This window comes from Budorcas taxicolor, chromosome 18, assembly GCF_023091745.1.
Source record: "Budorcas taxicolor isolate Tak-1 chromosome 18, Takin1.1, whole genome shotgun sequence".
Taxonomy (NCBI): Eukaryota; Metazoa; Chordata; class Mammalia; order Artiodactyla; family Bovidae; genus Budorcas; species Budorcas taxicolor.
Window position 1 is genome coordinate 67,881,020 of NC_068927.1, and position 135,242 is coordinate 68,016,261.

At 55.6% G+C, this 135,242-nt stretch overlaps 10 protein-coding genes, 1 long non-coding RNA gene and 1 pseudogene across 20 annotated transcripts; 7 read left to right on the top strand and 5 right to left on the bottom strand.

Moving 5' to 3' along the window:
- Nucleotides 1-22,930: 22,930 nt before the first annotated feature.
- Nucleotides 22,931-28,408, top strand: ZNF324 (zinc finger protein 324). Of its 2 annotated transcripts, XM_052655626.1 has the most exons (4): nt 22,931-23,163; nt 24,685-24,811; nt 25,107-25,223; nt 25,824-28,408. In XM_052655626.1, exons 1-4 carry the CDS (start codon nt 23,131-23,133, stop codon nt 27,197-27,199), a joined length of 1,653 nt encoding a protein of 550 aa, XP_052511586.1. In that variant the 5' UTR covers nt 22,931-23,130; the 3' UTR covers nt 27,200-28,408. The 2 variants fall into 2 exon arrangements, with proteins under 2 accessions (XP_052511586.1, XP_052511587.1); XM_052655627.1 differs by lacking the exon at nt 25,107-25,223.
- Nucleotides 28,409-33,011: 4,603 nt separating this feature from the next.
- On the top strand, nt 33,012-37,009 carry ZNF446 (zinc finger protein 446). Its single transcript, XM_052655634.1, has 8 exons — nt 33,012-33,213; nt 33,608-33,975; nt 34,051-34,252; nt 34,525-34,655; nt 35,731-35,812; nt 35,935-36,030; nt 36,185-36,632; nt 36,861-37,009. Exons 1-7 carry the CDS (start codon nt 33,012-33,014, stop codon nt 36,553-36,555), a joined length of 1,452 nt encoding a protein of 483 aa, XP_052511594.1. The 3' UTR covers nt 36,556-36,632; nt 36,861-37,009.
- Nucleotides 37,010-42,143: 5,134 nt separating this feature from the next.
- Nucleotides 42,144-51,144, bottom strand: SLC27A5 (solute carrier family 27 member 5). The gene is made up of 10 exons (XM_052655621.1): nt 49,578-51,144; nt 49,029-49,238; nt 48,546-48,704; nt 45,475-45,599; nt 44,271-44,465; nt 44,100-44,190; nt 43,327-43,525; nt 42,788-42,885; nt 42,554-42,684; nt 42,144-42,473 (listed from the first exon to the last, which is right to left on the bottom strand). The coding sequence occupies exons 1-10, from the start codon at nt 50,263-50,265 to the stop codon at nt 42,297-42,299; spliced, it is 2,073 nt and encodes a 690-aa protein (XP_052511581.1). The 5' UTR covers nt 50,266-51,144; the 3' UTR covers nt 42,144-42,296.
- A 256-nt stretch (nt 51,145-51,400) lies between these two features.
- On the bottom strand, nt 51,401-56,178 carry ZBTB45 (zinc finger and BTB domain containing 45). Its single transcript, XM_052655625.1, is given in 4 exon segments — nt 51,401-52,274; nt 52,886-54,155; nt 55,977-56,081; nt 56,083-56,178. Coding segments are annotated over 4 exon segments (1,728 nt in total). The 3' UTR covers nt 51,401-52,017.
- Nucleotides 56,179-56,500: 322 nt separating this feature from the next.
- LOC128063077 (uncharacterized) lies at nt 56,501-73,109 on the top strand. Its single transcript, XR_008200872.1, has 3 exons — nt 56,501-56,616; nt 57,940-58,117; nt 72,884-73,109. It is a non-coding gene; the product is annotated as an uncharacterized LOC128063077 (long non-coding RNA).
- Nucleotides 73,110-76,531: 3,422 nt separating this feature from the next.
- Nucleotides 76,532-82,535, top strand: TRIM28 (tripartite motif containing 28). The gene is made up of 17 exons (XM_052655618.1): nt 76,532-76,880; nt 77,212-77,324; nt 77,535-77,667; nt 79,305-79,440; nt 79,518-79,634; nt 79,719-79,833; nt 79,996-80,142; nt 80,246-80,360; nt 80,437-80,543; nt 80,632-80,668; nt 80,750-80,795; nt 80,878-81,130; nt 81,217-81,536; nt 81,614-81,737; nt 81,815-81,901; nt 81,980-82,117; nt 82,203-82,535. Exons 1-17 carry the CDS (start codon nt 76,532-76,534, stop codon nt 82,377-82,379), a joined length of 2,514 nt encoding a protein of 837 aa, XP_052511578.1. The 3' UTR covers nt 82,380-82,535.
- Nucleotides 82,536-83,035: 500 nt separating this feature from the next.
- On the bottom strand, nt 83,036-85,755 carry CHMP2A (charged multivesicular body protein 2A). Its single transcript, XM_052655637.1, has 6 exons — nt 85,609-85,755; nt 84,698-84,911; nt 83,712-83,891; nt 83,500-83,630; nt 83,357-83,418; nt 83,036-83,243 (listed from the first exon to the last, which is right to left on the bottom strand). Exons 2-6 carry the CDS (start codon nt 84,863-84,865, stop codon nt 83,116-83,118), a joined length of 669 nt encoding a protein of 222 aa, XP_052511597.1. The 5' UTR covers nt 84,866-84,911; nt 85,609-85,755; the 3' UTR covers nt 83,036-83,115.
- Nucleotides 85,756-86,327: 572 nt separating this feature from the next.
- UBE2M (ubiquitin conjugating enzyme E2 M) lies at nt 86,328-89,078 on the bottom strand. The gene is made up of 6 exons (XM_052655639.1): nt 88,913-89,078; nt 87,690-87,784; nt 87,534-87,572; nt 87,318-87,421; nt 86,948-87,011; nt 86,328-86,847 (listed from the first exon to the last, which is right to left on the bottom strand). The coding sequence occupies exons 1-6, from the start codon at nt 89,019-89,021 to the stop codon at nt 86,707-86,709; spliced, it is 552 nt and encodes a 183-aa protein (XP_052511599.1). The 5' UTR covers nt 89,022-89,078; the 3' UTR covers nt 86,328-86,706.
- A 4,060-nt stretch (nt 89,079-93,138) lies between these two features.
- MZF1 (myeloid zinc finger 1) lies at nt 93,139-102,713 on the bottom strand. Its single transcript, XM_052655620.1, has 5 exons — nt 101,418-102,713; nt 100,873-101,056; nt 100,326-100,396; nt 100,096-100,216; nt 93,139-95,296 (listed from the first exon to the last, which is right to left on the bottom strand). Exons 1-5 carry the CDS (start codon nt 101,808-101,810, stop codon nt 93,861-93,863), a joined length of 2,205 nt encoding a protein of 734 aa, XP_052511580.1. The 5' UTR covers nt 101,811-102,713; the 3' UTR covers nt 93,139-93,860.
- A 2,007-nt stretch (nt 102,714-104,720) lies between these two features.
- Nucleotides 104,721-106,051, top strand: LOC128064121 (WW domain-binding protein 4-like; annotated as a pseudogene).
- A 1,529-nt stretch (nt 106,052-107,580) lies between these two features.
- On the top strand, nt 107,581-111,915 carry LOC128063062 (tigger transposable element-derived protein 1-like). Its single transcript, XM_052655622.1, has 2 exons — nt 107,581-107,713; nt 109,987-111,915. The coding sequence occupies exons 1-2, from the start codon at nt 107,639-107,641 to the stop codon at nt 111,820-111,822; spliced, it is 1,911 nt and encodes a 636-aa protein (XP_052511582.1). The 5' UTR covers nt 107,581-107,638; the 3' UTR covers nt 111,823-111,915.
- A 2,900-nt stretch (nt 111,916-114,815) lies between these two features.
- LOC128063189 (tigger transposable element-derived protein 1-like) lies at nt 114,816-120,518 on the top strand. 9 transcript variants are annotated; one of them, XM_052655811.1, is made up of 5 exons: nt 114,816-115,051; nt 115,207-115,443; nt 115,922-116,378; nt 118,169-118,248; nt 118,635-120,518. In XM_052655811.1, exons 3-5 carry the CDS (start codon nt 115,979-115,981, stop codon nt 120,444-120,446), a joined length of 2,292 nt encoding a protein of 763 aa, XP_052511771.1. In that variant the 5' UTR covers nt 114,816-115,051; nt 115,207-115,443; nt 115,922-115,978; the 3' UTR covers nt 120,447-120,518. The 9 variants fall into 9 exon arrangements, with proteins under 9 accessions (XP_052511771.1, XP_052511770.1, XP_052511772.1 ...); XM_052655810.1 differs by having other exon boundaries at nt 115,207-115,420; XM_052655812.1 differs by having other exon boundaries at nt 115,207-115,420; nt 115,926-116,378.
- The last annotated feature ends 14,724 nt before the right edge of the window (nt 120,519-135,242 follow it).

Genomic DNA, 135,242 nt, shown 5'->3' on the forward strand with positions numbered 1-135,242 from the left:
GAGTGATCACACCATCGTGATTATCCGGGTTGTGAAGATGTTTTTTGTACAGTTCTTCTGTGTATTCTTGCCACCTCTTCTTAATTTCTTCTGCTTCTGTTAGGTCCAGACCATTTCTGTCCTTTATCGAGCCCATCTTTGCATGAAATGTTCCCTTGGTATCTCTAATTTTTTTGAAGAGATCTCTAGTCTTTCCTATTCTGTTCTTTTCCTCTATTTCTTTGCACTGATTGCTGAAGGCTTTATCTCTTCTTGCTTTTCTTTGGAATTCTGCATTCAGATGCTTATATCTTTCTTTTTCTCCTTTGCTTTTCACCTCTCTTCTTTTCACAGATATTTGTAAGGCCTCCCCAGACAGCCATTTGCTTTTTTGCATTTCTTTTCCATGGGGATGGTCTTGATCCGTTTCCTGTACGTCACGAACCTCATTCCATAGTTCATCAGGCACTCTATCAGATCTAGGCCCTTAAATCTATCGCTCATTTCCACTGTGTAATCATAAGGGATTTGATTTAGGTCATACCTGAATGGTCTAGCTGTTTCCCCTACTTTCTTCAATTTGAGTCTGAATTGGTAATAAGGAGTTCATGATCTGAGCCACAGTCAGCTCCCGATCTTGTTTTTGCTGACTGTATAGAGCCTCTCCATCTTTGGCTGCAAAGAATATAATCAGTCTGATTTCGGTGTTGACCATCTGGTGATGTCCATGTGTAGAGTCTTTTCTTGTCTTGTTGGAAGAGGGTGTTTGCTATGACCAGTGCATTTTCTTGGCAAAACTCTATTAGTCTTTGCCCTGCTTCATTCCGCATTCCAAGGCCAAATTTGCCTGTTACTCCAGGTGTTTCTTGACTTCTTACTTTTGCCTTCCAGTCCCCTATAATGGAAAGAACATCTTTTTTAGGTGTTAGTTCTAAAAGGTCTTGTAGGTCTTCATAGAACCGTTCAACTTCAGCTTCTTCAGCATTACTGGTTGGGGCATAGACTTGGATTACTGTGATATTGAATGGTTTGCCTTGGAGATGAACAGAGATCATTCTGTTGTTTTTGAGATTGCATCCAAGTACTGCATTTTGGACTCTTTTGTTGATCATGATGGCTACTCCATTTCTTCTGAGGGATTCCTGCCCACAGTAGTAGATATAATGGTCATCTGAGTTAAATTCCCCCATTCCAGTGCATTTTAGTTCGCTGATTCCTAGAATGTCAACGTTCACCCTTGCCATCTCTTGTTTGACTACTTCCAATTTGCCTTGATTCATGGACCTGACATTCCAGGTTCCTATGCAATATTGCCCTTTACAGCATCGGACCCTGCTTCTATCACCAGTCACATCCACAGCTGGGTATTGTTTTTGCTTTGGCTCCATCCCTTCATTCTTTCTGGAGTTATTTCTCCACTGATCTCCAGTAGCATGTTGGGCACCTACTGACCTGGGGAGTTCCTCTTTCAGTATCCTATCATTTTGCCTCTTCATACTGTTCATGGGGTTCTCAAGCAAGGATACTGAAGTGGTTTGCCAGTCCCTTCTCCAGTGGACCACACTGGGAATGGCAAACCACTTCAGTATTATGGGGGTAGGTCTGGTCTTTACAAGGATTATATAACAATAATATATCCTGCCTGAAGGCAGTCTCTGGATTAAACCTTCTGGCTAATTCTGTTATCTTAAAATGTAAATTATGGGAGTAGGTCTGGTGAGACCTTTACAACCTCCAGACATTCTTTGGATTCATTGGAGAGTATATAACTCCACTGCTAACACTAGCAAGGGGGTACTCTTTCTAGCCCCTTCTGATGTCTATGTCAGAAGCTTTCTCTATCTCCTTTATACTTTAATAAAACTTTATTACACAAAAGCTCTGAGCGATCAAGCCTCGTCACAGGCCCCAGATTGAATTATTCTCCTCCAGAGGCCAAGGATCCCGGTGTCTTTGTGTGATTCAGCAACAAACTCTCACCTTCAGCATGGAGGTCTGTATGGAGCAGAGTCAAAGTCTGGCAGGGCCAAACAGGGCCCAGATGTCCAGGGCAGGTGGGGGTTAGGGCAGACTGACCAGACTCCTCACCCCACCGACAGGGCGGCATGACCTGTCTCCTGACCTCTCGGCCTGCTTCTCCCCCGTGGTCCCTCCATGGGTCACCTCTGCTGGGTGCCTCTGCACTGCCACTCCTTCTGGCCGAAAAGGTTCCTGGAGTCGCCGCCTCCGATTTTCCTGCCCCCTAAAAGCGAGCAGTAGCAGTGGTCACTGTCACTCTTGCCTGTGCTTCATTTCTCTTGGAGCTGCGGTTGCTCGGCAGTAGCCCTGCCCTTCGGTCCCTCTGCAGTTAAATCTCTGTATTGCACATCAGATGGAGATGAAGTACATCTACCACGGAGCTCAGGCAAAAGCCTGGCACCCAGTAGGACGCCAGGGGATCTCTGGTGGCCCCGAGGGATGGTACTTGGCGCAGATCACAGCCCTCTCGGAGCTGACCCTGGGGAGCGAGAAGGTAGGAGACCTCAGGGAAAGACTGGTGCTTACCCCGTCCTGCACTCACCTGAGTGCAGGCACACCTGTCCCAGGCTGTGAGCAGCTGCTGAGCCCTACAGACTTCACTCCCCTGGCAGGAAGAAATCCACAGGCCCCTCTTGCGTGAAACTGACATTGTAGTAGGGTGGTATACCGAATGCTGTGTCCCCCCACAGTACCTAGGTTCAAACCTAACCCACTCAGTGTTCTGTATTTGGAGGTGGGGCCTTTGGGAGGTTGACAAGGTCATGAAGGAGGAACCCTTGTGACTGGGATTAGTGGTCTCATAAGAGGCCCCCAAGGACCCCCTCTCCTTCCCTGTGAGGACACAGAGGATGGCTGTCAACCAGGATCCTCACCTGACACCAAACATCCTGGCACTGTGATCTTGGATTTTCTGGTCTCCAGGACTGTGAGACATTTCTGTTATTTCTAAGCCTCCCAGTTTACGGTATTTGTTACATCAGGTGGAATGGACTAAGACATGGGAGGCAGACATCCCTCGAGAGAGCACACAACTGGCGGCTGTGAGCAGGGCCGTGAAGGGCCCTTCAGTGTGTGAGTGAGGCCCCTCCTGGTGCACCGTACCTCAGGACCCCCGAGTCTGTCCTTATGTCTGTCTTCTGGGGGCTCACATGACCCTGCAGTTGGCTTTTACCTTGCAGTGAAGAAAAACTTCATGGCCTTGAGTCATGTCTGCTTCTTTTGTCGGAACTTTAAAAAACTTGGCATTTAATGATTCTTCTACAATCCATAAGGCTTATTAATATTTCACCAGTATACACGGACACACACACATATATATACACACACATATGTCTCCCTTGGTAGTTTTAGGGACATCCCGCATATTTTGATATGCTGTTTTCATTTTCATTCCAAATAGTTTCAAATGCTTCTTTTGATTTCATCTTTGACCATGGATTATTTATAAGTGTGATATTCAGTTTCTGACTGAGGGTTTTCCACACATCATTCTGTTCTTGATTTCTTATTGAATTCTGTTACAGCCAAGGTCCAAACCGTGTATTATTTCTTTTCCCTTTATCAGGCCTTCTTTTATGGCCCAGAATATGCTCCATTTTGGTAAATGTTCTATGTGAATGTGAAAAAAAAGTCTATTCTGTCCTCTTGGACAGGAAGTTCTAGAAATATTGATTAGGTTAAGCTGGTTGTAAGTGTTGTCTTCCACGCCTTTACTGATTATCTGGGAGGGTGTGAACATCCCAAAGTATAATTGTGAATTTGTCTATTGCTCCTTGCAGTTCTATCAGTTTTTGCTTCATGTACCCTGAAGCACTGTTAGGTACATTAATGTGTAGGATGTCATGTGTCTTTATTAATGAATCTCTCAACCAGCATGGGGTCAGTTCATTCCCTGACCCTCTCAGAGGCAACAGGCAGCTAGAAAGAGGTTTACGCTCCAGAGGGGAGACAGTGCTATGTAGGTTCCTAGGCCGCTCAGAAAGGGCAGGGTAGCTTCTGAAGGCATTTCCACATCAGTGACACATTAGGGAATTTCTCTGTAGTCTGCTGCCTGAAGCTTGATGTGACTGAAGATCTCCCAAAGACCATCTCCATAAGGCTCCACTCAGCTGTGGATCCTTCTATGCTGTGCAAGGTTGCAGAGGCGGCTGAAGATTTTCCCACAGTGGCCACACTCGTAAGTCCTTTCTCTGGTGTGAACTATCTGGTGTCGAACAAGTGTGGACCTTTCACTAAAGGCTTTTCCACACTGGCTGCATTCGTAGGGCCTTTCCTGTGTGTGCACTCTCTGGTGACGAATGAGGTGAGAGTTACTGCTGAAGGCTCTTCCGCATGCACTGCACTCGTAAGGCCTTTCCCCAGTGTGAACTCTCCAGTGATAGATAAGGCTGGATTTACGGCTAAAGAACTTGCCACATTTAGTGCACTCATAAGGCCTTTCCCCAGTGTGAACTTTCTGATGCTTCGTAAGAATAGACTTTTGGCTAAAGAACTTCCCACATTCATTACACTCATAAGGCCTTTCTCTGGTGTGAACTCTCCAGTGCTCAATGAGACTGGAACTGTGAGCAAAGGCTTTCCCACATTCACTGCACTCGTAAGGCTTTTCCCCAGTGTGAGTTCTCCAGTGCTGAACCAGGCTGGAGTTGCGACTGAAGGCTTTTCTGCACTCACTGCACCTGTAAGGCCTTTGTCCAGTATGTACTTTCTGGTGTTGAATGAGGGTGGAGCTATTGCTGAAGGTTTTCCCACATTCACCACATGCAAAAGGCCGTTCTCCGGTGTGGACTTTCTGATGGCGAAGGAGGTGAGAACTTTGGCTGAAGTCTCTTCCACATTCGTTGCATCCGAAAGGCCGTTCTCCGGTGTGAACCTTCTGGTGCTGAGCAAGGTTGGAGTTGTTGTTAAAAGCTCTCCCACACTCACTGCACTCAAATGGCCGTTCTCCAGTGTGAACTCTCCAGTGCTGCATGAGCGCAGAGCTGCGACTGAAGGCTTTGCCACACTGACTGCACTCATAAGGTTTTATGTGGGTGTGGACTTTCTGGTGCCGAAGGAAATTGGAGCTTTGGCTGAAGGCTCTTCCACATTTGCTGCACTTGAAAGGCCTTTCTCCTGTGTGAACCTTCTCATGCCGAGCGAGGTGTGACCTGTTATTGAAGGCTTTCCCACATTCACTGCATTCGTAAGGCCTTTCTCCTGTGTGGATTCTCTGGTGATGAATAAGGGTGAGTTTGTGGCTAAAAGTTTTCCCACAGTCGCTGCATGCATAATCTTTTACTCCTGTGTGGAATTTCTGATGCTTCCTCAGTTTATATGGGTGACTGAAAGCCTTGCCACACTCTTTACATACATGAGATGTTTCTCCAGTGTGAAACCATTGGTCACTAGTAAGGGCTGATTTCTCCTCTAAGGAATTTTCAACACTTGGGCATCTAAATGGTGTCTCTTCAGAGTGAGCACTCAGGTGGCTGAGGAGGACAGAAGTCTTCTGGAAAGCTTTCCCACTGTCACTGCAGTTGAAGGGCTTCTGTGAGGACTGGACCTCTGGGAGCTGCCCAGAATTGAAAGGGTGCAGTGAGGCCTCCCTGCCCTTTGTGCTGCTATGTGGCTCCCCACTGCCATCCAAGCTTGGGGACTGGAGGTCATGGCCGTCTGAGACATCCTGGCCACCTAACCCACATGTAATGGGTTTCTCTGACAGAGAGTCTGTTGAGCTCTTCACAAACAAGTCCCTGTCTCTGTTCCATTGGAAGGGCTTTTCTCCATTGTACTCTGGATGCTGGTGAAGATTTCCACCAAACCAAAACTCTCTTCCATATGCTAAACATGTGCAGGGAGTCTCTCCAGTATGTCTTTGATGGTTGTCCAGCTGCAAAATGTCTTTCAAGAGTGGCTCACACGTGTCACAGCTGTCAGCCTTCTGCATGGAAGGAGGTACACTGGGAGTTCTGACCTGTGACACCACTTCTCCAGAAGCATTTCTCTCAGAAGGCACCTCCTCATCTTCCACCACAGGGCAACAGCCTGAAAGCCAAGAAATTTCTGGTTAACATGAGTGTTCCACTCGGTGAAAAGGGTGACTTCCTTAGAAATGTGTCACTGACACATACAGGAATGGGCCAAGGGTTTGCCAATAGGCCAGGTGGGGCAGAGTTAGAGTGAAAGGCTCACTGGTGGGACAGGGCCCTCACCAGAGGCAAGAACTCAGAGGCAAAGGACCTGAAAAGACATTTTTCAAAAAAAGATATATATACACAAATGGACAAAAAGTAAGTGAAAAGAAGCTCAACATCATTAGTCATTGTGTGTACAGTGTGTGCTCAGTCGTGTCCAACTCTGTGAATAATTTTTTATTATTCAGCCATAAAAATGAAAGAAGTATTACTGATATGTTCCATAACATGGATGAACCTCAACAACATTATGCCAAGTAAAAGCCAGTCACAGAACACACATATGGTATAATTCCATTTGTATAAAATATCTATTAGTAGAACAAGCAAATCTGTACAGTCAGAAAGTAGATTAGTGGTTGCCTAGGACTCAGGACAGGATGAGGGAGGATGAAGAGTGACCGCTAAAGGGTACAGAGCTTCTTTTCAGGTAATGAAAATGTTCTAAAATTAGAGTATGCTGATATTAGTTTATTGAAAAAGTGAAAGTGAAGTTGCTCAGTTGTGTCGGACTCTTTGCGACCCCATGGACTGTAGCCCACCAGGCTCCTCCATCCATGGGATTTTCCAGGCAAGAATACTGGAGTGGGTTGCCATTTCCTTCTCCAGGAGATCTTCCTGACCCAGGGAATGAACCCAGGTCTCCCACGTTGTAGGCAGACACTACACCATCTGAGCCACCAGGAAAGTCCATTTGTTTATGATTATCCTTAATTTTAAAAAATTTTATTGTTAAGTTCTACCGTAAAGCAAACTGCCTCAGTTATACATACGTTCTTTTTCATAGTCTTTCCCATTATAGTTCGCTGTGCTATGCAGTAGGACCTAATGTTTATCCATTCTATATATAATAGGTTGTATTTCCTAATTCCAGTCCGTCCCTCTCCCAATCCCCACTGCTGGCAACCACAAATCTGTGCTCTGTATCTGTGAGACTTTCTCTGCTTTACAGATCTGTTCCTTTGTGTTGTATTTTAGACTCCACATATAAGAGATATCACATGGTACTTGTCTTTTCTCCTTATGACTTACGTCACTTAGTCTGATAATCTCTAGGCTCACCCACGTTACTGCAAGTGGCATTGTTTCTTTTTGATGGCTGAGTAGCATTCCGTTGTATACATACACCACCTCTTCTTTTCCATTCATCTGTCAATAGAATTTATGTGGCTTCCATGTCCTGGCTGTTGTAAATAGTGCTTCAGTGAACACTGCAGTAGACTTATCCTTTCGAATTGCTGTCTTCTCTCCAGATATATGCCCAGGAGTGAGACTGCTGGATCATATGGCAACTCTGGTTTTCATTTTGTCAGGAACCTCCATACCGTTATCCATAGTGGCTACACCAATTTACATTCCCATCAACAGTGTAGGAGGGTTCCTTTTTCCACGTGCTGTCTAGCATTTGTTATTTGTAGACTTTTTAATGATGGCTATTCTGACTGGTGTGAGATGACACCTCATTTTAGTTTTCATTTGAATTTCTCTAATAATAAGCAGTGTTGAGCATCTTTTTACATGCTTTTTGGCCATCTGTATGTCTTCTTTGGACAAATGTCTATTTAGGTCTTCTGCCCATTTTTCAATGGGGTTATTTTCTTGTTATTGAGTTGTATGAGCTGTTTGTATATTTTGGAAATTAAAACCCTTGTCAATCATATCATTTACAAATATTTTCTCCCAGTTTCTAAGTTGTATTTTCATTTTGCTTATGAAAATGAAAGTTTTTGCTATGCAAAAACTTGTAAGTTTTATTAGGTTCCATTTGTTTGTTTTTATTTCTGTTGCTTTGGGAGACTGACTTAAGAAAACACTGGTATGATTTATGTAAAAGAATATTTTGCCTATGTTCTCTTCAAGGAGTTCTATGGAGTATGGTGAGATTTATACACTGAAAACATGAAAACCCACTAAACAGTACACTTTAGAAGGGTAAATGTTAAAACTGACTTTTGTAAAAGAAAAATAAATAAAAGGGTGAATGTTATGATATATATCAGTAAAGCCATTAAAAAAAATGTCTTTGGGGAAGGGGCAGAACCTTGGCATGGCCCCACACTAGATCAGCCAGTCAGGTACTGGTCAAGTTGAGCAGGACCCTACAGGCCAGAATGCCCGACCCCCAACCTCTGCTCCCACAAGGCCCCTGTGGGACCTAATAGCTGTTAGGGCTCCTCATGAGGCTGCCCAGGGAGAAATGGGGGTGCACACAACCCAGGCCCAGCACTCACAGCAGCTACAGCAGGAAACCTGGGTAGGAAGCAGTGTCCCTGGTCCAGCTTGGGGATGGGGAGAAGACAAAAGGCAGATGCTGGCCCCCAGGCCAGGGCAGGGCATGAGGGCCTTACCAAGTGAGGTCACGAGCTCCAAGGTCTCCAGCATCACAGTGTGGTACAGCTGCCTCTGGGCCTCATCGAGGAGCTCCCACTCCTCCCTGGAGAAGTGCATGGCCACCTCCTCAAAGGCCACCAGGCTCCCCCATGAGGAGACAGTGAGGCCAGGTGGCCAATAGGTGGGCTGGAAAACAAACAAAACGGTCCAGCGGGCACATTCAGGCCCTTGATGCGTGACTCAGAGTTCTGCCCCGTGTCCCACCGGCATCTCCTCTCCTCATGACCCCTGTCCATCCTCCCTCCACCCGCCTGCAGCTCACCCCTTCACCAGGCCCTCACCTCCGAGAAGACCACAGGTGCTGGCCCCACTGGTGTCCTGCTCTCCTCACAGTCCCACTGGCCACTGTTTCCAGACCAATCCTAATGAGAGAGACAAAAGGAAGGTGGGTAGATGGATGCTGTTTGAGCTCTAAGTTGTCACACGACACCCCTCTCCCTACTAACCAACTTCCCTTGTGTCCTTCAGGTCACACCTTCCAAATCTAAGAAAATCTGGGCTCTCTTTTCTTCCTTAAGCCTCTGTATCAGGCCTCATTCCCTTACCATGTACACATCAATCCTCATACCTCTTACTTCCCACATCCCACAATACCATTGTCCCTCTCCCTGGCCACACCACAGGCACGTTCTGCTGTATTCGTTTACCAGTATGCACTTAGCTTGCAGAGGCAAGCAGGATCCGATGCTAACTTTGGACTGTCCTTGACTGCAAAAACTTCCCACTAACAGAGAGAGCCATCACCTCTCTAGATAAAGCCTCCCTTCTTGGCTCTGTTGCTCCAACCTTGCACCCCAGAACCAGGAGTAATAATCTCAAACACCCTTTTTCTCTTCCAGCTCTAACCTTATGCATGCTGTCCCTTCACCAGTCATAGCTGTCCTTGCCTTTCCTAATACAAAAATCCCTGACCTGCTGTCCACACTCGTGGCGTGGCAACTCTTAGCTTGGGCCGAGCCTTTTTGTCCCTGATACTACAGCAGCTTAATAACCCCCCTGGACGTGAGGAGGATGGCCACAAATCCCTGTGAGCTGTAGAAAGGCAAAGCAATCTAAACTCAGGCCCCACTGTCATCCTACCTTACTTCTGTGCTTTTTCTTTTTTTTCATTTGGCTGTGCTGTGTCTTAGTTGCATTGTGCGGGATCTTAGTTGTGGCAGGTGGAATCTAGTTCCCTGACCAGGGACTGAACCCAGGTCCCCTGCATTGAGAGCATGGAGTCTTGGCCACTGGACCACCAAGGAAGACCCCGTGCTTCATTTTTTCATCCCAGGTCTACACTCTACTCAGAGGCTTGTTCATCATCCTGAACCCAGCTCACAGCTGCAGACAGTGTACAGGCACAAGCCTCTAGCTGGCGGACATCTCTAGTCTCGACCTGGCATGAAATACACTTGACATCTCAATTTGGCAGTCTCAATGACATTCCAAATACGATATGGCCAAAACAGTTATTTTCCCTCTGAAATCTACTCCTCGAACCATCTTCCACATCCGAAAAAATATTCAGGGTCGACCATATTTCCCTGCCACACATCAGGAAATCCCAGTTCAGTTCAGTTGCTCAGTCGTGTCCGACTCTTTGCAACCCCATGAACCACAGCACGGCAGGCCTCCTGGTCCATCACCAACTCCTGGAGTTCACCCAAATCCATGTCCATCAAGTCAGTAATGCCATCTAACCATCTCATCCTCTGTTGTCCCTTTCTCCCCCTGCCCCCAATCCCTCCCAGCATCAGGGTCTTTTCAAATGAGTCAGCTCTTTGCGTCAGGTGGCCAAAGTATTGGAGTTTCAGCTTCAACATCAGTCCTTCCAATGAACACCCAGGACTGATCTCCTTTAGGATGGACTGGTTGGATCTCCTTGCAGTCCAAGGGACTCTCAAGAGTCTTCTCCAACACCACAGTTCAAAAGCATCAATTCTTCAGTGCTCAGCTTTCTTTATAGTCCAACTCTCACATCCATACAGGACTACCGGAAAAATCATAGTCTTGACTAGACAGACCTTTGTTGGCAAAATAATGTCTCTGCTTTTGAATATGCTATCTAGGTTGGTCATAACTTTCCTTTCAAGGAGTAAGCGTTTTTTAATTTCATGGCTGCAGTCACCATCTGCAGCAATTTTGGAGCCCAGAAAAATAAAGTCAGCGACTATTTGCACTGTTTCCCCACCTATTTGTCATGAAGTGATGAGGAAATCTAGTCCACCCTAAAAATTACATCCAGGAGCCAACCACCTCTCCTACCTCACAGGCACCTCCCTGCTCTGGCCACCAAAACCACACACAGGGACTACTGTAGTCACCTCCTCCATGATCTTCGGGCCTCCAACCTCACCCCATCTTCCAGTCTCTTCACCCAGCATCCACAGGCTTGTTAAGATCTGATTCAGATCACCTCCTCCTCTGCTGTAAACTTCCCGTGACTTGCACCACACTGAGAATAGAGGCCCAGCACCCCAGCCTCCCTTTCCTGGCCTGTCTCCAGTCCCCCTGCTCTCTATTTGCACCAGAAGAAATGGAGATCTGTCGTTTCCCTCAACACTGTCACCTTATGCCCACCTCCAAGCAACTGGCACATGCTGGTCTCTGTCACGGGCACCTTTCCAGATCTTATCCCATGTGATCCGCCCACATAACTTCTGGCCTAGGTTCAGGATGCCTGGGTAAAGTGACTCTCAGGGGCCCAGATTCATGTGCAGGCCGAGTTGGGGACGCCACCATTCCCTAACAGACCCCAGGGTCACAAGGGCGGGGATCTCAGCAGGTGAGGACCTGTGTCCTCTCACCTGGCACTCACCTGCCCCGGGTCCATCAGCGACTCTGCAGGACCGGTCACAGCCTGTGGGCTGGGCGGGGCCGTGTCAGGCGGCGGCCGTGACGAGCCTGCGGGCTCACCCGAACCCCCCCACTAACACTGGGAGGGGTGACGCAGCTTGATGGTCGCACTCAGTGCTTCGACCGTCCCCAGTATGAAACGGAAGCTGCCCCCCCGGAACTTGGGACGAAGGCGGGGCGCGGAGAAACCGAGGCTTGGGAAGGAGGGGCGGTGAGCCGAGGGTAAAAGGGAGTGCCAACGTGCGAAAAGGGTCCCAGAAAGTCCCCCAGGGGGCCTTCGCCTCACGTCCCAGGGTGTGTCTCCTGCAGCCCCGCCAGGCACAAAACTAAGACTGCAATGGCGACGCCGGAAGTCCCGCCCCACCCTCTGAGGCCAGGCGAAAACGCCCAAATCCTGACCCTCACTGGCTCCAGGCTCATGGACGTCCATGACGCTTTTTCCTGAGCCTATCGCGGTGCCGCTGAGTCGTTGCCTAGGTGATTAGGCAGGACGCACCGCCGAAGAATTGATGCGTTTGAACTGTGGTGTTGGAGAAGACTCTTAGTCCCTTGGACTGCAAGGAGATCCAACCAGTCCATTCTAAAGGAGATCAGCCCTGGGATTTCTTTGGAAGGAATGATGCTAAAGCTGAAGCTCCAGTACTTTGGCCACCTCATGCGAAGAGTTGACGCATTGGAAAAGACTCTGATGCTGGGAGGGATTGGGGGCAGGAGGAGAAGGGGACGACCGAGGATGAGATAGCGGGATGGCATCACGGACACGATGGACGTGAGTCTGAGTGAACTCCGGGAGTTGGTGATGTACAAGGAGGCCTGGCGTGCTGCGATTCATGGGGTCGCAAAGAGTCGGACACGACTGAGCGACTGAACTGCACTGAACGGAACCGCATCACCGCTCACGCGACATGAACTACACTACCCAGAAGTACCCTCTCCGCGCGTTTACACCAGTATTGACCATTGATAGCCTAGGAGATAGGCGTTTCCGGGACGGCCACGCCTTGGAGGGCGGGACTTCCGGGTTCAGAGGGTTGCTTCTCTGTCCCGCTTCTTCGTCGGCCGCGGGCGGATGGACCTAGTTGTTGGACTGTGGCTGGTGTCTAGGGGGCTCCTCCGGCCCGCGGAAACGGGAGTGGGTAGGTTCGACATCCTAGGTGGTCCCACCTGTGCCCTGTATGTCCCGTGACCTCAGCAAACGTCCCCTCTCCCCGGGCTCTTGTGTCCTCGGCAGTCGGGGGACCGCCCGGCGCGGGGTTGTCCTGCGAGTCGTCCGTCAAGGCGCGTCTGTGCCCTTGGCCGACCCGGAGCCGTCGCCCTGTGCGTCATGTCCGCTTGACGGAGAAGGGCCCCAGGCTTCAAAGCCACCCGTTCCGAGGTCATGACCCAGCATGTAGCTGGACTGCGGGCATGATAAGCGAGCCGGGTGAAGTAGGGTCTCCTGGCCTCCACCTGGGTCGACTCCGAACCCCAGTGCCGCAAGTCCCCGACTGAACCCCAGGCCTCGGTGCTCAGGACACTGGGGCGTTCATAGGTGGACGTCTGCATTTCAGAGTCCAGTGCAATAAAATGTGCAGGGTGCAGGCGGAGGGATGTGCATGTGCGAAGACTCGGAGGTGAGACTGGCTGGGAGCATTCGGGAAAGTTCTGCAGTCTCCACTGCGGGGAACCTACAGCGTGAGCGTGGGAGTCCTACCTCTGTTGACGGGCTTTGGATTCTGGGAGCCACAGATTTTCATTAGAATATGGATGGCCATGATCTGAGTTAGGATTTTGAAGCTGCGTGAACACAGCGTTGTGGTGGGGGCTGAAAGCAGGCAGCTTCAGGAGGATGCTGCTGCAAATGTTTCTCCGGTGACCTCTCGAGAATAGAAGTATGAGAGGTAGGAGAAATAATCAGCTTCCCGATACGTTTTTCAGAGTGGAGTCGATGGGATTTCCATTTACGAGTGCACAGTGAATGTAGTGGAGGATAAAGGACTATCCCAAGTGTTACAGATAAAGAACGAGATGGAGAGCGGAGGTTGGCAGGAGTATGTTTGGCAGAAGAATAGCAGTTGGATTATGTGGGAGTAGAGTCTGAGTTGAATGGAGAGCTCTAGGTGGAGCTGACCCGCGTGCCCGTGAACAAACAGGAAATTTTCATTTGGCTTCCTGATGTCTAGACTGTCCTGCCCTGGTGGCCTGGACCAGGGACTGTCCTGAGATGGGATTTTGGAAGGGAAATCTCAGCTTGTGGTTCCAGATGGGCCCTGAGATGAGTGTTGGATGTCCAGATGAAGGACCAGTAGCTGAGTGGAGGAGGTGGGAAAGAGAAACTGTCCAAACTCCAGTGGATGTGGGGACAGTGCACACCCAGGAGGAGGGCCCACACCCTCAGAGATGAAAGGGTGAGCAGGGGTGTCAGGGGATGGGGTTTTGGAGACGTAAGGGGAGATGTGGGCAGGACAGAGACTGGGAGCACAGGTCCAGTGCCCAGTGCTTAGATCACATTCTTGTGCCCCTTGCCTGGTGTTGCAGGACTTTTGAGGACAAGACCATGTGCCTTTTTTGGGGGGAAGAAGTAGGTCTCCTTAGTGAGGCCAGTGAGGCCTCTGCTGGGATGTGGTGCTGTCTTCACCGTCAGGCTGTCGTCTTCCCCAGGAGAGGCGCTGGGGCCCTCATGCTGGCTGTGTCCGGCTGCTCCTCCTCCCAGACCACCGTGTGAACAACCGCAGCGCTGTTTGCCTTGGGACCTTGGCAGCCCTGGTCCAAGATCAAAAGCATCACAGCCTGAGTAGCAGCAGATCATTCGCCTTGGTGGTTTCCTGATCGGGTGGCCCAGCCCGGACCTGTGACGTTTCCCTCGCTCTGTCTCCTGTCCTGGCAGCACATGGGGGCCCCGCTTCATTGTAACGTTCAGGCTTCTCGTCGCGGTGGCTTCTGTGGTTGTGGACCACGGGCTGTAGAGAGCGGGGCCTTCAGTAGTTGTGGTGCACGGGTTTAGTTGCCCCGAGAAATAGAAGATCCTCCTGGACCAGGGATCGAACCCATGCCTCCTGCGTTGGCAGGCAGGCTCTCAACCACTGGACCAGCAGGGAGGCCTGGCAAGTTTATGTTTAACTCCTTGGAAGCTCCCAAACCATTTTCCAAAGAGTCTGTGCGTTTTTATATTCCCAGCAGCACTGTAGGGCTGTTCCAGTTTTTCCACCTTGCCGACACCAAGACAACTTGGTGCTGTCATCCTAGTGGGTATGAAATGGTATCTCAATGGCTTTTTAAAAAATCATGGCAAAATATACACAAAACTTACCATTTTAACCATTTTAAGTGTATGGTTCAGTGGCGTTAAGTAAATTCAGTTGTGCCACTTTAACCCGTATACTTCTTCAGAACATTTTTATTATCTTGAACTGAAACTCTTTACCCTTGAAGCGGTCATCTCATTGGGCTTTTGATCTACATTTTTCTCATGAACAATGGTATTTTCATGTGCGTGTTAACAGTCTGTTTTCTTTGATGAGACATCTATTCAGATCTTTTCCTTATTTCTAATTGGTTTGTCTTTTTATCTTTGAGCCATAAAGTTCTTCATAGATTCTGTGTTTAGAATCCATATGTAAGTATTTTCTAAGTATTTTTTCTCAGTCTGTGGCTCATTTTTTTTAACTTTTATTTGTGTTTTTATTTAAAAAAAAAAAAAACTCTTTATTTTGTATTGGGGTGTAGCCAGTTAACAAACATTGTTGTGATAGTTTCAGGTGAACTGTGAAGGGACTCAGCCATGCATATACATATCTCCCTTATCACCCCCGCCAAACTCCCCTCCAATCCAGGCTGTGTGTTCATCTTTTAATTTTCTGAATGGTGTCTTTTTAGAAAAAGATTTGTTTATCTGGCTGTGACAGGTGTTCACTGTGGCATGTGGGATCTAGTTCCCCGACCAGAGGTCAAACGCAGGCCCCCTGCATGGGGAGCGCAGAGTCTTAGCCACTGGGCCAGCAGGAAAGTCTCTTAATGATGTGTTTTGAAGAGCAAAGTTTTACATTTTGATGTTAAATTTTACACTCATTGTCTAATATATTAGTTTTTCTATTTATATGTTGGTTTTGTGTCATACCTAAAAAATTATTTGCCTAGCCAAAAGTCAGAAGGTTCTCCTTTGTTTTCTTCTATAAATTTTATAGGCTTAGCTCTTACATTTATGGTCTTTTTCATGGTAACTTTTATGTATAGTTGAGATAAGGGTTTGAATTTATTTTTTTGCATGTGAATGTCTAGTTTTCCCAGAACCATTTGCTGAAAAGGCCATCTTTCCACATTATACTTCTGTTGGAACTCAGTTAAGGGTATTTTGGTCTCTTAAATCTATTGATCTGTATGTCTGTCCTTACGACAGGACCACACTGTGTTGATTACCTTGGCTTTATAGAAATTTTGAAGTTGAGTAAGGAAGGTGCAGCTTTGTTTCCTGGCACAGCTGTTTTCCCTGTTGTGTTCTGCATGTCTGTGAATTTAGGGTCAGCCTGTTAGTTTCTGCTCAGAATGTCGGCTGCGGTGTTGATAGGGATTGCACTCTCAGACCCAGTGGACCTGGATTTGTTCTGGCACCACCAGTGAAACATGGGTGTTCCATGAAGTGCACAGAGCCTGGGTGGGGAGGGTGACAGGCAGGGGAAAGGCTTCTCCCAGGCGTGGGAGGCAGTGCCATGAGGCCTCGCTGACCACAGCTGACCGCTCTGGTACAGGGAGCTGAGCCCACCCTTTGCTCAGAAGCCTGAGGCCCCAAGGCACACCTGACTGCCGCTCTGATCGCAAGCCCCCCTGTCAGCGGAAGGGAAGGTCTGAGTTCAGGGGACGCACTGACGCCTCGGAACGCTGGGGAGAGCTCAGGCAGACAGGCCCCGAGCTTGGCTCACCACAGGCCTGCAGGAGTGTCAGCTTCAGGTCGATGATGGGGAGGGAGCGGAGAGGCGGCCTGAGAGCGGCTGCAGCATGCTCTCCAGCGAGCCCCGGCCCCGTGCCTTCCTCTCTGGGGCCCCCTGGGCCCCTGGTTTGCCCTTTGTCCTGAGTCACAAATGATAGCCCAGAAACCAACTTTATATATAGCTCTCTCTATATAGAAAGAGTGGAGCTCTTACACAAACCTTGAAGTTTGGGGGGGAATAGTCTTGAATCTTTATAAAATCAAAAAGCTCCATGTAAAACATGGATCTCTCACTCCTCTTGGAAAAGCAGTGAATGGGACCACCACATGTGGACCCCACCATCCCTGCCCCTGTTCTGGGCCCTGCCTCAGTGGAAACCAGCAGATGACGAGGGCAGGTGCCCCCAGGCTCACCTGCAGTGCGCCTGGGCCCCTGAGATCCTGGCTGCAGACCTCTCAGCCCCAGAGCTCCTGCCTTGTGATGGCCTTGCTGGAAGCAAGCCCAGGGAGGCCGAGGAGGCCGCCTGCCTACAGACTGTCGTCTGGCCGTGAGCAGCATGCCGCGGCTCACACCTGTTCTCAGGTGGCCTCTGCACCCATTCTCAGGACAAGGTGAGCCTGCGGGGCACCTCCCTGCCAAGCTGAGCCCCCCTCTCGCCCAGGGCTCTGACAGCAAGAGTGGCAAGCGTGACACACCACAGCCCTCCTGAGCTCAAGCCTAGTGTGTCCACACTCATGTGGGGTCTTAGTTGGCACACCAGGGCTGGAACCTGTGTCCCCTGCATGGAAGCACGGAGTATTAACTGCTGGTGTGTGCGTGTGTGCGTGCACGTGTCACGCTCTGTCATATCCAGTTCTTTGTGACCTCAAGGACTGTAGCCTGAGGCTTCTCTGTGGGTTGCCATTTCCTTCTCCAGGGGATCTTCCTGGGCTAGGGATCGAGCCCGCGTCTCCTGCATTGGAGGCGGATTCTTTACCATCTGAGCCACCGGGGAAGCGTTAGCTGCTGGACCACCAGAGTAAGTGTGTGTGTATGCATGTACACACCGATCGAACCCACATCTCTTACCTCTCTTGCATTGGCAGGTGGATTCTTTACCACTGGTGCCGCCTGGGAAGCATTAACTGCTGGAACACCAGGGAAATCCCTAAACTTTATTTTTTTTAACATGGACATTCTTTATTTCTGGCCAGTGCACCCTGTTCTTTCCTCTACTTTCTTCCATTTAACTCTGAATTGGCAATAAGGAGTTTAAATCTGAATTTTGCAATAAGGAGTTCATGATCTGAACCACAGTCAGTTCTCAGTCATGTTTTTGCTGACTGAATAGAACTTCTCCATCTTCAGCTGCAAAGAATATAATCAATTAGATTTGAGTGTTGACCATCTGGTGATGACCATGTGTAGAGGCCTCTCTCTTGTGTTGTTGTGTAATGACCAATGTGTTCTCTTGGCAAAACTCTGTTAGCCTTTGCCCTGCTTTATTCTATTCTCCAAGGCCAGACTTGCCTGCTACTCTGGGTATTTCTTGACTTCCTATTTTGACTTCCGTCTGTGCTATCTTTTTTAGTTAGCATAGAAATCAAGTTAAATCATATATAAGCAAGAATGACTCCCCTAGCCCCAATATGTGAACGTTTCTTCCTTTAACATCTACCAGAATAAAAAATGCACGCATTCTTGATGTAACAAGTAGCCAAGTAGGCAATGCTTAACTTTTGTGTAAGTACACTTAGGGTAAGCGGGGCTTCCCAGGTGGCTCAGCAGGTCAAGAATCGGTGTGCAATGCAGGAGACGCTGGTTTGATCCCTGGGTCAGGACGATCCCCTGGAGGAGGATATGGCAATCCACTCCAGTATTCTTGCCTGGAGAATCCCGTGGACGGAGGAGCCTGGCGGGCCACAGTCCATAGGGTCGCAAAGAGTCTGACAGGACTGAAGCGACTGAGCATGCGTGGTAAGCAGACTGAAGCGCCATTCCCGGCGAAGATGTGGAGGACTTAGCACCCAGAACATGTTGTTACAGGCAAGTGGAAGTGAAGCCGCTCAGTCGTGTCCGACTCTTTGCGACCCCATGGACTGTAGCCTCCCAGGCTCCTCAGTCCATGGAATTTTCCAGGCAAGAGTACTGGAGGAGGTTGCCATTTCCTTCTCCAGGGGATCTTCCCAACCCAGGGATCGAACCCGGGTCTCCCGCGTTCCAGGCGACGCTTTACCCTCTGAGCCCCCAGAGAAGCCCTACGTTTAGATGGGAGGTGGGAATAAGGTTGATGATCAGCTGACTTTGGGACATGGAGATCATTCTGGATTGTTTGCGGTTGGCAGGGTGGGAGGAAACCTCATAATAACAAGGGTCCTTATAGGGGAGGAGGAAGGCATAGAGATGGAGGGAGACCAAGTCAGAGTGATGTCATGTGAGAAAAACTCAAGTTGCCGTTTGCTGGCTTTGAAGACAGAAAAAGCCAGGAACCAAGGAATGCTGGCGGACCCTGGAGTCTGGAACGGGCAAGGAAACCCCTTTTCCCCCCAGAAGCCATGCAGCCCTGCTGAGGCCTTGGTTTTAGAGCAGCTGACATGAGTGTCAGACCTAGGACATTCTTAGATTTAAAATATCTGTGTTGTGTTTTTCTGCTTTCAAGGGCTCATGTGGTTATACTACACAAATATTCCCATCTATGGGCCACGTCAGGTAGCATGCTAACAGGTCCAGGCGGTAGGGTGTGGGCATTCCTGGAGAGCCACAGTTCTGCCGACCACGCTGAACTCACTGGCTATTGCGTGTGCTGAGTCCCCCAGTCGTGTCTGGCTCTTGCGACCCCATGGACTGCAGCCCTCCAGTCTCCTCTGTCCAGGGACTCTCCAGGTAAGAATACTGGGGTGGGCTGCCACCTCCTCCTCCCAGCTGTCTTCCTGACCCAGGGGTTGAGCCCACCTGCACCTGCAGGCGGATTCTTTACTACTGCGCGGTTGGGGAAGCTTTCTAGATTCTCATGGTATTAGATGTAAAATAAGCGCTGCGCCTTCCCTGGTAGTCCAGTGGTTAAAACTCTGCACTTTCCACTGCAGCGGTCTGGGTTCCATCCCTGGTTAGGGAGATAAGATTCCCTCCTGCCGTGCAAGGCAGCCAAACAATAAAACAGATGCAAAAATTACAAATGCAGAAGTTTCCACAAAGAAATCTGAAGGTCTAGCTCCTCCAGGAAGTACACACCCAACAGAAGACCCTGAAGCTGTGTTCACCTTTCCCGCTTTCCTTTCTTAGCTGTGCCTCTGCGCCCTGAGGCTGGACAGCCGTGAAGGCCGTGAATGCTGAGGCCACCAGGAACCCAGCCTGGGCAACAGGAGCCTCCCTGCTTTTGCTGGTGGGGTGACAGCTCTCAGGAATATGGCTCAGAAGACTGCAGGCTTCAGGACAGCTTAGCTGCTCAGTGACCTTGAGCGTGGTGTTAATAGATAAAGAGTTTGGCCCCTGTAGGTCTCACAGCCTGTGCCCTTGCGTACTGGGCTCTGGCATCCCCTGTTGCCTGTTCCTTGTGCCCCACCATTCCTCATCTACGTAGAGGGGAGCTGCCCTGTCTGCCTGGAGTGGTGATTACAGGGATCTGGTTTTTCTGGCCTGGCAGAGAAAGATGGCTCATCTCCAGCTGGTGGCCACGCTAAGATGCGCCTGGTTTGAGGGACCTGCTTCCTTATTCTCAGGACCGCTGTACCCCTCAAATCCAGTGATTACACCTCAGGTAAGCTCTGGGCACACAGGTGACTGAGATCCTGGCCACAGTGCTTTCCCTGGAGGGCTTGAAGTCACAAGACCCTTTGGACCACAAGAGGACAGAGTGCCTCCCCTGCCCTCCCACTCTGTCCCCAGAGGCACGTGGACATTGCTGTCACCACTGAGAATCTGACCCCTCAGCACCCTGGCCATGACCCATTTCTTTTCTGCTCCTGGGCCACAGCCCTGGCTCCAAGGTGATGTAACCCTTTCGGCTTTATTGTCACAGAGTCTGGAGGAGTTGGAAGGGAGTTGCCCCCGGGACATTCCAGTTGCCCCCAGCAGAGTGAGTCTGTTCAGGAAGCAGGGACGCTCCCCCGGCGCTGCCAGGAGACCCTCCGTGGGGCCCTCGGCCAGAGAGGGTCAGTTCCCAGCTCCTGTGCACTTAGGGCCTAACAAGTTCTGACTCTTTGCCACCCCACGTCCATGGAATTTTTCAGACAATACTAGAGTGGGTTGCCATTCCCTTCTGCAGGGGATCTTCGTAACCAGGGATCGAAACAGTGCCTCCTGCGTTGGCAGGCAGATTCTTTACCGCTGAGTCACCTGGGAAGCCCCATGTCGTGTCCCATAGCTATGTCTTTCTTTTAAAGGTTCTGTTTAAAAGAACCCCTCTGTCCAGTTTCAGAGGGATCAGCATGTGCAAAGGCTTGGAGGAGGGTATGCAGGACACCTGAAGTCCTTTACCATAAAGTCCCAAGGGAGAAAGATTGATGTTCGGCCTTTATCCTAGGGGGGATGGGGGTGGGGCACGGGTTGGGGAGACATGATTGGAGGAGTGACTCGATCTGACAAGAATCCCTTTGAGGACTTCCCCAGTGGTCCAGTGGTTAAGCGCCCACCTTGTAGTGTAGGGGATGCAAGTTTGATCCCTGGATAGGAAAATAGGATCCCTCATGCCGAGATGCAAATAAGCCCGAGTGCCACAACTGCTGAGCCCACCTGCTCTGGAGCCCGCCAGCCACAGGGAAGATCCCATATGCCTCAAATAAGACCTGGCACAGCCACATAAATACATTTTAAAAAAGAACATCCGTTTGACATCCACGTGGAGAAGGGAGGGGGACTGAGTGAAGGTGGGGGGATGGGCCCTCGAGCCCCCACATGTGACACATTTGGGCCAGGCCCTTCGGTTCAGCTGCCCCTTCCTGGTCAGCAGAATCATGTCCCCCACCAACGATGTCTGCAGACTCCTAACCTGCCCAAGGGCCACCACGAGGCCTGGAGTGGAGGAGGGTTGCCATCTGTACCAGTGGGGTCAGTCTCACAGTCCAGGACCACCACACGGACCCAGAAAGCTGGAGAGCCCACCCCAGTGACACCTGTGTACACATCTTCAAAGACATCTGGTTGTAGGTGGAAGCCATGTACCTGGGGACGTGGCGGGGAAGCTCCCGGTTCAGCCCTAGCCTCTACCAACACCAAAGGCAGCTGAAGTGGGGGTACATGTAGAGCCCCTCCCCAGTGCAGAGAAGCCCCAGGGAAGCCTCATGACACGTCCACCAGCACCTTGACAGTGCTGAGGCCGATGGTAAAAGGTCAAAGAGTGGGCAGTGGCCCAGTTCCTGAGAATCTTCACCTCTTTATGCAAACAGTTGGAAAAGCCCTTCCACTCATTAAGTCTATGAAGTTACCCAGCCCATAAAAAAATCACCCCATGTTTTGGGGCCTCTCACTTTCTGAGATGGCCCACGCTGTGGAGTGTTTCTCCCATGGTCATTCTGGCCTTTTGAGGCTGACTGCATTCTATTTAGGGAATGTGTTTCTAAATAAATCTTACCCATCATTTTTGTATCTCACTCAATTCTTTCTGCGATGAGACATAAAGAACCTGAACTTCATTGACTCTGGAGACCCGGTGTGTGATCTCAATTGAATGACCATGGGTTGGGACTTACTTGGCAGTCCAGTGGTTAAGACTCCGTGCTTTCATTGCAGGGGGTGCAGGTTTGATCCCTGGTTGAAGGGATCCCTCGTGCTATGCCATGAAGCCAGGAAAATAGAAAAAGACCTTGTGTTCGAGTCCCAATATATGGGTTTAGGCTGGGTTTGTAGTCCAGACGTGGGTTCAAGGTGCACCCCAAATGGGACTTAAATATTTTTTGTGTACAAGAATGGCAGGAAACAAGTCCTACCCAGGTATACATTAGATTTTCTTCAGTATCAAGGTGAGCAAAATTTAAGCCCAGATACTAATTGTATTAAGGAAATCAGTCCTGAATATTCATTGGAAGGACTGATTCTGAAGCTGAAGCTCCAATACTTTGGCCATATGATGCGAAGAACTGACTCATTGGAAAAGACCCTGATGCTGGGAAAGACTGAAGGCAGGAGAAGGGGACGACAGAGGATGAGATGGTTGGATGGCATCACTAACTCGATGGACATGAGTTGGAGCAAGTTCCGGGAGATGGTGATAGACAGGGAAGCCTGGTGTGCTGCAGTCCATGGAGTCTTAAAGAGTCGGACACAAACTGAGCGACTGAACTGAACGCCAAAATGGATGCCATCTCTTACAATACAAGGATTTACAAACAGCATCAATAATACAGACAGCTGGACGGCCGGCTACTCCACTTCCCAGCGTCCCTCGCGGTGACGCTTTGCCGTTGCCGTGGAGACAGGAGGGCCCCGCCCGGCGTGCCTGCAGGCAGGCGGAAGCCACGCCTCCCCGACGTCTCTGCGCGTGCGTCCGCAGCGCGCCACGGGCCAATGAGAGCTCACGAGATTGGACTTCGGGCGCCTGGGACTGTCACTTGGCTACCGGTGTGGGGCCACGCCGGTGACGGCCGGAGAGCGCAGGGTCGCGGCCGGCTTGGCTGGAGGGTCCTGTGACCCGAGGCGCGGGCAGCGAGGACGCGCGGGAGGAGACCCGAGGCGCGGGCGGCGGAGCCAGGAGGCCCACGACTCGTAGCCAGTCTCAGTTTCCCCGGGTTCCGCGTGGGCTGCCGCCGAGCCGCGCGCTCTCTGGCTTCCACGCAGCCCCGACACGGCGCCCTTGACGGACGGGGAGAGTGAGGCCCGCGTCTGGGCGCCCGCCCTTTCTGCAGGTTCCAATGGCGGCGACGGCGCAGCCCGACCAGGAGCAGGTGAGTAGCGAGAGCCCGGGAGCCCCACCCCACTTTGCCTCTTCCAGGGACCAGAGCCCCGAGCCGGGGAGGCACTTCACGTGATGTCTTCCCCTCGCGCTTCGCCCTAGGCCCTGGTGTTCTGGCTGGTTGGGCGGGCACTCGTGGGATCCCCACCTCTTGCAGCTAAGGGGGTGAGGTGTGAGTAGAACTTCCGAGGGGACGTTGCCCCGTGTACAAAAGCTAGGAGGGAAGCCTGAGTGTAGGCGCTTCCGAAACCGAAACTGCGGGACCGGGAGAGGATATGTCCGAAAGGTCAGGCCGAGGAGTTAAGACTGTCCCAGGGCACTGGGAGACTGGACATGCTTTAAGTCATGAGTTTTTCGGTTTCCCATCGTTTTCTGGATGGACGGCAGCAGAGAGAGTGGCGCTGTGCAAGGAGCAGGCTGCGGCAGAGTCCGGGCAGTGGAGAGGAGAATTCTGTGTAGATAGGCTGGTGTAGCAAATGGGATGTGCGTGAGTGCCCAATGGAAGGGCCATTCTAAGGTTTTCCGCGGAGCACCCCACAGGATGCAGGTGTGGGGCCAGGATTTGGGAGCTTGGCCTGAAATTGAAAACCCTTGATTACGTCCTTGCCTTGGGACTGTGTCAGTGACAACTGTCACTCAGTGGGACAGAGTGGGGGAGGGGGGAAGGAGGGGCTGTAGACAAAATTAGGCATTTGAAGGGAAAGTAGGTTTAAGGGGAAATGGGGAAGAGTCTATGGTATCTTAGAGTGGAGGTGTCACATGGACTTGGAATTGTAGCTGTTCAACGGCAGTGTCCAGGTGTCCTGAGCGAGGCCGAGCCTGGGAATCAAACGTAGGAGAAGGGGATCTCATGGAGTCAGCCAGGGACAGGCATGGATACTTAGGGCTCTAGGGAGATGGAAATGGCTGGCAGTCCTGGGGCTCTTGGGGGAAGTCTGGCAGGTGGCTGAGGGAAAGGAAGCGGCAGCCGAGTGAGGAGGAAATAGAGGAGCTCTGACTGTGAGGGGAGGAGGGAAGTGGCTTCTGTGTGCCTGCCAGGTCCTTGGGATCTTGCCTATGGCCACTGCAGGGGATCAGCCAGCCCTCCGGTTCAAAGAGCAGCCTCGGAATGTTTCAGCAGGAGAGGGCATCCCTGCAGGGATGGGCAGGTCCTGGGGGCTCTGCTGCCGTCACTTGCAGTTACTTGTACAGGAGCAGCGGGGGCACCTTTGGGGTGGGTCAGCATTTGCAAAGGCTGGAGAATGGGTGGGCACCAGGGGCTTCCCTTGGGGCTTCCTCTGGCTTCCTCATGTAGATGACCAGGCGGGGTTAAAGAGGCATCTATGGCCTGGATAAGAAAGGCGGAGGGGCTCAGCCAGGTGAGGGGCGTTCCACCTGCAGAGCCTTGTTGCGGGGGGGGGGGGGGGGGGGCGTAGCAGCTGAGAGACGTGCGCAGAGGTAGCCTTCGGGCCAGAGAGCTGGGTCTTGGGTCACACAGCCGTGCTTCATTGTGTCCACCTTCGGACTCTGGCAGGGCCTGATGGCCTTTGAGGATGTGGCCGTGCACTTCTCCCAGGAGGAATGGGGGCTCCTGGATACAGCGCAGAGGGCTCTGTACCGCCGGGTGATGCTGGAGAACTTCGCCCTCCTGGCCTCGCTGGGTAAGCTCTGGGTCCCCACACGAAGCCAGGCTGGGCTGCCAGCACTAACCTCTCTTCGCCTGGCAGCCTGGGAGCAGCCGCGTGCCTGCTGGCCGAGGATCCCTGTTAGCTGTGGTGTCTCAGCACTCAGTCCCCTGCTATTGCTGCCAGCACGGTTTTCCTTGCTCGTGGGAGGAGGTGTGACCCTGCCCTGGGGTGTGCCCTCGGCCTCCTCATCCTCACAGAGGGTGCCGTCTGTGTCCGGCGAAGCCCCGGCCCCTCCGTCTGCCCCTCACTCGCCTGTCTTCTCCCGCAGGCCTGTCTGTGTCCCGGCCCCGCGTGGTCACGCAGCTGGAGCACGGCGACGAGCCCTGGGTTCTCAGTGGGGTGGACGTGACCCTGGCCTGGGATGCCCGGAGGAGGCCCCGCCGCAGTGAGTGGGGCTCGGGGTGTGGGCTGGAGGCTAGCCTTTGAGTTGGCTCCTTCCGCCTCCCTTCCCTGACGCGGTCCTCTCTGGCTTCCCACCCTCCTGACTGTTCACCTTCAGCCTCTTCTAGAGGCTCCGACTTTGGCCACCCTTGAGGGTGGCTCTGGGGCTGCCCCCAGGCTGTGGGGAGACCTGCCCAGAGTCCCACCCTCAGCCAGTGTGTGTAGCCTCAGACCCTTCCAGTCTTCCCTCGCCACCTCATCCGTGAGGCCATTTATTTACGGGTGCATGGTTTCTTGAGCACTTGGGGTGGCCAGCTCCATTCCAGGCAATGGGGACACAGTCTTGCCCAGATCACTTGCGGTCTGGCCTTTGTGGGGTCCTGCATGGGAGAGGCAGTCAGTAGGTACTAGGGCTCAGGCAGTCAGTACCAGAGTTGGTGAGTGAGGAACAGAGTGGCCCGGGAGAACCCCAGGGCCAGCTCTGCCCCTGAAGGGAGTCAGGCCCCTGTCCCTCCCCCTCATCCACTCTGAGTCTGGGGTCCCCTCGCCCACCCCTGCAGCCTGCCCAGGATGACCCAGTCGTCCACCATTTCTGTGCCTGCAGGCTCCCCTCCTCTGGTGGAGGACGATGATGTTTCTGGAGAAGCCCCATTCCCAGGGGCCTTCGGGGATGGTTCCCCTCTGGCGCCTGCCAGGGTCCTCCACACCGCGGGGGCCTATGAGAACGGGAAGATCCCCGAGGGTCGGCGCGGCATCTCCCCTTCCCGGGAGAGGAGACCCACTGGAGTGTCCGTGATCTACTGGGAGAGGCTCCGGCTGGGGCCGGGCAGCGGCGACGCCAGCGTGAGCCTCCGGTTGACCTCTTCTCTGCGGCCGCCGCCCGGGGACAAGGCCCTCACAGAGCACCCCGCGCCCAGCCAGCCGCCCCGGGTGTCGGAGCGGCGGAAGCCCTGGGCACGCGAGGCCCCCGGGGGAGCCTTCTCAAGAGCGCCGGGGCCTCCAGGAGCGCGAGGAATGGGCCCGGCCTGGCGTGGGCCACCTGGCTGGGCCGAGCTGGGTGAGGCGCTGCAGCCCGGGCCCGGCCTCCTCTCCGGGGAGAAGCCCTTCGAGTGCAGGGCGTGCAGCAAGGTGTTCGTGAAGAGCTCCGACCTGCTCAAGCACCTGCGCACACACACCGGGGAGCGGCCGTACGAGTGCACGCAGTGTGGCAAGGCCTTCAGCCAGACGTCGCACCTGACGCAGCACCAGCGCATCCACAGCGGGGAGACGCCCTACAGCTGCCCGGCCTGCGGGCAGGCTTTCCGGCACAGCTCGTCGCTGGTGCGGCACCAGCGCATCCACACGGCCGAGAAGGCCTTCCGCTGTGCCGAGTGCGGCAAAGCCTTCAGCCACCGCTCCAACCTCAGCCAGCACCGCAAGATCCACGCGGGCGGCCGGCCCTATGCGTGCGCGCGCTGCGGCCGCAGCTTCTGCCGCAACTCACACCTCATCCAGCATGAGCGCACGCACACGGGCGAGAAGCCCTTCGCCTGCGCGCTCTGTGGGGCCGCCTTCAGCCAGGGCTCGTCGCTCTTCAAGCACCGGCGCGTGCACACGGGCGAGAAGCCCTTCGCCTGCCCGCAGTGCGGCCGCGCCTTCAGCCACAGCTCCAACCTGCGGCAGCACCGGCTGCTGCACACGGGCGAGCGGCCCTTCCGCTGCGCGGACTGCGGCAAGGCCTTCGCCAAGGGCGCTGTGCTGCTCAGCCACCGGCGCATCCACACGGGCGAGAAGCCCTTCGTGTGCGCGCACTGCGGCCGCGCCTTTCGCGAGCGCCCGGCCCTCTTCCACCACCAGAGGCTCCACACCGGCGAGAAGTCGGCGCGGCGGCCCCGGGCCGGCCCCCGCCCCCCGGCCAGGCCGCCTTCGGGGGCATCGCCCGAGGGTGCGCTGGGGCGGGAAGCCGGAGCCCCGCCACCTCGGGCCCAGCTACCATCCTGAGAACCACTGAGGCCTGAGGGCGCGGCCCGACCTTCCTCGGCCGGTGGTTGGGCCCTTCCGCGCACACAGGCCCGGTCCTCCGCAGAGGCCTCCACTCTGGAGGAGCTCGGCGTGGGCACTGGGGTTCCTCCTGCACCTGGTGACGAGATCTGCCGCTTGTCGGCCGCAGCTCACCCCTCCAGCCTCGAGCGGTCTGGCTGCAGAAAGGACGGGGTAGGCCTGCAGGGTCCTGCCGGTTCACGCGTGTCTTCACTGTGGTACCAGAACGGGAGGTGCTGGGCGGCGTGGAGGTGGTCTGGAGACATTTCCGAGGTTTCCACCCAAACTAGAGGCTTTGTAGAGAACCGTTGCACCCCCGCCGCCGGGAGATCCCCCACCCCAGGCCTCAGTTCAGCCCGGGCTTCCTGGGAGCGGGCCCGTGGACAGGAGGCCTTGTGGGAGGTGGCTGTTGGCTTTAGAACCAGTGGCTGGGCTCTGAGCCTCCACTCCCACCTCCGGGGAAGAGAAAACATTGAGGCTGCTGACGACAGTCTGCAATCCCCGCAGGCTCCCGCCAGCTCCGCCTCTGCCTGCGGCGGTTTCTCCTGACAGCGCTGAGGGGCTGCTGTGGCTGGGGTCCCCACTCCCCAGAGGAGGCTGAGACGCAGAGAGCTCGCCCCTTCACCCCACCCTTAGCCTGCCAGCTTGGAGGGTGAAGCCTGCCTGGCTCCCTGCACGAGGCCGACCCTCAGGAGGAGGCGAGTCCCCAGGGAGCTGGGGGGCAAGGTTCAGAGTGCCGGTTTCCTGGCTATGCTTGTTCCCTCAGATTGTGGTCCCGGCTTAGCTTCTACGTCCTGCCCTCCCTAAAGTCAGCACCATCCAAGCCTCTCCAGCCCCACTCCGCTGACGGGAGGTGACCACAGCAACAGGTTCAGAGGAGGCAGGTGGGCCACTTGCTTCTGTGGGATCCAGTGGCTGTGTGCCAGCCTGCGCCCCCCTCATGGGGCTGAAGACTTGCCACCACCTGAAGCTGTGTGTGGCGCCCTTCTGAGACCCCCTCCCCAGGGTGCCACAGCCCACCTGGTAGGACACTGAGGCAGACAAATGGGCTGGGGGCCCGGTTGGCTTCTTGTGGCCTTCCACCTGGGGCATCTCCACCCGGGGTCTCACCTCCAGGGAAGTTAACAGTGCATTTATTGGAGGAGGAAAAGACTAGAAATTACGGCTTGGAGGTACATTTTAAACTCTGCACGGCACTGTGCAGGTCCGCAGGCTCAGCCTCAGCCTCCAGGTCGTGGTTCAGAAGGTTCTGATAAGACAGAGTCCAGAGAGACTCCCTAATAAAGGTTTCTTTTTAGAAATATGAACAAAGTTGGCCTGGAGTGGGTTTCATCTCAGCGTGATGCACACATGTTGTCGCAGGGCTGCAGGGCCCTGGCTTCAGGCCTGGTCCCTGTGAGGGGCTGCAGGGTAGAGGTGCAGCCTGTCTGTTCCCTGAGCAGTCGGGGACCCAGATGGGGCGGGGCTGCCCCACGCTTCAGCTCTGCTGGGAGATGAGCCCTTGTGGGTCCAGACCCTGGAATCTGAGGCTGTGGCCGTATGTGGTGATCCAGAAGGTTGGCCCCAGCCCAGTGAGTGCTCCAGCTCCATCACCTCAAGACCTCACAGGTGTGGGGTCAGAGACATGATACCCTCAAGTATCCCCCTGCCAAGCAGGCTGCCACCCCTGAAACCTCACAAGTCTTTGAAGGAAAGAGACTTGTAGGTAGGGAGAGGAGTCACACAGGGCCAGGCTCCCCAAGACTCCTCAGCGGCAGGTCCTCTGAGCCAGTGTCCAGCCGTCTTGGGCCCAACCTCTCTGCCCTGATCCTTGCCTTGGCTGGCTCTGTCTTGTCTCCCGCTAGGCGGGCCTCCATGAGGGAGCATTGAGCAGGTCACATCGGCGGCTGTTGGTGTGGCTGTGCGATGCAGGCAAACCCCACAGCTCACAGAGTGCTGTGGAAGGAGCCCGTGGGACTAAGAGCAAAGGTGCCTTTTGGGTATCAAACAGGTTCCCAGAGAGCCAGTCACATGCAACCTTTGTTGCATCTCAGAAGCTCCTGGAACCTGGTTTCCACCCTGAGCCCTGCTGAGCCCTGCTGACCCCTCAAGCCAGGCCTGGTGCCCTGTCCAGCCTGCTTCCTGCTTCACTGAGCTTTTCTTGCCGTGTGGTTGGCCCCTACTAGCCCAGCTCCTCCACCCTCCTCGAGTCTACCCTCCCAGTACTGAGGGGTGATCAGAGGCCCCAGCACTGTTCCTATAGGAACAGCGACCATAAGTGCCCCCCTGCCCCTATGTCTGGGCCCCAGAGTTGTCCTCCAAACCTTTGTGGTCATGCTGGGCTGTGTCCTGCCAGGCTGACCCCTCTGCTTAACCCTGAATGTGTTATAAGTTTTTGTGGGCTTTCTAGGTCAAGATGATGGATTGAACACATGCATCTTACTTGGTCCAGAAACCCACTGAAACCACAGGGAGTGTTTGAAACACTAACCTTTGGGAATTCCCTGGCAGTACAGTGGTCAGGTGCCACTTGCCAGGGTCCAGCCCCGGTGGATCAAGGGTAATTCGAAGGGGAGACGGAATCGGTGTGCTCGGAAAAAACTTATTTAATTACAGATATAAAGAGAGATTAGAAATGGATAGTGTAGTAGGAAATATTAGTGGAGAAAAAGAGGCTGAATAACTTGGTTTACGTGGGATGCCAATAAAACTCCAAGACAAGGAATTTGCACCATCTACGTTGGGCCACAGGCGCCACTTGAATATCAGAAGGTGCCCCTCCTTGGGCTCCTTCTCGCGTGGAACTTAAAAGCCGGGGCAAGTAAGTAGACATGGTGAGCACCCACGCTCCAGATGGGAATTCAGCCAGAAAAACGGGGAGCAAGAAAGAACGACACGGGGGAACCAGTCTTTCCAGAAACTGATCCGATTTCTTTATTTTTTAGGTTTGCTTATATACCTTTTGTTACACATAGAGACAAATGGAAATTTTAAAGTCACGCGGGAGTCAGCAGTCCTGACCTTTATCAAAATCAGGTGCTTCACATAAATGTATAAAAAAAAGTCAGGGGTTTTACATCATCTTCTGGCCATGAGGCCTGCTGACATTTTACGACCCTTTCTTTCTGATAACGGTCAGTTAACCAGAAAATTTATTTTTTCCAAGGGTGTTTTGTCCTAAACCAGGCGCCACCCTCTGAAGGTACCAGATAAAGTTGCATTCCTATAGGGTGAGGGTGTAGCGGGTTACAGCTAAGAAAGGAATTTATTTAACCCAAGGTTAACATGATTAATCTTAAAGGTTAATACTTATTTCTCCTATATGCTAGTTATATTCATTAAAAGGGCAGGGAATATGGAGATTTAGCAGCAAACATCAGCCCAACAAAGGAAAACCCTTCACCAATGTTCCCCTTAAGATCTATTTAGTCTTAAGATAGTGATAAAGTTACATTTTTGCATAGCAAGGACACAGTGATTTATAACAAAGTACAGTGATCTGTAACAAAAGAGAAAATTCATTAACTCAAAAAGTCTAGTATTGCTAACATCAAAAACTATATTTCCTTTTCTATATTCCAAATACATTAATATATTCCCAGGTGCCTAAGGATATGGAGGCCTGGCGGCAATCATTGACTCAATAATGAGAAAAGCCCTATGCTAACTAAGACTTTCAAAATACTCCAGACTCTCTGTGCTGTTTATGGTTGAGAGGTTGTCACACAAGCTAGTCTGTCAGCAGAGAGGTTTGACCTGAGACACCCTTGTCACACCCAGGGCAGGGAATTAGCAATTATTGGCACAACAAATGAAAAACCCTTCACCAATATAATTCCTAACCAACCCACTATACCAATAATTTCTAACTTCCCAAAAGAATCTGCCTTTAGTAAGTCTAAAACGTCTCGTGCCTCTCACGATTGGGAGGCTGTAAACAATCACATGTGGCCGGACGAAACTGTACGGGCAGGCTAGATAACCTTCAGAGGAGTTCGTAAGTTGAAGCACTCTTGTCACACCCAGGAATTTTTATTGACTTGGAGCTGTAAGTTAACTCCTTCTCTGAGAGAGGTAATGGGGGGTCAGCCCCCCGTAAAGTCAGAGGTGTATAGGTGAGAGTGTGAAACAGTAAAGTAGGCAGACTCTGGTTTTGGGGGTACATGCTCGGGAATAGGGGGTTTCCTGAGGCTCGATCCCGCCTTTGCGTATGCCGAAGCCTCCTTCCTCATGACCTTTGCCATGGGCGGAGTTCCTCACGCTGGCTCCTGGCATCAAGCTTCCATTGCTGGGGGCCCAGGGTTCGATCCCTAGTTGGGGAACTAGGATCCCACGTTCTGTGTGGTGTGGCCAATAAGTAAATAAAATACAAACCCGCAAGTAGGATCGTGAAAGAGGAGGCAATGGCATGCGGAAGCTAGGAGTGGGTGGAAATCGAGGAGCTAGTACCGATTTGGAGAAAAGCCAAATACTGAGTTGGCGCTGGCGGACGTGCAGGGTGATCCCACCAGGCTCACGCTGTAGAAATCCAGAAGGCTTGAAAACCAGCAGCCCTCTGGAAGGGTAGACCCAAAACAAACATGACTGAGGGAAAGCTCCCGAATAGGCTGTTAGAGCTCCAGCTCTCCCCACATGGTAGATGGTGGAAGAGACCTTTCTTTGCAGGACTGATCCAGCTGAAGGCACGTCTGAGAGTCTGAGGATATAGATTACGGGACAGTTTCCTCATCAGCAGATGAGTGCCTGCTGTGCCCGCACACCCGCAGGACGCTCAGTGGTAGTCGAATGACGGACCCCAGTGCCACCCTCGCTAGAGAAATTCCTGGGGAAGGCGGAGAACGCCCATGGGTTAGGCTAGCCTTCCCGGCAGGCCCCTGCTTCCTCCTGGGACCCCGAGAGGCGAGTCTCTGGGAAACTTCCGGCCGCCCGGGAGGGCAGGGCCACGCTCCGGCGGTCGCCTTGGAAATAGCGGGAGGCGGGCCGCTGTGCTCCCGCGGTAACCAGGGCGACCGCCGGCGCCCAGAAGGAAGTTGCAGGGAGAGCCCCCGGGCGGAGCGCCAGCCTGATTGGCCGAGAGGTCACGCCCCGCCCCGCCTCACCTCTCGGCCAATAGGTGCCGGCCTGCTGTGCTCATGCGCAACGTCCGGAGGTCCCGTCCATCTCTGCAGTTGGTGAGTCTTCGGGAGCGGGTGCAAAGGGAGAGCGGCTGCTGGGACAGGGCGGGAGCCCCCTGAAGCCCGCGGCGCCGCAGATGCCACTCGGAGGAACGGGGCGCCCCTCAGTCGTGCGAGGCCTCCGAGAAACAGCACCTGCTCCGAGGCCGCTCCTCTGCTCGCGTGCTGAGGCTCATGGGAAACGTAGTCCGACGGGAGGGGGGCGGGGCCTCGGAGCAGACGTGTGATTGGCCAGGGCGGCGTCGCCGAGGCAACGCGCGAAGGGCAGGCTGATGGGGCAGCGGGAGGGGCGGGGCCTCAGGGCAGACTCGTGATTGGCCAGGGCCGCGTCGCCGGGGCAACGCTCGAGGGGCGGGCCCATGTGGGGGGGGGGTCCCGCGGAAGGGGGCGGGGCCGCTCACCTCAGGGGCTCGGGATGGCGGGGTGAGCGCCGGCGGGCTAGGCGCACGAGCCCTTCCCGCCGCCGCCCGACGCGCGCGGGGCGCCCTGCCCCCGAGCCTTCATCTGGGCCCCTCCTCCGTCTGTGGCGCCGTCCCTTCCTTGCGGCGGACCCCCGTCTCCCCTCCGTCTGTGGAAGTCTAGCTTTGGGGGTAGGGCCCGGTCCAGCCTGTCGGAGAGGCATGTGGACGCGTCTCCCTGCGGACCCTCAGGGCCGGGACGCGGTTGCCCGCGGAGCGCCCCATACAGCCCTAGGCTCTGGTTTGCTTGGCTTCCGCCTTTCACAAGTACGGTCCACACGGTGTGAGTCACGCACAGCTGTCCGGTGTCAGCGAGCACGGTGTCTCGGGGTCCACGTCGGCCCCTGCTTCGGCCGTGGCGCAGGTCAGCTTCTCGGGGTGCCTCTGTTGAATCAACGTGACCCGGAGATGGAGGAGACGGGTAGCCTGTTCTCACCCTGGCTCCCCCACTCTCGGCTTCTCGGCCTGACCCTGGAAGCCTGGGGTAGTTCCCCTGGCCTTGCGTTCAGCATCATCTAGCTGTTCCCTGGAAGCTCCATCCGACTCCAAGTGGTTCACAAGGCTTCCTTCTGCTCTTAGTTCCAGCTCTTGTGACCTTGCCTTCCACGAAACTTTCCTCAGTTTAGCGTCGAGCATCCCCACACTAGGGTCCTCTCTGTCCAGACATCAGTACCACCACCACCACCCCTGGGCTGTGTGCAGCTGCCTCACCTTGGCTGTGGCCTTGTGGCTGGCACTCTGACCCCTCTTTCCTGCAGGTGGCTCCAAGAAGATTCCCCTCACAATGCCATCCCCACTGGGTCCCCCGAGTCTGCCTTCTCTGGACCCCGAGGCCACCCCGGAGGATCCTGAGATGGCACGCCAGCGCTTCCGGGGCTTCTGCTACCGGGAGGTGGCCGGTCCCCGGGTGGCCCTGGCCCGGCTGCAGTTTCTGTGCCGCCAGTGGCTCCAGCCCGAGGTGCACTCCAAGGAGGAGATACTGGACCTGCTGGTGCTGGAGCAGTTCCTGGGGGCGCTGCCCCCTGAGATTCAGGCCTGGGTGCGGGGCCAGCAGCCAGGCAGCCCTGAGGAGGCCGTTGTCCTGGTCGAAGACCTACAGCGTGACCCTGGGCAGCTGCTGGGCTGGGTGAGTGTGGTGGTGGTGGCTTCTCTGAGGGACAGAGTGAACCTAGCACCCCAATGACCCTCCCTCCCCCCGCAGATAACAGCACACGTCCTGCAGCAAGCTGTGCTCCCAGCCACACAGAAGACAGAGGAGTCGCTGGGGGGTGTCCACCCCTCAGGGACAGTGGAGCCCCTCAGGGAAGCCTCTGGGGAGGCGCCAAAGGGTGCCCAGATGGAGGGCAGTGCCCACCTCAGCTGCAGCGTGAAGGAGGAGCCTGATGGCTACGTGCAGGAGACAGGTGAGGTGCGGGTGCACGAGGTCTGGGGCCCCTTGAGAGTGTGAGGGGGGAGTCCAGGAGAGGTTGTGCGGAGACTGGGGGCTCCTGGAGTGGGTCTGGCATCCCCAGCTGGGAGGCAGGCCCCACAAGGACTGGGTCCCCCGGAGGCTGGAGGGAAGGGCTGGCTGGCTGCCTGCCATGTGCCTGGCACACAAAGAGCATGCCTTCCTGCTGCCAGAGGAGGGCCCAGGCTACAGCACCAACGCCAGCTCCTTGCCTGCCCTGGCTCGCAGGGACAGCCCCTGACCCCTGCCTGCCTGGCTTCCTAGCATCCTCCAGCCCCCCACCTCCAGCCCAGTCCCACAAGGAGCACGTCGAACAACAGGAACCGACCTCCGCACCCTTCCAGCCACCCCGGCTTCAGGTGAGCAGCCCCCGGTTGGCGAGTGCAGCCCCGCTGCGGGAAGAGGGTGTCCTCAGGGGCTGCTCTCTGTCCTGCCGGCTGTCCAGGCTCCTTGGCGAGTGCTTCTTGTCCTCTCTGCTGCCGCGAAGTGGAGTTGGTATCAGGGTACCCCTGGCAGGGCGTGGGGGACAGAACAGTGCTTGGAAAGAATTCTGGTCTCAGGGAACTGGGAACCTGGTTTAGAGTCATGGGAACTGGCAGAGGTGGGCTTCGCACTTACAGATGTGAGACGGAGGTTGGCAGGAGTCCTGTGCCGGCACCCGGGGTGAACCCTCATGGGCATGTGCAGAGCGGACAGGGTCCCCAGTGTGGCAGGAAAGCCTGAGTGACACCCAGCAGTCTGGCCTCCCTGCACACCCGAGGTCAGAATAGAGACACTCTTACCAGGAAATGGCCCGGGAACTTCATCCAAGGCCAGTCAGCCCTCAGCTGCAGCCAGCTGGGCGTGGAAGCCCCTGTCGCCTGGAGGGCTTGGGTCCTGAGTGCAGGCAGCAGGGTCTTGTCCTTTCCCAGTGACACTGTTCCTAACCCTTTCCGCACTGAGAAGCTCGCGAGGACCCAGCCGCAGCCTGAAGGCCCAGTTGCATCAACTACAGTCGGCCCGGCTGTGTCTGGAGGTGCGAGGCCATGCCTGCCCTCTGGCTCTGCAGCCTCCCTGCAAGTTTGCTGAGGCCCTGGGCACTTTCCCTGAGGATCTCTGTTACCCTTGAAACCAGAGGCAGGGGAGAGGTGGTTGGGGTCCCCACCATTCCCTGGCCTTTTGCTCCATGCAGCACACGCAGTCCCAGGGCCATCCAGGGGTCCTCAGCTTCCTTCTGTGCGGCCAGAACCTGGGGTGGGGCAGCTGAGGGTGACTGGTGAGCCAAGAGGCAGCTCCCTTCCTGGGCCTGCATCTGCAGCACTCAGTGGTTCCCATCTCAGCAGGTGAGGCTTAGGTAACCTGCCACCCCTCAAGGGACCAGCAAGGCTCTGGCCAGGATCGGCCTGGTGGGTGCGGGGTCGACAGTTCTGTGGGTGATGGGTTGTGTCCCTGCAGGAGTGGGGGCTCATGGAGCCGTCCCAGAAGGAGCTGAACTGGGATGTGATGCTGGAGAAGTACGGCACGGTGGTGTCCCTGGGTGAGGCCCCCTCTCCTTCTCTGGGCCCTTGGGCGCACCTTGCCTCCCAGCGCTTCCCAAGGGCCCCCCTCCCCTTAAATTCGTGCGAACCCCTCACCTGATGGGCCCCCTACCTCAAGCAGGGTTGACGCACCCCCTGCCTGAGTCGCGCACCGAGTCGCAGCCAGAGGCGCTGAGCTCCGTATCCGGATCCGAGGGTCGGAGAAGCCTCCGCCCAGGTGAGTGACCTCTCGAGGTCCCTTGGTGGGGGTAGGGGTGCAGGTGCGGGTGGGGCAGGGGCGGGGGTGGAGGATGGGGGCGGGCGGGGCGCCCAGGCGGCCCCGGCTGGACAATGCTGGGTCCCCAGGTGACCTGGCCTCCTCTGCTCCCCAGGAGATGAGAGCGAGGGCCGGCCCGGCGGCCCCGAGGCCCCGCCGCCGCCAAGGAGCAAGCGCTACATGTGCACTCAGTGTGGCGGGGCCTTCGACTGGAAGTCGGTGTTCGTCATCCACCGCCGCGCGCATGCCGGCGGCCCGTGCACAGAGAAGCCGCCGGCCGGCCCGCCCCCGCGCGCACTCCCGGGCCCACGCGGCTATGCCTGTGAGGAGTGCGGCCACAGCTTCAGCTGGAAGTCGCAGCTGGTTATCCATCGCAAGGGCCACGCCAGCCAGCGGCGCCACCTCTGCGCCGACTGCGGCCACAGCTTCGACTGGAAGTCCCAGCTGGTCATCCACCGCAAGAGCCACCGGCCCGAGGCCCCTTGAGTGCAGGAAGGGCGGCCTCCCCATCCCTGCGCCAGTGCGACCTGGAGATCTGGAGGCCGCCCAGGACCCTGGAGCAGGTCAGAGTCCCAGGGGATCCCCCGGCCCCCCTCAGTCTCCCCCCGGAGCCAATGCTCCCCGTCTCCTGCCTCCCCCACCCCAGCTTTCTGAGAGGCCTGGGCTCCAGGCCTCCGCCAGCCCAGTGCCGCCAGGGGACTTGCAAGCTCCCACCGGTGACCTAGTGCAGGCTCCCCCGACCTCTGGGACCACTTGGCTTGGTGACCAGGCCTCTCCCACTCCTCCTGCAGAAGCTGGGCCCGAGGTCTGAGTGTGGACGGGCCAGGAAGCCCAGGAGAGCATGGCCCGCTTCTGTCTGCAGCCAGCTGCAAAGCTGAAGTTTAGCCACTGTGCGTTTTAGAGTTTTAACAGATTCCAGTTTTAAACTGGAGACATTTCTGCTGAAGAATCCTGGTGTCTAGTCCCTGCTGGTTGGATCAGAGCACCTGCCCTCCCGCCCAGCCCCTAGAGCTGCCGAGCACCTGGCCCCCGAGCCGGGCCAGCGTCCAGCCCACCTGCTCCTTGGCCGCACACCCCACTGCTGGCTTTGTTGTCCCTGCCTGAGTGGACGTGAAGGGAACGTCTCTCCAAGGATTTCTGGACAAGGATGGGCTCTGAGAACAGATGTCACTTAGGCCTGTAGGCCGGCGGCTCAGGGCTGTGTCCCCACAGCCTGCACAGTGGGTCACCCCCGGTGGCCTGTTTGGCTCGTGGGCAGTCGTTCAGGTCTCGGCCAGCATCCTGTGGTACTTTGCTACTGCTGCGACGGCTTGAGACAACACGTGTATCCTCTTGGGACTCTGGATTGCGTCTCCCTGGGCCCAGTCACGGTGTCAGCAGGACTGGTTCCTCCTGAAGTCTCTAAGGGGGAATGCAGTGCAAGAGTTTTTCTAGCTTGTAGAGGCCACTGCGCCCCTGGGTTTGTGACCCTTCACTCCATCGGCAACGCTCGCCGTGGATGGTGCGGTCCCACACTGCCTCCTCCTTGTCAGGCCCTCAGGGCTGCGTCCAGAGTCCCCAGTAACCGTGGTGATCCTCGTCGACCACACAGCTTCCCCGTCCACCCACCCTCCTGCTCTCATCTGCACAAGCCCTTTGCGTGTGAGGTGACATTCACGGCTCCAGGTGTTAGGACGTGCACGTCTTGGGGGCTGTTAACTCGGTGCACTTCGGGGCTCCATTCTGCTCTAAAACAAGCATTTTGTGGGAGGTGATTTCAGGGAAACATGCGCCCAAGGATTGAGCCCCCTGCAGACTCGGGCACATGCAGGGGTTGCAGGAGGGTGTTGAGTGCTGCAGTAACCATCGTTACTGGGCAAGTGGAGGACACCTGGATGGGGGTGGGGGGCTTACTGCAGCCTGAAACCGGGAGGGAGAAGCCTTCACCCCAGGGACCCACCTCCTCCATGCCCCGCCTTCTGGGACCTTTGAGCTGTTGACCATACTCAGGCCTGGGGAAGCACGGCCAGGCTGAAGGTGGAACTGAGCGCCGGTGATCTCGTTACCGCATCCAGGCTTGTATCGTTCACTGCATGACAGGCCGATGAACTGAGCCTGAGCGGTTAGGGCGAGGAGTCGCGCCGGAATTCAAAAAGCCAGCAAACCGAGACGATAGGAGACTTGTGCCCCAAAGAACCGTCTCGTCTGTGTTAAAATCCAGGCTGCTCTTACACTGAAAGGGGATAGAGCCAGGTGAAACATTTCCTGGTTCAGAGGGGATGTGTTCATTTCCTCCTCCCTGTAGACATTCACAGGTAGGTGTGGTCAGGAGGTCTCCTGTGAGCTAAAGGAAGGAATTCTAGCTTAAATGCTCACTACCTGTGAGTCAGGGCTCCCAGAGTTGGGCTATTATGTATAATTTAAGCTTAGACGCAGCATTCCTCTAGTGACTGACTCAGGTGACAGAATTCAAAGGTTCTTCCTCATGATAACACAGTCTGGCTGGCAGCCAGAGGTGAGGTCTGTGCTGGGGTCACAGAGGAAGGTGCCAGGGCAGGGCCCAGTCACACACAGATGGTGAGGGGCGGGTGGGGGTGGATGGGCAGCATTCTTGGGAGATTTTCCTTATTTGAAAGTAGTTTCTGTTCACTTAGAAAAGTCTGAAATATACCAGAGGACAAAGAAGGTCACGAAAACGGTCGCTGATGCCGCTGTTTTTCTCGTGTTCACACGGGGTGGGGTTTTACAGCGGGAGAGGCCCCTGCGCGATGTTCTGAGCCGCGCCCTTCCCGCCCACCTCCCTGCGCTGCTAAAAATGGGACGTGTCATGATGCCTAGGTGGAGAGTCCACTTCCTGGGTTCCCGCCAGGCCCTGACGGTTCCTTGTCCGCCTCCCTCGAGGCTCCCGGTGCCATGAGGACACACCTGAGCAGACCCTCTGGGAGCAACCTGCGTGTTTCCTCAAAACAGACTCCCACAGAGTGGGAGTGGCGAGTTTTCTCCAGCGTCGGATTTCTGTTCTTATTTTCTTTTTCTTCTTGTTTTAAGAAACAAAACAGATTACAGTTCTGAGGTCAGGAGGCAGGCATAGGTCCCGCAGGCCTGCTTTCCTTCTCTGGTCTCTGGGAGAACCATCGCTACACTTTTCCACCCTAGAGGCGGCCTGTGTGTCGCGCTCACCGCCCTTCCCCAAACCTTCTAGGCTGGCAGTGGCCACTCAGTGCTCGAGGGGGCTCGCCCGACTCTCTCCTCTGCTCTCCTTTTCCACCTCTAAGGAACCTCGCTATCCTTAGAGGGTGGGCCCACCTGCATCATCTCGAACAGTCCCCCTGTCTCAGGGTCAGTTGGTGGGGTAAGGGGTTTTTAAATTCTCCACGGACTCATCAGCGTCTTCCGGACACATGGGCCCCACCCGCCTTCCCTCCGGAAGGAAAGGCTCCCAGCGGCAGAGGCCCCAGAACGTCGTGGACTCGCTTTTCCAACCCTCCTTTTCCATCTGCGGGCAGAGCCCACGAACTCTGTGTCTCTGCGGACCGCAGGCAGGCTCCGCCCCACCCACGTGCTTGGGTGTGCGCGTCGCCCTGTTGGCGCGGCCTCGCGCATCACGGGGTCACATCCGTCACTGTCTTCCATCGGCTTTAGACCGCTTGCCCCAGCCAGCTCCGCAGCACGGTCACCCTGCCTCTTGCCGTTGTAACTGAGCCGATCCTCCTCAGCCAGCCTCCCGGGCACCCCGCACCCCAGCATCGCCTGGGCTGCCGCTGGGCCGAGACCGTGGGCGGCGGCGGCGGCGTTTTCCCGCCCGCTCCCAGCTGCTCGCTTCCCACCCCGTCTCATCTGGTCCTCGAGGCCGCCGAGAGCCTCCATCCTCAGCTGGGCCTCCCTCCAGCCCCGTCTCCTTCCTCTGACGTTGCTCCCGGGTTAAGCCTGCTGGAGGCGACCCAGTGGTTGGCCGAGCCGCAATCGGACGCGGGTCATCTGACATCTGCACCAGCGGGTGTAGGAGGGAGACTAAAAGTAAGGCCTGATTCTGGTGCCTCTGTAACACCAGAAACCAGGAGAGCCTCAAAGGGCAGTTAGCAAATCCCCTTCCCCTGCTCCCCATGCTGTTCCTGGTAAGAGCCCCGAGTCAAACAGCTCCCCTTGATTGACATTCCCCCCCAAAGCCGGCAGTCACCCCAATAAGCCAGTCACACCCTCAGCAGGAGTCAGAGGCCCCCCAGCCTCTCCTGACTACAAAGCCTGCCTCCCCCTGGTCCCGCGGGCACGTGACCCTGCGTGGTGGGAGGTGCTCACCTCCACGTGTTGTGTGTTCAGCCATCTTGATAGCTCTAGGGCTGGTTGAGCAGGAGGTGGTTACAACGCTGGGCCCAGGAGCAGGCTGCCCGCCACGGGCACCATGGCACTCGATGAAGATGCACCAGAGGCAGGTAGGGTACCGCACCCCTAAGCTACTGAGCAAGGCTGGGGGAGCGGGATGCTGGCCTGGGTCACGACTTTGAAGAGACGCCCCAAACTCAGCCAGCAAGGTAGGTAAAGGCTTAATATTCTAAAAAGTAATGCACACGTTGTAAAATGTTAAATTGCAGTGTAGAGATTTCTCAGCTTTATGGAGACAGCCCTATGCCATGCAATTCACTCCTTGCAGGTATACAATGCAGTGGTTTTTAGTGTATTCACAGGGCTGTGCCTCAATCATCACAGGTTTAGAACTTTTCCTCATTACCCAAAGCATGCACCGCTGTTGGCAGTCCCCCAGGTCCTCCTCCCCCCGCCCCTGGCAGTCACCAGTCTCTTTTCTGTCTCTGTGGATCCATCAGAGCTGCTTTTTTTTTTTGCTGCTGCTAAATAAAACGCCATTTACGCATTTAGCACATCTGGTTTGTCCATTCCTAAGTTGTCTGGGCACTGGATTGTTTGCAGGTTTGGGGACTGGGAATAACGCCGCTATGAGCATTGATGTGCACGAGTTGGTGTGGGCATATGTCTTTTTCTCAGGTATAAGATGACTGTGATGACTGACCTTACGCTAACTCCGCATGTAACCTTGAGATGACTTTTCCCTGTTTTGCGCTGGGTCTTTGTTACGGTGTGTGAGTGTCTCTCCAGTCGCGGCGCCTGGGCCCAACAGTCATGGCATGTGCGTTGCCCCCGAGGCACACGGTGTGGGGTCTTAGGTCGCCAGCCAGGGACTGAACCGTGCATCGGCAGGTGCATGCCTTACCACTGAGCCACCAGGGGAGCCCTTTTTAATATCCACAAACATCTGTTGAGGTAGACACGCTCCTCAGACCCATTTTACAATGAAGGAAACCAGTGCTTGAGAGGCAAGTGGTTCTAGGCATTGCCCAGGCCACCCAGCCTGGAAGTGGACAGCTGTCAATCCATGCTGCAGGCTCGGGGACCCACAGACCCAGGCTCCTGTCCAGCACACCCACCCCCGCCACGTGGCTCTCCAGGCTCCCAGCACACGCTTTTCTGTTGACGGAGTGGGTGCTAGCCTCTTCTGTCAAGAGGAAATGGAGTGAGAGCCTCATCGGCCAGGGCCCCTTGAACCGGGCCTCACTGGGGGGTGGCCACAGCTTAACCCCACTTGCAGCACGGCATGTGCCCGAGAAGTGGACGTATCAGCTGGCAGGGGCTGTTTGGCACAGGAGCCCAGGGACGCCTGGAGAGTAGAGTCCAACACAAGACATGGCAGGAGCAGCTGACCACAGCAGGGCCGTTACTAGCACAGCTGCTCTTGCTGACGTCAGCCAGCCTGCGGCTCCCGCAGTGCCCCCGAGGGCACTTCCAGCCCCAAGACACCATGGCCTCCATTCTCCAGAAGCCTTGCCTCTGGCCCTTGTCAGACCGCCCCTCACAACGCTTCTCCCCACTCTCTCCAGACCACGTCCTCTTCTGCAGCCCGGTCCAGCCCCGACAGAGGCCACAGGCAGACTCGGCGTGTTGTCTCTCCCTGGAGTGGCTGCAGCGGGCCGCTGACTCCGGCCATTCCCCTGGCCTTGTCCAGGTAGGGGTGCCCCTCGGCGGGGACCCCGCACCTCTGGCTCATTCCCCATCCACACAGACATCAGTGTACACATCCGGGTTTATTCTCGCTCTGGTGCGGGCCAGGGTCACCCCAGCCTGTGAAGCTGGGGATAAGGCCAGGCTCATTGGGTCTGGGGAGTGGGTGAGGGGACAAGCGGAGGCGGGGGCCAGCGTTGGGTGGAGTGCCTTCGGATGTCCTGTGAGCTGCTGGGAGGTCAGAGTCTCCAGGCTCCCTCACACACTGCCCGGTATATATCTGGAGTCAAGGGCCGGAAGGCTCGGGCCTGGCTGTCCAGCACGAACAGAGGATCAGCGACGACACTCACGTTGAAGCCCTCGCGCACCAACCGGGACTTCACCAGTTTGAACGTGCCTGTGATCTCCAAGGCGTCCTGCGGGGGGAGAGACTGTAACCTCGACTGCAACCGCCTTGCCGGGCCTCCCACCCACCCCTCCGGCCACCCGAGCTCACCTGGATACGAATGAAATGGGGAGCGGCGTAGGCCGGGAGCGAAGTGCGCACGTGCTGGTACAGCCTCTGCCCGTCGAAGGCCTGGCCGGGCACCAGCTGCACGGCGGCCATGCCCACCTTGCCCTCACACCCTGGGGAACACGTGCAACCTCAGCACCACAGCTGCCCTCTCCTGGGTCCTCGCGGCTGGAACAAGCCCCTGTCCCTCCCCTAGGGCTGTGCACTCCTCCGCACCTGGGACAGGCACACCGTACACGTTCACCTCCTGCAGGAAGTCCACGGCTGACAGCACGCCCTCCACCTCCCGCGTGGACACATTCTCACCCTTCCACCTGTGGGGTTGGAGCGGGTGCCTGGGATCAGGGCGCGGGAAAGGAGGTTCCACCCCTGACCAAGCGCCACCTCCTGGCCCCTAGGCCCCGGCCTGTCGCGTCCTGAATATGAACGAGCGGCCCACCCCTGGAAAGGATAGGCCCCGCCTCCTGGCTATAAGTCCCGCCCCCAGAAAGAGTAGGCCCCGCCTCTTCCCCAAGCCCTCGCCCCCTCTGGAATTTGTAAGCCCCGCCTCCTGGTCATTAGGCCTGCCCCGCTGTAGGAGAGGCCCCGCCTCCTTCAACAAGCCCCGCCCCTGGGTAGGAGGGCCCCTCCTCCTGACCACCGAACCCCGCCTCCTGGCCTTTAGGGCCGCCCCCCCCCCCGAGGCCCTGCCCCCTGCCCCAAGCCCCCGCCCCTCCCCGAATCCGCACGTCCAGGCCTGAGGAGCCCCGCGGTACCGGAAGGTGTCCCCAAGGCGGTCGTGGAAGTAGAGGAAGCCTTCGCGGTCCATGGCCAGCACGTCCCCGGTGTTGTAGTAAAGGTCGTTCGGGCGCCGCACGTTCTTCACCAGCTTCTTTTCTGACAGCTCCCGGGGCCCGTGGTAGCCCAGGAAAGGTTGGTGACGCAACACCTGGGTCAGCAGGAGTCCTGCCTCCCCTGGGGTAGGAGCGGGAGTCGGGCACTAGCCGTGGCCGAGCGCGTCAGGAGCGCCCCCCAGGCCGCGGCCCGGACTCTACCAGAGAAGAGAAAGAGCCAGAAACGGATCCAGAGACAGAGACAGGAAATGAGGGTGGTATCAGAGAGTCCCCTCAGAAGAGGAAAAGGCCAGTGAGGATGGGCAAGGGAGAGACACAGATGGTGATGGGAAGAGAGATTCCGCTGTGACCTTGCCAGGCCCCAGGAGAGAAGACCCTCGAGAAGGTTCAGGGCCGGAGCTTCATCCCTGGGAGGATGGGACTTCCACAGAAAGCGCAAGCAAACACCTCAGATGGACACCCAGAGACGCAGCAGAGCCAGAGGTTGAAGCAGAGGAGCTGGGCAGAGCCGACCAGTTGAGAGGGAGGCCCCAGACCGTGGGCAGACAGACCAGGGACACAGGGCCGGACTGAGGACTACAGGTGCCACCACTGGGCATCAGCCACCTTGAGGCTTCGGGTGGCATGTTCCAGCCACAGAGAAGCCCGCGGCTCTCCCCTCTTTGCACACCCGGGGAGGTTCCCCAGCCCCGTACCTGGCCTCGCAGGGATGCAGAGGCCCTGACTGTCCCTCAGAGGCTCCTCTGTCTCCAGGCTGTACTGCACCAGCTCAAAGGGGGATAGCATCTGGGTAGACGGTGGGAGGCATCAGCAGAGGTCCGGTGGGCTCGGCCCCACTCAGGGCCCCGTCATGCCCAGCAACTCACTCGGAGGAAGCAGCTGGTCTTGCCCTGGGCCCCACAGCGCCCTGGGTAGTTGATGAAGCCGACGTTGCCCTCGGTGGAGCCGTACATTTCCCAGATCCGAATGGGGCCGAAGCGCCGCTGGAAGGTCTCCCACACTTCTGCCCGGAGTCCATTGCCAATCGCCAGGCGGACTTTGTGTGTCCGGTCCTCTGGCCGCTGCAGGGACACCCCGAGAAGGGTGAGGAGGGGCTGCCCTTGGGTGTGCCCAGTAGCCCTTACCCAGGAGAGCTATCCTGGGAGGTGATGGGCGCCTATATCGAGAGGATCTGAGTTCTTAACTTTAGAGTAGTTACCTGGAGTCTATACCTGGAGAGAGTTACTAGCAGGGCTTACCTGCGGAGGATACCTGGGAACCTTACCTGGAGGAATATGTAGGGGTGGCCAGAGGCCTTCTATAGGGTCTGACCTAAGGGAGACCTCTGGGGTCTTACACAGGGGTGGTTATCTGAAGCTTCTACCTGGGGAGGTTTACTGGAGGCCTTAGCAGGAGGAGTTACTTGGGGGGCCTTTACCTGAAGGTAACCTGGGGGACTGACTTGAAGCTTCATCTTGAGGAGTTCCCCGGGGGCCTTACTTGGGTTAGTTACCAGGAACCTCTTCCTGAGTGGTTACCTGGAGATTTCATTTGGGGGGACGCTAGGTCTCCCCCTGGTGGCTCAGATGGTAAAGGGTCGCCTGCAATGCAGGAGACCACGGTTTGACCTCTGGGTTGGGAGAAGGAAATGGCCACCCACTCCACTATTCTTGCCTGGGAATTCCATGGATAGAGGAGCCTGGTGGGCTACAGTCCACAGGGTCGCCAAGAGTTGGAACACACACTCCTTGAGAGAATCACCTGGGGTCCGTGTGTCCTTGATCCATAGGATGAGGCCTGCTCAGGACTAGTGACTTTACCCCGAGCCGCAGCCTTCTCTGGGTACTTTACGTGTTTGATTCTCACTGCACCCCTGTGAGGTGTTATTCTGTTTCCCCAAAGAGGACACTGAGGCTGAGAGAGGTGAAGTCACCCCCCCACCACCACAAGATAGCACAGCTGATCCTCAAAGCAGCTGTGATGGGAAACCTTGCGTGGGACCCCCTGTCCCGAGGGCCACTGTGTGAGTCCTGGCCCGAATCTCCCTGAGACCTTCACTGGGATGACTCGGGGGCACTCTGCGCATCTCACCTGGGGTGTGTTGCACAGGTACCGCAGGATCTCGCCCACATACTGGATCACAGTCACACCGTGCTGCCGACAGTCGTCCCAGAAGCCGGAGGCAGAGAACTTGGGGGCCAGGACACAGGTCACCCCTGGAAGGGAGGAGAGGAAGGGGTTTCAGGTTAGGCCTCTGAGCTGCTGTGAGAAGCTGCTCTGACCACCTGGCTGTGGTCCATGAAGCCCAGGATGGCATCACGCTCATCTCTGTGTCACTGGCCCAGCCAGGACTGTCTCCAGGAGAAGAGCACAGCCCGACCTGAGTCCACATCCTGTCTTCAGAATGTGTGGGAAGCTCGGTGCCTGGTACAAAGCGAGCCCTGCTGAATGAGGGCTGTGAGCAGGAGTCCTTCGTGATTGTGATAAATGTCTTAGCAATGCCTGTCTAGCTGGGCAAATGGATAGTGGGCAGAAGGATGGATGGGTGATGGGGGGCTGCGTTGCTGGATGGATATATGGATGTTTTGAAGGATGGACGTGCGGATCAGTACATCTTCGGGGCCACCACAGTCACTCCATGGAGAAGGGCATGGCCACCCACTCCAGTATTCTTGCCTGGAGAATCCCGTGGACAGAGGAGCCTGGTGGGCTACAGTCCATGGGATCGCAAAGAGTCGGACACGACTGAACTGGCTTAGCACGCACAGTCACTCCAGGAAAGTGCTCCCTCTTTTTCTGATTCCCTCTGCAGCTGGCCCTGAGGATGGCACTCTCCCTACCTCAGCCCTAATCCTCAGAAAACCCCGCAAGCTAATGGCATCAGCCGTGTGCCCAGAGGGATGCCTGCTCCTGTGCTTGGGAAGGGAGCAGGTGTGTGTCTTCTTCGAAGCTGCATCTTGATGGAGGTGAAGTATAATGTCCTCTCTGTGAAAATGGATGCTGGGTCCTTGAAAGCAACAGCTCTGTTGGCAACCCCAAGTGAAATGCCTGGATTCTGGAAAGGGCTTCAAGAGCTGCTAAGACCAGGGGGGAGGTTGATAAGGATTTTTCCAATGAAAACGTCCCAATTCTTCGCCTAAGATGGGATCCCAGTTGTAAGAAGTCTCTGGTGTGACAAATTGGGAAGCATATGCACTGCACCAAAGTTCTTCCCAAGAATAATTAAACTGAATCTGAAAACATCGCGGGGATTCCCCTCGGGTGGCCCAGTGGCTAAGAGTCCACTCTGCGATGCAGCAGACACAAGTTTGATCCGTGGCTGGGGATCCCACCTGCCACAGAGCAACAGTCCAGGCACCACATCGAAGGCCCTGCAGGACACAACTCAGACCCACTGCAGCCAGATAAATGAATAAAGATTGTTTTAAAATAAATGAAGACACTATGACAACCTGGAGTGGGATGGGGTGGGAGGTGGGAGGCAGGTTCAGGAGGGAGGGGACACATGTATGCCCGTGGCTGATTCGCGTTGATGTATGGCCGAGACAAACACAATATGGTAAAGCAATTATCCTTCAGTTAAAATTTTTAAAAAAGTGAGTCTCTTGAAAAGAGCCAAAAAAACAAACAAAAAAAGTAAAAATAAAACAGGGACTTTCCTCGTGGTCTCGTGGCTAAGACTGTATGCTCCCGATGCAGGCGCCCCGGTTTGATCCTTGGTCGGGGAACTAGGTCCTGCATGCCCCAACTAAGACCTGGTGCGGCCAAAGAAACAAAAACTGTTTTAAAAATAAATGAAAACATCTCTAGAAAGACTATCTAGTTTTAACAGGAATGTGGGAGGGAGAGGAACAGAGACCACGCAAGCAAGAACAAAGAACACTTGAACTGCAAAAAGATAATTGTGCTAATTTTTAAAAAATATACGTAATCACTTATTTGGCTGCCCTGGTCCTAGTTGCAGCATATGGGCTCTAGCTTCCTGAGCAGAGATGGAACCTGTGTCCCCTGCAGTGGGAGCGCAGTCTTCGACGCAGGACCACTAGGGAGCTCCTGGGAAATTCTTAACATGAGGTGAGCGCCAGAGGGAGTATCCAAGAGTTACTGTTAACTTTGCAGGTAGGTGTGATAATCGCAGTGGTCACAGGTGTTTTAAGTTCTTACATATTAGAGATACATACTGCAGTATTTACAAAGAGAAAGATAGTATCTAGAATCTGCTCCAAAATAATCCAGAAAGAAGGGAGTTCCCATTAAATAAAATTGGCAACATGTTAACGACTGTTGAGGCTGGGTGAGGATTTCAGAGACTTCATCAAACTATCTCCTCTGCTTTCCCGTATGTTTGAAATGGCCCACGATTTTAAGATTTTTGAAGAAATAATGAGAGTAAAAAGTGAGAGTAAAGGGGAGGTGATAATCAAAATACGGAAGAGCAAAATGCTGCTAGCAACTGCAGCTGGGTGGTGAGAACCCGAGGGTGCCTGTAGAAAACTTTAGGGAGTCTGATATTCCACTACTGCAGCCGGGTGGTGAGAACCCGAGGGTGCCTGTAGAAAACTCTAGGGCGTCTGATATTCCACTACTGCAGCCAGGTGGTGAGAACCCGAGGGTGCCTGTAGAAAACTTTAGGGCGTCTGATATTCCACTACTGCAGCTGGGTGGTGAGAACCCGAGGGTGCCTGTAGAAAACTTTAGGGAGTCTGATATTCCACTACTGCAGCTGGGTGGTGAGAACCCAAGGGTTCCTGTAGAAAACTTCAGGAATTCTGATATTTCAATATATTCCATGTTAAAATTTCAGAAACGACAACAATGGCAACAAAACCAACCAGGCGGTCTGTTCACTGAATTCGTGGCCAGGTGTCTAGGGAGACAACCAGAAGGAAGGCTTGCTGCCGGTTCCCTCACTGGCTCCACCTGGGACACTGACTGCCAGGAATGCCTGACACCCACAGCAGCACCGCTCTCTTCCTGCCCACAGCACAGCCACGAAGGACTCCCTGGGTGTCTGTCCCTCTGTCCAGGTGGCCCTGGGCCTTGCTGTCCCTTGTCAAAGATGGGAACCTGGGGTTCTGGGTAACCTATGGGGCTTGTCACCCTGACATCCAGGCTGGGAGTCCTGTGGATTGAGTGGAGACCTCGAAGAAAGAAAGGCTTACCAAGGTCCAGGCAACTGAGGACTCCAAGGACAAGCCCCATGGTGTGGTACAAAGGCAGGACCGTGTAGACCACATCATCGGCTGTGACCCCACACAGAGTCAGCATCCCTGCTACCTGCAGCACCCGCTCGTAGGTGAGGATGGCAGGCTTGGGGAGCCCTGGGGAGAAGAGGGGAGAGGGGGGTAGGGCAGGCCCGCAAGCTCAGGGGTTTGAGGCTCTGGAAAGATGGCCAGCGTGGGTGGGTTTTCATCTGCGATCAGCGGATGAATTCCAAAGGTCACGGTTTCAGCAGCTGTTTACTGGCCAGAGGCAAGGTTCTGGCACCGACCATTCAAATAACACTGGCTGTCAACGTTGGGGCCAGGGGTCACAATCCAGGGGCAAGGAGGGTTTCAGAGGCAAAGTTTGAGGGCCCAAATCAGGCTTGAGGTCAGGTCAGCAGGAGAGTTCAGAGGTTGGGCCTGGACACCGGGCATGCTCACCAGTGGTCCCCGAGGTATAGATGAACAGGGCTGGGCTTCGCAACTTGATGTCCGCCCGCAGGCCAGCGGGGACGGGGTCTGAGGGGGCCGCGGCCAGGGCGGCGCCCAGGGCCCCCACCCCGGGCGTGGGGGAGCTTTGGCCCAGGTAGAGGCAGTGCACCTTCTCCGCCTGCAGCTTGGGCAGGACCTCCTCCAGGTTTGCCCGGAGCTCTGCGGGAGGGGTCAGAGGAGGCTTCAGGGTGGTGGTGGGGGGAGATGTGGTGGGAGGGGCGAGATGTGCCGAGGCCCCCCCTGCGTCCGCGAAGCACACCTGCCTTACCTGTAATGGGTATTGGGGTGCGAAACGCCCGCAAATAGCCACGGTGAAAAAAAATAACAGAACTCTGGTACCTTCAGCATTTCTGTCCAGCGACTGGGTTTGGGTCCTAAGAGCCAGCGGGCTGTGGGCTAAGAGCCAGCCGCCACTGGGACCCCCTGGACAGCAGTCCTCCGCCGCCCTCTCCTGCCTGCTGCCCAGCCCCTCCAACCCCCTTGTCCAGGGGTTCTCACCTGGGTCCACCACCAGCACGCGGGCCCCGGAGCTCAGCACCGCATGCACCAGGGGTGGCCCGCGGCTGTGAGGGTTGATCCAGACCACCGGGCAGCCCAGCTTGGCCAGCCCCAGCCACAGGCTCAGGGCGGGGAGCGTCTGCGAGGGCAGCACCAGCAGGGCGGTGGGCTCCCGGGCGCACAGGCCCGCGGTGCCGGCCAGCTCGGCCTTCAGGGCCCAGGCCGCCTGGCAGGCCCTGGTGTCCAGCTCCCGGAAAGTGACCGCGCGGCCCCCCGGTCCGGTGCACACCAGGATCGTGCGGTCCGGCTGCGCCCGTGCGTGCCGCTCAAAGGCGTCCACGAAGGTGTCCGGTGGCCGGCGCCGCAAGCGTGCCCAGGTGCGGAGGCCCAGGCGGAGCATCAGGAAGGTGTAGGCCAGGTCGGCCGGCAGCCAGAGGAGCTCGGGCGGCGGCCGTGCGGGTAGCAGGGTTAGTAGCAGGGCCGCAGCCGCCAGTGTCAGCCAGTGCGGTGTCCAGGGGCCCAGCCAGGGCCCTGCCAGCACGGCCAGGCTCAGCAGCGCACCGCAGGCGGGGTCGCCCAGGAGCCAGCGCAGGGCCAGGGCTGCTGCCGCCGCCCATGGCGACTGCCCCAGGCCCCACAGCAACAGCAGCAGCAACAACGAGAAGGCCAGTCGCCTCCAGAGCCCCATGGCACTTGCTCCTAACTCCGGGAAGTGTCCAGGAGTGCCCACCTCCACCCACGACCCGCCCCTGTGCGGTGACTCATGGACCGTTGACCGAGGTGTGGGCCCCAGGACTCTGCCCTCCCGCCTTCCTAACCCCAGGCGTTTGGCTCTGCCTGCTCTTCTGCGTGTCGCCGGCCCCTTTGCCCCCGTTCCTGCCACTGGGTGCCAGTCTCTTGGGAAACAGTCCTCTGAACCTCCAGCCAGGCAGGATAGCAAGGCAGCTCCTGCGCTAGCAGGCGTCCCCGGGGGGCTCCCTGTGCCCCGACCTAACCTGACTCCGCTGGAGCTGGGTGGGGGCCAAGGACACAGCAGGTGCGCAGTAAGCTCTGAACGTCGCAGCGCCTGAGTTCAAACCCGGCCCTGACCCCCCCTATCCAGGTGCCCTGCTCTGACTCTGCTGTGCCCCTGGCATCAGTGGGGACCAGGCTCAGGGGTCAGGAGGCTGAACTTTGCCTGGAATGTGGGTATGGCGTGAAAGCCTCAGCAGGGGAGCGTGGAAACCAGCCGCGGGCCTAGGATCTCAAAGTGGGCCCGCAGGCCACACCCCACGCACACACCCCTGCCCCCGGCTCAGGATACTTTGCAGGTGGTGTCCGGGCCTTGCGCCAGCGTTGTGGAGGAGGCCTGCAAGGAGGAGCCTCGAGCTGACCCTGGCTTGTATCTTCAGCAACGCCGGTAGGCAGCCCGAGAGGCTGGCCGCTGGTGTCTGTGCTGCCCCCAGCCCAGCCCGGCTAGGGACCCTGCAGGCCAGGACAGTAATTCTGGAGCTCAGGCCCCTGCCTAGTAGTAGCCTAGCCCCCCAAATCCCCTGCCCGCCAGAGTGAGTAGTTCAACCATCAAGGCCATCAGGACGCAGGAGGGGAAGCCTGAAGGCCAGAGAATCTGCCCGAAAGATCTCGGAGGAGGGGCCTCGAAATCTGCATCTTGGGCGGGGGAGGGGTGGAGGGGTGGGGGTGGGTGGGGGTGAGGAGGGGTGGGGTGGGTTGTGGCTTCCAGACCCTTGTCAGAGAGGGCTGCCCCCTCCCACAAGAGCGAGGGCTCTAAGGAGCCAGGCATCTCCTAAATGAGAACAGAGGCACGAGACGGCAAAGTGGCCCATCCTGCCGTGCGCAGCCCAAGGGAGCGCTGCCCAGCGGGGTGCTACCCAGGCGCACTGCACCCCAACACCCACTGCGGTCACAGACGGTGAGGCACACATGGGCCGCGGCTTGTGCTTCTGGGTTTGGACCCCACGGCCCACAGTCCTTTATTACAGAGCAGGGCTCCTAAGGCCGGGCCTCAGTCCGTGGCGATGCCCTAGGCGCCAGATGAGGGAGGGGTGGCTCGGGTCGGGGCGCTGGGGACCTCTTAGCCTGGCACAGGGTCAGAGGAGCAGCCCCCGCCTCACTCCCGAGTCGGAGCCATGAGTCCTGGGCCCGGCGCCCTGGCCGAGCCCTAGGTCAGCCTGGAGATTATCCTGTTCTCGGAGGCGGTGGAGTCCCTGACCACCCCCAGCCGGCCGCCACCGGAGGGCCGAGTACGCAGGAGGGGAGGAACGAAGCAGGCGGGGCTGGGGAACAGGGTGGGCAGGAGCAGGGCCTGTGCTCGGGGACAGCGCGGGCCGGCGGCGGGAAAGCGGCCAAGAGGACGCGACAGGTGTGATATCGGCCGTGGACGCGGCAGCCAGCGGAGCGGCGAGGCCAACCCCACGGGGCGCGGCCAGGCCCCAGGCCCGCATCAGGGCGCCGGGTGCGCGGCCAGGTGGCGCTCCAGCAGCGCGCGGTGCGAGAAGACCTTGCCGCAGGCGGGGCAGGGCGCGCGCTCCGGCCGGTGGGTGCGCATGTGCACGTTCAACGAGCTTTTCTGCGTGAAGCGCTTGGCGCAGACGGCGCACTGGAAGGCGCGCACGCCAGTGTGCGTGACCATGTGCTTGAGCAGGTAGTCACGCAGCGAGAAGGATCTCCAGCACACGGCGCACTGGTGGGGCTTCTCCCCTGCGGGCGACAGGGCGGGAAGCGCGCTCAGGTCAGCTGGGAATGGGCTTCGGGGCGCTGTGCCGGACCACGACTCCCCTCCGCTCTCAGACGTGTCATTAAACCCGGAATACCCCCCCCCACACACACACACCCGGCAGGGACGCCCCTCTTCCAGATCCTAACGGTGACACCAGGATCATTACCTGTCAGTGACTCACGACTCCAACAGGTAGCTCCTAGCAGGGAAGCCCGTAGGTCTGGGACATCATTGCCCATCGAGGCTGACCACTCAGGTCTACCCCCACCTCCAGGGACGAGACCTCCCCGCTCAAACTTCCTGGTGTCGGGCCCAGGGCCGGGCTGCCCCTCCTCCATCCCTGCCGCGCCCAGAGAGCCTTCTGAACTCTGGTCACTGGCCGCCGTTCAGGCCCAGCGGCCTCACACTGGGAAAGACCCAGGTATACGTGCCCCTCCCTGCTGGCCTGCACAGAGCCCCCGAGGTTACAGAGCAGGCCGCCCCATCACCCGAATCCGAGAGGGGAACCAGGCTGTGATGACCCTTGGGTCATCGACAGTTCACGAAAGGCCTAGCTCCAAATCGAGGGGCCCAGAGACCCACCCCGGCTCACCCGAGTGGATGAACATGTGCTTGGTGTAGTTTTTTCGAGAGCTGAACGTCTTGTGGCAGTGGCTGCACTCGTAGGCGGGCGGCTCGGCACCCGGGGCGCGCGCGGGAGTGGTCGAGGGGGCCGCGGGGGGCGCGGCCGCTGGGGCCGGGGCCTCTCCTAGTGGCGCGCTGGGAGCTGCGTCCGGCTGCAGCGCTGGGTAGAAGGCGGGCGGGGGCGCGGGGGCCGGCCCCGAGGGCGCGGGAGGGGGTTGCGCCGGCGGCCCAGGGGCTCCCAGGTGGAAGGGGAAAAGCGCCACGGGCGGCCCGGGGGTCTTCACGCCAGGTGGGCGGGGCCCCGACAGGACGCAATCGGGAGGGGCAGGGGTCTCGGCCGGACAGCCTTCGGGGGCGGCCTGATCGCCCTCTTGCCAGGCGGAGACGTAGCCGTCGGGGAACACGTCCTCGGCGGCCGAGGTTCCCCGGAGGAAGTCCCTGCCGGGCCCGCTGTAATCCGAGAGGCCGGCGGGCACGGATGGCTCCTCCCGCGTGCCGTCCGCCGCGGCGGGCAGGAAGCCCGCGGCGCAGTCGGGGAAGGCGGGGGGCGCCTGGATCTCCCCGGGGCCTCCGTCCTCGCCGTCGGTCTCGTCGTCGGCCTCGTCGTCGTCGTCGTCCACGCCGTCGTCCGCGGTCAGCGCGGGCTCGGAGGCCGCGCCCTCCGCCTCGGCGGGCGCGGGGGGCGCGGGCAGCTGCAGGCGCGCCGGCTGGCGCTGCTTGCGCGGGTGCGCGGCGCCAGGGGGGCCCGGGGGCCGCGCCGCCAGCAGGTGCCGCAGGCGGTGGCGCAGCTGCGCGGGCGCCAGCGGCGGCGGCACGGGCGCGAGCGGGGGCGCAGGGGCGCCCGGCGCGGGCGCGCGGGCGCGGGCGATGATCTGCGTGCACTCGTCTATGACGGTCTGGATGCGCAGCACCGACGCGGCGGTGAGCACCTGCAGCGCCTCGCCCTGCGCCACCACCAGCGAGCCGCTGTAGAGGAACTCGACGAGCTGGCGCACCGTCTGCGCGGGCACCACCGGCGGCACGCGGATCTCCGAGTGGCCGAGCAGCAGCTTGTCCTGGAAGAAGGGCGAGCCGGCGGCCAGCACGCAGCGGTGGGCGCGCAGCGAGGCCTCTCGGATGCGGACCGTCACGTCACAGAAGTGCCCGCCCAGTCGCTGCCCGTTGAGGGTCTCGAGCAGGGACCGCGAGAAGTTCTGCAGGTGGATGTGGTGCACCGCCTCCGCCGCCGCAGCCGCCATCTGCGCGGGACGGGCGGTGTGAGCTGGGGGACCTCCCCTCGATCTGCACCGGACAGGGCTGTGTGGAGGGGGTCAGCCATCCCTTCAGCGGGCCGGGGGCCGCACACCCCCAGGCCTCAGGAGTTCCAGCCTTCTCCAGTGCCCCTGGCCCCTCCAACTCCTGGTTCCCGACCCAGCAGGACCCCTCCCCCCACCTCCGCCCCCCCCCCCCCCCCAGCCTCCAGCGCACCACTGGGAGAGGGCTGGGGACACCAAAGCTTTTCGGCCCTCCCGGGCGTGCTTACTGCCAGAGTGGGAAGACCCAGGGCCCACCTCCCCTATTTTGCCCTACTGACTCCCTCTTCCACTAACTCCCATCCATGGCCTCCTCCACCTTCTCCTCCAATAGGGTGGAGAAGAGGGCAGGAGCCCCTATATAGAACACCCCTTCCCCACCCTGCCAGCTAAGACTCCCACCACTAGGGACTTCTTTTTCACCTCCTCTTGGCAGGCCCTCAACCTTGGAGCATCCGAGACCCTTGCAGACCCAGACCCAGAGGTCTGCTGCCTCAGAACCCGGTTATATCGAGTGTGTGTGCAGGTCTTCGATGGGGTGGGGCTGGCATGAATGGCCTCTGGGTCTAAGGGTGCTCATAGTCACAAAGAGTTGAGAGGAGGTTGGGCATTAGCTTGGCAGGTGTCCTGAGTGCGCACTAAGTGGATTCAGTCGTGTCTGCGACCCCATGGACTGCAGCCCACCAGGCTCCTCTATCCATGGGAAGATTCTCCAGGCAAGAATACTGGAGTGGGTTGCCATGTCCTCCTCCAGGGGATCTTCCCAGCCCAGGGATGAAACCCGGGTCTCTTATGTCTCCTGCATTGGCAGGCAGGTTCTTTACCACTGGTGCCAACTGGGAAGCCTGGCAGGTGCTGCCGGAAGGGAGGAAAATACATGGCCTCCGGCTGAGGCAAGCACGTCTAGTGGGAGACAAGTCTTGCAGCCTGTGCTTCCTGGAATCTTGATGCGACCTTTGGGGCACCCGTGAGACCCAGGGTGTGGGTGTGGCATCGAGAGGGGCCTGTGGACTGCCCAGAGCTGTGTGATTGGTTGGATGCAGGTGGAGTAGCAGAGACATCAGGTTCAGCATGGCTGAGCAATATGGATACTTCTTGTCCAACGATAGCCTGGAAATCCCAGCACTGCCCACCCTCAGGCACCGAAAAGGGGAAGGGATTCCCAGGGATCTCTGGGAATCTGAGAAGCTCAGCTACTTCACCGTCAAACAGGCAGCATGCTTGCTGGGCCTCAGTTTCCCCTTTATCAAACGTATGAGAAACCCTGAGACGGGCCCACTCTGCACCAGCCTGGTTTAGGTGAGGCCTCGAAATCCTCGGAGCCTGCTGGGGTCTCAGACTCATCCCCTCTAGCTCCTTACGTCCAAATCGACTTTCCTTTGCTGGGGGCCGTTCATGCCCGTATCTGACCCCTCAGACCACTTTGCACACCTCCACCAGGTTCCCCCACCTCCCGGTCTATTCCCCACCCGACAGCCAGAGGGAGCCTGTTGAGATCTATTAAGAACAGATCGGGACCCTCCTTAGCTCTGGGATCTCCGTGGCAATTCCTTACGCAGGCCAAGTCTACACGTGCCGTTACCTCTGCCGCAAGCACCCTGCACTGGGTTTATTCGTCCGCACCTAAAGGACTTCCAGCCTGTGCCTGGGCGACGCGGGCAAAAGCCCGCGCCCCAGTCCGTTAGGGCTGGCCCTTCCTTTTCCGCCCCGCGCCCCGGCAGGCTCCGATCTCTGCAGGTGCAGCGGAGCCCCGGAACAAAGGCCCACCTTGAGCCGCGGCTCCCAGGCATCCTCGCCGTCGCCCCTTGGCCCATGCCGTGCTCTCTGCTCCGAGCACCCTCTTGAGTTCCCTGCGCCATGCTTCGCGCCCCCCCCGACCCCAGCAACCCGTTCTCCGATCGGCTCCGGCTGCGCCCGCCCCGGCCCTGGCCGACCCAGGTTCCCGCCTCCGCGCCCCGGCCCGCGACATGCCCCCGTCCTGCAGCGCCCCCTCACGTCTGCGACGAGCGCGCCAAGCCCAGCGCGGGCGCCCCTCCCCTGGCACGCCCCGGCCTCCCCGCCGGCCCTGCGGCAGGGGGATGCTCGCCTGACCCCACCTCCGGCTCCTCCTCAGGCACCAGGCCGGGCGGTGGCCGCCTCCAGCTCACCACCTCCGAGGCCGCACTTCCGGGCCACGACGCCGGCGGAACTGAAGTCCGCAGCTGCCGCGACGCGGCGAACCACTCGGTCAGAGCACGTTTCCGGCGTTTCCATGGAGACTAGTCGCCGCCGCCGGGTCGCACTTCCGGCCAAAGTCGCAGGGGGCCCGGGCAACTGCGCAGTTTCGCCCTAGCTACGGGGCGGGGGCGGGGCCTGCGTTGTCAATCTGTAGGCCACGCCCCTCGCATGTGCTGTCGGGCGGGAGAAGGTGAGGCGGGGTGAGGCGGGGTGAGGCGGGGTGAGGCGGGGTGAGGCGGGGTGAGGCGGGGTGAGGCGGGGTGAGGCGGGGTGAGGCGGGATGAGGCGGGGTGAGGCGGGGTGAGGGCGGGAGGGCGGTGGACTCCCAAGCCCGGGGCGGGTCCCGGCAGGTCAAAACCCCTCATGTAGATGAGGACACCCCAGGCCTCCACCTATGTGGGTCTGGGGGCTGCGAGTGGAATGTGGGAACAGCCGGGCACCACCTTGCCCTGGCCCAGGGAGAAGGTGAGGCACCCGGACTCGATGCCCCTACAGGAGGCGCACCTGCCCCAGGGAGTGGGTGTGAGGAGGGAATGTTCAGAGTGCTTTCAGCAGGCCGCACTCCGCGCCAACGCTCAGAAAATAAAGGCGGTAGAGGCGATGAGACGGGTCTTGCGTCTAGCTGGGAGGTGGTAAGCAGTCAGAATCCAAAGAGGCACTTTAGAGCCCAGAATCTGTGGGAAGAACTGTCCGGGCAGAGAAACATCCTGGACCCCCGAGGACCTTGAGTTGGGCCTGGCTGTCCAGGGCCCTGGGGGAGCCAGGCCCACTGGATGTTGACCGGGCCTTAGGCTCTACTTATGTGGGCTGAAGGAAGAGGGAGGTGATGCCTAGACCACAGTGGACCCCATGCTTTGTGCAGCAGGTTCGGAGTCCAGAGTGGAAGGGGCTGACTTCTCAGCTCCAGTTTGAGGATAAGGTCAGAGGCCCTGCCTCCTGCCTTAGGCAGCTACTGAGCGGCTGTGTTCAAAGGAGGGAAGGGAACATTCCGTGGCCCAGGCCCCAAGGAAGCTAATTAAAATCCCAGTCTCATGGCCTCATTGTCCTTGTTAAGAATCTGAGTCCTTCAACAATGGCCTGCCCAACTCCCTGGATCTCTTCTGTCCAACCTCTCGCCCCTGGTTTTTATCACTGATCATGCTTCACTGGCTTCACAGGCCCCTTGCTGTGCCCACCTCGACCTGTGAGGCCAGGGGCTCACCTATGTCCTGTGTCTTGACAGCTGTTGCCACTGCAGCCTAAACAGGAGTGGAACTGCCAAAGCTGCCCTGGACTGGCCTCATTCGACAGGATTTGGGGGCATTAACTGAGAATTCTAATAGTTCATAGCACATAGCAGCTATAATTAAGGTTACTAATCAGCTGACTAGATAAGGAGATAGTCCTGGATTGTTTGGATGGGCCCTAGGGAATCATAAGTGTTCTTTGTTGTTGTTCCGTGGCTAAGTTGTGACTCTCTATGACCCCATGGACTGCGGCATGCCAGGCTTCCCTGTCCTTCACTGTCTCCTAGAGCTTGTGCAAACTCATGTCCATCCAGTTGGTGATGTCATCCAACCATCCCATCCTCTGTCATCCCCTTCTCCTCCTGCCTTCAATCTTTCCCGGCATCGGAGTCCTTTCCAGTGAGTTCGCTCTTTGCATCAGGTGGCCGAAGTACTGGAGCTTCAACTTCAGCATCAGTCCTTTCAGTAAGTATTCAGGGTTGGTTTCCTTTGGGACTTTCAGCGAGTGTATGTTCCTCGATACTTTGTCTCGTCACAGCAAAGATCGGGAGTGACGGACGTTAAAGCCCGCTCTGCGTGTCACAGCTCCCAGGTCTTGGATAGACCGTGTTATAGCTCTCGGGTCTTGGATGGACCATGTTATAGCTCTTAGACAAATCAGCGTTGCAGCTCAGTGTTACAGCTCTATTTTATTTAGAAGACAGCAGGAAAATCCATCTTCGAGGCGTGAGGGCACGTCGATCTAAAGACACGAGGAGAAGAGCGCCCCAGTGCACGGGAGAGAGAGAGAGCTGGCTTTGGCTCTTTTATTTATGTTTATCTCTCTCTGGGCCTGTCCTATGTAAATTGGGCCAGCCAGGAGTGTTGTTTGTTTTACTTGAGGTCCTCACTCTGGTCCTGGGACCTTCTTTGGTTTCATTTTCGTGGGCTTTTCCCTTCCTTGTCTTGTAGCCACCGCCATTTTGGACTCCTTTTCCCTGTTCTACCTACCCACTCCAGTGTTCTTGCCTGGAGAATCCCAGGGACGGGGGAGCCTGGTGGGCTGCCGTCTATGGGGTCGCACAGAGTCAGACAGAGTCAGACACGACTGAAGCAACTTAGCAGCAGCAGCAGCAGGATTGACTGGTTGGATCTCCTTGCAGTCCAAGGGACTCTCAAGAGTCTTCTCCAGCACCACCATTCAAAATCATCAATTCTTTGGCACTCAGCCTTGTTTATGGTGAAAATTTCACATCCATACATGAATACTGGAAAAACTAAAGCTTTGACTATACAGACCTTTGTGAGCAAAGTGATTTATCTGCTTTTTAACATGCTGTCTAGGTTTGTCATAGTTTGTCATAAGGGTTCTTAAAGGTAGAAGAATACTTGAAGTAGAAGGACTCCAGGGTTTTGAAGGCAGAGGGATGTGTGGTGAGGAATGCGTGGGTGGTGGTAGTGGACTCTCAAATCTCAGAAGAGCCCTGGGAGAGAGCCAGCAAGAGAAGAGCTTCTTGGAGCTGGCTTTTCCAGCCACCTGACTGAGCTGGGAAGCAGACTCTTCCCCCACCCAACACACTCATACAGTTTTTGTTTTCAGTTCAGTTCAGTCACTCAGTCGTGTCCGACTCTTTGCGACCCCATGAATCGCAGCACGCCAGGCCTCCCTGTCCATCACCAACTCCCGGAGTTCACTCAGACTCGCGTCCATCGAGTCCGTGATGCCATCCAGCCATCTCATCCTCGGTCGTTTTTGTTTTACTTGATGTTAATTATTTTTTGACTGTGCCACATGCCTTGTGGGATCCTAGCTCCCCGGCGAGGGATGAAACCAATGTCCCCCACCGTGAGAGCACAGAGCCCTAACCACTTGGCATCCAGGGAAGTTTGCACAGTTTGTGGTAGGAGTCAGAAGCCTCAGCCCCTCCTCCCAGCTCACTCAGGGTCCCCAATCTCCCTCCAACTTCTTGCTATGGCAGCCACCATCCAAGGGGAAGCCCAGTGTTCAGGTCTCCAAGCCCAACCCTATCCTGGTGGACATGGGCTGTGCCAGGTGTGGGATTTCACACGCTTACAAAGTAACGCTTAAAATTCTCCAAGCAAGGCTTCAGCGATACGTGAACCATGAACTTCCAGATGTTCAAGGTGGATTTAGAAATGGCAAAGGAACCAGAGGTCAAATTGCCAACATCCGCTGGAGCATCAGAAAAGCAGGAGAGTTCCAGAAAAACGTCTGCTTTATGGACTATGTCAAAGCCTTTGACTATATGGATCACAACAAACTGTGGAAAATTCTGAAGGAGCTGGGAATACCAGACCACCTGACCTGCCTCTTGGGAAACCTATATGCAGGTCAGAAAGCAATAGTTAGAACTGAACATGGAACAACAGACTGGTTCCAAATAGGGAAAGAAAGCTGAGTGCTTAAGAATCGATGCTTTTGAACTGTGGTGTTGGAGAAGACTCCTGAGAGTCCCTTGGACTGCAAGGAGATCCAACCAGTCTATCCTAAAGGAAATCAGTCCTGAATATTCATTGGAAGGACTGATGCTGAAGTGAAACTCCAAAAGTTTGGCCACCTGATGAGAAGAACTGACTCATTGGAAAAGATCCTGATGCTGGGAAAGATTGAAGGCAGGAGGAGAAGGCAGAGGACGAGATGTTTGGATGATATCACCAACTTGCTGGACACGAGTTGGAGTAAACTCCAGGTGTTGGTGATGGACAGGGAGGCCTGGCGTGCTGCAGTCCATGGGGTCACAAAGAATCGGACACAACTGAGCAAGTGAACTGACACAATTCCTGGAAATCTCTGCCCTTCCCCAAAATAGTTGGAATAATCCTCCTACTCATTAGCCTATAAAATTACCCAGCCCATAAAAGCTAACCACGTACATTTCGAGGCTGCACTCACCCTCTGCCATGGCCCAAACTCTATGGAGTGTGTTTCTCTCTGAATAAATCCACTTCTTACCTACCTCCTTGTCTCCCACTGAATTTTTCCTGTCATGAGACACAAAGAACCTGAGCCTCAGAAAGTCCAGACACCTGGTAAGTGATTCTAATTAAAAGACCATGGGTTCAAGTCCCAGTCTTCGGTGCTCAGCTTTCTTTATAGTCCAACTCTCAAATTCATACATGACTACTGGAAAAACCATAGCTTTGACTAGATGGACCTGTGTTGGCAAAGTAATGTTTTTGTTTTTTAATATGCTGTCTAGGTTGGTCATAGCTTTTCTTCCAAAAAGCAACCATCTTTTCATTTCATGGCTGCAGTCACCATCTGCAATGACTTTGGAGTCCAAGAAAATAAAGTCTCTCGCTGTTTCCATTGTTTCCCCATCTATTTCCCATGAAGTGATGGGACCGGATGCCATGATCTTAGTTTTCTGAATGTTGAGTTTTAAGCCAACTGTTTCACTCTCCTCTTTCACTTTCATCAAGAGGCTCTTGAGTTCTTCGCTTTCTGCCATAAGGGTGGTGTCATCTGCATATCTGCGGTTGTTGATATTTCTCCTGGCAATCTTGATTCCAGCTTGTGCTTCATCCAGCCTGGCATGTCACATGATGTACTCTGCATGTAAGTTAAATAAGCAGCATGACAATATACAGCCTTGATGTATTCCTGTCCGATTTAGAAAATAGAACCAGTCTGTTGTTCCATGTCTGGTTCTCCCTGTTGCTTCTTGACCTGCATACAGATTTCTCAGGAGGCAGGTCAGGGGGTCTGGTATTCCCATCTCTTGAAGAATTTCCCACATTTTATTGTGATCTGAACAGTCAAAGGCTTTGACGTAGTTCATAAAGCAGAAGTAGATGTTTTTCTGGAACTCTCTTGCTTTTTTGATGATCCAAGGGATGTTGGCAATTTGAGCTCTGGTTCCTCTGCCTTTTCTAAATCCAGCTTGAACATCTGGAATTGTGTCAATGCCCACTTTTTGGTTCTTGATGATACCCTTGGAACTGTCATGGTGTCTCTGGGTGTGTCAGCTTGCTAATGTGTTACAATACTCATCTGTTACAATCCTAATGTGTTACAATACTCATGTGTTACACTGAGTATATACTAAGGATCAGGAACTAATCAAGTTGCCTTGTCTGCCATCTTGGACACATTCATTTGGTTCTAACCAGTTTAAGTTCTGCCCTCGGGCTGTGTTGCTCCTTCACTAGTTGCGCCCTTTCCCCTTCCCTCCAGTTTCACCACTGTTGCTTCTCCAAGGTCAGTGCACCTGGGTCCTCTACTGGGCCCTTGGATTAATTTCCAGAAGTTAAAGAAAGAAAACAAGAAGCACAGAGAACAATGGAACACACACTGGAGCTCCTACACTCTCAAGCTGCCAAGTATTCCTGTCTTCTCTCTCTCTATTTTTTTGTTCTGTTTTTAGTACACTAAAAACCTTTTTTCAAGTAAAACTAAAATTTTTTTTTAAAGTAAAGTGAAAGTTTCTCAGTTGTGTCTTACTCTTTGTGACCCCATGGATTATACAGTCCGTGGAATTCTCCAGGCCAGAATACTGGAGTGGGTGGCCTTTCCCTTCTCCAGGGGATCTTCCCAACCCAGGGATCAAACCCAGGTCTCCTGCATGAGAGGCAGATTTTTTACCAGCTGAGCCACAAGGGAAGCCCTACAAAGAGTTATGAGGGAAGCCCTTAAAATAAAGCTTGTAGGTAACAGGGGAAAGCCACTGGGCTTGCCACACATAGGTAATTCTGTCCTTATGGCCTCCTGTTCCACCCTTGGGTTAACCCATCCCTTGAGGCTAGGTTCAAATGCTTATTTTAACCAGTGTTCCTTAGTGACTTCCCCTCCCTTCCATTGCTTGACCTGAGGCTGGGAGTTCCTGGCACCCTGGCGCAGGGACCCAGTACAACTCTTCCTACCTCTGAACACCAAAGTCTATGATAAATTCTCCATGCCGTGTGCACATATGGCCCAGTTGTTTTCAGTCAATTTACCATTCTGTGGCTCAGCTGGTAAAGAATCCGCCTGAAATGCGGGAGACCTGGGTTCGATCCCTGGGTTGGGAAGATCCCCTGGAGAAGGGAATGGCTACCCACTCCAGTATTCTGGCCTAGAGAATTCTATTAACTGTATAGTCCATGGGGTCGCAAAGAGTCGTACACAACTGAGCGACTTTCACTTGCACTTTCTTTAGCATCCTCCTGCTTTAGAACATTTCTCTCACCTCCACTGAGATCCCTTTGTCCTTGCATGTGGGTCTCTGATCCCACCCCTGTTCCAGGCAACTGCAGGTCTAACATCACTGTAGACTTGCCTGTGCTGGACAGTTCATAGCAGTGAAACTGCACCATATGAGGTTGCCATAGCTTTGGTTGGGCTGCTGTGCCTGCCACCCAGCTGTTATGAATTTTATCTTGTTGGATCATTCCTTGTTTTCCTTACAGAAGCTGTGCCCTTGGCCTCAGGTCTGAGGAGCACTTCCCTGCTAACATGGGTGACTGCTGCTGAACCCCTAGGCTTGCTCTTCCAGCCTGTCTTCCTGCTGTGTCCATGGAGGCTGAGGCCCACTGAGCCCTCGTCTCCTCCACTCTGCCCGTTTTGTGTTTGAGATGCTGGCTATCTCTTCTCTTTTTGTTTTATCTTCATTTTAGTTTTCTTGAAGTATAGTTGGTTTATAATGTGTTAAGTTCTGGTGTTCAGCCCAGTGATCCAGTTACACATGTATACGGTTTTTTATATATTCTTTTCCATTATGGTTGAATCGCAGGATATAGAATATAGTTCTGTGTGTAGGACCTTGTTGTTTGCCGCTGATCGCTGATTTAGTTGCTCAGTCATTTCTGACTCTTTCCAACCCCATGGACTGTAGCCCAGCAGGCTCTCCTGTCTATAGCACTCCCCAGGCAAGAATACTGAAGTGAGTTGCCATTTTCTTCTCCAGGGGATCTTCCCGACCCAAGGACTGAACTCACGTCTCCTGCATTGGCAGGTGGATTCTTTACCACTGAGCCACCTGAGAAGCTCACCTTGTTGTTTATCCATCCTATACGTACTAGTTTGCGTCTGCCAATGCGGGAGACACAAGTTTGGTCCTTGCCTCTCCTACTGTTGCAGGAAGGCAGACCCCTTCCAGGGCCTGAAACTGGGCTCTTGTCTAACACTTGGAAATGAATTGTCCGAGGAGACACGTGTGCTGACAAAGCAAGAGATTTTATTGGGAAAGGGCACCCGGGTGGAGAGCAGTAGGGTAAGGGAACCCAGAAGAACTGCTCTGCCGCGTGGCTCGCAGTCTCGGGTTTTATGGTGATAGGATTCGTTTCCGGGTGGTCTTTGACCGATCATTCTAGTTCAGAGTCTTTCCTGGTGGTGCACGCATGGCTCAGCCAAGATGGATGCTAGCGAGAGGGATTCTGGGAAGTGGACGGACACGCAGTGTCTCCTTTAGCCCTTTCCCGAACTCTTCCGGTTGGTGGCGGCTTATTAATTCCGTATTCCTGATCAGGATCTCCTGTCATAAAACAGCTCATGCAGATGGTTACTACGGTGCCTGGCCAGGGTGGGCGGCTTCAGTCGGTGTGCTTCCCCTGACCCTAACCCTTGGCAACCACAGGTCTGTCCTCTGTGTCTGTGTATCTGTTTGTATTCATAGATAGGTTCATTGTGTCCTGTTTTAGCTTCCACATATAAATGATATCATATGGTATTTGTCTTTCTCTGGTTTACTTCACTTATTACGATAATTCCTAGGGCCACCCATGTTGCTGCAAATGGTATTATTCCATTCCTTTTTTATGGTCAAGTAACAGTCCATTGTATGTATGTATCACATCTTCTTTAGCCATTTGTCTGTCAATAGCCACTTAGATTGTTTCCATGTCTCAGCTATTGTAAATAGTGCTTCTGTGACCTCTAGAGTGCTTATATCTGTTTTTTTTTTTTTTTTTTGGCTGTGTGGCATGTGGGATCAAACCTTGCCCCCTGCAGTGGGAGCGTGGAATCTTAACCACTGGACAACCAGAAGTACCTGCGTATGTCTTTTTGATTTATGGTTTTGTTCAGATATATACCCAGGAGTGAGACTGCTGGATCATATGGCAACTCTGTTTTTAGTTTTTTATGGGACCTCCATACTGTTCCCCATAGTGGCTGCACCAACTTGCATTTCCACCAACAGTGTAGGAGGGTTTCTTTTTCTCCTCGCCCTCTCCAGCGTTTATTATTTGCAGACTTTCTCATGATGGCCATTCTGCCGCTGTGAGGTGATGCCTCACTGGTTTTCATTTGCACTTCTCTATAATTACCCATGTTGGGCATCTTCCTGTGCCTGCTGGCCATCTGTATGTCTTTTGTTAATTGTTTTAACTTTAGGATTCCTCTTTTAAAAACGAGGATGATTTCCTTGCTGCCTGACTTCGGAAGCTTCCTTACTCCTTAGTGTGTCTCCTCCACATCCCCACGTCACTGTTTGTCCACAAACAGCCCTGAAGGCTGGCTGTCCCTGCCTGGGACCCACTCAGGATTGCTTAGGTCCTTTGTTCCCTACTGACCTGGAAGCCTCACCTCTTCTTTTGAAATAAAGGTGATTCATATAACACAAAAATTAACCATTTTAGAGTGAACAATTCAGTGGATTTTTAATATAGTTTCAGTGTTGCATAATCACACCTCCATTTAATTCCAGAATATTTTCCTCTAATAGCTCTCCGTTTTCCCCTCTCTCCAGCCCCTGGCAATGAATAATCTCTGCTGTATGTTTCTGTGAATTTGCATATTCTGGATATTTCACATAAATGACATTATATGATATGTTATCTTTTGTATCTGATTTTTTTCACTTAGCATAATGTTTTCAAGGTTCATGTTTGCTCGAGCACATACTAGTGCCTTATTGTTCCTTTTTATGGTTACGACTCCATTGTATGAAAATACCACGTTTATCTATCCATTCATCAGTCGGTGGACTTTTGGGTTGTTTCCACCTTTGACCATTGTGAACCACGTTGCTGTGAACAGTGCTCTACCGGGATTTGTTTGAACACTGTTTTCAGTTCCTTTGGATGCATACGTATTTAAATGCTGGATCAAAGTGGTAAGTCGAACTTTAGCCATTTGAAGAAATGCCAAATTTTTTTCCAGGATGACTATACTACTTTACATTCCCACCAGCAAGGTAGGAGGGTTCCAATTTCTCCATATCCCTGCCAATACTGTTATTTTCATAGAAAGAAATGTTTGTTTTATTCATTATTTATTTGGCAGCGCTGGGTGTTAGTTGGGGCATGTGGGATCTAATTCCCTGACCAGAGGTTGAACCCAGGCTCCGTGCATTGGGAGTTTGGAGTGTTAGCCACTGGCCTACCGGGGAAGTCCTTATTTTAATTGTTTTTTTAAACCATCCCAAGTGGGTGTGAATCAGTATCTCGCCATGGTCTGGCTCGTGTTTCTCTAATGACTAATGATGTTGAATGTCTTTTTATGTGCTTACTCTCCCAGCCCATTTGTATATCTTCCTTGGGCCTTCTCTCCTTTCTCAGCAGTTGTACTGAAGTATAATTTATGTGCCGGAAAGTACACCCATAGCAGATATACTTCGTATAGTGCAGCCATTGCCACAATCCAGTTTTGTAACGTTTCTCTCTACCTAGAAGGTTCTTGCGTGGGAATTCCCTGTCAGGCCAGTGATTAAGACACCCTACTTCCACTGCAGGGTCATGGGTTCAGTCCCTGGTCAGGGAACTAAGATCAGCATGCCTCACTGTACAGCTCAAAAAAAGTAGAAAACAGGAGAAACTTCCTTTGTGCAGTCTGTGTCCATTTCTGCTCCAGCCCCAGCTAGTCGCTGCTCTGGCATCTGGCTGGAGGTTTACAGCCCCCTCGATGAGGACGGGTGGGGGACAGTGGGTCCCAGCTTCTGGCAGGACCTGCCCCATCCAGATGGCCTCTCTCACTGCCTCCAACATCCCCTTCAGCTCCCATGGATGGAAAATGTGATCTAAAGACTTGCTGGGCTTCGGGCCAAATGTTGCTGGCTGGAACCAGCTGGCGGAGATGAGCGCCATCACGTCCCGTGCAGGTTCTGCTGCTGCTGCTCCTAAGGGGGCGCAGTGGCGGCCGGCTCCTCTCAGTCAAGTCCCCACCGCCGTTCACCTTGCAGTGTATATGGCATGTATTCGGGCCTGCTCCAGACTCATTACCGCCTGGGAAATGATGTTTTCTGAATTTCAGCATTTAATTATCTCATCAAGGACTGGGACCATGTGTTGCCCTGAAACACAGTTTCCTTTAGGAAGACAGCATCAGTCTGCATTCTCAGGGAGGAGGTGCTGTAGAAGCAGCACCATATGGTGGCAGATGGCCCTATTTTTCTGACTCTTTAAAAAAAATTTTAAGCTGTAACATTTTCAGAAAGACTTTTATTCGCTTTACACAACAGTAAAAATTATATGTTACACACATTGTTGTTATAGTTGCTAAGTCGTGTCCGATTCTTTGTGACCCCCATGGACTGTAGCTGACCAGGCTCCTCTGTCCATGGGATTCTTCAGGCAAGAATAATAGACTGTGTTGCCATTTTCTTCTCCAGGTGACTCTTCTTTTTGAGAACACTTGGGCTTCTCTGGTAGCTCAGCGGGTAAAGAATCTGCCTGCAATGCAGGAGACCCTGGTTCGATTCCTGGGTTCTGGAAGATCTGCTGAAGAAGGGATGGGCTACCCACTCCAGTGTTCTTGGGCTTCCCTTGTGGCTCAGTTGGTAAAGAATCCACCTGCAATGTGGGAGACTTGGGTTCGATCCCTGTGTTTGGAAGATCCCCTGGAGAAGGGAACGGCTGCCCACTCCAGTATTCTGGCCTGTGGAATTCCATGGACCGTATAGTCCATGGGGTCGAAAAGAGACATGACCGAGTGACTTTCACTTAACTGTGGATAGGCTGGATTCATTGTGTGTCAGTCAGTGACAGTGGTTGGTTTTTTTGAGGCATGAGTCCTATCATTAGGTTTGGCTTCTGTGTCGTCTTAACAGGTTCCAGTCATCCTCTGGGCACTGACTGGTGTAACAAGGTGCTCCACGCATGCTCTTCCACTGCAGGGGCACAGATTCCATCCTTGGTTGGGGAACTAAGTTACCTCATGTCCCGTGGCATGGCCAAATAATAGAGAAAAATAAACAAATACACATAACCAAGTGCTCCAAGCTCACCTGGAGCTTTCCCTGAAATCCTTTGTCCCAGGACCCCTGGTTCCTAACTGCAGAGAAAGAGCTAAAGCTCTGGGCTCTGGATATCTCCCATCCTTTCCCTCTCTGCCCTCCCCGGGGGCCAGAGATTCCCCAGGACTGTGGGAGCTTGGACGCCATGGTCTATGTGTTGGGATCGGTTTTCCCATCTGTGAAATGGGGGCTGCAGTAGGCAGAAGGGTGGCCCCAAAGATCTATACGACGTAATCCTCGGAAACCTCATCAGGAAAGAGGATCTTGGCAATTGTGATTAGGGACCTGGGATTGGGGAAATTATTTTCAGTTATTTGGGTGGACTCTGAATGTTAATTCACATACACTTTTATGAGAATGAGGCAGAGGGAAGTTTGTCATCTGTCTTAGTTGGTTCTAGGTACAAAAACAAAATAGTGATACTATAGACCAAGGCCAGAAATTTGTTTCTCACAATTCTGGAGGCTGAGAAATTGAAGAACAAGATGCCCACAAGGTAGATTTCATTCTGAGGCCCCTTCTCTTGGCTTGGAGAAGACTGCTGTATGGCTTTATGGTCACATGACCTCTTCAGTGTGATCACAGCAAGCTGTCTGGTCTTTCCCCCCACTTTAAAAAAAAAAAATTGTTTTTGGCCACTCCTTGTGGCTTGCAAGATCTCAGTGCCCTGACCAAGAACTGAACTGGGACCACAGCAGTGGAAGCCCAGAATTCTAACCACTAGGACACCAGGGAACTCCCTGGTGTGTCTTCTTAACTGGACACTTAATAGGATGGTGGTCCATAACATTGTACAGAAGGCAGTGACCAAAACCATCCCTAGAAAATATATGCAAGAAGTTAAAGTTGTTTTCTGAAGAGGCTTTACAAATAGCTGAGAAAAGAAGGGAAGCGAAAGGCAAGGGAGACAGGGAAAGATATACCCAAATGAATGCAGAGTTCCAGAGAATAGCAAGGAGAGATAAGAAAGCCTTCTTAAGTGAATAACAATACAAAGAAATAGAGGAAAACAATAGGATGGTAAAGACTAAAGATCTCTTCAGGAAAACTGGAGATAATCAAGGGAACATTTCATGCAAGGATGGGCACGATAAAGGGCAGAAATGGTATGGACCTAACAAGCAGAAGAGAAAAAGGAGAGGTGGCAAGATAACACAGAACTATCTGAAAAAGATCTCAATGACACAGAAAACCATGATGGTGTGGTCACTCACGTAGAGCCAGACATCCTGGAGTGTGAAGTCAAGTGGGCCGTAGGAAGAAGTACTACAAACAAAGCTAATGGAGGTGATGGAATTCCAGCTGAGCTATTTCAAATCCTAAAAGATGATGCTGTTGAAGTGCTTCGCTCAACATGTCAGCAAATTTGGGAAACTCAGCAGTGGCTATAGAGCTAGAAAAGGTCAGTTTTCATTCCATTCCCAAAGAAGAGCAATGCCAAAGAATGTTCAAACTACTGCATGACTGCGCTTATTTCAAATGCTCACAAGGTAACGCTCAAAATCCTTCAAGCTAGGTTTCAGCAGTACGTGAATCTAGAATTTCCAGATGTACAAACTGGGTTTGGAAAAGGTAGAGGAACCAGAGATCAAATTGCCAACATTCGTTGGATCATTGAGAAAGAGAGTTCCAGAAAAATACCTGCTTCATTGACTATGCTAAAGCCTTTGACTGTGTGGATCACAACAAACTGTGGAAAATTCTTAAAAAGATGGGACTATCAGACCACTTTACCTGTATCCTGAGAAACATGTGTGCAGGTCAAGTAGTAACAGTAAGAGCCAGACATGGAACAACAGGCTTTCCAAATTGGGAAAGGAGTATGACAAGGCTATATATTGTCACCCTGCTTATTTAACTTATATGCAGAGTATATCATGCGAAATACCAGGCTGGATGAATCACAAGCTGGAATCAAGATTGCTGGGACAAATATCAACAACTTCAGGTATGGAGATGATATTTGGAATGACAGACTAGAGCTCAAGCAGACAGATCCTTTGTTAAACAGGCAGCAGGTAGTACACTTCTGAGACATGGGAGCTGACTGACGATGAAGGGCTGACCATGATCCCTTTTTGTTGTTCAGTTGCTAAGTCAGGTCTAACTCTTTGTGATCCCATGAACTGTAGCACGCCAGGCTTCCCTGTCCTTCACCATCTCTGGGAGTTTGCTCAAACTCATGTCCCTTGAGTCAGTGATGTTATCTAACCCGCTCATCTTCTGTTGTGCCCTTCTGCCCTCCGTCTTTCCCAGCATCAAGGTCTTTTCCAGCATGGCTCTTTGCATGAGGTGGCCAAAGTATTGGAGCTTCAGTTTCAGCCTCAGTCCTTCCAATGAATATTCAGGATTGATTTCCTTTAGAATTGCCTGGTTTGATCTTGCAGTCCAAGGGATTCTCAAGAGTCTTCTCCAGCACCATAATTCAAAACATTAGTTCTTCATAGCTCAGCCTTCTTTATGGTCCAACACCTGCCCATGACTACTGGGAAAACTGGGAAAACCGTAGCTTTGCCAATATGGACCTTTGTCAGCAAAGTGTTGTCTCTGCTTTTAATAAGCTGTCTAGGTTTGTCATTGGCTTCCCTGGACTTCAGCTGGTAAGGGATTCATCTGTAATGCAGGAGACCCCGGTTGGATTCCCGGGACGGGAAGATCCCCTGGAGAAGAGGTAGACTACCCGCTTCGGTATTCTTGGGCTTCCCTGGTGGCTCAGGCCGGAAAGAATCTGCCTGCAGTGCGGGAGACCTGGGTTCAGTCCCTGGGTTGGGAGGGTCCCCTGGAAGAGGGCATGGCAACCCACTCCAGTGCTCTTGCCTGAAGAATCCCCGTGGACAGAGGAGACTGGAGGGCCACCGTGCTGTCTCAGAGTTGGACACGACTGAGCAGCTAGTACTTTTACACTTCATTTTCAGGTTTGTCATAGCTTTTCTTCCAAGAAGCAATTGTCTTTTAATTTCATGGCTGCAGTCACCATCCGCAATGATCTGGGGGCCCAAGAGGAAAAAACTTGATTCTGCCTTTCTCCTTTTTATATCCCTCATCTCCTCTTCTTGGTTCTGCCCTGTGCGAAAATGCAAAGAGGCATATGCTCAACGCCAATCAGGGAAGGGGGTGTGTCTGGGCTCATGCAAAATAGAGCTTTTTACATATTCATATAGGTGGGAGTGGACTGAGCATTTGCAGGCTCTATTGCACGTCTTTCCCTTAATTCAGTCTGTTATAATCGGATGTATGTATGTGTAGAATATTTATGAGCCCTTAATAGCTGCCTAAGGTTACTTGAGGACACAGCTGTGCATCAAGGGTGCTTTTGCCAGAGTGGGAGAAACCTCTGTGGTTAGTTTGTATCCACTCACTGTGTGCTGATGGCGCCTGTGCAGGAGCTGGAAAAGCCTGTGTTTTGTTTTTTTTCTTGTTATTTATTTTTATTTAATCTTTTTGGTTAAAGTTTCTTTTAAAAATTTTTTAAAAAAATTTTTTTACTTTACAATATTGTATTGGTTTTGCCATACATGTGGTTATTTTTGTAACATATCTGTGAGATCTCCTGGGTGTGTTTGGGACGGGGTTTAGAGATCAGCTTGCATGGTTTTTGGCTAGGCCACTCCTAGTTGCTGATGCCTAACTCAGACTTTATTTTTGGGGGCTCCAAAATCATTGCAGATGGTGACTGCAGCCATGAAATTAAAAGACGCTTACTCCTTGGAAGAAAAGTTATGACCAACCTAGATAGCATATTCAAAAGCAGAGACATTACTTTGCCGACTAAGGTCCGTCTAGTCAAGGCTATGGTTTTTCCTGTGGTCATGTATGGATGTGAGAGTTGGACTGTGAAGAAGGCTGAGCGCCGAAGAATTGATGCTTTTGAACTGTGGTGTTGGAGAAGACTCTTGAGAGTCCCTTGGACTGCAAGGAGATCCAACCAGTCCATTCTGAAGGAGATCAGCCCTGGGATTTCTTTGGAAGGAATGATGCTGAAGCTGAAACTCCAGTACTTGGGCCACCTCATGCGAAGAGTTGATGTATTGGAAAAGACTCTGATGCTGGGAGGGATTGGGGGCAGGAGAAGGGGACGACCGAGGATGAGATGGCTGGATGGCATCACGGACTCGATGGACGTGAGTCTGAGTGAACTCTGGGAGTTGGTGATGGACAGGGAGGCCTGGCGTGCTGCGATTCATGGGGTCGCAAAGAGTCGGACACGACTGAGCGACTGAACAGAACTGAACTGAACTTCCTACATAACAATACAGTGATACAGCTCTTAATGGCATAAAGTGAAGAGGAACTTAAAAGCCTCTTGATGAGGGTGAAAGAGGAGAATGAAAAGCAGGCTTGAAACTCAACATTCAAAAAACTAAGATCATGGCATCCAGTCCCATCACTTCATGACAAATAGAAGGGGAAAAACTGGAAACAGTGACAGACTTTATTTTCTTGGGCTCCAAAATCACTGTGGATGAAATTAAAAAACCCTTGCTCCTTGGGGGAAAAGCTATGACAAAGCTAGACAGCGAGAGATTTGGACCATAAAGAAGGCTGAATGCCAAAGAATTGGTGCTGTGAAATTCTAGGGTGGGGGAAGACTTGAGAATCCCTTGGACTGCCAGGAGATCAAACCAGCCAATTCTCAAGGATATCAACCCTGAATATTCACTGGAAGGACCAGTGCTGAAACTGAAGCTCCCATACTTTGGCCACCTGATTGTAAGAGCCAACTCATTGGAAAAGACCCTTCTGTATTTTGCTATCAGACCTGGTTACCAAGGATGCTCACTGTACATGTGATGTGTATGCTTTTCTCTACATATCATAAGGCTCCATGAAAAGGTTTAAAAGTTCACAGAAACAGAAAACAGATCAGTTGTTGCCACTGGCTAGTTGAAGCAGAAATGGAAAGTGAGTGCCGCGGATGCAGAGTTTCATTTCGGGGTGATGAAACGGTTCTGGAATTAGATGAATTGGTGATTGTACAACATTGTGAATGTATGAAATGGCATTGGTTTCCCACTTCAAAATAGATAAACTGATGGGTGTGATATGTGAATTTTAACACAGTTTTTTTTTTTTTTTTAAGGTTTAAAAAGTAATAGAAGGAGCTTCCCTGGTGGCTCAGTGGTAAAGAATCCGCCTGCCAATGCAGAAGACACTGGTTCGATCCCTGGTCCTGGATGATCCCACATTCTATGAAGCAACTAAGCCTGTGTGCCACAACTATTGAGACGGTGCTCCGCAATAAAAGTCACAGCAATGAGAAGCCGAGCGCCGCAACGGGAGAGTAGTCCCCGCTTGCCGCAACTAGAAAAACTCCCACACAGCAGTGAAGACTCAGTACAGCCAAAAATAAATAGATAAGTTTTTTAAAAAGTAATAGACCTCAAATCTCATCTTGGAGCCTACAGAACTGGCAACATCTTCAAGCATTTGTCCTTTTACTCACTGAGTGCCCTCTGTGTAGCAGGCCCCAGGTGAGATGCAGCAGACAGGGCAGTGACGTAAACAGTTTGGAGCTCATGTCTTTGTGATTCTCTCATGTTGAAATGTGAAAGAAGAGGAGTCAGAGAGGTGGGAGAACGTTTTGGGCAGAAGGAAAAGCAAGTGCAAAGGCTATGAGGTGGGAGCAAATGGGTCAGCCTGTGTGGTTGGAGCTGAGTGTTGAGATCAGAGGTCAGAAGGGACAGACTCATCAAAGTCTGATTGTTATATGTGTGGTAAAATACATAAAATTGCCATTTCGACTCTTTATGTATATGATTCAGTGGCATAAAGTATATTGATGATGTGCAACTATCACAACTGTCTTGTTCCCAAATGAAACCTGTGAAGGTGGAGAAAGAGATCAGAGTGATCCTGCTACAAGACTTCCCCAGGAAGTGGCTTTGGGGGTGATACCCGAAGGTTGGAGGTTGAGTCCTGTGCAAGCATGGAGTTTGGGAAGTGAAGAGGCAGTAAGGATGGTTGTCTGCGGGCAGGTATGCTGTCTGCAAAGCCAGAATATAGACAATTTCTAGTGGTCCAGGATTGGAAAGGGTGAGATGCTGTAGAGGGTGGCAAGGAACACAGGGGTTAAGGGTATAAGGTGACACCAGCTTACTGGGGAGTAAGATCATGCCCTGCCATACTCCTCTGGACAGGCTGGCTCCTTAGGGAGGACTCAGAGGCAGATTCTGGCCTGGCCTTGCCCTCCTGCAAGCCCACTTGTCTCCACCATCACGCTTCCCCGTTTGTCTGAGCCTGATTTCCACTCGAACCTGCCTCCACCGATGCTATTCTGAAAGAACTGCCGGAGTCTAGTGAAGGGACGGTAACGGGGGGAACCGGAGGACCCAGCCTGTCCAGCAACTTCTAGGCACTTCCCACCTCTCCAGTCACTGCTCCCTCAGTGCCTGCCTGCCTCAGGGCCTGTGCACTTGCTTCTGCCTGAACTGTTCTGAGCTGTTGGAGAAGACTCTTGAGAGTCCCTTGGACTGCAAGGAGATCCAACCAGTCCATCCTAAAGATCAGTCCTGGGTGTTCATTGGAAGGACTGATGTTGAAGCTGAGACTCCAATACTTTGGCCACCTGATGCAAAGAGCTGACTCATTTGAGAAGACCCTGATGCTGGGAAAGATTGAGGGCAGGAGAAGGGGACGACAGAGGATGAGATGGTTGGATGGCATCACCGCCTCAATGGACATGAGTTTGGGTGAACTGCGGGAGTTGGTGATGGACAGGGAGGCCTGGTGTGCTGCGTTTCATGGGGCCGAACAGGAGTCAGAAACGACTGAGTCTGAACTGTTCTTCCCCCAGCTGTTAGGGCCAGCCCTGAGTCCCACACTCTTGACCATCACCTACTTATTTTGACTGTTGGGCCAGGATAGGTATGGCTCATCCCTACCCCACGCAACCGGGTGATTTTGGGGCCCAGCACACAGTGCTGGATTGGGGTCATGGAAAGTGCTCAGCAAGTAATTACTAAAGGATTCCGCGCCTCAGGCAGCTCACGGCCAGCCACCAACTTTCCTTCTCCCTCTTCCTAGGAGGGAAGCGGGGTCTGGGGCCCAGGCCGCGGGGGGAGGGCAAGGCCCGCGACGGGGGAGGGGCGGGCGCTGCAGCGGGCGGGCGGGGCGGGGCGGGGCCGGGATTGGGGGCCGCGCCCGAGCTGAAACAAAGGCCGGCGCCGAGACAAAGCCCCGCGGCCCCCAGCCCCTGCGGGGGCCAAAGATCCCGGTGGCCGGGCCGCGCGGGAGGCACCTCCAGCGCCGCCTCCGCGTGCGGGCTCCTGGGGGTCCGGGTCGGGGAGGCCGCGCCCCGCTCCCCTGGAGCTTTCGCGGAGTCGGGTCGGGGGGCTGGACGTGACGGCCCTTCAGGCTCTCTCCGTCCTCACAGAGTAGCCGCCGAGCCTCCTCCCGGACTGGAGGCCGCAGGGCCGGGAGCCCCGCGCAGGGACGGAGGCCCACCCCAGGCACAGCTCCAGGGCGCCCGTGCCTCCGGTTTTCTCTGCCCGGTGACTCCAGACAGATCCCCTGCCGGCGACCTTGCTTTCCTCTCAGGACCCCTCCTCCCTCAGCTCCAGCCGCAGTCCCTGCTCCCTTGCCTGCGCGGGCCGACAGGGCCCTTCTCCCCCAACAGATTCCGCCCCACCCCCAGGATTCTCCGCCCAGACTCCGCTTCTGACAGGATTCTCACAGAAAGACCGTGTTGGTCTCCACTAAGAGTCCTCCTCCAGACACTGCTTCCTCAGACAGGCATACCCGCCTCCCACGCAGATCCTGCTCCCGGCTGAGGCAGGCCTACCCGCCCTACAGATCCTGTCTCCATCCTCGGATGGACCTCCCCACAGACTCCGCTCCCCTCTGCAGTCCGCCCACCCGGAGAGTGTTAAAGCCAGCGCAGTGGCTGGCTAAAAGGTGGCCAGGGGAGCTTGGGGGCCAGGCGGAATTTCAGTTTCGCTGCTCTGAGCCCCTTGGGAGCTAGCTGACTTAGGTTTCAGTGTTTCTCACGTTAAACAATAAAAAGGCTAGAACGCCAGTAAGCGGCCCGGCCACGGGGTGCGGACGCTTGGCCCCTCCGCCCGGGTCAGCATCTCCCCTAGGTCTCGACCCCGCCCCCTCCCGAGAGCGCCCGGTGACGTAGCTGCGGGCCATCTCTCCGGACGGCCCGGGAGGCGGCCCAGGCGGGGGCCGACCACGTGCGCGCTTGCGCAGCAAGCGGCCTGGAGCGGGCACTACAGTAGCGGGCACGCGCCGGGCCGGCGGGTCAGGCTGCGGCGGCGGAGGCGCGGGTGCCCAGCCCCTTCCTCAGGAGAGGCGCTGCGAGGGGTGGCGGCGGCCCGGGGCCGCGCGTGCGTACTCGCGGCCTCGCGCGCTCCGACCCCGCCTCCGGGCCCGAGGCACCCAACGCGCGTGCGCGACGCCGTCGGCGCCAGTTATTTCTGTCCCGCCCCCCGACAGTGGCTCTTTCTGCGAGCGGGCGCGCGGGCGAGCGGTTGTGAGCGTGCCGTGTGGTGCTGATCTGAGCAGCCGCTGAGGCGGCGGCGCAGGCGGCGGCGGCGGCGGGAGAGCGGGCAGCGGCCGGGTGAGCCTCGGTAGCGCCCCGCGCGCAGCGGGCGGCGCCCCAGGCTTTGCCTGGCGGCGCTAGGCCTCGCGGCTGCAGCGGCCCAGCCGTTGGCTGCAAGCGCGTTTGCGCCTGCGTGGCGGGCCCCGCGCCCCTCCTCCCTCCTTGGGCGCCCCCGGCGGCGTGTGAATGGCGGCTTCGGCTGCGGCGGCCTCGGCGGCGGCGGCGGCCGCCTCCGGCAGCCCGGGCCCGAGTGAGGGCTCGGCGGGCGCCGAGAAGCGCGCCGCCGCCTCCTCGGCCGCGGGCTCCGCATCGGCCTCGGCGGCGGCATCCGCCTCGGCGTCGTCACCCGCGGGGGGCGGCGGCGAGGCGCTGGAACTGTTGGAGCACTGCGGCGTGTGTCGGGAGCGCCTGCGGCCGGAGAGGGAGCCGCGCCTGCTACCTTGCCTGCACTCGGCCTGCAGCGCCTGTCTCGGGCCCCCGGCGCCTGCATCCGCCAACAGCTCGGGGGATGGAAGTGCAGCGGGCGACGGTTCTGGTGAGTGCGGTCGGACCGGGGGCGGCCCCTCCCCCATCCTGCAACCTAGGTTCGGAGGAAGCTCGGCTATTGGGGGTCTGTCCCCAGCGTCACAATGGCAGGGGTCATCTGGGTGAGAGGGTCGGGACCGGACAGTGGCCAAAACGGGTGCGGGCTGTGGGTCTCTTATTCGGATGGGGCGACTGTTTCAAGTTAGGCCAAAGAAGGGTTTGATTGCTTCTCCCGGAGCGGAGGGTTGGCCTAGCATGGGGTGGAAGTTGGTCCCTGTGGAGGATGGGATCGCAATCTGGATGTGAATATGCGTGATCTTGTTTTCCCCTGTTCTTCGCAGTGGTGGACTGTCCAGTGTGTAAGCAGCAGTGTTTCTCCAAAGATATCGTGGAGAATTATTTCATGCGAGACTGTGGCGGTAAGGCCGCCACGGATTCCCAGGATGCGAATCAGGTATGTGTTGCCCAAGCAATCCTTGGATGGCCTCTGGACGTGGGTAGGAGTCTGCGGCGCAGAGCATAGTACCAGCTCCAGGCTTCACTACGGCTTTAGCAGATTGTTTAGGCTAAGTAAAGGCATCATCTTACCAGGTTGTATTTTCTGGGTCTGAATGCAGATGTGTCTGGTGGTGCTGTCTCTTCTGACTCTGCCTTTGCTCAGCAGTGCTGCACTAGCTGTGAGGATAATGCCCCAGCCACCAGTTATTGTGTGGAGTGCTCTGAGCCGCTCTGTGAGACGTGTGTGGAGGCGCACCAGCGGGTGAAGTACACCAAGGACCACACCGTGCGCTCCACTGGTATGCAACACGGAGGGGTTGCCTTGATTCTTCCCTACATGTTTTTCCAGCTGCTTTTGATGCTGGTTGCAGATGGCGGTGGAGTGTCAGGGAATTTCTGATGGGGTACCAATTGAAAGGCCTGAGAGCAGAATTCAAACAGGGGGGAGGCTGGTCCTCTGGTGGGTTGCCTCTGCCCGTCCGGATAGAAGGGGAAAAGCCACAGGCCGGAAATGTGTGGAGTGCACAGGGGATCTCATGCTGCAGTAGAGGGTGTATCGAGGCTTTGAGGGAGCACTTGAGGGAATATGCCTCCAGAGGTGGAACGATCGCATGTACAGATAGGGAGATGCAGGCTGTTGGGGAATGGTGTGAGGGATCTCCTAGGCCTGAGATTCCCTGGAATGTGGTTGAAGGCTCCGTAGGAAAAGTGAGGTCTTTGGGCCCTGTGTCCTCATAAGCCATGAATGTCCTCAGACTGGCACTGACCAGTGAGTGCTGTAAGTGTTCTTATTGTTAGATCGCAGCCGTTTCACAGTCTTCACTAGTTATCTTCAGACTTTTCTGTGACCGTGATGGCAGTTCTTCGGAGAGGGGCTTGGGCTTGGTTTTTCGGCCAGAACTCCCCGTGAATGGTGTTTTGGTAGTCATGCCGTGGCTCCTGCAGCCCAGAGGACAGTTTTGATGGGAAAATCCAGATAGAGGTCATTGCTGTGAGTCATGAGAAGCCTGGAGGGAAGGGCAGGGGTCTCCAAGGGGGTCCTGGGTTCTAAGCAAAGATCAGCGTGCAGGAGGGGGCTGTATTGGGGGCCCTGAGATTTGCCTTATTTGTATCTTGGTGTTTTTATGTCTCAGGCTGGGTCAGTGTAGCATTGAGACGTGATTGGGGAGGAAGGGGCTGGCTGTTCCCAAGCAGTTATCTAATGGCAGCAGATTCTGGGAAGTGGTGGGGGGTCACTGTGGTGTATTATTAGTCTTTGGGGGGTTTTGGCTTTGAGCACTTTCAGACGCTTTTCCCTGTGTGGGGGGCCTGGCCCCTTTCTGAGGGTCCTCGTCTGACATCGTTTGTCCAGCCTGAGAAGGCTTTGTGAGGCTCCTCGTGGGTTGTTAAGATGGTGTGGCCTCCTTTTACCAGAGAAGAGAGACGAGGTCTCCAGGCGTGGCTCAGGAGGCAGGGGTACCTGGCATGTCTTTAGGTCCTCGTTTGCTTTCTGTCTGAGCCAGAGAGTGCTTGCGTGTGTCTGGATGCCATGGTTGCCAGAGTTCCCTCCCGTGTGGCACAGAGTCTTTCGAGTGGAGGAGAAAGGGAGCCCAGCAGTGGGGGCTGCAGAGGCGGAGGAGCTCTCCAGTGTCTGCTTGGAGGAGTTTGCAGTAGAGGGAGCAGTGGGGTGGTCGTCAGAGGCCATCGTCCTTTCACTTTCAAGTTGTCAGTCCCAGAAGCTGAAAGAAGGGAAGTGTGGATCTCTTGGTCAAGATAAGGGCAGAGGGTGTTCAGAGCAAGGGTTTGGGCCCTTCCCTTTCCACTGCTGTAGGCCCTCTGCGTTTTTTAGCAGCTAAGCCAGGGCTGCGGGACAGACACGATGTGAGGCCCCGGTCTGTCTGCTCCTTGAGTTGAGGCGGTGAGGACCAGCTCCTGCTTCATAGACCCCATTCCTCAGGGCCGGCCAAGTCGAGGGACGGTGAGCGCACTGTGTATTGCAATGTGCACAAGCACGAGCCCCTTGTGCTGTTCTGCGAGAGCTGCGACACCCTCACCTGCCGGGATTGCCAGCTCAACGCCCACAAAGACCACCAGTGAGTCCTGAGGCATGGCGGGGGGGTGCTGCCCATTCCCATGCTGGGCGCCCGGGCCCACCTCTGTCCGCCCTCAGGTACCAGTTCCTGGAGGACGCAGTGAGAAACCAGCGCAAGCTCCTGGCCTCATTGGTGAAGCGCCTCGGGGACAAGCATGCAACACTGCAGAAGAACACCAAGGAGGTTCGCAGCTCGTAAGTGTGGAGGCCAGTGTGATGGGGCAGGTCTTAGGGTGAGCACCTGCCTGACTGGCCCTGATCTCACCCTCTGCCCCCCAGGATCCGCCAGGTGTCCGACGTACAGAAGCGCGTGCAAGTGGATGTTAAGATGGCCATCCTGCAGATAATGAAGGAACTGAACAAGCGGGGCCGCGTGCTGGTCAACGATGCCCAGGTACTTCCTGTGTGGTGCTTGTCTGCTGACAGCTCGCCCTAGCTCTGGTGGCAGCGTCCTGGGGGTTTGGCTCCCTCTGCTGGCCGCTGATGCCATCCTTGGGTGGGGAGAGGCTCTTCTGGTGCCATTTCCTCCCTGACCTCTCCTGCTCTCCACCTGCAGAAGGTAACCGAGGGGCAGCAGGAGCGCCTGGAACGGCAGCACTGGACCATGACCAAGATCCAGAAGCACCAGGAACACATCTTGCGTTTTGCCTCCTGGGCTCTGGAGAGTGACAACAACACGGCTCTGCTGCTCTCCAAGAAGCTGGTGTGTGCTGGTGGGCACCCAGTCAGTGGGTTCTGGGCCGGCACCTCCCAAGGCCCTGGAGTGCTGTCCTCTGCCTCTCTGCTCATGTACCGCCCTCCCCCAGATCTACTTCCAGCTGCACCGGGCCCTTAAGATGATTGTGGACCCTGTGGAGCCCCACGGCGAGATGAAATTTCAGTGGGACCTCAACGCCTGGACCAAGAGTGCAGAGGCCTTTGGTGGGTGTTTGTCTTGCTCTCTGAAGCTTGCTCTCCTAGGCAGTGTGCCGTAAGCTGTTTTACCTCCTTGCTGCAGGCAAGATTGTTGCAGAGCGTCCTGGAACCAACTCCACAGGCCCGGCACCCATGGCCCCTCCTCGGGCTCCGGGGCCTTTGGGCAAGCAGGGCTCTGGCAGCAGCCAGGTGAGTAAGGGAGGGGGCCGTGGGGGAGGAGAGGGGCCCGAGGCCCGTTGGGGGCCGGCCTACTGAGGTTCACTTGATCTTCCTACAGCCGATGGATGTGCAGGAAGGCTACGGCTTTGGATCAGGTGAGTGGTTTCTGCCCGGTAGGTGGGAGAAATGCAATGTTCTAGGTTCTTCTAACCTGTCTTTTTCTGTGTCCTGAGCAGATGACCCTTACTCGAGTGCTGAGCCCCATGTGTCGGGGGTGAAGCGGTGAGTGTGATTGTCTTTTGGTGCATGTCGGGACAGGGTGGTGATGGGGACAGGGGTGCTCAACGCCAAGCCACACCCACAGGCCCCGCTCAGGTGACGGTGAGGTGAGTGGCCTCATGCGCAAGGTGCCACGGGTGAGCCTCGAACGCCTGGACTTGGATCTCACAGCTGACAGCCAGCCACCAGTCTTCAAGGTCTTCCCAGGCAGCACCACTGAGGATTACAACCTCATCGTCATCGAGCGAGGTGCTGCTGCTGCAGCTGCTGGCCAGCCTGGGACTGCGCCCTCGGGGGTCCCTGGGGCCCCTCCCCTGCCTGGAATGGCCATTGTCAAGGTGAGCCTGCTCTAGGCTACTGTGGCTGGGGAGTGGAGGTCTGTCCCAGCCAGCATTCCACTAAACCACCCCTCGCCTCCTTGCAGGAGGAAGAAACAGAGGCTGCCATTGGCGCTCCACCTGCTGCCACCGAGGGCCCGGAGACCAAGCCTGTGTTGATGGCCCTGGGGGAGGGCTCTGGTGCAGAGGGTCCCCGCCTGGCTTCACCCAGTGGCAGCACCAGCTCAGGTCTGGAGGTGGTGGCTCCAGAGGGCACCTCAGTCCCAGCTGGTGGCCCAGGTTCCCTGGATGACAGTGCCACCATCTGCCGTGTCTGCCAGAAGCCAGGTGACCTGGTCATGTGCAACCAGTGCGAATTCTGCTTCCACCTGGACTGCCACCTGCCTGCCCTGCAGGATGTGCCAGGGTGCGAGGCTGTGGAGTCTGCAGGGTGGAGGGCTGGGCTGGGTCCCGTGCAGCCCCTCACCTCTCCGTTTCCTCTAGGGAGGAGTGGAGCTGCTCTCTTTGCCACGTGCTGCCTGACCTGAAGGAGGAGGATGGCAGCCTGAACCTGGATGGGGGGGATAGTACAGGAGTGGTGGCCAAGCTCTCACCAGCCAACCAGCAGGTGAGGGGGGACCCATACGCTGGGTTTTCCTGCAGCCCCCAGCTCCCCGCTGACCCTGACATCTGTGTCGTCTACAGAAGTGTGAGCGCGTCCTGCTGGCCCTCTTTTGCCATGAGCCCTGCCGGCCTCTGCACCAGCTGGCTACTGACTCCACCTTCTCCCTGGTGAGTTCTGGGACTTGGGAGGGTGAGAGGTGCACGGGCTCTTTGGCCTCACCTTCAGCCTGTGGCCCCTGCCTGCAGGATCAGCCTGGTGGCACCCTGGACTTGACCCTTATCCGAGCCCGCCTCCAGGAGAAGCTGTCACCCCCCTACAGCTCCCCCCAGGAGTTTGCCCAGGATGTGGGCCGCATGTTTAAGCAGTTCAACAAGCTGACTGAGGTGAGCCTGTGGGGATGGGGGTGAGTTGGAGGAGGGGAGGCTGCGGGGCAGAGGTAGGACCCATCCATTGTAATCTGCCTGGCAGGACAAGGCCGACGTGCAGTCCATCATTGGCCTGCAGCGCTTCTTTGAGACCCGCATGAATGAGGCCTTCGGGGACACCAAGTTCTCTGCTGTGCTGGTGGAGCCCCCGCCGCTGAGCCTGCCTGGTGCTGGCCTGAGTGCCCAGGACCTGTCCAGTGGCCCTGGTGAGGGCCCCTGAGCCAGCCCAGCTTGGCTCTGTTCTATGTCCTGTCACTCCTCCCCTCTCCTTCCTCCTCTCTCCGGTGGCCTGGCTCCCACTCCTTGGTGGCCCGTACCCCAGTCCCTCACGATATGGTTTTTACTTCTGTGGATTTAATAAAAACTTCACCAATTACTCAGGCCTTGGTTGGTGGGGACAGTGGTCCTGGGCCTGCCATCAGTCCCTCACCGAAGCCCTCTTGCTGAATGGGGTGGGGCACGTCTTTAGCCATCTGGTGTCTGGGGAGGGTTACATTGTGGGCAGGCAGGGGGAATCCCCAGGTGCGTGCTGCATCCTGGACTGGGGCAGAACATTTCTTATAACCAGACAGGGTATCACAGTGAGCTGGGTGGGCTGAGACTTCCACTGGGCTAATTAAAGTAGGACACTGTCTGCCTGGGGGATAGGCCTGGCCTCCTGGAATTATACCAAGAGATCTGGGGGAACCTACCATCTTTGGGGGTGCTACCCTTGAGGCTGAGGCAGGAGGGGTGCTGTGCCAGTGTTTGCAGCTCACCGTCACCTCCTGAGGACCTGGTAGGCTTGCCCAGATGAAACCATTCCAGCCCTCTATCCCACACCCTGACTGACGGGCACATTACCAAGCCTCTTGAGTGACTTCCTAACCTCAGAACTAGTGTCCAACTTCTTTTATTACAGAAGGTACAATGAAAATGCCATGCCATCCACTGGCTCCCTGGGGAAGCACAGGCAGTCAGTCCCTTCGAAGGTTCTTGAGCCTCTCCTCCAGGTCTGCATCTGCGTCCACCAGGGCAGAGGCTGCAGCCTCTGCTTTCTTTCCACTGGCAGCCACACTGAGGGAGCCTCCAGTGGAAGGGAGGTCTGCAGAGAGTGGGGGTTAGGAAGAGCGCCCATGCAGAAGGGAGTAATGCAGGGAGAGGGAGGTGGTGGTTGGGTCACAGGGTTAACACAGGCCCCAAGGTGTAAACACTCACTTGACAGCTCATCTGTCAGGCTCAACCCCAGTTCGTCCAGGACCTGGGCTACAACAGCATCACTAGATAACCAGGGAAAGCTTATGAGGATCAGGGGCAGAGCCAGGCAACCCTCCCCACCCTCCCGCTAGCCGTCTCCGAACCTCTCCTCTTCGTCGTCCTCGTCCCCCATGGCGTCATCGATGGCGTCGTTCATCATCTCCTCCTTCATGTCCATGATCTCTGCCTGCCGCTCAAACTCCATCATGATTTTCTGGATCTGGGGTAACTTCAGCTGAAAGGGGGAGGAGGGTGAGTCTGGGCCTGAGGTCAGCGGCTGCGGGGGGGGGGGGGGGGGGGATGGGGAGAGGCAAACCTGTCTGTTCATGGTGCCCATGGCTTTAGTGACACCCTTCATGGCTTGTGCCATTGAGTTGTTAGACTTGAGTGTCTGGATCTTGAGGGACACAGCCTGGATGTTGGCCCGCATCAATACAAACTTTCGGACGTACCGCCTGGTGCGCACCAGGTCTTTCGCCATGATCCGAACCGCGTCCTGAGGAGGGGACAGAGGACAGGGAGCGAGCCTTGGGGGTGCGCTCACTGAGGCCTTCAGGGGCTCCTAGGGACCTGCGCCAGTGCTCACTGCTACCCCCTACCCACACATGTCCTGGGTCACCACTGCAGAGGTCCCTCTGTAGGCTTTTCACCTCTGGTCCAGGAATCCGGAAGAAAAGCAGGGCCCACCCTTGAGGAATCTTTTTTCTTCCATGTCTAGTCAACACTCATTCCTGAATTTCAATCCTGGCCAAAGAAAGAGGATCTCCCCCTCCACCTCACAGGCCGTGCTCACCTCAAGAACCAAATACTGATTTACATACAAGCTCAGCTATGACTTCCCAAAGCTCCTCCTTGCTTTGCTCATCCCAGGAAATGGCACCTCCTCAACAAGCTGCACAGGCCAAAACTTGCTAGTTTGACCTCAGGGAAAATGGATCCCATGCCACATCTATTGAAGTAACTACTTCAACTCAGCCCTCAGCTCCCACTGTTGCGCATGATTCTAAGTGGTCTGGGATGGACCACTCCTGAGTTTCCCTATCACTCCCTCACCAAACGTGCTGTTCTGACACACTTGGCACTTGGCTCTTTGCAGGGTCGCTCTCAATTTCTCAAGGCTCTAATATCAACTCCACAGAGACAGCAGTTTTGGACTCTGAAACTAAGGAAAGCCTCACTTGAACCCTTCACTCCATTTCCCTAGAACACACGTCCTGTTTTGTCCCGTTTGCTGCAGCCCCAGGTTCTGACCAAGCGACGGCACCTGGCCTGGAGTCCCAGCTTGTTCCCAATCAAGCTTACCATCTGGCCCTGCTTGGCCATTTTCTTGATGTCCGCGATGATTTTCTTCTCCTGGGTCTCGAGCTTCTGTCGCTCACGGTCCAGCTCTCGCATGGCCCGGTTCAGGGCGCGCTGGTTCTGCCGCAGCAGCTCCTCTGGCGTCTTGCGCCTCCCAAACAACAGGTCCATGGCAGCAGGAGCCTACCAGTAAGCCTGGGGCTAGCGTGAAACCTGGCTGTAGGGTGGTGTGAGGCACAGCTGGGGTCACATTGTGTATGGGCGGGGACAGACGAGGACTCACAAAAAGGAAAAGGGTGAGCAGGGAGAAAACAAATGAAAGGAGAAAGAGTGGAGCCTGGAACTTGGGGAACCCCAGCCACCCCAGCTCCTCTTACTCCGCAGTGCCCCTACAGAGGTCCTGGGCTTCAATCTCCTCCTGACTCTGGAATGAGACCCTAGAATGTCCAATGGACCTAAGCTGGAGGTGACCATGTGTGGATACAGCAGGGGGACGGGCGCGGGGAGAGGGGGCTCGAAACCCGGAGCGCCAGGGAAAGGCCAGTTGACAGGGTCCCTAACATGAGGAGCTGGAGGCCGCAAGTGCTACAGACAGGGTCGATGTGGGGGCTCCGAAGCTGACAGCGCGTGGATGGCATTCAGTTTAGGGCGGGGGTCTTAAATGCTGAGGGAACCTGGATGCGGAGAATAAGGCTGGGGGATGTTGGGGACTCCTGTACAGAGGGCGGGATTTTAGGTGATGGCGTGCCTTGTTCACCCAGGAAACTCTTGGGGCCTTTCGGGGTCTTGAGCACCGAAAACAAAACAGCATGGGGACCCAGGAGATAAGGGAGGGCCCCAGGGAGGGGCGAGGCCCTCGAACACCGCCGCCCACGCGCCCACCCAGGGCCCGCGCCCCAGTAGGGGCGACTCACCGGAGTTGGGATGGGGACTCGCTTCCGTTTCCGGGTCACGCTCGTCTCGTCCAGAGCCCTGGAGCGCCCACCAACGACAGCCCCTCTGTTCTGTCGCCTCGGCCGTCACCGCCGTTTCCGGATTAAACCACCTGACGTCACACGCCCCTCTGGCGCCCGGAATGCTGGGCGGGGCCAACAGCGCGCGTGCGCACGCGCCGAGGACCGTGCCGGCCACAAGCGCATGCGCAGCAGTTTCCGTCTCGCTGCCGCAAGCTTGGTGTTCCGTAGGTTCAAGTCCAGCCTAAGGGAGCTGAGCCCCTGTCCCGTCTTGGCCCCGTGGGCTTGATGCCCTTTCGGGCGCCTTCCTTCCAGCCACCCGGCGGTCCTGCACCCCACCACGTCACCCACTGTAGAGCTCTGCTCATCTGAGGGACCCAGAACTCGCGCTGTTTCCGAACCTCAGGTACCCAGTGGCACCAGGCAGTTTTCCTCCTCCGTTAGGAGGGCGGAACAGCAGATGGTGCGGACTTAGCCCCTGTGCCGGCTCACTGGCCGGGAAGCCAGGGGTCACTGGATCCTGCCCCTCCCTTGTCCCAGAATGGGATTCATCTCATCCTGCCTGAGGGGGAGTCCCCTCATACCACCTGTGAGCACACAACTCCCACCACTCTTGCTGCAGGAGCTCTGGCGGCCATCACCTGCCCCTCCCACCCCACAAAAGGAAGAGGCGGAGGCCATGCAGTAACATTCCCCTTTAATAGCCTGGTGGGACCTCCAGTGGTGGAGGGGTGGGGTGCCGGGTCCCCAGCCACCCAGTCCCCATGGCCACCCACCCCAGAGCCCAGAGTAGGGGGTGGGGCTGGACAGCACCCAGCGGGGGGCTAGACAAGCCAATTCATTTCCCGTCGCTGAGCGGGTCGGGGGAGGCAGCGCCGACCTTAATCACATGGTGGTTTAAAAAAAAAAAACTAGGAGCGGGTAGCAGGGGGGGTGGCCGGCCAGGGCATGGGATTCCCCCACCGGCCGCCCCATTGTCCCCCCACCTGTGGCCCCCAATAAATATCTGCAGGGGACGCCGGGGCTGGTGGCCCTGGCAGGGGTGGGTATGCGCCAGCCCTATTTCAGGCAGCGCTCGAAGTAGGTGGAGCCGATATAACCACCCCGCATGGAGCGCTGCACATTCTGCTCAAACAGCCTCCGGTTGTTCTGCAGGACCTCGGCGGCTTCCTTGTTCAGTGGGTCTTCAGGGTTGGGCTCCTGTGGCCGGTATGGGGGGGGTGGGGGCAGGAGGTCAACAAGCCCAGAAGGCAGAGGGCCAACCTCCCCCAGCCGCCCTCCCACCCCCACCCCTACTCACCAAGAAGAGATACTGCAAGCCATAAATTATGGAGTTTATCGTAAGGACTGGCTTCCAGTCCTCTCTGTGGGCAGAGAGCATCATGATAGGGGCTGGTGAGCGGGCAGCCACCACAGGCCCTGCTGGGACCAGACAGGTCAGGCCCAGGGCATGGGACAGCACGGTCGGGAAATGCTAGCGGGAGGGTGCAGAGAAGCACAGGCCAGAAAGCCAAGGTCAAGCCATGAGAAAGAAAACGCAGAGCTGAAGAGACAGAGGGACACACGGACCACAAGGGGGAGGGAAGGGAAAGAGACTGGTATAGTGCAAGGTCACGAAGGGGGCCTGGCAGGCAGGGCTGGGCAGCGTAGTGGAGGGCCAGTGCCCTCACCTGAGGATGTTGAGGCAGACGTTGCCCTCGAGGTCAATGTTGGGGTGATAAACCATCGTCTCACACTTCACCTTGGGGGGGTCATGCGGGTAACCCTGGCCCACCTGGCTCCAGGAGAAGAGAGGGCAAGTGGATAGGTGCACAGCAGTGCCTGGCTGGGGCCTCAGCTGTTGCTTCCTCACTCCAGGGAGCCACCCCTGCACGCCTGAGACTCACCTTAAAACTGAACACAAACTTCCCGCTCTTGTAGAAGCCCTGTGAAGGAAGAGGAGAGGAGTCAGAACCCCACTCTGCAAGGCCCGGCAGGTGAACCAGCCAACTTGAGGTGGTGTCACCTGCTGTGCCTGAGAATCCAGTTAAGCGTGCCCTCACCTCATCAGGACAGATAACCAGCTTGAAGTTGAGGAGGTCGTCTGGATCTGAGAAACTGATGTCACACGTCTTGGGCAGATTCAGCTCGTTTATGTCTGGGTTTTCACAGCAGAGAAGGGAAACAGGCCAGGAAAGGGGGAGATAGGGGGTGCTCAGAGCAGGTGCCAGCAGAGCCTCCATAACCTCTACCCAGGACCCCAGTTCTGTCCTGGGCAGTGGGCCACACCCCCACCCTCTCCCTGCTCCTTCTGCTCCTCGTCTCCAGACAGGCTCTTCCATATCTATGGAACACTGCAGATATGCTGGAACTCCTGGGGGGCAAGCTCTAACTCTTCTAAATCCACAGTCGTAAGTCCCCCGGCCCAGGTCCTACATGTTCCCACTCCTGTGTGTCCCACCCCAAATCCAGCATCCTGACCGCGACCTCCGCTTTCTAGAGGAGTCTCTACTTGTCTGCGCAGATGCAAGGATCTTATTCCCTTTCCTCACCCTAAATCACCACCCCCCGCAGTCCCTGGCCCCCACTGTCCATACACTCCTTTCTGCTTGTCGTCCTAAACTCAGGATCCCATCTGACCTCCAGATCTGTGAGTTCCCAAGCCTCCTACCCTATACTATTCTGAGCATAAGAGTTCCAGTATCTCCAGCAGCATGGTCTAAACCCAACCCTACTCCTATCTCTATAATCCCTGGTACCCAGCATCCCTCCCTCCTCCTGTCACCCTAAACTGACATGTGACTCACCCAGACCCACGACACCCAGGCCCCAGAACCCACTTCACCAGGTCTGACTCTGATTCCCAGTGACTCTAGCGTTAATACATTAAATCTCCCACCCCGATCCTCAATCCTCGGCCCCACTGTCCCTATCTCCTCTCCCTGTCGCCCAGGTTCCCGTCTGACCCCCAGACTCTCGAGTTCCCGGTCTCCCCCTTCCGCTGCCACCCTCAGATTCTCGGTCCCTAGTATCAGACTCCTAGCTTTCCGAACACGCTCAGTGCCCCCTGCTCGGTCCCCCTACCTCCGACCACTTTGGTGATTGTATTACCCCATCCCCGGCCCCTCGGCCCCCAGGCCCTGGTCTCCGATCCCCACATCCGCGGCCTCCCCGTTTCTGACACCTTTGACCCCTGGCAGCCGCATTACTCCACACCTGACTCCCGTATCACCCCGAGCCAGGCTCTGACCTCCGACCTCCACGCCCATCCCCCGACTCCCCTTACCCTTCTGGATCCGCAGCTGCGCCGCCGACGCCTTCTTGCTGCTGCCCTTGGTGCCGCCCGCCGACTCCTCCTCCTTCTTCTGCTGCTTCAGCGAGAACAGCTTGATCATCCTGCCGCCGCCGCCGCTGCCGCCGCTGCGGGGCCCGGGACCCCGGCCACCCGGCCCCCCGCCGCCGCCCGCGCCCCCTCCGCCACTCGGACCCGCCGCCGCGGCCTCTCCGGCTGCTGCCGCCGCCCGCCGGGCCTGCCGCGCTGCTCCGCGCCCACCGCGCGGCCCGCGTCGGCTCCCGTAGTCGGCTCTGGCCTGGCCCGGCGCCTCGGGCCCGCTCGGCGGCGTTCGGGCCCGCTCGGCTGTTCTCGGGCTCACTCGGCCCCGCCCCCACCCGCCGCTCCCTCCTCCCGGCCGTCCGCTCCGGCGTCCTCAGGCTCGGCTGCGGACGCGGGGTCCTCAAGCCGTGTCCCTGGGCCTGGTCACTCGCTCTCTTCGCGAGGGCTCTGCGGCTCGAGGCGGAAGGGGGAGGCGGGGGCTGCGATGGCCGTGCACTAGACAGGAGGGCCGGCTTCCGTGGCAGCAGCGGCTTCGGCGCGGAGGTCCGCAACGGCCTCGGGCGCCCCACCGCTTCGGCTACTTCCGTCGCCTGCCCGCTTCGGCTCTTCCCGCCCGGCCTGCGCTGTGCGCTTGCGCAGCCGCTGCCACCGCCCCACGTTGCTCCGCGCTGGGACTTGGGGATCGGGCTCCTTCGGCTTGGTTCGGGTATTTCCGTTCGTGCAGGCCGGGCCGGTCACTTCCGGGGACGCCCGCGAGTCCAGGGAGGAGGGGGATGGCGGTGTCGCCGCCATATTTAAGTGGGGCAGATGCAGGCCGCCTCACTTGCGGACCGCCCTGCCCACTCGCAGTCGTGCGGACGGCGGCATAGGCGGGCCAAACAAGGGGCTTGACCCCAGGGGCCACAGACGGAGGCAGGGTTAGGGTCAGAGCCTGAGCAAGGCCAGGAGCGTGGCCTAGCGTGCATGACTCAGAACCTTCGGGGTCCCATCTCAGGCCCAGAGAACCCGCTTGCAGAGTTTGGTTGAGGTAAACTAGCAAATAAAACGTGTCAGAGGGTAGTATAACACTGTGGAGGTTTACACGGGCTCACAGGCTTGGGCGCAGCCCTCCGCACGGGTCTAGAGTTTCCCCGCAGGCGACCCCCGGTCTTCCGCCGTCTGCGTCCGCGAGGTGGGCGGAGCCAGCCTCCCCTCCAATCACCGCTCAGCGTGCGTTGGGAGGCGCGAGCAGGCGGCGCGGAGCGGCTCTGCGACTTCAGGCTGTCACCAAGGACACCGTCAGGCGGTGAGCGGCGCCACGAGGGCTGGTCGGGGCGGGGGGCCGGGCCCGGGGGGCGGCCGGGGCTCTGCCCCTGAGCCTTCCCGCGTCCGAATGAGGCTCCTGCCGCACGACCCATCCTGTCGCTGAGGCGGGAGTAGTCCGGCGGCCCAGTTGGGCCCGCGCTAGTGGTGGGCCATGGCCTCCTCTTGGCTACCCCGGCCCGATCCTCACCCCAGAAAGTAACCTCCACCTTTTCGGGCCGTGATTTGGCGTCCCTGCCGACCCCAGCCTCCTCTCGGGTACCCTCGGCGTCCTTGGGCTCCGTGGTCTCATATCCTAGTCGTGGCTGTGCAGCCGTTCCCTTTTTCTCCCGCTTGCATTCTCTTTCCGCCATTCCGGAAGCCCCCCTTCAACCATCTGGTCGTCCTCGCCCCACACTGCCGGCTTCGTTGATTTCCTTGAGAGCTGTGTGCTGGAGAGGTGCTGGGGTGAGGCTGAGCGATCGGAAGCTGCAGAAAACCTCAGGTTTGGCGCGGATGAGATCGCAACCATCCTAGTGTTCTCAGGCTTCAGGCATGACTGTTCCTGGGACGCGGAGGCCTCTTCCAAACTCAGTTTTCCTTTTTGTTCTTCTCATCCGCTCTCCTCTTGGTGATTTTTTTGTACGGCACGTGAGGGTTGATGACCATCCTGCAGTTTCCAACCAAAGTCTCAGGGATGGTTTTTATTGGCCAGCCTGGTTCATGTGTCCATCCTCAGGCCAGTTGCTGAGACCCTTCAGCTAAGGTCCCATCTCGGGATAGAGTATTGATTCCCTGGAGAGGTAACAGTCCACAGCTAGACTTGTGTGATCTTTGATCTTGTGGCTTCCCCGCCGTACAGTGGGTAAGACTTGATCATGAAACAAAATGCTAAGCAAAGGGGGCCATAGTGTCTGGACCGAGGAGGAGGGGATGGCCTAAGTGAGGCGGGCGGCTGGGTTGGAGGTGGTGCAGCTAAGCTTGTCACCTTCGTGCTCACTCAAGTGGCAGAGAGGCACAGGTGGTTTGGGTGGTACAGGTGCTTGCGGCCCTTGGTCCTGCCGCCTTTAGTAGGCAGCACAGGGCTTAATGCATGCGAAGGCCCCGAGGGAAGCTGGGGCCAGTGCTGTGGAGGGGCCGGGCAGAGGAGTGGACAGAACCTGGTGTGTGGGCTGTGAGGGTGAAAGTGCACCTACGAGTGTTACCCCAGCCTCTGGGTCCTGACACTGGGAAGAAAGGGTCTGTCCAGGGAATGAGGGAGCAGGAGTGGGCAGGGCAGGGAGGCTGAGTGCTGTGGGCCTCCAGGCTGGAGGTGGATGGCTGGAATCAGAGCGGTGCTGATTGGTGGAGACAAGTGGATAGATTTGGGAGGCTGCGGTGCTGATGAGAGTAACTGGATGGATGTGGCATGGGGCAGCCGGCTGGGCTCGGGAGTGGACAGCATGAGCTGGGATACAGACAGTCGGGGGACAGGCTGACTGGGCAGTGTTGCAGCTTTCCTAGATGGCCAGTGCTTAGGTAGTCCTCTCCTGGGTTCTTCTATGGCTCTGGCCAAATGGTCATTCTGTCCAAGCCCTCTGTCTTGATTGCATGGTAACACTTGGGTCTTGACCTGTAGCCAGTGTGACTGGATTGCAAAGGTGTCCCTGGTCAGCTGCCCTCACGTAGCTGTTCACGTTGACTTCTTCTCAGAGGGCTGTTTTGGGAGGTGGGTCCCTGGACTTCTCAAGGATTTGGGTGTGGGGTCCCATCCAGATGTCTCCATGCTTTTCATGTTTGTTGTAATTTTTCCTGTGTGGAATGTCATGTTTTTATGTAGCTGTATCTGCACAGATTTCATGATGAACACAAAGATGACCAAAGATGAGTTTTCTTTTTTTCAGATTATAAGTCACACAAGTCATAAAAAAAAAATCCACATTACAGGATTTTATAAAGTTCCGGCAACATTCCTCCAACCTGAGACCACTAGCTACTGGCTACCTGTGTTCATTCGTGTGCCTTCTCTGATCTGATTCCTCAGCCCCTCTCTGTCTTCCTCTTCCCTCTGATTCTACATATCTCACACCAGGTTTCTCAGAACCGTTTGTGACCAGAGAACTGAGTGCGGTCAAAGGGCCCAGGGGACCCCCACCCCCACCCTGCCCCGCCTCAGTCCTGATCGTGCCGCACAGGAGTGCCCCTGCCTTGGGGAGTGGCAGGCCTTGCTGGATGTAGTTCAGTTCAGTTCAGTCCATTCGCTCAGCCGTGTCCGACTCTTTGCGACCCCATGAATCGCAGCACGCCAGGCCTCCCTGTCCAGTAGATGCCAAGAATGGCTCTGGTTGTGGCTGGGGCTAGACTAGCGGGGAGGGAGAAGGAGAAGGGTCGAGTTGGGGAGGAGGGGGCCTGCGGCTTGGAGCGGGCCTTCTCTCGCATGTTGGTAGGGAGCCCCTGGCCCAGGCTGCTTGTCTTTTCCTGATACCAGGGCCCAAGTCTTGTAGGGACTGGGGCGACTCAAAGTGGCAGGTGAGGTAGCAGCTGTGCTTCTGGAAGGGCTGTTCCTAGAACCCTCTAGACCTCTAGACCAAGATCAGGCTGACTCCAGTCTAGGGTGAGGTTCAAGTCCCAAGCCAGACCCTGCTGCATGAATATCCCCTTTTTGGAACTGCCTTTCACCCGTGGTCTCTGGTCCTTCCGCCATCCATTGGGGGAAAGGGGGGCCGTGTCAAGGCCCCAGCGGTAGGATGGAAGGGGAGGACAGGGCAAAAGCAGCAGTGGCACAGGAAAAGGCAGGAGGGGTCCAGAGGTCCCGCCCTCAAGTCTGCAGAACTCTGACCTGGAGCTGCCAGTGTCTGTCCACCTGTATGTCAGCAGCTGGTGTGTCCTGTGACTAGTTACTGAACACACGTGATAGAGACCTTCCAGTTGGGGGGTACTTAGGGGTTGTGCCTGGGGCCAGGGAGGGAAGAGAACAGCCCACGACAGCACCTGGAGGGCTGGGGAACTGGCCTAGCCTTGCCGCCAGCTTTGGTTCTCAGACCGGCTGGAGTCTGTGGGAACAGAGGAAAGTCTCCTAAGACTAGATTCCCACTTAAAACCTTACAGCTTTTACAGCTAAGATATGGCCTCCTCGGTTTCATAAACACATAAACTCAGGCTGGCAGTGGACTAATGGCACCCATTTGATGCTTTAGCACCCAATGGTCTTGGCTGGCTGGCAGGGCTGTGCCCTCCTGGTCCTCTCCTGGCCCTCTCCTGGCCGTTGACTTGGCCGGCAGAGAGGTGGGTTGAAGGCAAATAGTACAGAAGCCCTGCTGTAAGGGGACGTCCTGCAGACGTGGGCAGGCCCTGCTAGAGGCCACATCTGCCGGGAGCCCTGGGTCTTGCAGGAGCCACGTGGTTACAGAGAAGGTGGTAGACCTGTAGTGAGGGCTGAGAGGGGTCCAGGCAGGTGGGCAGACAGTGGGTGCAGACCCAGACAGAGGTTCTGTGCGTTTATTGAGCACCTACTGGGAGCCGGGCCCTAAGAGAGCTGGGTTGTACCCACGCGATCACGGGTCTCAGCAACCCCATGAGGTAGGTGTTCCACACACAGCCCGCCCCCAACGGTGGACGATGGTGGGGCCGCCTGCCCCGGCTACTCTGCACTGTGCACGCGCTGGTGCTGAATGAGCTTGGTGCTCTGGTGGAAGCGGCGGCCGCAGTCCTGGCAGGCGAAGGGCTTCTCGCGCCGGTGGGTGCGCAGGTGCTGTGTGAGCGTGGGCCGCTGGCGGAAGGCCTTGCCGCATTCGGGGCAGGCGTACGGCCGCTCGCCCGTGTGGATGCGCCGGTGCTGCGTGAGGTTGGCGTGCTGCCGGAAGCGCTGGCCGCACTCGGGGCAGGCGAAGGGCCGCTCGCCCGTGTGGATGCGCTGGTGCTCGGTGAGCCGGGAGACCTGCGTGAAGCCCAGGCCGCACTCGCGGCAGCGGTAGGGCTTCTCGCCCGTGTGCGTCCGCTGGTGGCGCGTGAGCTTCAGGCGCTGGCTGAAGCACTGGCCGCACTCGGGGCAGGCAAAGGGCTTCTCGCCTGTGTGCACGCGCAGGTGCTGCGTGAGCGTGGGCCGCTGGCGGAAGGCCTTGCCGCACTCGGCGCAGGTGAAGGGCCGCTCGCCCGTGTGGATGCGCCGGTGCTGCGTGAGGTTGGAGCGCTGGCGGAAGCTCTGGCCGCACTCGGCGCACCGGAAGGGCCGCTGGCCGCTATGCACGCGCCGGTGCTGCAGCAGCGCCGCGCGGCGGCCGAAGCGCTCGCCGCACTCAGCGCAGCCGAAGCACTTGTCGCCCGTGTGCACTGCCTGGTGCTCCAGGAGCACGGCGCGCCGCGCGAAGCTCTGGCGGCACTCGCTGCACGGGAAGGGGCCGGGGGGCTCGGGCGCGCCGGGAGGGGCGGGGGGCGCGGCGCTGGGGCCCGGTGGGTCGCCGTGGATGCGCTGGTGCTGCAGCAGGTTGGAGCGCTGGCGGAAGCTCTGGCCGCACTCGGCGCAGCGGAAGGGCTGCTCGCCTGTGTGCACGCGCCGGTGCTCCTCCAGGCGCCCGCTGCGGACGAAGCCCTGGCCGCAGTCGGCGCACACGAAGGGCCGCTCCTCGGTGTGCGTGAGCTGGTGGCGCAGCAGGTGCGAGCTGCGGCTGAAGCTGCGGCCGCACTCGCCGCACACGAAGGGCCGCTCCCCGGTGTGGATCTTCTGGTGCCGCAGCAAGTTGCTGCGCTGGCTGAACACCTTCCCGCACATGTCGCAGCGGCCCCCTCGCTCAGCTCCGGCCCCTGTGCCGGGGCGCCCCCGAGCCCGGCTGCGACCCCTGGGGGCACGCCAGCTCACCACGGCCAGCCCGTGGCCCAGGCCCTGGCCGGCATCCTCCGTGGGGTCCAGCTCACCTCCCAGGTTGCTGGAGAGCGCTAGCACGTGTGAATAGCCACCTTCGTGGGAGGCTGACCCTTGTCGGCCTGTGAGGCTGGCCACACCGAGGTCCCAGGGCAGGTGGACGTGGGGGCTCACGATGTCCGGGTCCACAGAGACGTTGTCCATCTGGGGTGTAAACCCTGCATGGCACAGGGGGATCCACTCATGCATGACAGAGAACCCGCTGGTGCCCAGAGACACGCCAGCCCTGGGGAAAGGGTGTGAAATGGAGCGACCTAAAACTGCCCAAGGAGGCAGACAGAAGTCACCTGGGCAGGGGCAGGGGTTCTGTCTGAGCAGGCTTCCGAAGGCGGTAAGGATGGGACAGACAGGCGGAATACTAAAAACTGGCGACGGGCTTTTCACCTGTGGCCTAAGTTTGCAAAACTGCCTTTCTCGAAGGGCTGTAGTGCAAAAGTGGCCCTTGCACTGGGCAGGTGGGTGATGTTGGTTCCCACAGATGCAGAGAAGTGGGTGGGTTTGAGGGAGGCTGGAAGTGGAGCGAACAGGTGGGAAATGCAGGCACCAGGACTTCTGTCTGCTGTGCCCTGCCTGTGATGACAGCGCGGCTCCCGAGGCGCTGCTGAGACCTCGTGCAGCCACTGGGGAGTCTGGCCCTGTCTGTAGGGAAGTGTGGACGTGGTGCCGTGGCATTTACAGGGCACAGGAGGCCCTGGGCCTGCCTGCGATTGGACAGGGCTAGGCGTCTGGCTCAAAGGAGCAGGTTCCAGCCAGGCTGTGAGCACTCCATCCTTAGATGCTGGAGGAGGGAGGAGATGCGAGCCTGGCACGGAGGAGGAGGGAATTACATTAGGGACACAGAGAGAGGAGCAGGGGCTTCAGGGATGACAGAAAACCTGTAAGCTGCCATGGAAACCGTAGATAAATTATACTGCATCAAAGGAAATCACTTGTGTTCAGCAAAAACCCTCAAGAGTCACATGATGAATGACAAACTGAGAAACCCTCCAGAGTCAAGGGTCTAATTAATCAAAGTAACAGCAGCAATCAGTCGACAGGAAAGGATGTGGGCAGAAGACTAGAAAAGGAAGGGAAATGCCACTGATGCTTAAGTTCCCTAAAGCATGCTTAGTTCCCCATAAGACAACTGCACGTTAGGGCCACACTTGTCTGCTGCTCCACACCCTTGCTCCAGAACCCAAGTGTCTGTGTGCATTGCTGGTGAGCACAGACAAGCTGGTGTCACCAAGTACATCGAACGATCAATGTCCCATAGGCTAATCCAACAATTCCACTTATAGGTACTTCTCCACCAGTGTGTTCCTCCCTGTGTGAAATGACTGGTATAGGAGGGTTCTCAGTTTTCAATAAAAAGTAACTCAAAAGAGTGTCAGTGGGAGCCTGGATGGGTCAACAGGTGTGTCCTGGGGAGCTGTCCAAAGAGGAGGGCGCTTGCTGCTGTGTGTTCAAGTGGCAAGATGCACGAAAAATGTCAGGCGGGGAACAGGGTGAAGATTAAGCCTCCATGTGTGTTTTAAAGACGGCAGATGAGCATGCATCCACATTTGTGTTTGCTTTCCTGCACACAGAATCTTTCTGTAAGTCCACACAAAAGACCAGTGCTGCTGGCTGTTGGGCTGCAGGACCATGTGATTCAGGCAGGGGAGGGGTGCTCCGCTGTATATGCCCTCGGGCCTTCTGAATTTTCTAACGTGAATGCTACCTATTCAGAATGTTCTCCTGATGAAAACACTGGCTGCACAGACGTTCTGTGGAGGGCAAGGGGAGCAGCCAGGACACCCAGTGGTGTGGAGCCCACGGTGGCTGAGGGAACCGGTATTTGAAGAGGGGGCTGTGGTTGTCTGTGGGCAAGTGCAGCCCAAGGAAAGACCGGGGCGGCAGAGAAAGGACCCGCTGAGGGGCCGTAGGCGGGGCCGCCAGCGTGGCTGGAGAGAGCAGAGACTGTGCAGTGCTGGGAGAGGCAGGGCACTAGCTGCCCAGCAGGGCCCGCAGCTGCAAGTTGGGGCAGTGGAGGGGTGGCTGCCAGACCCTCGCTCAGCTTCAGTTTGCAGCACTGACAGAGCAAGAGAGAAGACCCTTCAAAATGCCTGGGGCAGCTCCAAAGCAAGAAAGGGCTGTCCAGCGCTTGGGCACTGTGCTCGCAAGTGCTAAGGCTGCAGAGACCAGGGGGCTGAGGCCAGGTTCCGCTGCGAAGCAGGGGGTTGAGGACTCGGCCTGGGTGAGTCCAGTCCACCCACAGACCTTTGGTGTGTGAGCCTGCAGAGGGATCTCCACTGAACGGCTGGGGGCCCAGGTGAGCCTTCCAGTTCAGAGTCACGATGGACTCCGTGGCAGCCTGTCACCCAGGATGGTGCTTAGTGCAGGGACAGACGAGGAGCTCCCTGAGCCGTGAAGGGCGGGCTGTTTGCAGTGCAACCAGCGGGAGCACTCGCACCTCAGGAAACCAAGCTAGCTAACAAGTCCAGAAATAACGTCAGGTATGTCCAGGTTCTCAAAGGATGGGTCAGCATCCATGAAGAAAGAATGAGTTTGGGCCCTTTATTGATAAAAACAGCAAATGGGGACTTCTAGGTAATAATAGTATCTATTTAAATTGGTTTCATTGTGAAACAGCATTAAAAACCACCATAAAGGTTTTGTTTTCTTCAAGGTATAAAATCCACAAAGATGAAGAGGAAAGGAAACAAAGCAACCCCTGATATTTCTACTCTGGATGGCAGACCGAGCAAACAGTAACTGTGCAGCAGTGGGGAAAATGGAAAGAAATGAACCTGTTTGATCTCAAAGGCTCAAAAAGTTCAGGGTTTGGAAGGACCAGGTCCCTCTGGCCAGGCAGGTAAAGGGGCAGGGACGCCAGGCGGGTGGGGGAAGCTGACTCAAGCTGAAGCTGGGTACCTCAGGGAACAGCACTGGGCCCTCTCTGCACACAATTCTGAGGAAATGGAGGATGTGGGCACTGCAGTAGCTCTGATTTCTGGATCTCTTCTCCCATCCTGGCAAAAGGCTGGGTGGAGGGTGTGCACCAACACTGAGGAAGTCGAGGGGGTAAGCAAAGCCACCCAGGGGACTGAGATGCCAACCTGTCTCCCAGCCAGGATGTAGGCAAGAGGCTAGACGTGCCTTCTTAGGACACTCAAGAGGCAAGAACTGAAGATCCTCACAGCAAGGGCGCCCGCCTCCATACTGCCCAGCCAGGGTGCCCTGTGACCCCTTCAGTGGCATCCACGGTTGTTCCACCCACCCATTCATGTCACACAAGAAGTGGGTCTCTATGGGGAGCAAACTCTTCATCTCTCCCAGCCGCCCTCTCTCACCTGCCAGAGAGATCAGAGAGCACCCTGGGAGAAAGCTTGAAGACAAGTCATCATTTGTTGGGCTCCAAAATCACCATGGATGGACGCAGCTATGAAATTAACAGACACTTGCTCCTTGGAAGGAAAGTTATGACCAACCTAGACAGCGTATTAAAAAGCAGAGATACTACTTCGCTGACAAAGGTCCATATAGTAAAAGCTATGGTTTTTCCAGTAGTCATTTATGGATTTGAGAGTTGGAACATAAAGAAGGCTGAGCACTGAACAATTGATGCTTTTGAACTGTAGTGTTGGAGAAGACTCTTGGCGAGTCCCTGGGACTGTAAGATCAAACCAGTCCATCCTAAAGGAAATCGGTCCTGAATATTCACTGGAAGGACTGATGCTGAAACTGAAGTTCCAATACTTTGGCCACCTGATGTGAAGAACTGACTCACTGGAAAAGACCCTGATACTGGGAAAGACTGAAGGTGGGAGGAGAAGGGGAGGACAGAGGATGAGATGGTTGGATGGCATCACTGACTGAATGGACATGAATTTGTGCAAACTCCAGGAGATAGTGAAGGACAGGAAAGCCTCGCGTGCTGCAGTCCATGGGGTTGAGAAGAGTCAGACACAACTTAGGGACTGAACAACAACAAATTATTATCCTCAGAGAAATAAGGAAAGATGTTACCACTGTAAGAACAGAAAGTGGCTTAAATAAGTATTCAGGGAAAGAAGACACTGGTGGGAACTGAAACTCTAGTAGCAGATGTGAAAATCTCAAAAGAAGAATCTGGAGGATACATGAAGAAATTTTCTGGAAGATAGAGTAGAAAAAAAGGGATGGGAAATTGCAGAGAACAGAACACTGGAGCATTTGTCCTCGAGTCCAGTAACCGAGTAACGGGCATTCTCGAAACAAGGGAACAGAACAGTGCAGGGGAAGGAACTCAAAGAAACAATTCAGGGCAGCTTCCCACAGTTGAGAAATTGAATTAAAGTTAGGCTCACCAACAGTGGTGATAAAAAATGTTTTGATCCAGTTTTACAGCAGTTAAGAAAAAGATGTTTGGAGACTGAGTCAATAAAAAGAGCTCTTCACCCAGCCAAAATTCAGTGTGATGTGGAGCGCTAGACGAATGTGTTTTAGATATGTAACACCTCTCAGAACTTTACCTCTTGCCCCAGAGTTCACAGGAAGGTCCACCAGAACATGGGAGTAAACCCAGAAGTGCAGGGGCCCAGGGAGTGGGGATGAAGATGAGATGGGGCCTGGACGATGGTGGGCCATGGCAGGCATGTGACCGAGGTGGACTGAGCAAGGCGTCTGGCCTGAGAACCTGGGTGGTTGGGTGGGACACTGTGCTGTCCCGCCCAGTCCCCACCTGTGTGAAGGTCCCTCCTGTCTGTCCACCCTGCTGACCTGCTGTCCAGTTGGTGGGACGCAGGCCTGGAACCTGGGGGCCATCCAGGATGCCAGGGCTGGGAGGAGGTGGGGAACATGAGTCCTGCTCTCAGGAGGGTTTACGGGGCTGGGAGGTTAATGGAGGGCTTGGCTTTGGAGGGCAGGTGCTGAAGCAGGCTGAATACTGCAGGGGCCGCCCAGGCAATGTGGGTGCGTAGGTGATGCTGGAGGAAGGGGGCCTTGTGTTACTCACCTGGGGAGAAGATGCCCCCAGCTTCCTCCTGCCACAGGGCCCGGCAGTGCTGCCTCCAGGAGGAACCCTCAGGCCCAGACTCACTATGGGGGGAGGCCTGGTCCAGCACCACGCCATAGTCCTGAAACCACAGCGGTCACTGCTGGTCTGTGTGGCCAGGCCCACCCAGGAGGGACCCACCCGGCCCACACCCAGCCCCACCCGCTGAGGCTCCCAGGGCAGGGACTCACCTGGGCCTGGTCAGGGAGCAGAGTGAAAGGGGTCCCCTGCGGGCTGCTTAGAGGCCGAGGACACAGTGGCTCTGGAGGAGGAGGGTGTGGTCAGGAAGCTCCAGGGCGCCCCACCCTGCCGCCCTCCTCAGTGCTGTGCCAGGTGCTGGGATCCGGTGGGGTGGGACCTGGGGCTGGCGTGGCAGGGGGCTCTCGGGGTCACATAGGAACGTGGTGTGGGGGCGTGTCTGGCACCTGCCTGGGAGGTGGAGGAGAGAAGGACCCCCCCCCCAACCCCCCCCTCCAACGCTCCAGTCTGCTGTCTGGTCTGCAGCAGTTCGCTAATGCCCCCCCAGCCCCCACCCCCCACCCCCACCCACCGCAGATCTTCTCAGGGAGAGGACTCCTGTCTCCCATACACGGAAACCCCAGGAGCTAGCGCCATGCTGACTGAGGACATGGAAGGAACCACAGCTGTGGCAGGCTTGGCCCACAGGGGAGAATGGCTACCACTGGCTGGGCGGGATGCGGGGGCCGCCGAAGCAGAGGGCACACCGCCTGCCCTTACCTGGCTCCTCGGTAACCTCGGACTCCTCTTTCACCGGCAGGCCCAGTGTTGATTGCTCCGTGGCCCCAGGGGGCATCTCCAGCCCCGGTTCTGGAGTCTCAGGTGTGGGCTGAGGGAGGGCCTGGAAGTCGGGGGGCTCCGTCCTCTCCGAGAGCACCTCCTGACCTTGCACCTGGACCGTGACCTAGGTAGGTGCCCCCCATCAGCAGCTCAGGTAGGGAGCTCCCTGGCCTCCACCCTCTTGGGATCCCAGGGGTCCTGACTCGGCCTCTGAGGACCCACGGTCCCCAGGGACTGACATAGAGGGCAGGGACACCCTGCAGTTGCTCTCCTCTGCCGACACCGACCCCCACCCCCACCCCCAGCCCCCGCCCCATGCAGCCTGAGTCCTGACTCCAGCTGATGGAGGGCTGGAATTGGAACCACGGCTGCCCTGGTACAGGCTCTGCTGCAGGTGACCCCTTCCAGACCGCGGGGGACTAGCGTCCTGCTGAGCAGGGCGTCCCCAGGATGAGGCAAAGACCCCAGGCCGCTGGCTGACTCACCCATCTGCGGGGCCCTCCTGGCTCCCGGCGGAAGCCCTCCACCAGGGCCGCGGCCTCCTCAGGGCTGCCTGGCTGTTGTCCCCGCACGCGGGCTTGGATCTCGAGGGGCAGCACGCCCAGGAACTGCTCCAGCACCAGCAGCTCCAGCATCTGCTCCTTGGAGTGCGCCTCGGGCCGCAGCCACTGGCGGCAGAGCTCCCGGAGCCGGGCCAGCGCCTCGCCAGGCCCCGCGGCCTCCTCATAGCGGAAGCGCCGGAAGCGCTGCCGTGCCGCCTCTGGGCTCAGATCCCAGGCGGCGAGTTCGCCCTCCTCAGAGTCCTCCAGCTTCACCGTGACAGGCCCCTCATCTTCTAGGGATGCGCGGCCCGGGGAGCCCAAAGCCGCTGGCCTCATCGGAAAGACCAGGCTGGGGCTCTTGAGGCCAGTGTCCACCCCCAGGGAGGAGCGCGCGGAGGCTGCTGCGATGGGGACAGTTGGCGTGCCGCTCAGGCCAGAGGCTGCCGCGTGGGGCCGGCCAGCCCTCGCTGAACCCGTCTAGCTGGGTGTGTGCAGTCTCTGGCCTGTTCCTCAGGCCCAGAAGGCACCTCCTCTGCCTGCTAAATCCCACCCGTCTACACGCACCGCCTGAGCCCTGCCCTCAGCCCTCTCCTGGCAAGAGAGACACCTACGACCCCCGCCGCTGGGCATCCGCACCACCGCCACCTCGCCCCCGCCAGCGCCGGCCCATCACTGCCATCCACTCTCCTGCGTGTTTCTCCGACTGTTGCCCCCCAGCGTGGTTTCACAGGGCAGCCCCCCTCCAGCGGCCCCAGCCCACACCTGTGCGAGGCCCACTGTAGGGCACATCACTCTGTCGCCATCCTCCTCCCATCCAGCCCCCTTTTCTGAGCCCCATTATCTCCTCGACCTCCTGACTCAGGTGGGGCTAGCGGGTGATGGCGTTTGAGAGAGGGGTGCCAGGGGCCCGAGACCGCTGGCCTTGGAGCCTGCGAGGAGAGCCGGAGATCCCGACCCAGCCTATTTGCCACAATCCTGCCTTGTCGCTGTGCCACTGTGAATCTCCGCCCCCCCCGTCTGCAAACGGGGGCGACCCCCGCTACACTCGCACTGCTCCTGCAGCGGGAGGTACGGCGCGAGCTTTGGGAAGAAACCGGCGTTTATTTCGATTTCGAGGCCGCCTGATCCCGTGAATCTGACCTTGGCTCCTCAAGGCTCCAAGTCGGCCTGAAATCCCAGGGGAAGGCTGGGCCTCCGCGACCCTGCCGGCCCTGCGGAGCTTCCCGAACTATGTCGAATAGCAGCCGGGGCGGGCGGCGCTCGCCTCAGGGAGCCGGGGCAGATCCGGGTGCCGCCATGGCAATGGGGCGGGGACTCCAGGCTCTGTCGCCGTGGCAACCCGCAGTGATGGCCGCGCCGCGCGCGACAACCCAGGGCCAGTTCGCAGGGAGCGCCAGGCCCCTGCCCCGCGCCCCGCAGGACTGCCGTCCGGGTCCCCGTCCAAACCTTCCGGGCCGAGGGGCCCCCGCCTTCCCCTCGGCGCTCAGCTGGCCGCACCGCGCTCCCGAGCATGCGCACTCGTCGGCCTCCCCTCCCGGCCAGACTGTAGCTCCCACAGTGCTCCGCGCAGCAGCGCGAGCGCCGCCCCGCGCGCCCGCCCCCCGCCTCAGTTTCCGCGCTCGCCTGTTTCCATCCTCGCCTCAGTTTCCACCCTCCTCCCGCCTGTCGGGCCACTCTCGGGGCCGTGTCTCCCCGCCCTCCGAGCCTCACTTCCAGGCGTCCCGGCACCCGTCGACGCGAGCAAGCTTCTCAGGGGCAAATGCGCCCAGCACCGCCTTCCAGCAAGCTTCCTGAACTCTCTACCGGGCTTCTGGGAGTTAGGGCTCTGCACCAGTCACGGCCCTCGCTAGGACGCCCTCAGCCCCCGTCTCCATGGCGACTCCCCGCAGAGACTGGGTCACCCCTTCCTCCGCGCTGGGGACCGCAAGCGAGCCTGCCACTTTGGCCTCCGCCCCCCGAGAGCCGGGCCCGAGCGGTGTGGTCGGTTGGCTTTCCGCGCGCTTGCGCGGCCCGTTGACGCTCTTCTGTTGTCATTGGCGGTAGGCGGGCCCCGGGCGTCTCCACGGTAACCGGTGGGCTGAGCAGGTGGTTTCCAGGGCAACCCCGTGTACCGGCTGGTGTCTGAGAGGACGGGAGAGGTGGGGTGAGGGTAGAGATGCTGAGCGAGCGAGATAGCGAGGAGAGAGTGAAAGTAAGTGAACACATAGTGACAGAGACACAGGCAGGACAGACAGCGGAGAGGGCTTTCTACTCTCAGAGACCTAGATCAGAGTCAGGGCTGGTCAGATGTGTGTCAGAACAGTTAACAAGAGGGAGAGAAATCAGGGCCGGGATGGAGAGGAAAGGAGAAACAAAAGGAGATTCGATTTACAGCGAGACGTGCAGATCGCGAGATTCAAGGGACAAACGAGGATCCGGAGTACAGAAGCAAGAGGAGAGACGTGGACAGAAATTGGAGATAGAGTGAAATGAGTCGAGAGTTTTCAAGGGCTCAGAGAAGGGTGACAGCAAGAAGAGAGACAGACGGAGCAGGAGGGCCACTTGTTAAGGGAACTTACCCAAAACTTGCCAATAAGAGAAAAAAGATGGCTGGGAGTCCTAGCACCATCTCTAGTAAGACTGCTTCAGACTGATTCCCTAAGCGAAGCAACTCTTGATCAGAGTTCAGATACTGTGACGTTAGATGCTAACTTGTAAAAGGTTGATAGGTTGATGCCAACTTGTAAAAGGTTGATAGATTGTAAATGCTTGCTGTCCAGTAGAGAAGGGTACCCCAAGTTTTTTTTTAAGCCACCCTGTGTGACACTAAGATGCCTGTGTGGGACACCGACAGTCTGACTTCGCGCTATTATTTCAGTGTTCGTTTGTTGTTTCACCCTCTCTGTTGTTTCTTCTCTCTCACCTTCCCAGAACCACCTGTGTCATCCTGCTAGTTCCCACCGGAGGTAAACACCTCTTTGACACATGCTCACTGCGTTTGTTTTCAGCGGTTTCAAAAATTAAAATTTTGACAGTCTGAAAGCAACCATTTCTCCCCGAATGTGGAACAGATAGGAAGAAAGAGAAAACAGTGAAAGAGACCCAGGGAAGGAAGGTGGTACAAAGGATGATGGAAAGAAAGAGACTGGGTCCCGGCTCAGAGGCTCCAGTGGGCCTCTTGGTGAGCTGGGCCCCAACTCATCCTGCATAGGGAATGTGAGCCTCACCCAGGCCTGGGGATGACCCGCAGAGTGGCTGGTCCAGTCCATGGAAGACTACTGGGAGTTACAGCCAAAGCAATTCTGTGAGTACTGCAGGTGTTGGATAGTGGACAATAGGCCTAGTGTTTACTTTCTTGAAAGAGGAAAGAATCATAAAGAAAATGTGTCAAAGAGGATATGTGAGATTAAACAGGAAAGCCTGGAGAAGGGAAAGGAAGAAGAAAAAGCATCTAAGGAGTTTGCTGCAGTGGAGGTAGCTGCCCTGAAAGGATACTCACAGGATTTGAAAAGGTTTGGCTTAGAGTCAGAAATTTCAGAGCCAAGCATATCGTTAGTGACCAGTGCTGTTCCATCCATCTCCGCATCAAAATCGGCAGGAAGACAAAAAAAGACCCTTAAAAGGGCAGATGGACAGAATGAGTTATCTCTGAGGGTTACCATTTCTATTATGATCTTATCACAAGAGGACCTCAGTGGGAAAAACCTGAAGGATTTCAAGGAGACTTAAAAAAGAAGCAGTGAAGACTGGGTACAAGGATTAAGTGAAGATGGTTATACATATTATTATAACCATCAGGGGAATCCAGATGGGAAAATCCTGATGATTTCATTCCACACTCTGGTGATCTCTTATCTAGTAAAGTCAATTAAAAGTTACTTGCTACCCTGGAAGAGTCCAAATTATCAGATTCACATAGTTACTGATGGTGGAACAGGAAGCAAAAAAGGGAGGGGGGAAGGAAAGCTCTCTACAGCAATGTAAAAGCTAAAGTTTAAGGAAGAAACTAAAAATAGTGATAAAAGTACTGAAACAGAAACAGAAAGGAAAAAAATACCTAAAGGAAGAGTTCATCAGGTCCAAATGAAGAAAAATCCAAAACTCATTAGGGGAAAAAAAAAAAAAAAAATATATATATATATATATATATCAGTGGATCAGTGGTAAATAATCTACCTGCCAGTGCAGAAGACTGGGTTCGATTCCTGGTCTGGGAAGATCCCGTATGCTACAGAGCAACTAAGCCAATGCACCGCAACTATAGAGCCTGTGCTCCAGAGCCCGGGAACTCTACTGAAGCCCACAGCCCTGGAGTCCATGCTCCACAACAGAAGTCACTTCAGTGAGAAGCCCACGAACTGCAACTATAAAGTAGGCTCCGCTCTCTGCAACTAGAGAAAAGCCTGCGCAGCACTGAAGGCCTAGCACAACCCAAATAAATACAATAAAAAAAAATCAAACCCATATAGAGAATGGGAAGAAATTAAACAAGATGTTGAGTCCCATGAGGAGGTAGATTTGGAACTTCAAAGCGCTGAAAATGATATGTATCAACTTCAGAAGTTGATGTTGGTGGGGAACCCAAAGTGGTGTCCTGAAGTTTGTGCAAACTCATGTCCACTGAGTCAGTGATGCCATCTAACCATCTCATCCTCTGTCGCCCCTTTCTCCTGCTCTCATTCTTACCCAGCCTCAGGGTCATTTCCAGTGAGTCGGCCTTTTGCATCTGGTGGTCAAAGTATTGGAGCTTCGGCTTCTGCATGAATCCTTTAGGGTTGATTTCCTTTAGAATTGACTGGTTTGATCTTGCAGTCCTAGGGACTCTCAAAAATCTGTTACTGAAAGAATGTGTGGTGGGTCCATCTCCTTGCCGCTCAAAAGCCAATAAACAGGCCAGCTTGGTAGAAGGGAACATTTGCTTCATATCAGATGCTGGCAACTGGGGGTGGAAGGTGTCAGACATCTGTCCAAAGGCGGACTCCCACCCCTACCCTCACCCCCAACAAGCAGGGGGCAAGAGCTTTTATAGACAGAAGAGGGGGTGGCTACATGCAGAAATCAAACAGTCATCTCTAACAGTCATCTTCAAGTTGGTCATCAGTGGTCTGACCAACATGATCTTGGTTGTTTTAGGTATAGTTAATCTTCAGTTCTAGGGTCCATTTGTTCCCATTTCTTTACAGCCAGTTCTTGGAACTGTAGCAGCTCATGTCATGGGTGTCGTCTGGTCATCATGTAGTTCTCCCACCTGGTGTTTTGGTATCTATAAGACAGCTCACAGGATATGGCTCCGAATATTATCTATAGCCCTTGAGAAGGAACTAAAAGTCCTTGACTATGCTTAATGACAACATTATTATTATTTAATCTCCTTTGTTTTGTTTTAGCATTTCTTTCTTCTCTGATTAAACTTATTCTTTGACTAAAGTTTTCCACAGAAAAAAAAGCAAGCACAGGATTTGGTGGCAGTGGTGGTGGTGGTGGTGGTGGTGGCGGCGGTGGTGGGGCAAGGACCATATAATCCTGCTCCGTTTCAAGTCTTCTCCTACACCAGAATTCGAAAGTATCAATTCTTTGGCACTCAGCCTTCTTTATAGTCCTACTTTCACATCCATACATGAATACTGGAAAAACCATAGCTTTGACTATATGGATCTTTGTCAAATTTTAAACAGGCTTTTCACTCTCCTCTTTCACTTTCATCAAGAGGCTCTTTAGTTCTTTGCTTTCTGCCATTACAGTAGTATCATTGGCATATCTGAGGTTATTGATATTTCTCCAGGCAATCTTGATTCCAACTTGTGATTTATCCAGCCTGGCATTTCACAGGTCACTAGCATACATATAAGAAAATTACAGCTTATTAAAAATTTCGTGAAAGAGGAATTAAAAAAAGAGAAAGTGACGGAAAGCAGACGGCAGAAAAGACAGGAGAAGGAAATTAATAGGCAAGAAAGCCACCCTTGGACAGACATGGCTTTGAGCTTCCCAGCTCGGACTCAGCGCTGGGCCGGCTCCTCATAGAACTACATTTCCCGGCAGGCCCTGGGCGACCGGGTACAGCAGCCGGCGCGCCCTGCGGGAGGGAACCACGCGGCCGCCTCCAATCCTGGTCGTCGCCCGGCAACCTCCGCCTCCGCCGCTAAAGATGAAGGCTGGGCTCGGCCGCCGCTGGAAAGCGGCGAATGAGGCCGGAGATGAGGAGTCTCTGCAGCCCCGCCGGCCCAGCTGAGGCAGCCGGCCCATGTCGCCGTCCGGAGGTGAGGGCGGTCGGCCGCGCGGAAGCCGGGGCTCCGTGAGAAGGGGCCGAGGCGCCCATACACTCGGTTCTCGTGGGGGAAAGGAACGGACGCGCTGGAAAGGGGCCAATGGGAGTCTTCGTCGGCCCCGCCGCTTTCTGGGAAATGTAGTCTCGCGCCTCCCTCCACGGCGGGCTTGGGGACTTGGCAGAGGGCGAGGGACAGAATGTGTGAATATACGGGGGAGTTTAAAATTGTGGGTGAGCAGGCGAAGGCATCGATATGGAGAGAGAGGGACGGGCGCGTGACTTGTTCGGAATTCGGGGCCTTTTTCTGGAAGCCTTCCCCATGCCTACGCTTCTGTACCGCAGGGGCAGCCCATGGGTCCCTGGAGGTACTCTTCGTGGGTGCCACAGACACTCCCCAAAACACACAGACCTGTCAGGCGCCTGTCCTTGTTTTTCACACGTTTTCCTTCAAAAAACTTTTACTGTTTTGACCAGGTGCTACTTTCACATGGTTTGAAATGCAAAAGGGACAAAGTGAGAAGTCGGCCTCCCTTCAGGGTGCTTCATTTGATAAGTTAGCACAAGACCATAGAATGCCTCCGGAGTGCCAGGCTCTTCCGCTGGGGACTCGGCGGAGTACTCTGTAGGTACAGCTCCTGCCCCGAGGCAGTGTGTGATGGATGCACGGTAAAGGTGGGGAGGGCTTCTCTGATCAGGTTACATTTGAGCAAAGACCTGCAGAAGAGGGAATAAGCCATGCCTATTAGAGGGAAGGGCACCCTGCTGTGAGCCAAAGAGCCACAGTAGCAAAGGCCCTGGGCTGGGGGTGCCCTTAGCCTGCCCTAAGGATGTGGTCAGGAGTAAGCAAAGGAGAGAAGGAGGCTTAGAGGCCCTTGACAAAGCTGGTGATGACTGTGGCTTTGACTCCGGGTGGGAGGCCTGGGAGGACCGTGAGCACACGGGCCATTGGTTTTTTGGTGGGGAGGGCAGCACTTCGCAACTTGTGGGGATCCTAGTTCTCCAGCCAAGGATCAAACCTGAGCCCCCTGAAGTGGAAGCGTGGAGTTTTAGCCACTGGACCGCCAGGGAATTCCCCCCGACTTGCGTGGAGAAGTTGGCTGCTGTGTGGAGAACCAGCTTCTCTGTCCCCAGGTGCTCCACAGTGGTGGCCTGATTTAAGGAAGTCCCCTCCTGTGTTAGCTTCCCGTCATGGCTGTACCGTATCACTACAGACTTAGTGGTTTCAAACGACACAAGTTTATCATCTTAAGACTTTGGAGCTCTGAAATCTGCAGTGGGCCTCCTGGGCTAACATCAGGGTATTGGCAGGGCTGGTTCCTTCTGAAGCTTTAAGTTTCAGTGGTCACATTGCCTTTTCTTTTTTTCTCACATTGTCTTCTGAGTGAGTGAAATTTTTTGTGTCCTCTTACGTGGATCCCTGATTACGTGTAGGGCCCATTTGGATGACCCAGGATAATCTCTGCCTCTCAAGATTATTATCTTAATCACACCTGTCCCTTTTGCCGTGAAAGGTCATTTACTCGTCGTTTCCTGAGATTAGAATGTGGATGTGTTTAGGAGGCATTATTCAGTCTCTCACACCGAGTGAGAAGCATGGAAATGCTCCTGCTCATCAGTGTCTGGGTGGTGGATCAGGATTTCTAGATTCCCTTTGCATTCCATTATGGTTTCAAGAGTTTTGCTGGGGGAAGAGCAAAGTCTCCTGACATTTTTTTTTTTTTTTTGATGTGTTCGGCCTCTTCATTTATTTTTTAATTACAGGATAAATACAATATTGTGATGGCTTTTGCTAAACAGCAACATGAATTGGCCATAGGTATACATATGTTCCCTCCTTCTTGAGTGCCCTCCCCATCACATCCCTCCACCGGCTTTGGGTTCCGTGTGTCTACATCAAACTCCCACTGGCTATCCATTTTGATATGGTCATGTGTATACGTTAGTGCTATTCTCTTAAATCGTCGCGCTCTCTCCTTCCTCCACTGTGTCCAAAAGTCTGTTCTTTATGTCTGTGTCACCTTTGCTGCCCTCCAGCAGACCTTTTTGATCTCATAAACGAAAACTAAGTGAAATGCTCCTCTGGTTGCAAAGAATGCTCAGAAGTGTGTTTGCAGTTTGCTTAGCATTAGGGAGAGAAGGGACTGGACCTGCCTCCGAGGCAGTAGTCCGCAGGGCTGTGGGCTCTAGGTCATAGCACGGGAGGGCCAGGCGGTGGTCTAGGCTCTCTCAGACTCACAGTTAACTCCCCTGTGTTCCCCTCTTCAGGCAGAGATGGCGTGGCAGGAGAGGCCCAGGGGCCACTGTGGCACGGCGCTGGGTACCGCCGACGGGCAGAGGGAAGAGAGCGTGTTGAGATGCATGGCTCGGGGCGGCAGCCTGAAGCCCCCCCAGCCGCAGGGCTTGGGGAAGGCGCCCCTCGGGATTGGCCTCCGCCATAGTGCCAAGCGGGACCGGAAGTCCATCACCTTGCACGTGAAGCTGGAGGTACTTCGGCGCTTTGAGGAGGGGGAGAAGCTGACGCAGATTGCCCGGGCCCTTGGGCTGGCCACCTCCACGGTCGCCTCCATCCGTGTCAACAAGGACAGGATCCGGGCCAGCTCTCAGGCAGCCACGCCCGTCTGCGCCACGCAGCTCACGCGTTGCCGGGGTGCACTGATGGGCCGCATGGAGCGCCTGCTGAGTCTGTGGATCGAGGAGCAGAAGCGGCAGAACCTGCCGGTCAGCACGCTGCTCATCCAGGACCAGGCACGCCGGCTCTTCACCCAGCTGCAGCACGAGCAGGGTGGCGGCGGGCGGGCCGAGACCTTTGGGGCCAGCAACGGCTGGTTTGCCCGGTTCAAGGTGCGCCACAACGTGCTGCTGACGCATGAGCCCGCTGTGGCCGATGCCCAGGCTGCCGCGCACTACCCGGCAGTGCTGCGCGCCATTCTGGAGGAGGGCTGCTACTCACCGCGGCAGGTCTTCAACGTGGACGAGACGGGCCTGTTCTGGAAGCGGCTGCCTGAGCGCATGCTTCTGGCGTTGGAGGGGACAGCTGGGCCCGGGCCCAAGGCCTCTAAGGACCACCTGACCCTGCTGCTCGGTGGCAATGCGGCTGGTGACTTCAAGCTGAAGCCCCTGCTGGTGTACCCCTCGGAGAACCCGCGTGCCCTCAGGGGCTGCTCCAAGGCCAGCTTGCCTGTGGTCTGGCGCTCCAGCCGCAACGACTGGTTGACGCCTGTCATCTTCCAGGAGTGGTTTACTAGCTGCTTCTGCCCTGCTGTGGAAAACTACTGTGCCAGCCATGGCCTCCCGCACCGTGCCCTGCTGCTGCTGGACAGCGCGCCCTGCCACCCTGCCCACTTGGGTGGCCTCTCGGCCCATGTGCGGGTCGAGTTCCTGCCCAAGAACACGTCCACCCTGATCCAGCCCATGAATCAGGGTGTCATCACCGCCTTCAAGGCCCAGTATCTGCGCCGCACACTCAGCCAGCTGGTCCAGGAGACGGGTGGTGCAGACCGGCCCTCTGTGTTGGAGTTCTGGCGCAGCTACACTGTCATGACTGCTGTGGACAACATCGCTGAGGCCTGGGCGGAGCTGCAGCCTGCCGCCATGAACAGTGCCTGGAGGAAGCTCTGGCCTGAGTGTGTGCTGGCTGGTGCTCCCGAGCCCAGTGCCATGCCCCAGCTCCCCCGCAGCATCGAGGCACTAGCCAGCCACGCCGGTATGGGCGACGTGGCTAAGGCCGATGTTAGCCATCTGCTGCAGGCCCGCGGGGAGCCCACGCCCACCTCCCCGGGCATGGGCAGTGGGTATGTCTGTGGCCCTGGGCTGCCCTGCCAGGGTGGGAAGGGCCTGGCCTCTAGAAGACCGGAATCGGAGGCCATAGAGGGTGCGGAGGCTGAGGACGCAGTTGTGGTTGCCCTGCGCTCCGAGCACCTGGCCCAGGCCCTTTCCCACTTTGCCGCTGGCCTGCAAGTCCTCTCAGAGAACGATCCCAACCGGGAGCGCAGCCTGCGGGTGGCCCGGGCTGTCCACTGTGCCCTTGCCTGCCTCCGGGAGCTGCTCCGGGAAAGGAGGCGACAGGCTCGGGCTCCTGCGGGGCCTCCAGAGGCCCCATGACGGTGGCAACAAAAACGATGTCAGGAAGCCTGCACTCAGCCCAGGTGGGGCCCACAGAGGGTGGGCGAGTGGCCACAGCACAGACTCTGAAGGACAGACCTCTTTAAATGACCTGTGTGATTTGAGGCTTGGGCCTGAGTGCAGATGCACTTTGTCTGATGAGTTTTGTTTCTGGAGGGTAGACCCTGCCACGTCTCACTCATGGTTTTCATACCTCATGCACAGCCAACTTTGTACAGTGGCCACAGAGCGCCAGGCTTGAGGGCAGTGTTTTCTGATTGGCAGATGAGCTGCGGGACCCAGGAGTGCCCATCCATGTAAGAGACACACCCTATAGAACAGCAGTTGCCAAGCACAGCCCACCAGAGCAAGCTTCCTTGTGGTGAGGGGCCATGGTTGAGACGAGCCTCTCCTGTTTGCCAGCCCTGACTGTCTGTGCCCCATTGTGGCTTCCCACCGGTTCGGGATGGGGGTTTCCTACTCTCCTGGCCCTCCTTCCATGCCATCGTCACCCCTTTGGGCTTCCATGACGTGTGTTGTCTGAGCCTCCACTGTGCCAGAGCCTGTGAGCATGTGTGGCTTTTGACACCAGGCACCATTCGTTGCCTTGGAGATGTTTTCTTCCCTGGGTTTCTGTGCCGTGGTCATCTTGGCTTCCCTCTAGCCTCTGAGGCTGAAACTTTTGTCACTCTGATGGTCTCCCAGATCTAGAGCTCTTTGAAAAATCTCAGTCATTCCTGAGGGTTCAATGGCCTCAACATTCAGCTTGTTCTTCTGTCCCCTTGTTGTTGTTTTCAGTCTCTGTTGTGTCTGACTCTTTGCAACCCCATGGGCTGCAGCATGCCAGGCTTCTGTGTCCGTCATCTCCTGGTGCTGTGCATGCTAAGTCACTTCAGTCATGTCTGACTCTTTGACACCCTATGGATTATAGCCCACCGGCCTGCTCTGTCCATGGGATTCTCCAGGCAAGAATACTGGAGTGGGTTGCCATGCCTTTATCTCCCAGAGTCTGCTCAAAGTCATGTCCGTTGAGTCGGTGATGCCATCCAACCATCTCATCCTCTGTCACCCCTCTTTCTCCTTTTGCCTTCAGTCTTGCCCAGTATCAGTCTTTTTCAAGTGAGTTGGCTCTTTGCATCAGATGGCCAAAGTATTGGAGCTTTGGCTTCAGCATCGGTCCTTCCAATAAATGTTCAGGGTTGATTTCCTTTAGGATTGACTGGTTTGATCTCTTTGCAGTCCCAGGGACTCTCAAGAGTCTGCTCCAGCACCACAATTTGAAAGCATCAATTCTTGGGCGCTCAGCCTTCTTTATGGTCCAACTCTCACATCTACATGACTACTACTGAAAAGATGATAGCTTTGACTAGATGGACATACGGACCTTTATCAGCAAAGTGATGTCTGATGCACACTGGGGTATCCGCCTGAATATGCAGACATACCGTATGGCTTGTCAACAAAGTCTTCAAGGAAGGCATTCTTGTACCCCAGATAGATGAGCCCCAGGTGGTGAGACAGGGCTGTCTGGCGTCCTTTCAACACAGGTATCTGCATGTGCCTGTGTGGGTGCACATGCATGGTCACACCTACACACATGCCCACATGCACACGCTGATACACCAAGAGCGAAGTTGGGAGAGAGCATTCGTGTCACTCAGCTAGCACTTGCAGTGGTGGGCATGCTGTCAACACAAAAGCAGTCTGAGCCACGGCAGGGGTCCAGACTTCCAGGGAGAAAGGTCAGATGTGGCCCCTGGCCTGCTTTCCTGGCAGGAGCAGCAAAAGGGATGGCTAGAAGAGAAGGCGCTTTGCTGAGGAGCCTGGTGACTGACTATATTAATAAGTTACACAAATTATGGGCATTTGTAACATGCTGGGTGTGGGGAGACCAGGATGGGAGAGATTGGTTTCAGAGCTGCCACTCCAAAGGCGGTTACGTTCTGTGTGACAATGGCTATGACGGGCGACCTGTGAGGGACCCAAATCCAGCGGGGGCCAGAGGAGAGGACTGATAGGGAAGGCTTTCTGGGAGGTGGTGCCCAGCTTTTGGAAGCCGGTCATTTCAAAATGCCAGGCATCAGACGGGGACCTGTTGAGGCGGCCCAGCATGGTGTGGCTGGTAAACGCCTGTGGACGGGCAGGCAGGAACAGCCCCGGTGGAGCCAGAGTGTGGCCCAGCAGCTGGAAGAGACAGGTGACCCAGTCGGAGGAGATGCCACATCCTAAAGGAGAGAGGGGTAGAGACGCAGGTGAGGTCGTGAGGCAGGCCATGGTGGAGAGGCCGCGCGCGCGTGGACCCATCGGCCCCTTTCCTTAGAACTAGAGACAGGACCGGACCTCAGCCAAAGCGCAGTGGAGCACCGGTCTCAGGGCCCTGAAGAACTCCATTCTTCAGCTGCCCCCTGGGAAATGTAGTATCCGCAGTAGGGCTGGGCGGGTCTTGTGACAAGCCAAGGACTACATTTCCCAGCGGGCCTCAGAGGCGGGGCGGGGCTCGCGCCAATTCCACTTCCCGGCACGGGAGGTTGTCACAGAGCTGCAGAAGCGTCGGGTTACCCCCACTCACCTCCGCTGGCTCGCGTGCAGGGTCGTGGGGAGGTGGCTGGGGGCTCGGGAGTGGGGGCGAGGGGCGGGGTGGGAACAAGGCTCCGGAAATAGTCCGTGGGGCAGCCAGGAAACTCCTGGTCCTGGGACCCCAGGGTGTTTGGTCGTCGTTTCTGCACGGCGGCGTCGTTCCACGCCAGCCGGCGTAGCTCCCGAGGGCAGTGAGTCCGCGGGAGACAGCAGGCGCGTGGGGAAAAGCCCGGGGCAGGGTGTGCAGCTGGCCAGAGGGCGCGGGACAAGAGGGCGGAGGAGCATCACCTGCGCCCTGAGTTCCTCAGCGATTTCCTCGGATCGGCGGCGCGGGCGCTGCTGGGAAATGGAGTCCGGTGGGACTGGGCCTGTCCCGGAAGCGAGTCGCGGCCCGGAAGTGATCCGCGAGGAGCTGGACTCTCGCCGGGCCTCACGGTCAGTTCTTGTGCATCTGCGGTGGTCGCTTCCTTGGCGGAGTTTCTTTGCCTCCGGCAGGCGCCTCCCAGTTCTATGGACACACTCGGTCAGCTTTTCCGCCCAGCTCTTCCGCCCAGCTCGCCCTAAACGCGCCTCTCCTGAGAAGTCTTCCTGGATTTCTGCAGCTCAGGTCACCTCCCTGCTCCCGCTGCACCTGCGCGCGTGCCCCCCTGAGGTGATAGTGCAGGCGGGTCGGGGCAGGGTACTCGGGGGTCAGAACCCGGGTGTTTGGGCGCTGCTGGGCTGAGCGGCCTGGTTCGGGGGAGCCTTGACAAACCCTGTTAGAGCCATGCATTGGCACGGAAAGTGATCTGTGTTCTTAAGTTACAGTGGTAGCAAATGACCGGTGGAAAGAAAGAAATTCAGATGCTTTGCAGACGCTACAAAAGGAAAAGCAGATGTCTTCTTCCAATTCCTTTTCCCAGAGTTGCCAGCTGAGGAGTTGCTGGTTTTCAGGATCTTTTGGTGAACACAAAGCAGTAGCTCCTGTTTGCTGTTTGGAAATTTTACGCTTAAACAGGACCGGGCCCCAGAGGAGCCTGAGGTGCAGGAATGAAGGCCCTCAGGGTGGGCGCCTGCCCTTGCTCTGCCTGTGTGGCTGCTCTCCCTGGCCCCGGCTGCCGTCGTGGGCTTCTCCCTTAGGTCACTGCAGGCTGCGTCCTGCACTTGCGCACTGGGTCCCTGGGCTGGGACCCTCCCTGGTCACTGGGCCTCCACTAGTTCCCACTGACACCTCTGCCTGGCTGCTGACTGGGTTTCTGTCACTGAGACACTGGATATGTCCACGCTCCCCACCCCCCCGCCCGTGCCCCAGGAGCAGCCCTCCTCCTTGGCTCAGTCTGGCCCGAACTCCTGAAGGCTTCCCTCCAGGACCCTCTCCCTCACTGTCCTAACCAGGTTCCCAGTGCAAGGTGTCCTCCACTAGCTTCCCAGGTGGCCGGGTTTGGGGACGCTCTCCCTCACAGCAAGTGGCCTTGCAGGGTGCAAGTGGGTGGAGGGGTGTGGGTGGTCCACAGCCCTGATTGGGGGGGTGTGTGTGTCCCAGGAAGACAGAGCGTGTGGCTGAGTGAAGACGGGGAGGCCAGCTTCCCCACGCCTCACCATGGCAGCTGACCCGGCACCCTTCGGTCAGGAGGAGCTCGTGATCATCAAGGTGGAGGAGGATGAGGACATCCCGTGGGATCCGGAACCGTTCTCCAAGCCTCAGCCCCACACCCCGCTGCCTGCTCTCGGTTGGGACCCCCGGCTGTGCTTCCGCAGCTTCCGCTATGAGGAGGCCCCAGGGCCCCGCGAGGCGCTGGCCCAGCTCCGGGAGCTCTGCCGCCAGTGGCTGCGGCCCGAGGTGCACTCCAAGGAGCAGATGCTGGAGCTGCTGGTGCTGGAGCAGTTCCTGGGAGTGCTGCCCCCCGACACCCGGGTCTGGGTGGAGTCCCACTGCCCCGAGAGCGGTGAGGAGGCTGTGGCGCTCGTGGAGGACCTTGCTCAGATGTTTCAGGAGACTGGTGAGCCCCAGGGACCGGGCTTAGGGCAGGGGAATGTGCAGGGGGACCCAGCCCATTACCGTTGGTCCTGAGTGCCTGCTCACTGTGCCCCGGCCCTCTGTGACCTCATTGCTGGGAAGAAGACTCAGAAGCCATGACCTGTTTGAAGACTTTCCTAGCCTGTGAGCCTCCCAGAGGTGCGAGCCTGCAGTTGGCATGGCATTTCCCCCTCTGAGGGTACTCTGGGCCTTCTTTCTCTTTTTCTTCCTGGCAGATTCACTGAGTGCATGGCATGTGCCAGCCCTGTGGGTCCAGTGGGGAAGGGAGAGAGCAGGGTCCTTGGCCTGGTGGAGCCCAGTCTGGTTTGAGAGTTGGATGATGAGACCCTCCAGTCACAAGCAGGGTGTCGTCCTTTCTCTGAGGGGAGTGGAGAAAGCCTGGCCAAGGGTGGCTTTGCGCTTCGTGCTGTATGATGTCTTCACCTTGGTTTGGGTGTGCACTTAAACACCTGAGGAGGTGGCAGCCACGCAGCAGGCAGGAGAGATGGCTGGTGACAGCCGTTGGTTCCCCGTGGCCTCTGTGTACTCGTTCACTCACAGAATCTGTGCAGCTCCTTTGCCTGCTTGGCCCCTTGTATCAAGGGGTGGAAACCGTAGCACTTCGACAAACAAACGAAAACCCATCTTTAGTAAGCTGTAACACATGTCAAAAAATCGTCCAGGTCATGGGTTTTAGTATATTCACGAGGTTGTACAGTCACCACCCGTGTCTAACACCATGGTGTAATCACCTTCAGATGAACTCGGTGCCCAGCAGCAGTCACTCCCTGTCCTGCCCTCTCCCAGTGCCTTGGCAGCCGCTAGCCTGCTCGGTGTCTCTGTGTACTTTCTTACTCTGGCTGTCTTAGTAAATGGAGCCATACAGTGTGTGGCTTAGAGGATGGGCTTCTTTCATGAGTGTGATGTTTTCAGTGTTCATGGTTTTTCATGTCAGTATCCCACTCGTTTTTATGCCTTGTCATATCCAATTGTATGGTTATAGCACATTCTGTTTATTTAACTGTTAATGGATGTTTGGGTTGTTGGTACCTTTTGGCTGTTATGATTAGTGCTCATATGAACTTATGTATACTTTGTGCAGACAGATGTTTTCATTCGGGGTCCCCAAGACCACCCATTAGGCTTAGTGATTTGCTAGGAGCTGCAGGAATCGACAAGACTGTTATAGTCTTGGTTGTCATTTATTACAGCGAAGGGACGCAGATTAAAGTCAGCAGTGGGAACAGGTGCCCAGTCTGTGGGACACCAGGCATGACATTCCAGAGTCCTGTCCTGTGGGAGCTGTGTGAGTCGTGCTCAGCTCCCCTGGCAGTGATGTGCAGCAGCATGCCTGGGGTGCTGTCCCCCGGGGGGCTTGCCTGATGTTACCAGGCAGAATCTTCCAAGGGCTTTGAGGTCCCCTACTGGGAGCAGATCAAGGGCCAGCCTTTTGCCGGGAGCGTGCATGTCTTGGACAGCTCAGGCCTGCTGGCACAGCTTTCTACCGACTGCCCAGCTGCAGCTGAAGGAAGCATCTGATGACTGTTTCCTTGGCGTTTCAGTGACTTGGCTTTTAAAGGCCTTGGGTGAGCTCCTGAGGTCGCACGTGTGTGGGTCAGAAGGGGCTGCCACCCTCTGTGAGTCCGAGGGCAGCGAGGTCTCATCCAACTCTGAGTCCCCGGCCAGTGTCCAGCCGCACGTTGACCTCTGGGTGTCCGACCCCTGTGCCCGCGGGGCGGGGCTGCAGACACTAACGCTCCGCTTCCCCCTCAGCCCTGGTCCAGGCCCCTCCTGAGGACCAACAGCCTGGAGACCTCGCAGAGCCAGCCAAGCCCTTCTCGGATGGAGCTCAGGTGAGCTGTGAGTCCTCCACAGTCAGAGATGCCATATCCTGCTGAACTCTTCCCCCCCACCCTTCTTCACCCCAGCCCTGGAAAGGTCACTGTAAGCAGCTGTGCCCAGCACCCCCTCACCCCTCTGCCCCCAGTCCCTCACCCTTGGGCTGGGCCCTGCCTGGCACCCTGGTCCAGGCTCACACCATCATATATAGAGTTCAGTAAGTCCATTATATATGAATTTGCCGGTTGCAAACTTTTAAAGATGTGAACGTGTGTTTGCATGTCCAGTCACGTAAGTTAGTTCATGTGTCTGAGGTACATTGTCACATGTGTGCAGTCTCTACATGGGGTTGTGTGTTTGTGTACTTCACAGTACAGTAGTACAGTATCTTTATTTCAAGCCCAGGATGTCTGGAAGCAAGCGTAAGAGCAGCGGTGATGTAGCTGGTACTGCTAAGAAGCGCCACGCGATAACGATGGAGACAAAAGTGAAGATAATCGAGAGAGTGGAGCGAGGTGAAAAGATGACAGACGTTGCTCGTTCGTTTAACTTGAACCGTTCAACCATCGGCACGATCATCAAGAACAAGGACAAGATCCTGGAACACGTGAAGTCTGCTGTGTCGATGATGTCGACGATCATATCCAAGCGGCGTGGGAAAGCGATGGAGGAGATGGAGAGACTTCTCAGCATGTGGTTGCAGGACCAGCATCAGCGTCGAGCCCCGCTCAACATAATGCTGATTCAAGAGAAAGCTAAGAGCCTGTATGAAGACCTGAAGAAGAAATACGGCGAAGAATCAGATGGTCCGTCTTTTAATGCCAGCTGTGGCTGGTTTTATCGGTTCAAGGCCAGAGCCAATCTTCACAACGTAAAAGTAAGTGATGAGACAACGAGTGCAGATATGGCTGCTGCCCGGGAATTTCCTGACATCCTTCGAGAAATTATTGATGAAGGGGCATATTTACCGGAGCAGGTTTTTAATGTGGATGAGACAGGACTGTACTGGAAGAGGATGCCAGACCGAAGTTACATCAGTAAGGAGGAAAAGTTGATGCCAGGTTATAAAGCAGCAAAGGACAGGCTCACTCTGCTGTTTGGTGGCAATGCTTCTGGTGATATGAAGCTGAAGCCTCTCTTGGTTTACCATTCAGAGAGCCCCAAAGCCCTTAGAAATATAGCCAAGGGCTCTCTTCCTGTTGTGTGGAAGAGTAACCCCAAAGCCTGGGTTACACAGGCCATTTTCCAGGACTGGTTTTTCCACCACTTTATCCCGGAGGTAGAGATATACTGCTTGGAGAAGGACGTCCCGTTCAACATTCTTCTGTTGCTTGACAGTGCTCCAGGCCACCCCCCGTTCATGGACGATTTTCATCCCAACGTCAAAGTAGTGCGTCTCCCACCGGATACTACGCCCTTTATCCAACCCATGGACCAGGGAGTTATATCAACTTTCAAGAAATATTATTTACGTCGCACTTTTCGTCAGGCAGTAAAGGCGAGTGATGAGTCAGGAACAACCTTGCGACAATTTTGGAAGGACTATAACATCTACAAGGCCATAAAAAACATTGATTTTGCTTGGCGTGAGGTTACAGCCGGCACCATGAATGGTGTATGGAAGAACCTTTGCCCGCAGTTTGTTCATGATTTTCGAGAATTCGAGAAGGTGGATGAGGAGTCCAGAGAGGTCGTCAGCAACTTAGTGACCCTCAGTGAGAAGCTGGAGCTGGATCTGCAGGAGGGTGACTTCACTGAACTCCTTGCCGTGCAACACGAGGAGCTCACAAATGAAGACCTGATGGAGCTTGAGGCCCAGAGAAAGGACGAAGAGAGACAGGAGGAGGAAGAACGAAGTGAAGAGCTGAAGAGATTCACGATGCAGGACATGGCCAGGGGGTTCTCTCTGTTTGAGGAGGCGCTGTTTGTTTTCGAGGCCCAGGACCCGAATGTAGAACGGTACACGAAGGTTGAGACAGCCGTTCAGAACGCAATCCAGTGCTACCGTGTCGTCTACGATGAGAAGAAAAGAGCCGCTGCCCAGACATCCCTGGATCAGCTTTTAAAGAGGGAGATGGAATTGAATCCAGCAAGGAGCCAGAACCTGTGCCTCGCTGTCAGGCCTGGTGACGTCACAGTCCACCTGCCGTCTCCTGTTGCCGACGGTCCTTCTCTCTGCCAGCTCCCCCTCTTCGCGCAGCTCCACCAGTAACTTCTTGCCTGTTCACTCCAGCCAGTCCCTCTAATCAGGTGGTGTGCTCTACCCCTATACTTTCTAAGATACTATGCTATAAGATTAAAGATGCTTTCTTTATTTTGTGTGTTTATTTCTTATGTATTATTTATGTGAAAAGTATTATAAACCTATTATAGTACTCTGTAGCCAATACTACATACAGTACTATTATAGTATGATGTAACCAGTACTGTATACAGTGCTATGCAGTACTGTGTAGCCAGTATTATATACAGTACTATCATAGTACTATGTAGGCAGTACTATATACAGTACTATCACAGTACTGTGTAGCCAGTACTATAGCAGTACTATCACAGTACTGTGTAGCCAGTACTATATATAGTACTATGTATCCAGTACTATATACAGTACTGTGGCAGTACTATGTATCCAGTACTATATACAGTACTATTGCAGTACTGGGTAGCCAGTACTATATACACTACTATGTATCCAGTACTATATACAGTACTATGGCAGTACTATGTAGCCAGTACTATATACAGTACTGTCATAGTACTGTGTTCAGTTCAGTTCAGTCGCTCAGTTGTGTCCGACTCTTTGCGACCCCGTGAATCACAGCATGCCAGGCCTCCCTGACCATCACCATCTCCCGGAGTTCACTCAGACTCATGTCCATCGAGTCCGTGGTGCCATCCAGCCATCTCATCCTCTATCGTCCCCTTCTCCTCCTGCCCCCAATCCCTCCCAGCATCAGAGTCTTTTCCAATGAGTCAACTCTTCGTATGAGGTGTCCGAAGTACTGGAGCTTCAGCTTCAGCATCATTCCTTCCAAAGAAATCCCAGGGCTGATCTTCAGAGTGGACTGGTTCGATCTCCTTGCAGTCCAAGGGACTCTCAAGAGTCTTCTCCAACACCACAGTTCAAAAGCATCCATTCTTTGGTGCTCAGCCTTCTTCACAGTCCAACTCTCACATCCATACAAACCACTGGAAAAGCCATAGCCTTGACTAGACGGACCTTAGTCGGCAAAGTAATGTTTCTGCTTTTGAATATGCTGTCTAGGTTGGTCATAACTTTTCTTCCAAGGAGTAAGCGTCTTTTAATTTCATGGCTGCAGTCACCATCTTCAGTGATTTTGAAGCCCAGAAAAATAAAGTCTGACACTGTTTCCACTGTTTCCCCATCTATTTCTCATGAAGTGATGGGGCCGGATGCCATGATCTTCGTTTTCTGAATGTTGAGCTTGAAGCCAACTTTTTCACTCTCCTCTTTCACTTTCATCAAGAGGCTTTTTAGCTCCTCTTCACTTTCTGCCATAAGGGTGGTATCATCTGCATATCTGAGGTTATTGATATTTCTCCCGGCAATCTTGATTCCAGCTTGTGTTTCTTCCAGTCCAGCGTTTCTCATGATGTACTCTGCATATAAGTTAAATAAGCAGGGTGACAATATACAGCCTTGACGTACTCCTTTTCCTATTTGGAACCAGTCTGTTGTTCCATGTCCAGTTCTAACTGTTGCTTCCTGACCTGCATACAGGTTTCTCAAGAGGCAGGTGAGGTGGTCTGGTATTCCCATCTCTTGAAGAATTTTCCACAGTTTATTGTGATCCACACAGTTAAAGGCTTTGGCATAGTCAATAAAGCAGAAATAGATGTTTTTCTGGAACTCTTGCTTTTTCCATGATCCAGTGGATGTTGGCAATTTGATCTCTGGTTCCTCTGCCTTTTCGAAAACCAGCTTGAACATCACGGAGTTCACGGTTCACATATTGCTGAAGTCTGGCTTGCAGAATTTTGAGCATTACTAGCATGTGAGATGAGTGCAATTGTGCGGTAGTTTGAGCATTCTTTGGCATTGCCTTTCTTTGAGATTGGAATGAAAACTGACCTTTTCCAGTCCTGTGGCCACTGCTGACTGTATAGCCAGTACTATATACAATACTATTATAGTACTATGTAGCCAATACTATATACAGTACTATTGCAGTGCTGTGTAGCTAGTACTATATACAGTATGATGGCAGTACTGTGTATCCAGCACTATATCCAGTACTATTATAGTACTATGTGGCCAGTACTATATACAGTGCTATTATAGTACTATGTAGCTGTACTAAATACAGTACTGTTTCAGTACTGTGTAGCCAGTTGTGTTAGGTCCCTAGGCTAATTTTGTTGGACCTACAGATGTGCTCTTGGAATAGAACTTGTTCTTATGTAGGGGACTTACTGCAGTTTAGCAGTTTCTATTGGACAAAGATAGAAATAGAGTGGTCATTATTTATGTCTTCCGATTTTAAAGAAAAATGTAAAATGTAGGTGCATTCTATAGTAATTCAGACCTCAGCAGAAGTGTATAAAGTTTATGCCTCACACCCAGTCTGCCTCCGTGGAGATGGTCACTGTCGCCCACTGTGTGTCCTTCGTCCCTCATGTACACACACGGGCAGTGCACACATGGATGTGTGTGTGAATGTGGGCCACATAGATGTTTCAAAAGAAAGCCCCATCCACACTCTGCAGCCCACTGCTGTCACTTCATTCGTGCCGGGCTCCCCTCCAGTGGTGCAGGCAGCCCCAGCCTTTAGTGGCTCTGTTGGAGTTGTCTGCCCAGGCCGATGGGGCATGTGGGCCACTGTTCGCCTCTCATTCTGGGACACACACCATTATCTTGGCTCTGTCCTCTTGGGCTCTTCTGCCCTCTGGGCCTGCCTGGCCTCTGGATGGGACCAGAACATCTCTCTGTGTCGGGGGCTCCTGCGTGTTTGTGATCCTGGTGGGTAACCCAGGGGCTGCCCCATGACGAGAGGAACCTGCTCACACGCAGGAAGGAGAGCAGACCAGCCCAGGAGCGTGGCCTGGTGAGGGGGGAGAGGGAACCCCATCCCAGCCCTCCCCACTGCCGACTGCCGTTCCTGGGTGTTCCTGAGATACCGCTGGGCCTGGGAGCATCTGCAGCGGCCTTGCCAGACCTGCCCGAGTTGGGTTCAGTTGGCGTCCTGCCGGCAACTCAGACACACCGGAGTGCTCCTGGGTCAGGCTCCCATCACCCATCCTGACTGTGGGGCTGCCTCAGCGCTGGGCCGCCTGCTGCGTTGTGGAAGGACGTGGGGCCGGGGCCTGCAGTATGCTGTCTGGGCGGTTTTCCCCTGCACAAGCATTTCCTGCATAGAAACAGTCAAACACGGGATGTCCCTGGTGGTACAGGGGCTAGGACTCCGCTCTTCCACAGGGGGGAGCTCAGGTGCCACCTCGGTTGGGGAAACTAAGATCCCACATGCCCCGTGGCATGGCCCCGAAATAAGTCAATTTAAAAAAACCCACAACACACTCAGAAACTAAAGCCCCGAGTCCTGACACCCTTAGCGACATGGCTCCCGTCTGGTAAGTCAGGGCCCTGACGTGGCAGCCACCGCTGGCCAGCTGGCTCCTCTCCTTTGCCTGGCCGCTGCCAAGCGGGGAGCTGGGACCAGGCTCTAACGTCTGGTAATTTCTGTGCTTGGTCTGACATCAGTTTTCAGTGTGCCCTGCCCCTCTGGAGGCTTTGCTGAGGCCTGCGAGTAGGTGAGGTGGGCTGGTGTACTGGGAGCCTGGGTAGGTGGCAGTGGGTTTTCGGTGAAGTTTCTGTGGTCCGTGGGGCAATAATCCATCCAGTGAGCAGCGAGCCCGGAATCCCCCACCTAGAGCGAGACATGAGCCGGTGACCTCTGACGGTTATCCTCGGGCCCGTGGACACTTAGCACCCGTAAATGCCGCCGCCTGTTTTGCAGCAGGTCGGGGCAGGGGCGGCAGCGGTCCTGAAATCGGCGGCCACATGGCGGGAGCAGAAATGTGCTGGAGAGAGCGGTGTGGGCCCGAAGCCCGCCCTGGAGAGGCCGCCGTGTGCGCGCCAGCGCCAGAGCGCCAAGCGGGACCGCAAGGCCATTGACCTGCAGGTGAAGCTCGAGGTGTTGCGGCTCTTGGAGCCGGAGAGAAGCTCAGCGGGATTGGGAGGACCCTAGGGCTGTCCGCCACCCTCGTGGCTGCTATCCGCGACAAGGACAAGATCCGAGCGAGTTCGCAAGCATCCACGCCGCGCGCTACCGCCAGGCTGACGCACGGCCGCAGCCTGGTGGTGGAGAACATGGAGCGGCTGCTGGGCGTGCCGATCAAGGACCCGAGGAGGCGCGGCGCCCGGCAGCGCGGTGCTGGGCCAGGAGAAGGCCCGCAGCCGTAGCCTGCTCGCGGAGCTCAAGCGGGCGCAAGGCGCGGGGCTGGGCCTGAGACCGTCGAGACCAGCTGCGGCTGGTTCGCGCGCTTAAAGGCGCTGCAAGGGCTGCGCGCAGGTGCTCGGCGCCGCTGCAGAGAGAGATCCCGGACGGCGGCGACGCGGCCCGGCAGGTGTTCCGTGGGGAGGAGACCCGGTTGTTCTGGAGGCGGCTGCCCAGCAGGACGGGCCCTTTCGCGGCGGAGACGCCGGACCCTGGGCTTACAGGCGCCCGCGATCTCCTGACCCTGCTGCTCAGCAGCAACGCCGCCGACGGCTTCAAGCTGAAGCCGCTGCTGGTGTTCCTCGCGGAGAACCCGCGTGCTCTCAGGGGGCTTTTCCAAACCCACCCTGCCCGCGCTGTGGCGCTCGCACAGGGGGCATGGGTCACCAGGAGCTTCTTCCAGGAGCGGCTCGGGGACTTCTGCCCCACGGTGGATAGGTACTGTGCCCCGCACGCGCCCCCATTCAAAGCGCTGCTTGTCCTGGACCACGCTCCCCGACGCCCTGGGAACCTGGACGACCTCTCCGACGACGTGCGCGTGGAGGACCTGCCCGCGGATGTCCCAGCCCTCAGCCAGCCACCCAGCCACCCACGGCCTGCTCGCCACGTTCAAGGCCTGCTCTCTGCGGAGGGTCTTCCTCGCCCCGCCAGCGAGGGCCGGGGGCGCAGAACCGTCCAGCGAGGAGCTGGCGGGGCTGGAGCTGGAGCTGCAGCCGGGGGAGGGCGAGGACAGCTCGCTGGGCACCTGGCCAAGCCCCGAACACACGTGGACTCTGGCCTGCCGGGCATCAGGGACAATGACCCCCAGCCAGAGCGCAGCCCCAGCGTCTGCCTCGCCCTGAAGGAGGTCAGCCGCTATGGCCAGCTTCTCAGAGAGGAGCTAGGCCCTAGATGGCGTGTGGTGGAGGGGGCACTTTCGAAGTTCTGAGACCTCCAGACTGTTGGGGTGGGGGGTACTCCCTCTTAAATTTTCACATGGAAGTGACCCTGGCCTGCATGCTTCCATTTTATATCAATCCCTGGAATTTTTTTTTTTTTTGGTCATCAAATGATTTATCTCAAGTGAACCTCGCAAATACATGGTTTTAGAAGCCTTGATGAACTCTCCAGTTTATTGCGTCCTGGGCGCTTTGGAGCCAGTGCGCCCTAGGTTTCCTAGTGAAATTGCCAGAGGCTCTAGGCTCACTGGGCGGTATTCCTCCGCCTTGCTCACTGCACTGAGCCCCTCCTGTCCCCAGAGTTGGGTTCCTGGGGTGGGGTTCAGAGAGGGTTCTGCTTGTTTTCTGGCCTCTCACCCTCCTGCCGGGCTTCAGGACCTGCAGAGGCAAAGGCTGACCCCAGACAAGCCCCGCCAAGAGACTCAGGGGTCCGGAGGGCGGGCCTGGGTGGAAGGAGTGTCCGGCCACACGCCTCTGATCTCTGTTCCCCTCAAATCCTAGATGCCTCTTCACCCCCGCAGTGAAGCCCCGCCCCCGCTGACCGGCCCGGGGAGGGAGGAGGGACGTGGCCGTGGGTGAGCTGGGGAGCACGGCAAGTGGGGCGGGTGGCCCCGGGCACCCTGGCTTGTCCTCTGCCGTGAGCTCCTGCTCCAGCCCGGGGCTCCGGTCCCCTTGCCTTTGGACGCCTGGCCTGAAAATAGACCTGTCTGTGGGGCTTGCGAGCCTACAGGTAGTGTGGACGTGGGAGATGGGGCCTGAGCAGAGAGGGAGCCCCACAGGCCCATCCCGTCTTCAGCCAGGCCTGGAGGCAAGATCGGGGCCCCCAGCCCTGCTCAGCTGCCCACAGTCAGCAAGCTTGCCCCTGGACCCTTGTCCTAGACCCTCTTCTGGGTTCAGCTCCTCTCCCACCCCACCCCATGGTCCACCTCTTCCTGCCCAAGTCCCAGGGCACTGCAGTTTGTGATCACAAACTTCCCTGAGCTCCCCTTCTGTCCTGTTTCTTTCGCCATTGGCTCCAAGTGGAGCTGAGGTGGGTCTGGCTGTGCTGGGACGCTGCTCCCCCATCAGGCCTCTGGGGCCAGTGGTTTTCTCCTCCGTGGATGCCTGAAAGGTGCCCACCAAGTGTCAGGTTCAGAAAGGGGCTGCCTGGGGGCAGGGGACACTGGTGGTGACTGCAGCTGTTAAAAGACACTTGCTCCTTGGAAGAAAAGCTATGACAAACTTAGACAATGTATTAAAAAGCAGAAACATCACTTGCTGACAAAGGTTCATATAGTAAAAGCTATGGTTTCTCCAGTAGTCATGTACGGATGTGAGAGTCGGACCATAAAGAAGGCTGAATGCTGAAGAATTGATTCTTTCAAACTGTGGTGTTAGAGAAGACTCTTGAGAGTCCCTTGAACTGCAAGGAGATCAAAGCAGTTAACCCTAAAGGAAATCAATCCTGACTAGTCATTGGAAAGACTATTGCTGAAGCTCCAATACTTTGGCCACCTGACTCTAACTTGACTCATTGGAAAAGACCCTGCTGGGAAAGATTGAGGGCAGGAGGAGAAGGGGGCAACAGAGGATGAGATGGTTGGATGGCATCACTGACTCAATGGACATGAGTTTGAGCCAGCTCCGGGAGATGGTGAAGGACAGGAAAGCCTGGCGCGCTGCCGTCCATGGGGTCGCTGAGTCAGACACGACTGAGTGACTGAACAACGATATCATTGATGAAAACAGATTCAGCTGGCATTCAAGGAGGGTGCTCTGAACATCCCTAAATCAAGGACTTTGCGGTCAAATCTGTCTGCAGTGAATCTCTAGGTTTGATAAGGTGACTTTGTACATTTACAGGATCTATCAGGTGTCCAATAAACAGTCAGCAATGGAGGTCCTGAAAGCAAACCTATCCCAGCTTCTAACGTCCTGTGTGCACACTTGCCTGCCTGAGTTTTTGTGTTGATTTCCTTATTATTTCTCTCCTTCCTGTGGTTGGATGTGTCTCTCACATCTTCAATCTGAGTTACACTGCAGCATTTTCAGGAAATCATGTCCTTCCCTGCATCATTTCCAAAAATATTTCTTAAAGGTACAATTTTCAGAAAATGAGGCAACAGGGACGGTCTTCCGTCACTGTTTACGGTCCCACCTGTCTTGTCACTGCCTCTGGGTCACAGAGGAGCTTGGTGGGGTGCGTGGACCTTGGAGGGCACGCAGACCTGGTGCTTCCCTTGCGACAGCGCCATGAGAGCCTCCGCTGGGCACTCAGGCAGCGGAGATGCTGCCTCCTCTGTCCAGGGAGCGCCTGGAGCCTGGGCTTCCAGTGGGGGGATTCAGACTCAGGTCACCCCGCCCTTATCTGCTGAGGTTAGACGTCCTGAAGTCCCATGGCTTCCAATGCCCTGGAAGAAATAGTCCCAAACGAGGAGCGATTCCCCCTTCCTCCACAATTCCCACAAACCACTCTCTCGTCCAGAAACAGGGACTGGGGTCTGTCCTCACCTACCTCTTGGTTTTGGAAATCATGTGGGACAAAAGAATATTGTCAGATTCCGTCGCTTTTCTGCTTATCTGGAAGCAAAGTATGTTTTAATGGCCACCCTCATACAGTGAGTAGGAGGTGAATAAAAGTACCTTACATTAAATTTGAGGCTTTGCAAAAATTGTATTTATTCATTTATTTTTCTGGCTGTGCTGTGTCTTTGTTGCTGCACATGGGCTTTCTTTAGTTGCAGCGAGCAGGGGCCACTCTTCAGTTGCGCGTGCAGGTTTCTCGGTGAGGCAGCTTCTGTTCCTGCAGAGCGCAGGCCCCAGGCTCCCAGGTTTCCGTGGCTGCAGCACGCGGGCCCTAGAGGACGGTAGTTGTGGCTCATGGCAAATCCTAGAATTCGAGCCAGGAAACTTACCAGCATTTGCCAGCTCGATCTTTCAAGAAAGACCTAGGACAGGAGAGGGTTAGGGGTTCTGGTTCTGGTTCTGGTTCTGGTTTAGGGTTCGGGTTCGGGTTGGGTTTAGGGTTCGGGTTGGGGTTGGGGTTAGGGTTCGGGTTCGGGGTTGGGGTTAGGGTTCGGGGAATTGGAGGGTAGAGGAGGGGGTCTGGGATGTGGAGAAGGGGGTTTGCAGTGTGGAGGAGGGATGGGAGGGTGGAAGGGCTGGTGTCTGCACATAAGTCCCCACCCCCGACCATCTTCAGAATTGCTCATTGGTGTAGCAAGCATTCTAATTGGGTTTTCACCTGTGTAACTGGTGGGTTCTTAATGAGCAATGTGAACAGTGACATTAAATGTCCTCAGTTAGGACTAGATACTTACTAATCCACATACAGGTGTAAGAACCTGGGGAGGCATGTGCAGCCAGTACCCCTAGGGACAGGGTTCAGACTTGACCTCTCAACATTTTGCGGTCCAGCCACTGCTTTAGCATTTCTGAGGGCCCAGTTCTGACTCCAAGGGTTCTGTAATCCAGCCTCCATCCTCCTTTACTGAGACCCACACTTCTAGGACCCTACAGAGCAGGGCCTGTGTGAGTTCTCTGTGGCTTCTCTTAACAGATGACCACATGTTGGGAGATTTAAAGGAACAGGAGTTCATCCTCCCCCGGTCCTGGAGACCAGACACCTGAGACCAAGGTGGCGCAGGGCTGAGGTCCCTCCAGAGGCTCCAGGATGGGGTCCTTCCTGCCTTCTCCAGCCTTGGGGCTCCGGGGTCCCGGGGCTTGGGGCCCCTCCCTCCCACCTCTGCCTCCATCCAGGATGGGGTCCTTCCTGCCTTCTCCAGCCTTGGGGCTCCAGGGTCCCGGGGCTTGGGGCCCCTCCCTCCCACCTCTGCCTCCATCTCCACGAGGCTTCTTGTCTGTGTCCCCTTCCATCTGCTATAAGGAATCTGTCAGCTGGACTGAAGGTCACCCCCACCCCAGATGCCCTGACCTTGAGATCCTAACTCCATCTGCAAAGACGCTTTTCCCAGATACGGCCCTGTTCCCGTGTTCTGGGGGGGCACATCTTCTGGGGGCTGCCATTCACCCCATTATCTGCATATAAAATAACCCTCATTTTAGGAGTTCACCACAGGCCTGTATAGACGGGCACAGACAGTGGCCACACACGTGGAGTCTGGAGAATGAGGATCCTGGAGTCACCTGGAATGGATCAGGCCTGGCTTCATCAGGTGAGGGGAATCACAGGGAGGAGTGGGGCATGGTCTTGTTCAGGCTTCAAAAAGACCGTATTGTGTGGGATGTGAGACGCACCATGAGGGCAGGGAGCTTTGCAGGGCCTGATGGAGGGAGTAGGCTTGGGCCAGGGCCGTGGGTGTAGAGGGGAATGAGTGTGGGGGTTGGCCATATGCCCTGGAGAAGGAGCGGACAGTCCCTGGGGCACAAGGAACTGGGAACCTGGGAGGTGTCTGTGTTACTGAACCAAACTTGAGTCCACACACCTGAGTGCAGTAAAGCCAGTCACCTGACACCAGGTGCCGTAAAGGAAAGGGCAGCATTAATTGTAAAGGCACCAATACGTGGAGACAGGGAGCTCGTGCTCTACACCCTGAGATCCCTGAAGGGCTTCAGGAAAGCAGTTTTACGGGCCACATGAGGGAGGGGGGCGGTCACAGAGTATGTGATTCTCTGGCTGGTGAGGTAACAGGCGGCTAACCTCACAAATCCTCAGGCACTGGTCACTCTGGGGGTGACGTGTTCACGTTCATCAAGTAGTTAACTTCTTCCACTGAGTGGGGCTTTCAGCAGCAAAACACCTCCCTGAGTGTGCCTCAGCTACTGTCATCGCCATACTTCAGAGAGGGGCTACGGCAGAGGGTACGGGACGGGGTCTCTCCTGGGAGGCCCCTAGGCTCCTGCTTGGTTTCACCAGGTGTCTGGGCTCAGCAGCTGGAGAAGTCGGGGCTGCCTCCTGGGCGTGGGGAGCAGCAGGACCGCAGTCCTCGAGGGGCCTGTTAGTCCCCAGGATGAGATGGGGAGGCCGTGGATGGACAGATGCACCTGCCCTGGGAGAGGGATGCAGGCTGGAAATGTCACTGGAATCATTGCAGGGAGGAAGGGGAAAGGCCAGGAGGGGGCAGGTGGGTTATAGCACCCACATGCAGGTGATGGTGGTCCTGTTGGACACAACTCAGAGCCGTAAGGAGTGGTGGTCAGGGGCCCAGCTCTGTCCTCTTGTTCTCTGCTTATCTGTGACTCCCCACTCCTGCAGCGAGGAGCCTGGCCCCCACCATCTGCATCTGTCAGCTCTTTTCACCCGCGTGCAGGTGATGGTGGTCCTGTTGGACACAACTCAGAGCCATAAGGAGTAGTGGTCAGGGGCTCAGCTCCGTCCTCTTGTTCTCTACTTATCTGTAACTTCCCACTCCTGCAGCGAGGAGCCTGGCCCCCACCGTCTGCATTTGTCAGCTCTTTTCTCCTCTTCAGATTACGTGTACAGCGGTCTCCGAATTGCTAGCTACTGCACTCTGGAAAGATCTTTGTAAAATGAAGCCCAGTGTTTATGTGCAGGCCATTTTGCCTTTTGTGTATCTATTCATTCATTTCCAAAGTCAACACATTTTGCCCCATCTCCTACAGTGAGATATCTTTTCAGTGCATTTCTAACGTGGTTAGGTTTTGTTGCATTGTGTATTCTGTCCTGCGGCTCTCCTACACTCTAGATAACTATACTTGAATAGATTGTTTGATCCCTTGGGCTGTACAAATCAAGCATAGACAAATGCATAGTGACAGGTGTCCGTCCTAAAGCATCACAGGGAACGCTTCAGCCCCCTTCAGCAGATGATCTGCTTATCACCTAGGTAGCTTTGCTTTTCCTAGAATGTCATAGATGAGGTCATACTCCAGACTGTATTCTTTCACTGAGTGATATGCACGTGAGACTTAACCACGCTTTTCGAGGTTTGGTGGTTCATTCCTTAATACTGATGAGTAATACTCCATTGCATGTGTATGGGAGGAAAAACAATTTTCACGCTGCCCTTCCATAATAAGAGACAAATCACCAGAAGTAAAAACAGAAGCATACCTCCCCTATGCTTCCCTGGTGGCTTTGTGGTAAAGAATCTGCCTGTAATACAGGAGACTTGGGCTTGACCCCTGGGTTGTGAAGATCCCCTGGAGAAGGAAATGGCAACCCACTCCAGTATTCATGCCTGGGGAATCCCATGGACATGCCTCATCCTGGGGACGCCCTGCTCAGCAGGACGCTAGTCCCCCGCGGTCTGGAAGGGGTCACCTGCAGCAGAGCCTGTGCCAGGGCAGCCGCGGTTCCAATTCCAGCCCTCCATCAGCTGGAGTCAGGACTCAGGCTGAATGTGTTTTAGATATGTGTCAAAAAGACACAACTTGGGGTGGCATATTCTGCTCCCCTTGATGTATATATATGTGCCCTAACTTGCTTATTAATTCACTTTACAGAAGAACATTCTGATGTCTTTCAGTGTTTAACCAATTTTTAACCCAGAATACAGCCACTGTGCATTATTTTATGCTAGTTTTTGTTTGAACACAGTTTTTCAAAGCTGTTGTCTAAATACAAGAGGTGTAGTATTGCATCCTAGATGATGAGTCTATTTAGCTTTGGAAAAAACTGTCAGACTGTCTTCCAAAGGTGGCTGTGCATGCATCCCACCAGGATCCTGAGTATGTCTCTTATGGTTGTTTCCTCTCAGTGTACCCTCTGGGGCCAGGTGTTTCCCATGGTTGTTTCCTCTCAGTGTACCCTCTGGGGCCAGGTGTCTGTTTCAGTCTTTACTAATTATTAACGGGTTTGTTTGCTCTAGCGTTCTTGGTATAATTTGAGTACAAATTCTTTATCAGATATGCGTTGTTTTAGAAAAATTATTAATGTTGGCTGTGCTGGGTCTTCGTTGTGTGGGCTTTTGTCTAGTTGTGTTGAGCAGGGGCTGCGCTAGTTGTGGTGTGGGCTTCTCACTGGTGGCTCCTGTTGTTGTGGGACACGGGCTCTGGGGCTCATGGGCTCAGTAGTTGTAGCTTCCAGGGTCTAGAACACAGGCTCAGTGGTTGCGGTGCGTGGGCTTAGCTGCTCCACAGCATGGACAGGGATCAACCTGCGTCCCCTGCATTGGCAGGAAGAGTCTTTAATACTCAGCCACCAGGGAAGCCCTCAGCCGTGCTTTAGATTCTAGTTTGCCACACCCATATCTGGTGAGAGAGGCCAGGGCCGAGAGGCCTGGGAGCTGGGGGTGCTCAGCCACAGTTCTGGCTGTGCCATCGAAAGCTTTGGAGCCTTTGGTGAGCGCCTCAACTTTCCTGGGACTGTTTCCTCTCTTCAAAAATGCCCTGCTGTTGGACTGTAGCCTGCCAGGCTCCTCTGTGCATGGGATTTCCCAGACAAGAATACTGGAGTGGGTGCCATTTCCTTCCACACAGATACACATTTGGAAGATATTTTCTCCTGGTTTGTGGTTTTGATGCAGGAATGGGGGACCCCTTCCATGGCCTGAGGGTGGGCTCTTGTCTGACACTTGGAAATGAATTGTCTGAGGAGACGTGTGCTGTGAAAGCAAGAGATTTTATTGGGAAGGGCTGCCTGGGTGGAGGGCAGGAGGGTGAGGGAAGCTGAGAGAACTGCTCTGCCACGTGGCTCACAGTCTCAGGTTTTATGGACATTGGATTAGTTTCTGGTTTGTCTCTGGCCAATCATTCTGAATTGGGGTCCTTCCTGGTGGCATATGCATCACTCATCCAAGGTGGATTCTAGCAAGGAGGATCCTGGGAGGTTGGTAAAACCTACGGATTGGAGTCTCCTATCTCCTTTGACCTTTCCTGAATTCTTCTGGTTGGTGGTAGCTTGTTAGTTCCTTGTTCTTAACCAGGACCTCCTGTTGTAAGATGACGCCTGCAAGTGGTTTCTCTGGTGCCTGGCAAGGACGAGCAGGAGGTTTTGGTTAGTGGTTCCCCTAACACTTTGTCCTTTGGTTTTCTTGAGTAAGGGAGTGAATGTATACATTTTTAAAAGTCAGTGTTTTAATTAATTTATTTAAAACATTTTATATATTGGCCTTTTTGTTGTGTTTTAGAACTCATCACCAGACTCAAGGCCATGTAGATCTTTTGTTTTTAATTGAAATGTGGTGTCAGTTGCAAACTTTGTGTTTATGTTCCTTTCATTCCGTATGGTTTTTAATCAATTGTTCCCTGGCCGTGTGTTGAGCAGGGTCATGGAGATTTTTGGCTCGGTTTCAGTTTGGGCTTCCGGTCTGAGGGCTCACAGCAGAGCTGCTTCTGGGTGAGCCCTCTGGGGTCTGTGAGCGCAGGGCTGCCGGCTCTTCTCTGGTGGCCCACAGGGGGCGCCAACCCCTCTCTGACCCATGGGCACAGGTCGTTTTGTCTTCAGCTGGCGGGAGCTTTGTCTCCTCAGGGCCATCAGGGCTCGGGCTCCTGGATAACGGGGCTGCCTCAGTGCCTGCCAGCAAGGAGGAGCTGCAAGACGGAAAAATGAGGACGGAGTAGACGTTTCTTGTGTCCAGCTGAGTGCTGACCGGAGATCCATCTCAGAGGACTCAGGGGGGAAAGAGCTCCGTGTGCAAAACGGTGGGTTTTTAGTTAGATTTCTGTATGATCTAGAGGATGGCCAGTGGTGTTCTTCTGTGTAGGTGGCCAGTTTTCCTGCCACTGTTTCTTGAAAGGACTGTCCTTTCCTCTTCACACGTTCGTGGCTTGATTTTCATGAACTGTCCGCATACACGTGGCTTTATTCCTGGGCTCTCTATTCTCTCCTCGAGCCCCTGTGCCTGTGTTTGTGCCAGGTCCTCACTGCTGTGGTCACTACAGCTCCGTGACGTAGTTTGAAGTCAGAGAGGAAGATGCCTCCAGGTTCATTCTTCTTTCTCAGAGTCTTTCTGGCTGTTCAGGGTCGTTAGTTGTTGCAGAATATTATTAGGAATAGTCTATGAATATTTCTATGAAAAATGCCATTGGATATTATATTTTGATTGCAGTGCATTTGCTGATGACTTTTGTTGGAATGGACATTTTAATAACTCATTCTTCCAGTGCATGAGCATGGAATATTTGTGTCTTCTTTGGTTTCTTTATCAGTGCTTTCTAGTTTTCTGACTACTGGTCTTTTATGTCCTTGGTTAATTTTTTTCTTAATTTTTGTTTCTGATTGTTATTAGTGTATAGGAACACAACTGGTTTTCGTATACTGATTCAGGTTGTAAATTGTAGTATTTTATATGATTGTAAATTGATCCCAAATTATTCAACTTTACTGAATGTATTCTAACAACTTTTTGTGAAGTTATGTGGGAAATTTTATTTGTAAATTCCATGTGGACTCTTTCAAGGGCAATGAGCATCACAACTTCCCTTGAACTTCGTCTGGGTAAGTCTTGGCCTCTATGAGAAAGTTTCAAGCCTGTGTGATCTGATTTTCTTTTGTGATATTGACATGGTTGTTTTGAAAAATAATTTACTTTTCAGTAACTTAAAATGTGCAGGAAACTCTCAATAATGTTAAAAAAATACATTCGCCACATCACCTAAAATGCTCCACGCGTTTCATCCAAAATGGGCACATTCTCCTGTGGAACCAGCACGTAATCTCCCAAGTCAGGAACTCATATGGTTTCTACATTATAATGTAATCCATAGCTCCAC

Coding starts and splice junctions, on each gene's coding strand:
- ZNF324 (XM_052655626.1), top strand. CDS start 23,131: ATGGCGGCGACGGCGCAGCCCGACCAGGAGCAG. Junction 23,164..24,684: donor CGCAGCCCGACCAGGAGCAG/GTGAGTAGCGAG, acceptor GGACTCTGGCAG/GGCCTGATGGCCTTTGAGGA. Junction 25,224..25,823: donor CCGGAGGAGGCCCCGCCGCA/GTGAGTGGGGCT, acceptor CTGTGCCTGCAG/GCTCCCCTCCTCTGGTGGAG.
- ZNF446 (XM_052655634.1), top strand. CDS start 33,012: ATGTGGACGCGTCTCCCTGCGGACCCTCAGGGCCGGGACGCGGTTGCC. Junction 33,976..34,050: donor CTGGGCAGCTGCTGGGCTGG/GTGAGTGTGGTG, acceptor CTCCCCCCGCAG/ATAACAGCACACGTCCTGCA. Junction 35,813..35,934: donor CGGCACGGTGGTGTCCCTGG/GTGAGGCCCCCT, acceptor TACCTCAAGCAG/GGTTGACGCACCCCCTGCCT.
- SLC27A5 (XM_052655621.1), bottom strand. CDS start 50,265: ATGGGGCTCTGGAGGCGACTGGCCTTCTCGTTGTTGCTGCTGCTGTTG. Junction 43,526..44,099: donor CTGCATCCCTGCGAGGCCAG/GTACGGGGCTGG, acceptor CTCCTACCCCAG/GGGAGGCAGGACTCCTGCTG. Junction 42,886..43,326: donor CGCCTTGGGGACACCTTCCG/GTACCGCGGGGC, acceptor CCAACCCCACAG/GTGGAAGGGTGAGAATGTGT.
- TRIM28 (XM_052655618.1), top strand. CDS start 76,532: ATGGCGGCTTCGGCTGCGGCGGCCTCGGCGGCGGCGGCGGCCGCCTCC. Junction 79,834..79,995: donor TGCTGGTCAACGATGCCCAG/GTACTTCCTGTG, acceptor CTCCACCTGCAG/AAGGTAACCGAGGGGCAGCA. Junction 81,131..81,216: donor CTGGAATGGCCATTGTCAAG/GTGAGCCTGCTC, acceptor GCCTCCTTGCAG/GAGGAAGAAACAGAGGCTGC.
- CHMP2A (XM_052655637.1), bottom strand. CDS start 84,865: ATGGACCTGTTGTTTGGGAGGCGCAAGACGCCAGAGGAGCTGCTGCGG. Junction 83,892..84,697: donor TGGCCAAGCAGGGCCAGATG/GTAAGCTTGATT, acceptor TCCCCTCCTCAG/GACGCGGTTCGGATCATGGC. Junction 83,244..83,356: donor CCTGACAGATGAGCTGTCAA/GTGAGTGTTTAC, acceptor CACTCTCTGCAG/ACCTCCCTTCCACTGGAGGC.
- UBE2M (XM_052655639.1), bottom strand. CDS start 89,021: ATGATCAAGCTGTTCTCGCTGAAGCAGCAGAAGAAGGAGGAGGAGTCG. Junction 87,785..88,912: donor GCAGCTGCGGATCCAGAAGG/GTAAGGGGAGTC, acceptor GTGAAAACCCAG/ACATAAACGAGCTGAATCTG. Junction 86,848..86,947: donor GCTTGCAGTATCTCTTCTTG/GTGAGTAGGGGT, acceptor TACCGGCCACAG/GAGCCCAACCCTGAAGACCC.
- MZF1 (XM_052655620.1), bottom strand. CDS start 101,810: ATGAGGCCAGCGGCTTTGGGCTCCCCGGGCCGCGCATCCCTAGAAGAT. Junction 101,057..101,417: donor CAGGAGGGCCCCGCAGATGG/GTGAGTCAGCCA, acceptor GCACCTACCTAG/GTCACGGTCCAGGTGCAAGG. Junction 95,297..100,095: donor TGGGGGCATCTTCTCCCCAG/GTGAGTAACACA, acceptor TGTGCCATGCAG/GGTTTACACCCCAGATGGAC.
- LOC128063062 (XM_052655622.1), top strand. CDS start 107,639: ATGAGGCCGGAGATGAGGAGTCTCTGCAGCCCCGCCGGCCCAGCTGAG. Junction 107,714..109,986: donor GCCCATGTCGCCGTCCGGAG/GTGAGGGCGGTC, acceptor TCCCCTCTTCAG/GCAGAGATGGCGTGGCAGGA.
- LOC128063189 (XM_052655811.1), top strand. CDS start 115,979: ATGGCAGCTGACCCGGCACCCTTCGGTCAGGAGGAGCTCGTGATCATC. Junction 116,379..118,168: donor TCAGATGTTTCAGGAGACTG/GTGAGCCCCAGG, acceptor CTTCCCCCTCAG/CCCTGGTCCAGGCCCCTCCT. Junction 118,249..118,634: donor CCTTCTCGGATGGAGCTCAG/GTGAGCTGTGAG, acceptor CTTTATTTCAAG/CCCAGGATGTCTGGAAGCAA.